The 127,924-nt window shown below is 30.8% G+C and overlaps 16 protein-coding genes and 1 non-coding gene across 32 annotated transcripts; 11 read left to right on the top strand and 6 right to left on the bottom strand.

Annotated features, from left to right (window-relative positions):
* Nucleotides 1-5,831: 5,831 nt before the first annotated feature.
* Nucleotides 5,832-7,377, top strand: LOC109798202 (signal peptidase complex subunit 1). 2 transcript variants are annotated; one of them, XM_020358439.3, is made up of 2 exons: nt 5,832-5,973; nt 6,930-7,377. In XM_020358439.3, exon 2 carries the CDS (start codon nt 6,930-6,932, stop codon nt 7,209-7,211), a length of 282 nt encoding a protein of 93 aa, XP_020214028.1. In that variant the 5' UTR covers nt 5,832-5,973; the 3' UTR covers nt 7,212-7,377. The 2 variants fall into 2 exon arrangements, with proteins under 2 accessions (XP_020214028.1, XP_082927579.1); XM_083071453.1 differs by having other exon boundaries at nt 5,888-5,973; nt 6,890-7,377.
* A 658-nt stretch (nt 7,378-8,035) lies between these two features.
* On the bottom strand, nt 8,036-11,689 carry EMB1688 (Minichromosome maintenance (MCM2/3/5) family protein). Its single transcript, XM_020360392.3, has 5 exons — nt 10,768-11,689; nt 9,497-9,712; nt 9,205-9,399; nt 8,919-9,112; nt 8,036-8,458 (listed from the first exon to the last, which is right to left on the bottom strand). The coding sequence occupies exons 1-5, from the start codon at nt 11,398-11,400 to the stop codon at nt 8,278-8,280; spliced, it is 1,419 nt and encodes a 472-aa protein (XP_020215981.1). The 5' UTR covers nt 11,401-11,689; the 3' UTR covers nt 8,036-8,277.
* A 10,140-nt stretch (nt 11,690-21,829) lies between these two features.
* LOC109795733 (uncharacterized) lies at nt 21,830-23,477 on the top strand. Of its 2 annotated transcripts, XM_020355261.3 has the most exons (4): nt 21,830-22,026; nt 22,184-22,257; nt 23,091-23,159; nt 23,242-23,477. In XM_020355261.3, the coding sequence occupies exons 3-4, from the start codon at nt 23,147-23,149 to the stop codon at nt 23,475-23,477; spliced, it is 249 nt and encodes an 82-aa protein (XP_020210850.2). In that variant the 5' UTR covers nt 21,830-22,026; nt 22,184-22,257; nt 23,091-23,146. The 2 variants fall into 2 exon arrangements, with proteins under 2 accessions (XP_020210850.2, XP_082927577.1); XM_083071451.1 differs by lacking the exon at nt 22,184-22,257 and having other exon boundaries at nt 21,832-22,026.
* Nucleotides 23,478-23,574: 97 nt separating this feature from the next.
* Nucleotides 23,575-25,733, top strand: LOC145949173 (F-box/kelch-repeat protein At1g67480). Its single transcript, XM_083071450.1, has 2 exons — nt 23,575-24,104; nt 24,607-25,733. The coding sequence occupies exons 1-2, from the start codon at nt 23,575-23,577 to the stop codon at nt 25,232-25,234; spliced, it is 1,158 nt and encodes a 385-aa protein (XP_082927576.1). The 3' UTR covers nt 25,235-25,733.
* Nucleotides 25,734-30,563: 4,830 nt separating this feature from the next.
* LOC109796196 (nuclear pore complex protein) lies at nt 30,564-34,596 on the top strand. The gene is made up of 9 exons (XM_020355871.3): nt 30,564-31,058; nt 31,147-31,200; nt 31,903-31,962; nt 32,069-32,179; nt 33,247-33,312; nt 33,417-33,503; nt 33,765-33,866; nt 33,947-34,096; nt 34,251-34,596. Exons 1-9 carry the CDS (start codon nt 30,660-30,662, stop codon nt 34,362-34,364), a joined length of 1,143 nt encoding a protein of 380 aa, XP_020211460.1. The 5' UTR covers nt 30,564-30,659; the 3' UTR covers nt 34,365-34,596.
* Nucleotides 34,597-35,006: 410 nt separating this feature from the next.
* LOC109798311 (kish-A-like protein) lies at nt 35,007-38,555 on the bottom strand. Of its 2 annotated transcripts, none has more exons than XM_020358911.3 (6): nt 38,396-38,554; nt 37,947-37,998; nt 37,733-37,839; nt 37,073-37,107; nt 35,926-36,009; nt 35,007-35,290 (listed from the first exon to the last, which is right to left on the bottom strand). In XM_020358911.3, exons 2-5 carry the CDS (start codon nt 37,947-37,949, stop codon nt 35,942-35,944), a joined length of 213 nt encoding a protein of 70 aa, XP_020214500.1. In that variant the 5' UTR covers nt 37,950-37,998; nt 38,396-38,554; the 3' UTR covers nt 35,007-35,290; nt 35,926-35,941. The 2 variants fall into 2 exon arrangements, with proteins under 2 accessions (XP_020214500.1, XP_020215274.1); XM_020359685.3 differs by lacking the exon at nt 35,007-35,290 and adding an exon at nt 35,424-35,801 and having other exon boundaries at nt 38,396-38,555.
* A 2,875-nt stretch (nt 38,556-41,430) lies between these two features.
* Nucleotides 41,431-41,513, bottom strand: TRNAL-UAA (transfer RNA leucine (anticodon UAA)). The gene has a single exon. It is a non-coding gene; the product is annotated as a tRNA-Leu (tRNA).
* An 8,081-nt stretch (nt 41,514-49,594) lies between these two features.
* LOC109803419 (U-box domain-containing protein 45) lies at nt 49,595-54,798 on the top strand. Its single transcript, XM_083071449.1, has 6 exons — nt 49,595-49,856; nt 50,828-50,921; nt 51,335-51,520; nt 51,693-51,800; nt 52,137-53,287; nt 53,855-54,798. The coding sequence occupies exons 2-6, from the start codon at nt 50,871-50,873 to the stop codon at nt 54,642-54,644; spliced, it is 2,286 nt and encodes a 761-aa protein (XP_082927575.1). The 5' UTR covers nt 49,595-49,856; nt 50,828-50,870; the 3' UTR covers nt 54,645-54,798.
* A 1,862-nt stretch (nt 54,799-56,660) lies between these two features.
* On the top strand, nt 56,661-59,047 carry LOC109803715 (OVARIAN TUMOR DOMAIN-containing deubiquitinating enzyme 4). 3 transcript variants are annotated; one of them, XM_083071448.1, is made up of 5 exons: nt 56,661-56,983; nt 57,278-57,399; nt 57,612-57,652; nt 58,134-58,232; nt 58,748-58,953. In XM_083071448.1, the coding sequence occupies exons 1-5, from the start codon at nt 56,920-56,922 to the stop codon at nt 58,776-58,778; spliced, it is 357 nt and encodes a 118-aa protein (XP_082927574.1). In that variant the 5' UTR covers nt 56,661-56,919; the 3' UTR covers nt 58,779-58,953. The 3 variants fall into 3 exon arrangements, with proteins under 3 accessions (XP_082927574.1, XP_020220991.1, XP_020220997.1); XM_020365402.3 differs by having other exon boundaries at nt 56,683-56,983; nt 58,723-59,047; XM_020365408.3 differs by having other exon boundaries at nt 56,689-56,962; nt 58,723-59,047.
* A 6,522-nt stretch (nt 59,048-65,569) lies between these two features.
* Nucleotides 65,570-70,955, top strand: LOC109817499 (uncharacterized). Its single transcript, XM_020382793.3, has 4 exons — nt 65,570-66,012; nt 68,109-68,384; nt 68,849-68,986; nt 69,299-70,955. The coding sequence occupies exons 1-4, from the start codon at nt 65,704-65,706 to the stop codon at nt 70,853-70,855; spliced, it is 2,280 nt and encodes a 759-aa protein (XP_020238382.2). The 5' UTR covers nt 65,570-65,703; the 3' UTR covers nt 70,856-70,955.
* Nucleotides 70,956-72,711: 1,756 nt separating this feature from the next.
* On the top strand, nt 72,712-80,828 carry LOC109796831 (urease). 3 transcript variants are annotated; one of them, XM_020356651.3, is made up of 19 exons: nt 72,712-72,867; nt 73,050-73,183; nt 73,645-73,718; nt 73,828-73,873; nt 74,184-74,289; nt 75,038-75,183; nt 75,654-75,764; nt 75,953-76,116; nt 76,217-76,595; nt 76,685-76,793; nt 77,050-77,189; nt 77,358-77,495; nt 77,574-77,665; nt 78,217-78,346; nt 78,422-78,580; nt 78,877-79,041; nt 79,838-79,972; nt 80,113-80,184; nt 80,497-80,828. In XM_020356651.3, the coding sequence occupies exons 2-19, from the start codon at nt 73,058-73,060 to the stop codon at nt 80,716-80,718; spliced, it is 2,514 nt and encodes an 837-aa protein (XP_020212240.1). In that variant the 5' UTR covers nt 72,712-72,867; nt 73,050-73,057; the 3' UTR covers nt 80,719-80,828. The 3 variants fall into 3 exon arrangements, with proteins under 3 accessions (XP_020212240.1, XP_020212248.1, XP_020212257.1); XM_020356659.3 differs by having other exon boundaries at nt 72,744-72,918; XM_020356668.3 differs by having other exon boundaries at nt 72,744-72,936.
* Nucleotides 80,829-80,976: 148 nt separating this feature from the next.
* On the top strand, nt 80,977-85,727 carry LOC109796862 (uncharacterized). 3 transcript variants are annotated; one of them, XR_003805573.2, is made up of 5 exons: nt 80,977-82,175; nt 82,703-83,134; nt 83,639-83,942; nt 84,689-85,471; nt 85,568-85,727. XR_003805573.2 is itself a non-coding variant. In XM_083071447.1 (4 exons), exons 1-4 carry the CDS (start codon nt 81,636-81,638, stop codon nt 84,817-84,819), a joined length of 1,356 nt encoding a protein of 451 aa, XP_082927573.1. In that variant the 5' UTR covers nt 80,977-81,635; the 3' UTR covers nt 84,820-85,727. The 3 variants fall into 3 exon arrangements, 2 of the variants coding, with proteins under 2 accessions (XP_082927573.1, XP_020212284.1); XM_083071447.1 differs by having other exon boundaries at nt 82,754-83,134; nt 84,689-85,727; XM_020356695.3 differs by having other exon boundaries at nt 84,689-85,727.
* Nucleotides 83,452-93,675, bottom strand: LOC109796852 (cyclin-dependent kinase G-2). 4 transcript variants are annotated; one of them, XM_083071444.1, is made up of 9 exons: nt 91,445-93,674; nt 90,894-91,029; nt 90,686-90,774; nt 90,392-90,503; nt 90,192-90,298; nt 89,465-90,093; nt 88,658-88,734; nt 85,560-85,650; nt 83,452-83,963 (listed from the first exon to the last, which is right to left on the bottom strand). In XM_083071444.1, exons 1-6 carry the CDS (start codon nt 93,145-93,147, stop codon nt 89,994-89,996), a joined length of 2,247 nt encoding a protein of 748 aa, XP_082927570.1. In that variant the 5' UTR covers nt 93,148-93,674; the 3' UTR covers nt 83,452-83,963; nt 85,560-85,650; nt 88,658-88,734; nt 89,465-89,993. The 4 variants fall into 4 exon arrangements, with proteins under 4 accessions (XP_082927570.1, XP_082927571.1, XP_082927569.1 ...); XM_083071445.1 differs by lacking the exon at nt 85,560-85,650 and having other exon boundaries at nt 89,465-89,535; nt 89,664-90,093; XM_083071443.1 differs by lacking the exon at nt 85,560-85,650.
* Nucleotides 93,676-95,589: 1,914 nt separating this feature from the next.
* Nucleotides 95,590-96,852, top strand: LOC109818139 (uncharacterized). The gene has a single exon (XM_020383573.2). It carries the CDS (start codon nt 95,590-95,592, stop codon nt 96,850-96,852), a length of 1,263 nt encoding a protein of 420 aa, XP_020239162.2.
* A 7,149-nt stretch (nt 96,853-104,001) lies between these two features.
* On the top strand, nt 104,002-111,923 carry EMB2421 (FAD/NAD(P)-binding oxidoreductase family protein). Of its 4 annotated transcripts, none has more exons than XM_029274592.2 (12): nt 104,002-104,146; nt 104,933-105,203; nt 105,833-105,915; nt 105,995-106,130; nt 106,327-106,814; nt 106,907-106,954; nt 107,151-107,325; nt 110,041-110,153; nt 110,253-110,349; nt 110,481-110,700; nt 110,947-111,094; nt 111,326-111,923. In XM_029274592.2, exons 2-12 carry the CDS (start codon nt 105,002-105,004, stop codon nt 111,734-111,736), a joined length of 2,121 nt encoding a protein of 706 aa, XP_029130425.1. In that variant the 5' UTR covers nt 104,002-104,146; nt 104,933-105,001; the 3' UTR covers nt 111,737-111,923. The 4 variants fall into 4 exon arrangements, with proteins under 4 accessions (XP_029130425.1, XP_020210100.1, XP_020210248.1 ...); XM_020354511.3 differs by lacking the exon at nt 104,002-104,146 and adding an exon at nt 104,153-104,394; XM_020354659.3 differs by lacking the exon at nt 104,002-104,146 and adding an exon at nt 104,153-104,413.
* Nucleotides 111,924-112,659: 736 nt separating this feature from the next.
* Nucleotides 112,660-115,521, bottom strand: LOC109798059 (uncharacterized). The gene is made up of 5 exons (XM_020358267.3): nt 115,147-115,521; nt 114,808-114,964; nt 114,205-114,255; nt 113,882-113,974; nt 112,660-112,978 (listed from the first exon to the last, which is right to left on the bottom strand). The coding sequence occupies exons 1-5, from the start codon at nt 115,254-115,256 to the stop codon at nt 112,907-112,909; spliced, it is 483 nt and encodes a 160-aa protein (XP_020213856.2). The 5' UTR covers nt 115,257-115,521; the 3' UTR covers nt 112,660-112,906.
* Nucleotides 115,522-116,513: 992 nt separating this feature from the next.
* LOC109818219 (uncharacterized) lies at nt 116,514-123,196 on the bottom strand. The gene is made up of 7 exons (XM_020383682.3): nt 122,771-123,196; nt 121,991-122,297; nt 121,778-121,883; nt 121,410-121,530; nt 120,503-121,279; nt 117,948-119,829; nt 116,514-117,323 (listed from the first exon to the last, which is right to left on the bottom strand). Exons 2-7 carry the CDS (start codon nt 122,184-122,186, stop codon nt 116,890-116,892), a joined length of 3,516 nt encoding a protein of 1,171 aa, XP_020239271.1. The 5' UTR covers nt 122,187-122,297; nt 122,771-123,196; the 3' UTR covers nt 116,514-116,889.
* Nucleotides 123,197-127,924: the final 4,728 nt, after the last annotated feature.

The following is a 127,924-nucleotide window of genomic DNA, read 5'->3' as shown; positions in this document are numbered from 1 at the left end:
TGCAAAGTGAACAAAATTTTGGATATGAATAAATTAGTTTATTTTATAAGAAAATTGTGAATAACAAAATAGTTTTATTAAAATTGTAGTCAATAAATAGTTAGGGAAGAAGGTTATTGAATAATTTATTCAATTATTAAAATTTAATTAATTAGTGTTTTGGTCAAATTTTTATTATTGTGTAAATTATCTTATTAATTTTTAACATTTCAAGAGACTTGGGGATAAATATAATATTTGGGTACGGCTGAATCCGAACGAATGAATTCAATAGGTATGGTGAGAGTATGGATAAAAATAATATAAATATATATATATATATATATATATATATAATATATATAGGGCCAAATGACTCCTAAATATGATTCTTTAGGGTATTGTGGGAGTAATCTCGCTAAAGTGTGAAAAATATAATATAAATATTGACAATATAAAATTAAGGCTAAAACTCTATTTTGGTCTTTTATAATCTTTTTTTGTTTTAATGTAGTCTCATTTTTATTTTTGGTCTCAATTTGGTCCTAAATTAATTAATTGGTTTCAATTTAGTCCCAAATTAATTAATTGGTTTCAATGTGGGACTTTCGTCCAAATTATTTAAACGTAGTTAACTTTTGGGTACGTGGATGCCACGTAGATGCATACATGGATGCCACGTGGATGACATTTTTTTTTAAAACACCTGGACCCAGAACGACCCGTTCTGAAACCAACAGGTCGTTCTGGTTGCACTCTTCGTGTGTTAATTTTGCAACTGAAACAGGTCGTTCCAGATGCGAAAATTAACACACCACCAGTGCAGCAGAACGAGTCGTTCTGAATTCAGAACGGCCCGTTCCAAAACTGAGAATAGGATATTCTTTGCTTAATTGTGTTTTTGATCGCTCAAGTATTATAATTATGCAATTTTGATCCCAAAGATTTTAATCGAGTAATTTCAGTCCTTAAAAAATTTTAGTTGTGTAATTTTAGTCTCACAATTTTTAATCGAACAATTTTAATCTCTCAAATATCATAATTGTGCAATTTTAGTCTTTCTCATTAAAAATTTAATAATTTTAAAATTTTAATATATATATATATATAATGTTTTAAAACTATATAATTGTTTGTTTATTTAAATTACCGTATATTATAATTTTTTTAATGTATCAAATGATATATATTTATTATTAATTTTTAATGGGAGAAACTAAAATCGTACTATTATGATATTCGAGAGACTAAAATTGTTCAATTAAAAATTGAACGACCAAAATCGCGAATTGCAATTCTTTAAGGACTAAAATTACCCAATTAAAATCTTGTGGATCAAAACTGCACAATTGTAATACTTTAGGGATAAAAAATGCAATTAAACCAATATTTTTTATTAATTTTATTAAAAAGTATAATAATTTTGAAAAATATTTTTTTATAGTAAAAATTTTAAAATTACTTATTTTTATAAAATACAATTGTCTTATAAATAGGTAATAATTTTTTCTTTTTCTCTTTCTGTTTGAAGAAATATTTAAGTATCACTTTATAATTTTTTACAACTTATTTAAAATTAGAGGAATAAAATGATAAAAATTAATAAGATAAACATAATAAAATAAAATATATAAAAAATATTAATATATTTATTTTATTAGATATAACAACATAATTAAAATATAATTAATAATATATATTTTATAAAATTATTAATATTTTATATATAAAAAAATGAAACCGGAACGGCCCGTTCTAAAACCGGAATGGTACGTTCTGGTTGCACTTTTGATGTGTTAATTTTGCACCTGGAACGGGCCGTTCCGGATGCAAAATTAACACACCAAAAGTGCAACCAGAACGGCCCGTTCCGGTTTCAGAACAGGCTGTTCTGGGTCCAGGTGTTTTAAAAAAAATGTCATCCACGTGGCATCCACGTATACATCTACGTGGCATCCACGTGCCCAAAAGTTAACTCCGTTTAAATAATTTGGACAGAAAGTCTCACATTGAAATCAATTAATTAATTTGGGACTAAATTGAAACCAATTAATTAGTTTGGGACCAAATTGAAACCAAAAATAAAAGTGGGACTACATTGAAACAAAAAAAAATTATAAGGGACCAAAATAGGTATTTAACCTAAATAAAAGTAGTTTAATTTATTTATTTTTTAGTTCTTTACCTGTGAAATCTTCATGTTGTTTTTTAATTTTTTATGGACATAATTTAAAATTCTGACGATTAAAAATTAAATTACACTCGTGTAATGTATAAATATATTTTTTTTACATCAGGTATATTTTTTTATTTTGATAAATATTATTCTTTTTTCAATTGAAATTATAATATTTTAAAAATTGATATACATTATTATTTTTTAGATTTGAGGTGGAGGATTGGTGAAAATTCAGAAATTAATATGTGGAAGGAATCTTAATCAAAAGGTATGACATTTAGATATATTGATTTACCTCCACATTCAAGTTTGTCACAACTTGTTAAAGAATTGTTGATTCAAGATTTTAATAAATGAGACTTATGCTTTGTTTACTTGTTAGTACTTTCTTCTGTGGTAGATTTAATTCAACAAATGTCTACAGTTCTCATGCATTTAAATGATAAACTGATTTGAAATTTGTCACTAATTGAGATATATATAATGAAATATGATTATAAGACCTATATGAATCAGATTACTAATCATGAAGAGATGAAGGTTAATAGTGATTGAAATACAATTTGAAAGCTTTAAGTGCCTCCTAAAGTGAAGATATTTATTTTGAAGGATTGTATAGATGTTTTATTGACACGTAACAAATTGTAAAATAGAGGTACATCTTGTCCTATTTGCATATTTTGTTTTGATGATGTAAAACATTGTTGGCATAGTTTGATAATGTTTACAAAACTTTAAAGTCTAATAGAGATGTGGATTATGGTCACAAATTGATTATGTTATGTTGAACTGGGAATCATTTAAAGTTTTTTTTTTTTTAATTAAATGAATTATAACTAAAGGATCAATTTCAACTTTTGGTTGTGACTATGTAGAGTATTTAGCGAAGAAGTAATAAAATGGTGTGGAATATAGAGCATAAACAAGTGGATATAATGCTGAATAAAACAAATTTTGCTCTTGTAGATTGATTAAATGCTAATAAAATTTTGAATGTTGAAGAGCATCAAGTAGCTATTGCACAAGTTATGGACCCTCTTTAAATATGTAGATTCCTCTCCATTAAGCAAATTGAAGTGTAATTGTAATGCAGCTTTATTTTATTTTATTTTTATTGAAGAATGCATCACATGAATTGGAACTTGTTTAAGAAATGAAAGAGGTGATTTTTTGCAAGCAATAACCGTCTTTATCAAAGTCATATATCAGTAGAAGAGGGAGAAACAAATGTTATATTGCATACTCTTAATTGACTCCAAAGTCACAAATTTCATAATGTGATTACTGAATTAGATTGTAAAATAATAGTGGATCAAATTCATAATAATGAAAAAAATATTTATGAGTGTGACATCATTTTTAATCTAATTAGAGAGTATTTATAAGGTTTTCTCATTCTATTATTATTCAATATAGTAGAAAAGAAAGTAATTTAGTAGCTCATTTATAAATTTTATTTTGTTTAATGCAAAGAATATTCATAATAAAATTTCTATTTGTATTAGGTATATTATTTTAATGGAAAGAATATGATTATGTTGATATTAAAAAAAATCACAAAAATCTATTTTTGGGCCTATCCTTTTAGTTTAGGAATTCAATAAAAAATAATTTAGAAACATTAAAATTTTAAAATAACTCATGGATTCACTTAATAATTTAACCTACAATAATTGTTTTTCATTTAAGGTTTTTTAAAGGCTAAAAACTTATTTTGGTCCCTTATAATAATTGTTTGTTTCAATTTAGTCTCACTTTTATTTTTTGTCTCAATTTGGTCCCTAATAAATTAATTGGTCTCAATTTGGTCCCTAGTAAATTAATTGGTTTCAATTTGGGACTTCCGTCCAAATTATTTAAACGGAGTTAACTGTGTGGTCACGTGGATGCCACGTAGATGCATAGGTGGATGCCACGTGGATGCCAATTTTTTGAAAATACCTGGAACCAGAACGGCCCGTTTTGAAACCAGAACGGGTCGTTCTGGTTACACTTTTGGTGTGTTAATTTTGCATCCGGAACGACCCGTTCTAGGTGCAAAATTTACACACTAAAAATGCAACTAGAACGGGACATTCTGGTTCCAGACTGCTAAGCATAAACGATCAATGATTATAGTTCACGATTGTGAATCATGGAAGGAAAAAGACCCAAGGTACAAAACATTTCAAACACTGAATTTGGTAATATTGTCAATGGAAATTGATAACTTCAATTGCTAAACAGTTAGACTATACAGTATATTATTAAGGACAATGCAATGTATCACTAAAGACAATGGTAGCAGATTTTATTTCATTTCAAACTGGAGTGAACCACTTACTACCAAATTGACACTATACAGTAAAAGATGAAATGACATAGTATTTTTTCTTGAAGTCATTAATGATGTACCTCAACAACAACTTGTTTTTGAAGAGGTAGAACCTGAAGTAAAGGAAGAGGATACACAGGACTAACATTTCACCACAACCATATGCAGGGACAGATCTAAGTTAATCATAGTGGGGGCACTTACCCCCACTAAAAATTTTTTCATTCTTTTTTTTATATATAAAATATTAATAATTTTATAAAATATATATTATTAATTATATTTTAATTATGTTGTTATATCTAATATAATAAATATATTAATATTTTTTTATATATTTTATTTTATTGTTTAATTATTTTTTATTTTGTGGTAAAATTATCTTCATTTTTAATGAAGAAAAAATTTACTTACTTCAAGAGTAAGTCTTGATAGATTTATTCTATTTAATAATTAATGTTCTATATCAAATTTTTAAGAATTTAATTGTTAAATTAAAAAGTTTTTCATGTATAGATCAAATTTATTAAAATTTTTAAAAAATTAAAAATCATATGATATTTCGTTAAATTAATTCAAATTAACATATAAAATATTTTTGTTTTAAATGAATGTAAAAATTTAGAGGACACTAAAAGAAAATAAATTAATAATTTTATTATATTTATCCTATTAATTTTTATCATTTTATTCCTCTAATTTTAAATAAGTTGTAAAAAATTATAAAGTGACACTTGAATATTTCTTCAGACAGAAAGAGAAAAAGAAAAAGTTATTACTCTATTTATAAGACAATTGTATTTTATAAAAATAAATAATTTTAAAATTTTTACCATAAAAAAATATTTTTCAAAATTATTATATTTTTTTAATAAAATTAATAAAGAATATTTTATTCCCAGACTTGGAATGGGCCGTTCTGAATCCTGAACGGTCCGTTCTGCAACCAGAACGGCCCGTTCTGGTTTTAGATGGGACCGTTCTGGTGTACTGGTGGTGCGTTCATTTTGCATCTAGAACGACCCATTTCAGATGCAAAATTAACACACCAAGAGTGCATCCAGAAACGGCCCGTTCTGGTTTCAGAACGGGCCGTTCTGGTTCCAGGTGTTTTCACAAAATTTGGCGTCCACGTGGGATCCACGTATGCATCTACGTGGCATCCACGTGGCCAACAGTTAACTCCGTTTAAATAATTTGGACGGAAGTCCCAAATTAAAACCAATTAACTTATGAGGGACCAAATTGAGACCAAAAATAAAAATAGGACTAAAGTAAAACAAACAATTATTATAAGGGATCAAAATAAATTTTTAACCATTATTTTTCTAATCTAAGAACCTGTTTGAAATATTACAAATAGTACATTCTCGATATGAAAAATAACTTTCCCAAATATATATATGTACTAATTCTCTGGCCTTTGACTCAGTAGGTTTTCCCAAGTCTTTCTCTGCATTCTTCCCAGACTGGTCGACGCTTCATCTTCCAAATTCCAAAGGTATGACACTTTTTTTTTTTTTATACTTTTTTCATGTTTGTTTATTCATCATACACTATCGTGCTGCTAAAAGTGATCTGTTTATGTCTAAAAAAAATGTTAAACGCTCGTTTGTTAAGCTGCAATTTCTCCATTTCGTGAATTCCCCCCCTTTTTTATTCGACTACTCGATTTTCGGAAACCCCGTTTCAAAGAAACACTATATAGGATTTTAATCACTGTGATGTTGAACATCGATATACGGAAACGGAGGCCACGATGCTTCACAGAACTGTCTTGTTTTTGCAAAATTCATCTTATATCCATGTCTAATTTTATCAATTTTCACCTTAAAATTTCGCTAGGGTATGCTTTTATGATGAGTGTTTCAGTGTTGGGCGTAGTGATTGCCAATTACAATTTTACCATAAAACTGAGATCTAATCCAAGATTTGTTGCGAGACTTTTGTGGGATATTGTTGTCATTCAATATGTTTTGGTTCTTGGTGGCTCTATAATAAACATAGAACATAGATTGCTTCTTTGCAATATCACACTTTTATGTATCTGACACCGGCATAGGACATAGATTAGTTGTGATTGATTATTAGGCTTGACGTTTGTCCAGGGCTCTGGAGAATGACTTGGAAGTTTGGATAATTCTGTGTGTATTCTTATGGCTAGTTTCTTCATGTTTTGCTTGGTAGTTGATGAATGGAATGTAAAAAAATTTTGTATTAGTACACTTTAATTTCTTGGTTTATTATTGTGAAAGATACCCTTGAATGAATTCAATATTGTTATCTGCGTATTTTATGTAAGATTGTGTTTTATGGTATAATCTCAACTACTAGTATACTGTGCATCTTGTAGCACTGCTAAGTTTTTTGTTTATTTTTTCTTTTTTTCTTCTCGTTATTATTGTTTGGATTAACAGGGTTTCCGAGTATTTTTCCTTATGTTTTTGCTTTCATTAGATGGATTGGCAAGGGCAAAAGATAGCAGAGCAGATAATGCAGATAATGCTGCTTGCATTTTCTGTGATTGCATTTGCAACAGGATATATTATGTCTTCTTTCCAAATGATGATCCTCATATATGCTGCTGGTGTGGTTCTTGCCACGTTGGTGACTGTCCCTAATTGGCCATTTTTCAACCGTCATCCTCTCAAGTGGTTGGATCCAAGTGAGTTGGAAAAGCATCCAAAGCCTCAACCATCTCTGAATGTAAATTCTAAGAAGAAACCTGTTAAGAAGTAGGTTTCTTTGACGCAACTTAGTGCTAGTATTTTCTTGAGTTAAAAAGTTCCATACTTTTGACAGGATTTTGAGTCTTTCTTTACCTCCCTTTCCCCTTCACCGGATATTACAATGTTTTTTGGACTGCAAGGATTATATCCGTTTGTTTGAGGTTTTTATTCGTTTACATCCATTTTCTTTTGAGTCTCTCTCTCACCCTCTCTCCCATATGGATTATAAATTCAACATTACTCTTGTTTTTTGGATACAGTTGATCTTGGTTTATTTACCTTTCTGCTTATCATGTCATTGTTGGTCGGGTTAGTGTGTCAGTTTAATCATTCTCTTGACAGAGTAGCCACTGATTTCGTACATGATTCCGTGTTTGGATTCTTGTTGGATCGCCTAGGATCACGTTAAAATATCTGTTAACCTAATTTAATTTTAAGCAAGTGTTTACATGTTTAGTTTTGAGTTAAACAATTTTAGGTAGCTTTCGCGATTGAAAAATAAATTACTACTAATTTTCCTTTAGAATAAAAAATCTATATATAAGTTACATCACTTTAATATCAATCTGTGTCTGGACTCGCTAACAATTTCTCTCCTTGAGAAATTGATGAATCCACAAACCTGTGGCTATTTTATAGGCATCTTGAGCGTATCGACACATTATTTCCAGTGTCGCATTATCATAGCGACGAATGTCCAGTGTTTATGCTACGTTTAATCACCTGTGTCTTCAATCGTTAACTTGGGTTGTAAATTCCCCCTTCCAAGCTCCCGAAGCCCGTTATTCTCTTCCAAAACCATCGGTTCTAATCGAAAATGATAATCATACAAAATAGGGGTCAATGTTGCTTGTAATTCAGTTATGAGCAATAAGCATGGATCAACCTTTCAGTCACCAGATGTCAAAAATGTCCATCGGTGACATTTGTACAGACTATACATGATTGAACCTCTACATGACCGTGCAACAAAACAGAAATGAACTCCAGTTATAGGAATAAAGCTGTCTCCTAGATACAAGTGAAAGCTCAGAAAGGAACTATATACAATGAGTACTCCGGTGATTAACATATTTCTAAGAGTTTTCATTCCTAAGCGCCCTTAAAATGGGGTCATTTTCCTCATCTAGCAAATTGTCGTCATCATCCAATTCATCTAAAATCGACTGGTTAATCCTCTTCCGAGATTGTCTCCTGTGCTTTTTAGGTTCCAACCGTGGTTCTGCTTGCTGAACACCCATGTCTCCCATTTTAATCCTGCAAAAAAATGATGTGGAAGTTGATTCAATAATTTCCCCGGTTAAATAAATGACAATAGAGTTATGGCTTATGCTCCATCATTCATCATATAATCGTTAAGAACTAAATGCAAAGACTGAGGGGCAAGAAAGCCAATAGATAATGAGATTACATGTTGAGAAAGTTTTAAGCAATTTAGTAGCTTCTTTCAAGGGCTAGAATGTCATCATCTAAGGTAATTGTCATAAATAAATTAAAAAGTGTGCTAGGAGATTCATATTTATATACATTACATTAACATGTAAAAGGATAAGAATCAGCTTTTAAAAATGTATAAAACCCTCATAATCACAAACTTTTCAGAATGCTCATTTTATGAACGAATTAAAAATCCCAGAAATGAACTCTTTTTAATAAAAGCACGATACTTTTCAATTAACTGAGAAGCGTTGTTTTCAATCAACAAAACTCATCTTACCTTACATCGCCTTCTCTTTTAGTTCCAAATGTCCTCAGCTGGAACTCCTCCCTGATTCTGATTTCATCAAGAAGTTGAAAATAGTATGAATATCTTTCCCAATCTCCCTTCACAACACACCCAGGTTCACCCAGATGCAAGCAATTGTTAAATGAACATTTCTCAGTCTCATTGGCACTAAGCATTTTCCTTATCTGAATAGGGGGAAAAGAATATAACATCAATCAAAAAAGGAAAAACTGTGTTAACCCTGAATTCATTCGAATGCAAAAGAATTATTACTAACTTCAGGAAAAGTCTGTGCAAGAGACTGCTTTGTCACTTTCAATAAACTAGGCTGGTTAAATCCAGGAGTATCAGCAAGAAATCCCCCTCCAGATAATGGAAGCAGAGATACATGGCGAGTAGTATGTTTCCCTCTACCACTTCTTGTGGAAACCTCCCCAACTCGCTGATCATCTAACCACTTGCTTCCCAAAATCTGGAAAAACACGTCCACAAGTAATACAAATATCAAACTCACCGGAGAAGACATAAAAAACTACCAAAAAAACAAGAACAGAACTAACAAAACCCACAGGCTCAAACCAATTCTCCCCTTCGGCAGCATCAGAAGGATTGCTTCTAAGGGAATTTATCAAACTCGATTTCCCAACTCCACTAGGACCCACAATCACTGTCGTTTGATCTCTCAACTTGAACGCAAGAAGATCAAGCCCATGTCCAGATTCAACGCTGCAAAAAACTGGCTCATATCCCCAGCCGCGCAACCTAGCCTTCCACGAACTAATGATCTACACAAGAAACAACAGCCAAAAGCAACCAATTACTTGACACCAGAAAACAATCACAGCTAAATCACAAATTCACAAAATAATAAATAAAAAAAACATGGCTAGGCCTTCCATTCACAAAAGACAACCTATTATGCTCTTTAGATAAAGTTCTCAACTAGTATTCACAAGAGCAGAAAATCAGAATATAAAATGAATTAAGCTTCTTTAGAAAGCTAAAATCAGCTTACACATTTAACTTTTATAGAAGTTGTGTCATCTAATTTCTCCAAAAAGTTAAAGTGCATAAATCGCTTTTAGCTTGTCAAAGAAACTCTCAACTCATTTCATTTAATATTCTTACTTTCTTACATTCTTCTACACGGTCATTTTGATCCCTAAATTTGAGAAAAATTGTTATATTAGTCTCTGTAATTAAGAAATGTCAAATAAGTTGTCCTTAAAGTATAAATTGACAATAACACAAGTCCAGATTTTTTAAAATATACATGTAAATAAAGTGATAATTTGACATATTCATAGACCAAAATGTCAATAATGATAATAAATATGTTGGAATGCAAACAAAGTTTCACAATGCCGAACCAAGAGAAGAAATAAGAAATTACAAATATACATAAAGTCTCTATTGAAAAGAAGTCTTTTGGATAATAACAAAAAAATAAAATAGAAAATATTTAAACTCAAAAAAAACAAAATCATATTAATATGAAAACGTATAAACCTGCACTGCACAAGAAGTAGTTAGTTGATATAAGTTAATGACAATGCAAGGATCTAGAAATATTAAATGTGACTAAACTCTAATAATTCAAAAGTAAAATAATGAGAATGAAAATCATGCCCAATATCATATCAATGTGATATGCATGTGAATGGTAGGTGGACAACAAAATCCTTAAAGATGCGACTAATGTGACATTTTAAGATTTAGTTGACATTTTTTTTTAATTTGATAGACTAATGCGACTTCGCTCGCTTCGCTACTAATGACCATTTCCTGGTATAACAACTAAGAACCCATATCAAACAAAGAGAATGCAGATAACGTGAACCTCTTTATCCACAAGCTCCATCTTATTGAGCGCGAGCGTGAGAGGAATCCCGGTGGATTCCGCTTCGACGAGAAACCTGGTGAGTGTAAACGGCTCAGGCCTGGGCTGCTCGAGCGAGAACAGCACGAGCAAGTGGTCAACATTAGCAACGGGAGGGTCAAGAATCTCCGAACTCCGATTAAACACATTCTCAATCATGCCCCTGCGATCCACCCAATCGATGGAACCAACCAGCACCTTGTCACCCACCATAACCCTGCGCTTAATCTTCTTCAGCAGCGCCCTCACCACGCACAGAAGCTCCACGCCGCGGAACGTTCCGGAAGAGGAAGGTTCGTCTTCCGGTACGATGACGCGCATGAAGTTCGCCTGCGACGCCGCCACGACGCCGATGGCCTGGGACTCCGTGAGAGAGGGAACGTCTTCCAGGGAGAGGACCGGAGCGAGAGAGGAGAACTCCTTCAGCGTTTGTTTCGCCTTCAGGAGGTTTCTGCTCGGTGCGGCGGGGTGGTTGTTAGGGTTTTGGTGTCTCGCAGCGGTTGGGAGGAAGCGGAAGCGGCGCAAGAGAGGGACGCCGGATGAAGACGCCGCCGCGCGGTGGCGGAGCAGCGAGAATGAGGAAGCGAACGACATGGAGCGAATCGGAATCGGTTACTGTGAGTGAGGGTAATTTGGGAACTATAATTTTGCAGTTTTGAGGTCAGTGTATTTTGGTGTTAACTGGAAGGTTGGAGTGTCATCTCATCTGCGTGAACAGTTTTGGCCTTCTTTCTCTAAACGACGACTTAAAACCAAGCGGATAGAACAAAACGACGATTCTATGCCCTCTTCTTGCTTCTCAACGATGCTTTCCTATAAAAACGACGTCGAGTTTCCTGTTGCCACTGTGGCGCACATTATCCTCTTGTATATTTGTTTAAGATACCATCGGTTTAGTATAAACTATTATAAAGTATTACTCTTTCTTATCCAAGTTATTTAGTTCATAAAATAAATAAATTATATAAAATGTCCTTTAATTTATTAATATTTATCAATTTAATTCTGAGTCGGTATATTTGACTGGTTACTCTGATTCTTAATACTCGGGAAGATTAATTATGTAATTTTCTTACTTTAAAGACCATCAAAAAGAAAATTATACTTTAATGATGAAATTGGCGAGTTTACTTTATTGTTGGGAGGTTATTAATTTATTATCTATGCAAAAAAAAAAAAAAGGTTTTAAAATTATAACAGTTTAAAATTCTCTTTGGTTTTTTTTATAGTAAAAATTTAGGTGGAAAAATAATGATGTATTTAGATAAGAGAAAAATAAAATAAAATAAGAGTCCATTTAGATTAAAAAAAAAAAACTAATTAACATCTTATTTAATATATTTTTATGTGACTCAAAATATGGGTAGCATAAATAAATCATCTCATCTTAATTTCATATTCAACATACAACATCATAATACAATAAATGCAACATTAACAACTCGATATACTATAGCATAATATCGACTTGAAACTCATTACATCAACATCATAGATTTTTCATCCCAATAACATAACATATACTACACAATATTACATGCGTTGTTATATATTTTAACTTAGATATCTCTTACAACACAAGGTGAAGTTTAAGCAGCTAGACCCCTATCGAACTAACAACATAAGTGATATTATTGGCTTACTAGATCAACATTAAATTGGATATCAATCCACAACACAACGATTTCTTGGATGTCGTCACTTAAACAAATAAAAATAGTACTAATGTCAATATAAAATAATTGTGTATAAACCTACCATAGTATTAGCTAGCTGAATTAAGTCTCCTATGAGTTTAGTCCACTAACTACCTTTTAAATACTACGCCCGTCTAATACTAGATCGGGAACTAGGTTTTCAAATTCGTATTTTACTCAGTTGGTTACTTTATACACATGTCTCTTGATCTTGCCCACACACGGTACTAGCTAAAGTCTTATAGGAGACTCAACTGTTCCCTTCAATGGTCATTTTCTCAAAAAGGATTTTCAACAAAGTTGAGCTCTCAGACCATCACAACATAATATTCACATAATGGGATATGCAACTTTAGAAGACATCTTCTCCTTCAGTCCTAGGTTGGTCAACATAGTTCAATGATATCATGCCTAAATGACTAAAGTATTATCAACATTCATCATCTCAGCAACTCAACAACATCATGTAAATTCATCACATCTACACCACCAATACAACTCATAACATACGTCATAAATCTTCAACATAGGTACACACTTATACATCATACATACATTTCAACCCCACTTTCATCTAACATTATATACACATAACCATCATCTTCATAAATCAACACATATAACACGAGCAACAAATCTTATATTGACACATGCAATAGATTTATCTACTCAATTCATGTTCATCAATTAACATACAGTAAGCTAGCTTAATTTCTCATTACATCACATATAGCTAGGGGTGTTCATGGATCCGTTTTTTGAAAAAACCGATCCAAACCGAACCGAACCGTTTTATAAAAGTTGATCGGTTAACCGATCCATTTTTTATAAAGTGGATCTGTTTGGTTTTTTTAAAATATGGATCGGTTTTTTTGAAATTGGATCGGTTCGGTGCGGTGCAGTTATCCACTTTTTTACTCATATATGGATCGGTTTTTTTAGAAAACCAAACCGAACCGAACCGATCCACTTTGTAAAAATGGATCGGATAACTAAACCGATTTTATAAAGTGGTTCGGTTCGGATTTTTTTTCAAAATGGATCAGATTTTTCAATATGGATCGGATCGGTTCGGATCAATTTGGATTTTTTGCACATCCCTACATATAGCCAATCAACTTCAAAGGTTGAATTGAATTAGCACTTAAAGTGCCTTTAGACTCGCTTTGAGTGACGGAAACTCACGTTGAGCATCTATAATTCACTCATAGCAAGTTCAAACAGAGAAAACCCCTAGAAGTCTCAATTTGGCTGCCTCAAGTGGGTCAACTCTTGCTCTAAACAAGTGTAATTTGCTTAGAGCATTTAAGAATTTGCTCTAAGTGATGATATAAAGACTACTCTTATAACATCATCTCTATCACTCTAAGCGAGTAAGTTCTTGCTCTAAGCTATGCATCTTGCTCTAAGTGTCCAAAATTCGTCCAAAGCGAGTAAAGTCAAAGAACATACCTAACTTGATTGCACCTACTCATTCTAAGCAACTACACTAACGCTTTGAGCAAATATGAAAAATATGCATAAACATCAAAAACAACTTATTAGTTCAAGAAAGTTTCTTCCGTTCATATGTTAAAATCCTCACAATTAAACTCAATTTAATATATAAAAAAATTATTTAAATACATTTAACCTTTTGGATTTCATATAAAAATATGTATTATATTTATTAAAATATTTGTATTTTTTTTTTGAAGGGAAAATTTTGTATTCTTATTTATTGTAAAAAACTTTTTATTTAGTATATTAGATATATTTTTAAATTAATAGCATTAAATAAAATTGATATTCACTTATATTATAGTTTAAATAATAAAAAAATATTGTTTACTCGTATTGTTATCTTTGACTCACGTTACAATGTATTTTACAAATTAAATTAGTTTAAGGTAAAGTTTAAAAATATTAATGTGGAAAAAAAACTTTTCGAGAGTTTGCTTCATAATTCATATGCACTTTTATATAATAAATGGAAAAATGATTATACTCTTAATAGAAAACAATTATTTTGTTGTTAAAAAAAATAGAAAACAAATTTTCCGATTGTAAATATTACATAATTTTCAGTGAAAAAAATAAAATTGCATTCCGTATACGATGATTCTGCACCAAATCCATTTTTTAATGTGTAAAATTGTTTGAGTTAAAGTATGTTTAGATGATTTTTACGTTGGATTAAATATTTTATACTTATTCATTAATCATTTTTTAGAACGAAAAATTTACAAACAGAAATAACTTCATAATTAATTTTACACACTAATACTCATATTATTTTAATGGTGTCTCTATTAAAATAAAATAAAAAACAATAATAAGTAATAAAAATATATTTATTTAATTGATATTATAGTCTGTTTTAAAATTTTAAAATTTCGAGCTTAATAAAATATTAAGTTTTAATATTTTTAATAAAAATATAATAATCTTTCACATATAAAGATTAAAATGATTATTAAAATGAATATATATATATATATATATTAATTAGTATAGATTAATAGTAATTTTTGTCTCCAACACTTTTACCAAAACACCTTAGCGCCGGCCACGTACCACATGGCATCAGATTAGTAAGCGAGAAAATTAAAATACGCAGAACTATGGGTTAGTATATCATGTTTGCGAGTGCATTCTAAGGACTTTGACACAAACACTTGTAATGCCAATTCTTAATTTAATTAAGCACTATATATTATTTCAACAAAATAGTTTCGTACGTTTCAGGCATAACTTAATTTGTTTTTTAAAATTAAAAAAAAAACTTAATTGGTGTATTATTTTAATCCTATCACTTTTTTTTGTAAAAAAAAAAATCCTATCACTTATAAAAAAGACTTTCAATAAATTTTCCTTATAAGTAACAACAACAAAAAATACAAACCAATTAAAATGCAAATAGTTGCCATTAGACCAGGCTATTGACAGACTTTTTTACACTGTTAGTGCACAAAATATTTTCTCTTAAAAGCTAAAAGGTTAACATTATAAAAATATTTTTAGCATAATTTTTATTAAAAACATTTTCTATATTATTTCTTTAATTATTCTCCTTAACATAACATAATGGATAGTGAAATCTAATTTTTATAGTTTTTATAAAATATTAAATATTTTTATTTAATATTGAAAATTATTAAGACGATACTCGAGAAAATTTAAAATTATTATCATTATTCATTTCCCAACTTATTACACTGGTATTTCAATTTCCACCAGCACTATCTTAAAGGAAAGTGTTAAAAAACATTAATATAAATATAGTTTTATGATTAAAACATTAATAATTTACTTTACCCTTATTTTTAATGTAATCTTAACATATTCTTTAATAGAACTTTTTAATTAACTTTTAACTAATATATTTAAGACACTAATTAGTAATACCAATATTAGAGTTACAGTAGATTGTTAGAGTTAATTTAGTGGTGAGAAGTTAAAGTAGTATGCATAAGAATGAAAAAAAATTGTATTTGCAAGTAATGTTGAAATCATCCCAAACTTTGTCAAATAACATCTTGTTTAACTAAACATGGGCACAAATATAAATAATATTTAATTTATTAAACTAAAGATGGGAAGAAGAGTGTGGATAGGCAGATACTTACTTGTCATATATTCATCCCCGCTTTAAATTTGTAAAAATTTAATTTAATTTTTTTAAGGATATACTTTGTATTTAAGTAATTTTTATTTTATTTTAAATTTATATTAAATGAAACATAATTAATGTAATTTTTTAATTGTTACTTTGTGTTAATTTTTCTTAAATATTTTGGCAAATAAAAAATTAATTAATTTCTAAACAAATACAAAACAGATATAAGTATATCCGATATCTGACAAATACAGAAATGAAACATAAATTCAATATTCATTATGTATGGGGATGAAAATGTATGTATAAAATACGAATTCAGGGATGAGATATTGAAATCTACATTTATCTCGTTCCATTATCATCTTTATGCACGTGATTTTAAATTCGAATTTTGATTTTATCATTATAATTTTAATAAATAAATAAAAATATCAACGTCACAATATCCTAATTGGTCACTTTGTATTATTGAATTTCTTATTCAGTTGTAAATTTAATGATTCTTAAGTTGTAAGTCATAAAAATTTATTTAAAAATTCGTTGACATTAATAAAAAAGAATTCATATATTCTAATACACTTAACTAATAAACATTTTTTTAATCTTTTTGCTCAACTTGATTTTGTAGATTTTCAATAATAAACCAAACATCCACATATGAGTCAACAACCCCACGTTTTTAGCATTCACCACACGATCATTATCCTCTCCAATCTACAAGCTACATAATTACACATCCATATATTTATGAAAAAATAAATATCATTTTTTTATGTAACATTATATTTTTTTCCCTACAATTATTTCTTAGGTGTTTCTCTGATGAAAAAAGCACAACACACACATATATGAGATACCACCCCATTTTGGTTTCTTCCTGAACATGAAAACTCTTTAAATACAGATCAACTTACATTTTGCTTTAAAATTTAAATTCTGTTTAATTTGACTCGTATCACCGACTTTTTAAGGAAACATTCTCATTTACAAGAAAAAAATAGTTACTTTATATTATTTTAAATAATTTTGAGAATTGATAAGTAGTTAGTTTGAATAGTACAAGCAATATCTAAAAAATAGGTTTAGAACAAACCAACCTTATATGATTAATTTAGTCGAGAATTGTTCTCACTTTATACTTTTAACATGAGATTTGAATTTTTTCTATTAAACTTTATATTATCATTATAAATTATTTAAGATAGTTTAGACTTTAATATTTCATGATACAGTGTTTGGATTAATCCAACTCAACTTTCATGAAATTGCAATATGGTGAAATCAGTGATAGACCTAGGTTGCCCAGATTACTCGAACCCTAACTTGGGAAACATGAGAACATTATTCAGATTTTTGGAGTGTCTGGTTTTTATTTAGTTGCACGTCTTAGTATCACACCAAATATCTAAAATTATTCATTTCTGTTAGTGGTATAATTTACAATAAGACAGAATATGTTGTTTGTTTGAATTGAAGCTGAAAATAGATTGTATTAATCATATCATACAGCTTTTGTAGAAATTTTACAACATGTAAGCGTACAAAATCAATGATAAAAGAAACTGTTGTGATTTGTTGTGCTACTTTCGTTAAAAAAACACACACACATAAGAATTATTTGTGGGAAACAAATTTTATAATATTATGCGAATTGTTTTTCTATGAACATTAAATAAACAAGATTCGTACAGATTAAAAATATTTTGAAGAAACAGAATCACAGGATTAAAAAAGAGAACAAAATAAATAAAAGTGTTAAATGTAATAAATATATTCAATGTTATAGAAGAAGAGAGATAGCGATAGATTCAAATACGTTTAAAATTTTAAGTTTAAATTTTATTAATATATAGAACCGGTGGTAAAAGAATTGAGATAATATATATAGAATTTTAAGGTTAAATCTTATTAATGTCATTGAAATTTTTATGAATAAGAAAATGTGAGTACTCAAACATCATTATTTATATATATTATACGTAGTATAATATAATCTTAATTTGTGTTTTACAAGATTTAATTTGGAGATAAGAAAATAATTGTAATTTTTGTTATTCACATTTGGTAGTTTTTTTTTTGTTCGTCCCTAGAGTATTCACCACTGATAGGCGTGACTAATCTCCTTGTTACGAGAGAAGCTGAAAATAAATTGTCTTAATCATATCATACGGCTTTTGTGGAAATTTTGCAACGTATAAGCATACAAAATCAATGATGAAAGAAGCCGTTGTGATTTGTTGTGCTACTTTCATTAAAAAAAGCACACACACATAAGAAATAATTGTTGGAAACAAATTTTATAATATTATGTGAATTATTTTTCTATGAACATTAAATAAACAAGATTCATACAAATTAAAAATATTTTAAAAAAACAGAATCACAGGATTAAAAAAGAGAACAAAATAAATACAAGTGTTAAATGTAATAAATATATTTAATGTTATAGAAGATGAGAGATAGTGATAGATTCAAATACGTGTAAAATTTTAAGTTTAAATTTTATTAATATATAGAACCGGTGGTAAAAGAATTGAGATAATATATATAGAATTCTAAGGTTAAATCTTATAAATGTCATTGAAATTTTTATGAATAAGAAAATGTGAGTACTCAAACATCATTATTTATATATATTATAATTGTATTTTTTATTATTCATATTTGGTAGTTTTTTTTTTGTTCGTCCCTAGAGTATTCACCGCCGATAGGCGTGACTAATCTCCTTGCTACGAAGGAAGCTGAAAATAAATTGTCTTAATCATATCATACGGTTTTTGTGAAAATTTTGCAACGTATAAACGTATAAAATCAATGATGAAAGAAGTCGTTGTAATTTGTTGTGCTACTTTCGTTAAAAAACACACACACACATAAGAAATAATTGTGGGAAACAAATTTTATAATATTATGTGAATTGTTTTTCTATGAACATTAAATAAACAAGATTCATACAAATTAAAAATATTTTAAAAAAACAGATACAAGTGTTAAATATAATAACTGGCCCCAAAATTTAACGTGACTGCATACACAAGGCAGGATTCGAACCCCTGACCTTGCTTAAAGGTGGATCAACCCTTACTGCTGAGAATATTTTATTTTTTTTACATGTAACACATTTTCTAAATGTGTTTGTTTTACGTTTTTTTATAAAGATGAGAAAAATTACAAAAATAGTCGTAATGAAAATTAAACTTAGGTTCCTATGCTTTTAATTACTTATAATTCTTGAATTTTGTTTGTTTCACGAATTAAAAAAAAAAATAAAAAATATATATATATATATATATACACACAGAGGAGGGTTCAAACGACACCGGTGTAACTTTAACTAAGTGTTACACCGCTTAATAACTTTATATTAAATGTAAATTTTGAAAATTCAACCGTTAGATTGAAAGTTCATATCTCTTAGATCATATATGTCAAATTTTGTTAAAATTGAACAACAACTTGAAGGTAATCAAAATGTTCATATTTTAGTATATTTTGAAATGTATATATTACGTCAATTTTGTTTTATGAGAATGAAGTATCAAATCATCTTAGATTAATATAAAATTTGACATATATGATCTAAGATATATGAACTTTCAATCTAACGGTTGAATTTTTAAAATTTACATTTAATATAAAGTTATTAAACAGTGTAACACTTAGTTAAAGTTACACCAGTATCGTTTGAACCCTCCTCATATATATATATATATATATATGACTTTAAAACTATTTTTAAAAATACGAATATGAAAATGTAGGTATTTGCATGTTTGTTTGGAATTTTTTAAAAAAATATTACTTGTTATTTTTCACCGATTTATAAATTAATGATATACTACTTCATTTTCATTTCCATTAAGAGAGAAACGAGAAAAATATATTTCCATTGAAACGTGAGAATTCTTTTCCAAACCCATTTATAACTACTTTCATTTCAAGTTTTAAAAATATTTTTAAGAAATATTTTAAACTATTTTTCTAAATAACATTCTTAACAGCGATATTTTAAAAAAGTGATTCCATAAATATAATATCATATTCTTTTGGGTGAATCAAAGTATTATTATTCAAGAGTTGAAAATTAATTATTTAAAGTATTGAGAAATTGATTTTTTTAATGAATGTTTTTTTATTCAAACAAATCATAGATCATATCTTAACCATATTTAAGAGAGAAAAGTTATCTATGTAATACCATATATCATACCTTAAAAAATATTCCTCTTATCGTATCGACTGTGAAATACGCATCTTCATTTTTTCCACACCAAAAACACTGAAAGGACCGACATCATTTTGGACGTGAATGCTCTATAGTTGAGAAAATAATTGCACATCTTACAGTTACACTTTGCCTCCCACCATTTTTAAAGTTTCATTAGCAATATACGAACCCTTTTTATAGATGTAAATAATATTTTTTTTCAGCGTGTAATTTTGTATAGCAAAGTAGAGCATTCAAATCCATCTCGAATGCAGATCGAAGTTTAAAAAATAACTGAACGTTAATTTCTTATACTCGTATACTCCTTTTTTTTTTATATTGAAATATATTTATTTTTACATTTTTTATGTTAAGAAAATAGTAAAAATACATTGCATTGCTCTATTATATGTCTTGACTTTAGCGTGTGTTTGCTTATAAGTTGAAAACGTGGAAAACCACGTTCAACGTAGAAGCTATTAGTAATAGCTTCTACGTTGAACGTGATTTTTCACGTTTTCAACGTATAAGCAAACACACGCTTAATATTTTAGCAATGAGGAGAATCTTTTACATTTAATTTTTTTCTTATTATTATTTATTAAATATAATAAACTTTTCAAATATTGATTTTTTAAGAATGTTAAATATTCCGTGGTACCACCTAATATACATTCAACCACGTGATTGATTAGGTAAATCAAAATACAAAAAATGAATGGGTAATTTCAATTTCAAAATCTCCAACATGACCATAATAAATGGGTGACAGCTAGACAAAAGATAAGAGTTAATTATTTTAGTATATTTTTACCAATATAGTATGGTTTTTTTTTTTGAGAAAAAAAATACAGTATGGCTATTAATGATTATATTTCTTAATTTAGCGGTTGAGTATCAAAGTCTTCAAGTATAAAAAAATATTTAGAGAGAAGTTATCGTTAAACCCTAAATCCTAATCCCTTAAATAAATTACCATACTTTCGAATATTAGCCTCTCATTTTCAACCGGAAAATATCCTAAAGAAAAAAATTATAATAATTTTTTTATCTCCCTTTTCTTATGCTCATTTTTTTTTACTTGCTTAGCTTTCTCGTGTATTTAAGGATGTAAATGTGTCGGATAAACTCGATCAATCAGATTACTCTAACCCAACCTAAATTAGTATGAATTAGTTTCATCAAACTTATGAGTCAAATCAAATCATCCACTTGATTCATAAACTCAAGCTACTTCGTTTCTTGTTAGAATTCCAACCCAACCTAAATTGACCCATGTTGACTCGTAATCGTATTATAAAAAAATAAATATTTATTCTAAAAAGATAAAGACAACGAATAGTGCGTATCAGCAACACGTGAGCTAAACGCTTCAACCCAACCACTTTGCAATATATTACACAATTTTGTTAGCAAAAACATTATCAATTAATGGACTATACAATAACATTATGGCACGAGGATATTATTAATTTTCACAATATAAAATATAATATTTTTCTCTATCTCCGGAACCTCTTCCTAACACGATCGAACTTGGTTTGGTTTGTGGTTGACTTGGTCGCATTATGTAATGTGAATGTCTTTCTCTCCTACAGTCTTGGTCCTAATCTTATAAATATTCGTTGCCTCTTTCCAAACACCTTCTATCCATTCTCCACTCACTCTATGTATTCACCTTCACAACTTCTCTTCTGAATCTGCATCTTCTTTCTGTAAGTTCTTCCTCTTTCTTCTCTTATGTATTCTTCTTGTTTATTTTTAAAAGATCCCACATCGAATACACTTTTAATAAGGGGAAAATACTGTATATAAGTTGCGAAAATCCTAGCTCACAGGTTGATTTTGATTTTCCATTTTTTTTTATTACAGATCTACCAACATTTTCTCCAGAGCATAAGACTCTTCTGAAACTTTTCGATTCCCAAGTGATGCTATGCTTTTTTGTATGTTATATCTGTTGTTGTGTTTCTCTAAAATGAAAAAACTCACGTTCTTTAGATTTGTTGTTCTATTTCCATTTCTCTATTACAGATCTGCCAGCATTTTCTCCATGAATTGGGACGCTATTTTGAATCTGATTCTTTTGCTCCTTAATAGTTGTATTGATTAGACTCTGACTTTTCTTGAAACCTTTCAGCTCCCAAGTGATGCAATTTGTTTTGTTATGTTTCTCTAAAATGAAAAAAAAAAAAAAAGAGAGAGAGAGAGAGAGAGAGAGAGAGAGAGTCTTTGTTTGTCGTGATGCAACGCTTAGATTTGTGTGCTCTTGTGAATTAATTAGGCTCTGGAGCGTGGAGTTCATTTTATAAATCAAATCAAATTTCCGTGTAACATATGTTAACCCTTCCAAACAGATTGTAAGGTTTTCGAACATTGAGTTTTATATCATTGGTTAATTCCAGATCTGTTAGTTATACTTATTTGTGCTCCTGGTTCTGGAGTTTTCTTGTTTTGGATAAGGATATTTGACTCTTGATATTCATCTTATAACAATTAACAGGTGTAATAGACAGATAAATTTTATCATTATCATCATTTTCCTTTTTTGTGGATTAAGATTTGAATGGATATTAATTTTGACTTAAATATTTGGTTCTATAGAGGCAATTTTTTTTCCTTCTCAGTCCTTGTTTTATGTTGAGATTCATGGAAAACATTCGAAGCTTGTCTTTGTCAGCGATTTACATTTTTAACCCTGCTGATTAAACTTTTTTTCTCCTATTTGTATATATCAAGTATGTCTAATTCATATGTTAATCCTATTTGATCTATTTAGCAAATATGAACTTGAAGAAAATGGAAGTTACAGGAGGCTAAGTCTTGGCAACTTCTATGGCCTACTCTGGTATGCCTTTATGATTTTGTTTAACATCGATTGCTTTTTTATTTAACTTCAAATTATGACAACTCTTTGCCATAATGTACAGGTATCTGGGCAATGTGTGAGGGAGGATACAGCTTAGGCAGTTTAAGAAATAATTTGCAGAAAACAATTAAGAAGAATCACTGTGAGAGCAGAGCAATTGTTATGGAATTTGAATCAGACTGGACAAAGCATAGAAAATCATCTGCTCATACTGCTCAAGTGATTCGTTCTGCAACATCTTTTATGCCTTGGTCTTGTAGAATCCCAATTGGTGAAGGATTTTATGAATTTCTTTAGTTACGTGCTTTTGAGTTACACATTTGCGCATTATTTGGTTCATTGATCTCGACAAAAATTCTCTACATCCTCGTCATATTTTTTGTGTAATCAAAAGATGCCTGGTTTTGCTGTTGGAAAGAAGAGATTTATCCAGCCAAACATGTGTTTCACCAATTTGATCAATCAAGATAAATCAACTCTTTCACAAAGCAATCATTGTTTGATCCCCAAGGCACTGAATAAAGATTATAGCCCCATTCTACCTGGTCTGCCAGATGATGTGGCAGAGTATTGCCTAGCACTTGTGCCTCGTTCCAATTTCCCTGCTATGGGTGGAGTCAGTAAGAGATGGAGGTCGTTTATTCAAAGCAAAGAATTTGCTACTGTGCGAAAATTGGCTGGTATGCTTGAGGAATGGCTCTATTTCTTAACAGTGGACTGTGAAGGAACGGAGAGTCATTGGGAGGTTATGGATTGTGTCGGTCAGAAATGCCGATCTCTTCCAGCAATGCCTGGTCCAGAAAAGGCTGGGTTCGGAGTGGTGGTTCTTGATGGAAAGCTTCTTGTCATGGCTGGTTATGCTACTATTGAAGGAACTGCCTTTGCCTCAGCTGAGGTTTACCAATATAATTCTTGCCTCAATAGGTATGATTTTCTTCAGCATTCTACATATAAATCTTGGGATGTTGTTACATTTGATAAATTCATCTTTGTAGTTTAGTTAATGGGAGACCTATTGTCCCATTCTTAATTTGTGAAACATAATGTTGTGTTCCCATATCCACTAATAATATGATCAAAATGGAGTATATATAAATGGAGACAACTTTCACCTCACAAGCCAGGTTGAGTTTGGTCATCAATTTTTTCTACCATTGTAGATGAGTACATTAGACACACTTAGTTGTACTTCATGAAAACCAAATCTGAGGTACCGGGTAAAACCAAATGTATTGGATCCAATAATGAAAAAGAAATCATTCTAACTCAATTTAATTAAATTGCTTGTAAGTCTCCTCTTATATACTCTATCTTGACCATATCATGACTCCAACAATTACTCTTATGAATTTTCTCATCATATACATGTGTGTGTGCTGTGTTTTGATTTTCTTTTGATTTGCTCCATTCTCCATTTCAATTGCAGCTGGAGCAAATTGTCAAACATGAATGTGGCTCGTTATGACTTCGCTTGTGCTGAAGTCAATGGCTTGGTTTATGCTGTTGGAGGCTATGGTGTGGATGGTGACAGTCTCTCCAGTGCTGAGGTGTATGATCCAGACACTGACAAGTGGACACTGATAGAGAGCATTCGTCGCCCGAGATGGGGTTGCTTTGCTTGTGGATTTGAGGGTAAGCTCTATGTCATGGGTGGAAGGTCAAGCTTTACAATTGGAAATTCCAAGTTTGTTGATATATACGACCCTGAGAAGCACAACTGGTGTGAGATTAAGAATGGATGCGTTATGGTCACAGCTCATGCAGTATTGGGAAAGAAGTTGTTCTGCATAGAGTGGAAGAACCAGCGGAAGCTGGCTATATTCAGTCCAGAGGACAATTCATGGAAAATGGTACAAGTTCCATTGACAGGTAGCTCAAGTATTGACTTTAGATTTGGGATACTGGATGAAAAGTTGCTGCTATTCCCTCTGGAGGCTGAACCTGCTTGTCAAACATTGTTATATGATCCAAACGCAGCTCTGGGGTCAGAGTGGCAAACTTCTGACATCAGGCCATCTGGTTTGTGCTTGTATTCTGTAACAATCAAGGCATAAAATTGAGTCTATTTGGATAAATTTCTTCATAAGTACATTTAGAGAACAAAAAATCAAACAAGTTTCTTTACAAGTTAAAAAATATTATTTGGAGAAGTTAACATGAAAGAACTATTAAAGCTAATTTTAACTTTTTGATAAGCTTATTTGGTTTTTCCTTCTTATGGATAAGTTTATCTAATAGACTCATTGAGAAAGTTTGGGATCCAGCTATGTAATTTTCTATGATTGAGGACAGTGGTGAGTGTGATTGTCCCTCACTAGTCAGTACATTAATTATCCGATTTTAATTTTGTGCTTTTGCTTGTTTGTGGCTTTTATTTACTTGGCTCTTAGTGTTTATCAAGAATGCTGTTTGTGTCTCTGCACAATTAGGGATCCTTGGTCTTGTAATTGTCGACTTTTTGCAGCACCATTTCAAACTGATGGTGGGTGAGTTATTGTTGTTGTTCCCTTTTGGACTTTTGGTATAATAAAGCGACAACTTTAGAATTTTAAACTCATGTCTAGAGGTAGGTGCACGGGATAGGCTGTCAAGCTTTATGACTGAAAGACACAAACAAGTTGAGTGTATTAGGTGAGACATAAGGCGTGTTTTGCATGATTGTGATTTATTTCTCTTCTCTCACTGTATAGAGAGAGATATTGTCCATTAAGATCAAAGACACAATTAGTATAATATTTTTAGAAAGGTGCATTATTCTTTAAGTAATTATATATTAACAGGGACATATCTATATTTAGAGGATTTGGGAAGCTTGCCAGCTTCCTTAACAAGATTTTTGCACATATATAAATTGTTTCCATAAACTAAAATATAGCCTAAAAAGTTTATTATATGAGTACTGCCTCCACTGATTGTACATATGAATATTGTTGTCACAATTTTGGATTTATGATCCGTTTCTCTCTCTCTCTCTATATAAATAAGTTAAGCAATTATATAGTTTATATTTTATATTAACTCTCTCCAAGAAATCCTTCACGTCGTTGATATGGCATTCCTTCCTATCCTTTATATGCATGTATACTGAGAATGTTATTTTTATTTTTTTTTCTTCCTTTTTTTATGAGAACGAAAATGTTTAATTTGAGAGATATAACAATGGATTTGACTCTTTTAAAGTAAGAATTTATATTTTAAAAATTTACTCACAATTGTTGATTAGAAAACTAAAAAATGAGAAGTATGATTAAATTAAATTCTTGTAGAATAAAAAATAAAATTAATTATAATATTAATCACTAATTTTTAGTTAATGATTATTATTATACTTTATTTTTTAAAGTATAATTTTTTAAGTTTAGAGGAAACAAATCTTATAATTATACATAAATGATTAATATTTAAAGTCACTATCATTTAAAAGAGACATGTAATTATAAAAAAAGGTGTGTGGTGTCAATTTTTTTTATTCATTAAAAAATTTAATAGTTAGCATTTAGCCTTCTCATTAATACAGGAGAGATATGAGAGAGAGACATCAAGTTAAAGGATTTGTTAGGAGGGGGAAAGGAATAAGTCATACACAAAATAGTTGTAAAGAGTTAAAATTAAATCATAAAAAAATGTATTTTTTTAAAATGATCATGTGATCATTAAATAATTTTTTTAAAAATATAATTAATAATTAGTCATTTCATGAGAAAAAAAAATTAGTGAATTAGTTATTTCATGAGAAAAATTTAATACATAAATTCGAAGTATTTAATATAATTATATATTCATGAATTAATATCACTAATTAAACTAAAATAATTTTGTATCAATTAATATATTTTTAATTATTAGATGTTTTTAATTTTAATCACTCACATATAAAATTACTAATCTCATCATTTCATGTTATTATACAAAAAGTTCTCTCACTTCATATACGCAACACAAATACATGATTAATTATTATCGGATAAGAAAATTTTGTACTTATACAAATTAATAATATTGTGGGCCGCAAAATAACATTAAAATTTGATGTTATTATGTATATCGAATTCTTTATTAGGTTATAATTTGTTGATTTTTTATCTAGCAAAAGACATTTATTCACATTTTAAATAATCATTATATGTCAAAATAAAGTACTAGTATATTAGTTGTTTTTTTATTTGCATAAAAAATATATAAAACTATATTTTATGAAATTTCAATTAAATTATTAGATTAATTAATTAAAAACATGTATCACAAAAAAAAATTACACCAAAAAATACATGACAAAAAATATATGTGATATAATCAAGAGCATTTATCACTAAATTAAAAACTTATTTTATTAATTAAGCAAGTCATTTATTGAACATGTACTAGAACCAATCCAACAAACACCCTTACCAACCATTGGACATACCAAAATGTCATGAGGTATTGGGAGATAATTTTAAGAGTAAATGAAGGAAGAACACAATTTTAAGGGTAAATGAAGTTTCTCTTCGAACTATTTTTATCTGATAACTTTTTTATGTATATTACTTATTTAATAAAGCTTGGTAATGAATGTAAATAAATATAAGTATTAAATTGCTTTATTATGTTTGTCTAATAAAAACAATTCATATAAAAATAAATAATATATATAGGGGTTATAATTACACTAGTGTAATTTTTACTAAATATTACATCGCTCAATAATTTTATATTAAATGTGAATTTTGTAAATTCAACTGTTAAATTAAAAGTTCATATCTCATATATACAAAATTTTATATTAATTCAAGATAATTTGATACTTCATTTTTATAAAATAAAATTAACGTAATATATTCATTTTAAAATACACTAAAATATGAATATATACGTATAAAGTGATATGAACTTTCAATTTAACGGTTGAATTTACAAAATTCACAATTAATATAAAGTTATTAAACGGTAAAAGTTACACCGATGTAATTATAACCCCCTCATATATATATATATATAGGAGGGTTCAAACGACACCGGTGTAACTTTTACTAAGTGTTACACCGCTCAATAACTTTATATTAAATGTGAATTTTATAAATCCAACCGTTAGATTGGAAGTTCTTTACTCTTAGATCATATATACAAAATTTTATAGTAATCTAACATGATTTGATACTTCATTTTTATAAAACAAAATTGACGTAATATATTCATTTTAAAATATACTAAAATATGAACACTTTGATTACCATCAAGTTGTTATTCAATTTTAATAAAATTTGACATACACATATAAATTGATATGAACTTTCAATCTAACGGTTGGATTTACAAAATTTACATTTAATATAAAATTATTGAGTGGTGTAACACTTAGTAAAAGTTATACCGGTGTCATTTGAACCCTCCTCATATATATATATATATATATGTGGAACTATTAAAAAAGGCAGTTTCATCTACCTCTTGCTTTTGGGCCCTTGACCATCGCACAATCCACAAATTCTTTTTGTAACTTTCTTTTTTCAAAAAACATTCTTCATAAAAATTAAATTGTCAAAATGATGACATACAAAAAAAAAAAAATATTGAAATATTGTCCGAGAAGAAAGCAATGAAGGTGCCAAAAGGAGATAAAGAAGAAAAGCACTGTCATGTAAAAAATAACATAGATTTCTAATTTAAACATGACAGTTTGCAATTTTAATAGTTTTAAATTTTTAATTAGATCATTTGTAATAGACAAAATATATAACTAGACGGCCTTAGACCATTTAATTATAAAAATAACAATTTGTAATTGAAATTTTAGAAAAAATAGTTTGAAAAAATTAAATTACATTTTTAGTTTTCTTATTTTTATCAATTCATAATTTTAGTCCTTTTATTTTAAAATAAAGACATTTAACTCCTTTAATTTAAAAAAATAAAATTTTGATATTTTCATCAAATTAACATTTATTAATGATTAAGTTTTAATATTTATTCACATTTAAATGATGTAATATTTAATAATATATCATTTAAAGATAAAAGAAAACAAATAAATATAAATAAAATTTATTAGTAAAATAAAAATTAATAATTATTAAAATATATACAAATAAATATTTTTATGTTATTTTTTAATTTTTAACTCTACATATCATGTCAGTTAAGTGATAATAGATTACTGAATAACATCAAAATTTATTAATAAAAAAAATCAAATTGATGATAGGACTAAAATTTTATATCTTAAAAAAATAAAAAATTAAATATTTTTATTTTAAAATAATGGGACTAAAATTATAGATTGACAAAAATGAAAAGATCAAAACACAATTTAACTTAAAAAAAATACATAATAAATAATCTAATTAAAAAAATTAAAATTCTATTTAAAAATTTGCAAATAATTCAAAGACCTACTTAATAATTTAATTTATATAAATTGAACGTTAATTTTGTTCATTACAAATCTAAAATACTTTTTTAATTAAATAAAAGTAAAAAAAACAAAACAAAACACAAAATATAATAATAATTTTAAAATAGTATCGACATACCCTTTTAACACATTCTCCACGCCCTCCTAATAATTATGTCATGTATGTTTTACATTCTAATAAGTAGTTTAAATATATATATTTTTAGAATAAATATAGTTTTAGTCTTTTAAATTTAAAGTAAATTTATTTTTTTATTTTAGTTCTTACAATTAAAAAAAAAAAAGACTTGTTTCAATATTGCAAAACAATAACATCAATTAGAGGAATGAAATTAGTTAGTTATGCAACATAATTAAATTTAATGTAATATTTTTCATTAACAAATACACAACTCTATGAATAAATTATATGTAATTGATAGGATAATAAATAAGTTTTTTTTTTTATAAATTGATTAGTTATGTAGAAAAATAATATCATGTTTTACCAATTATTTCTAAAAGATAATAAATAATAAAATTATATAATGATAAATTGTCATTAAAAATGCATATAGTTATAAAGTGAAATTTATAGAAAAGAGTAAAAATAATTATAAAAATAAAGTTAACAAAAAATTGTGTACATCAAAAAATTCAATCCCCTTTATTATAAAAGAAGACATTTTATTAATAATAATATTTAAGAAATTTGAGTAATATGCAACTAATTTTTTATTTGAATTTTGTTATCGCTATATATAATGACAAAATTTGGATAAAAAAATTTAGAAATGTAAAATTAAATTTTTTTATATAAAGGAGCCCCTGTCATAATGAAGATCCACTGACTATATAATTTTTATTGAAAAAAAAAATTGAGCAAAAGAATTGAAAGTTTGAAATAAATATTTTTTCAAATTATTAAAAGTTAATTTTAAATTTAAGAGATGATTTATTTATTTATTTTCCACTTGTATTTAAGGTTAAAAAACGTACTTAAATCTTGATCAGTCATTTCAAAATTTTCACTACAAGAGTGACAACACATACTCTTGTGTAAAGAAAGAAAAAACCTTTGGTCGAACACCTTCTCTGCACAGTGCACCATGTTTGGCTCTGCGCAACCTTCTTCTCCTTTCGGCACTCCCTCTTCAACCCCCGCATTCGGCACACCTTCTTCCACACCTGCGTTCGGTACACCTTCCTTCGCTACACCTTCTTCCACACCAGCGTTCGGTACACCGTCTTCTACACCTGCGTTCGGTGCTTCTTCTACACCAGCGTTCGGTTCCTCCCTCTTCTCCACACCCTTCTCTTCTCAACCGCAACAACAGCAACAAACGCCACTCTTTCAACAACAACAACAGCCACAACCTTCTAACGCTTTCGGTTTTCAAAACTCCCTCGCGCCGCCGCAACCCTCTCCGTTCTCAAATGCTCAATTAACCACTCAGATGGCCAACGTGGCACCTGTTCCGTTCTCTCTCGCGGATCGCGATGTTCAGGTTTTTTTTTTTTTTTTTCTTAATCATTTTTGTTTTCTTTTAATTCTTTATTGAATGATTTTGTGGGTTGTGTATGCTATCCAACTAGGCTATCCTTGATGCTTACAAGGAAGATCCTGGAAACCCCAAGTACGCTTTTAAGGTACCCTCCTCACTGTCTTCATTGAAAAAAGATTACAAAAATGTCACCTTTGTGAAGTTCTTGTGTATGATGTTAGCCTCGTTTGAGTTATGAGCAGAGTTAATATATACTCGGGTATGGATTTCATAATATGCACTTTTTTTTTTCTTTCATAATTTTGAAATTAGGGTTCAAGTTCAAGTCCACATTAACATTTTTTTTTCTGATGCTATGTGGCAAATGTTGGAATTGCAGTTTTTTGTTGGTCTTCACTTTTTCTCAGATTGATGTTGGTGTGTTGTTCAGTGTAACAGAACCGCAGTTTTTGTTCATTTGTGAATTAAATGATGTCTCCTTTGTGAAGTTCTTGTGTTTTGTGTTAACCCGATTTGTGTAACGAGCAGAGTTAGTATAGATTGATGTTGGTGTGTTGTTCAGTGTAACAGAACCGCAGTTTTTGTTCATTTGTGAATTAAATGATGTCTCCTTTGTGAAGTTCTTGTGTTTTGTGTTAACCCGATTTGTGTAACGAGCAGAGTTAGTATATACTTGGGTTTGGATTTCGAATATGCACCTTTTTTTTTCTTCATAATTTTGAAATTAGGGTTCAAGCCCAAGTCTACATTAACATATTATAACTTTGATGTTATGTGGCAAATGTTAGAATTGCACTTGTTTGTTGGTCTTCGCGTTTTCTCAGATTGGTGTTGGTGTTTTGTCCAGCATTTGTTGTTCAGTGTAACAGAACCGCAGTTTAGAGTGAAGCCTGCTGGTGTGTCAGACGTAAGTTTGTGTTTTTTTGTTTTCCAGTAAACACTCTAGTTGGCTGCTTCTTTTACTTTTTTTTTTTCCAGCACTGGCTAATTATGGGAATAGTTTATGTTGCTAGATCATGTGGGCAGAGGCGATGGGTAAGCTTGAGGGTATGGAAAGTGCTGACAGAGAACGTCTGTGGCCACAACTTGCTCAGGGTTTTAAGGATCTTTCACAACGTCTTAAGGTAAACATTGAAATGACAACTTTCTTCCCTTCCATTACAAAACATCCGAACAGTATGATAATTTTATTTTATTTTACTGCATTTTGTTCCATTTCACTTATAGTGATTTTACATAATAGAGATGTGTAAATTTCGCTTTGTTAACAACTAGAAGAGTACTAGTAACTTAATATATGATCTTTCGAAGAAAATTTATGTTCATCTGTGGCTTTTTTGGCATGTTTCTGTAGTTCATTTTCTAGATATCTTGCATAAATGGTCATCAATTTCAAATTTTGGTGTACTTAATAAACATTGATGCCTGACAAGTGAACTTCATTTTACATGCAAAAGTTATTTAGGATCCATTGAGATAAACTTTTCTAAAAGCACTTCTAAGAGATAAAAAATAGAAAGAGAAATTGAAATAAACTTCTATATAAGCTAAAACTATCTTATGCATAAGTTAAAAATGAGATCTTGGAAAAGCTAATATGAGAGAGCTTCTACAAATATCTTATGCATAAACTAGTTTTAGCTTATAGAGGATCTTTTTCCATTTTTCCTTCTTAATTTTCTCTCTTAAAAGTGTTTCTGAAGAAGTTTACTCAAATAGACCCTTACAAGATTAACAGAGGATGTCAATATTTTCAAACCAAGATTAAAATGTATAATCAGATAGGCCAAGCTATGCTAAAAATATTATGGACAATGATAAAAAGGATAAGTAGACACCCCGACAATGTTTTTTTGAAATTAAGGTGAGTTGGGTGCTTTTAGGAACATAACATGATTAACATCTCCAATGGTAGTAAATTTAGATAAATTGTCACCGAACCCTGTATTTACTGATTTTGGCTTTTCTGAATGGACTTCTCACTCATTACTAGGTAGACATTTAAATGATAAAATGACTATATAGTGATGCTTTGAGTATTGTATTTTTTGAGTTGTATCCATCAGTCAATATTTGATGCAAGAAATGGAGAATGCACCAAATTATGATATAGAAATTGATGAAATCAGAGCATGGATATAATCTAAGCCTAAGCCTTGAGGATAAATTTTTTGCTTACATTGTCACGCAGATACAAGATGAAGTCATTGTTTCTGATGCAGAGAGATTACGTGTAACCCAAAGCAATGTTAAAATGGTAATGCTCTCGCCGTTGCTTGCCTAGAGAAATGCTAATTTGGTACTGGTTTTTCTATTGTGCATTGCTGAATTGTCTTTCCAATTGTTTGATGCCTTTTGCAGCTCCAGAGACATTTTCAAGCTGATACTCTTCCGTGGATTCAAAGGCTGAAACAAAAAGAACAAATTCTACAGCAACGTCTTTTAAGAGTAGGGACAACTATTATGTTTTTGAGAAGTAGACTGTTTTCTTGATTGTAGAATGAATCAATTCTCCAGCACAATATTAGCTATTGTAATAAGCATTTGATACAAAGTTTTTACATTTCTCATTTCATCTGGTGTTCTCTTCCTCTCTCCGATTATCTGCCCCTAGTAGCTTTTTGATTCTTAAAGTCACAATGATGAATTATAACAAGCATTTTTTTATTCGTTGCCCCTTCATTATATCTTCTCATGTTTTGATTCAAGGTAATGAGAATAGTAGAGGCTTTGGAGGGAAAAGGCTGCCGTATACCCTTAACAAAAGGGGAAGCTGAACTTGCTGAGAAATTAGCGACAATAACCAGACAGGTAGAAATGTTATCCAACACCATCTTCTGCCTATTACTTTTTGTTGCGGAGATGGAACTTAAATGGAAATATCTTTTCAGCTGAAAGGATCTGGATCGGAATTGTCTAGAAGGGTACAAAATCTACTAACTGTATCTCGTGGTAAAGCGAACAGCAATGGATTTGGTGGCTCCGTTTATCTTCCGGGGTCAACCAAAATTCATGAACAGAGTCTTACTGACCTACAGGAGGTAAAGATGCAACCAACTTGAGAGATTTATTGCTCAACATCTTGATTTTTTATTTGTGTTTTTGCTTTTTTGTTTTTTTTTTAAAAAAGCTTATTTGTAAAAAAGATAATGCATCTGACACACAATGTAACGATGGCCCATTTTGTGTGAGCAGGTTTTACAGCAGCAGATGGAGGCCATTGGAAGACTTGGCGGTGTTCTGAAGCGAGATATACGGGATATGGAGATTATGATGCATGAGGACACAGGAATGGAAATGGGAATTTAATCTCAACTTAATCGAGAAATCTTGAGCCTTCTTGCGTTGTATCCGCATTTTGTTTATATATTTTTAATCTATTATGATTTGGAAACTAATGTAACGAGCACATCAACATATTATGTGCCCTTTGTGCTGTTGATCGGAAGTTCCCATCCCTTAACTTTGAGAAAGCGTTATGCAAATTTCTGCGTTGCTACTTTGTAAACTTTAAATGAAATCAAAATTTGCTATTAAACTATTTTATGACATTAAACAACAAAATTATGCATCTTTATTTTAGGTATCTTTGGGCTGGAAATTTTTTATATTAGTAAGAAAAATTATAAAGTAACAGCGAAAACTAAATTTATTTCTTCGTGTATTCACTTCAACGCTCCCACCACTTGGTAGTTAGACTGGACTCGAAGTGTTTAACTCTACATCATTAACAGTTGCATTTTATTTTACTTTTTTTTGGGTAATACAGTCGCACTTTCTTTAATTTATTTGATTTTTTAAAAAATCAATTAAAGTGGAATTAGTTAATATTAATCTATGTAATTTGTTACCTCAATACGAATTATTCGTTGTTTAAAAATATCCTCCATGCTGTCTATTTTTTGTAGCATCGACAATACCAGTCTGTATAATTATTAGTTAGTAGCGTAATTCAGATTCGAAGGCATCATATTGATAAATTTTCGGCGGTCATCAAGATTTGAGAGATCCCCAACCGTAAGCTAGCAATTTGAATTCCATGTAGTGAAGTTTACTGTGGGGATTAATGTGGCAAAAAACCCACCCCTTAACAACCAAAAAAACAGATAAATTAACTATATGGTGAAACAATGAGTGTCAATGGCTTCGATGAAATCATGTAAGTAGAAACTTTCAGTGTAGATCTGCAAATCATTTTGCACATGAAACTGCGGTAGAGCATAGATCGGACGCCCCTGCAAAGCATCAAAATTCTAAATTGTTAGTGATGATGATTACCATTTCTAAATTGTTAGTGTTGACGATTACCAGAATGAACTTGAAATAAAAGAAGGCACAATCATATGAATAAAAAAAGTCAAGGGAAAATGTAGCCATAACTTTCCTATGCCATAAAAAATCAACAGTTTTATGTAAGGGAAGAGTTGATCATAAAGGAAATCAGATGTAACAGAAAGATATCTGAAAGTATCAAATCAAGCATCCTTTCAGAACTTCTTGAGCCAATTAGAATATCTTGCGTGCTTTGACCAAAAATGTTCCACATAGCTGATTGAGTTTCAATTTCTTTAACAAGTTTATGGTACAATATTTCCTTGAGCAAATCATATTTGTCAGTAAGTTCCCAAACATGGTTACAATTACAACTGGTTTGACTTCTAAACATCTGTACAGAAGAATTTGAGATGGTCCATGAAAGGGTAGCACCATCAACCATCAGATCTCCGTTGAAAGAAGGTGCCATGCCTATATATGGTTTAGAAACTTTCTTAATATTTTACGGGGGAAATTACTCATGAAGCATATTATTCCGTAACATAAGTTTCCTGACTAGTATATATTTGCCCACAAAAAGCAAAAGACAACTTACCATTGAGTAAAACATCTCAGAAGAAGATTATCGAAACACCCATCATAAAGCAACCCACAGCTACCCATGGGCTTAAACGTTCACCTGTTTAGGTAAACACACAAACATAGTCAAGATAGTATCACTAATTAGATTTCATATCTCATGAAATATATAATTCTTTTATGGTGAAACAGGGCATACGCCCAAACAAAAAAAAGAGTTACATGTGGATAAACCAAGGAGTAATGACTTATCAAGAATGAGCAACTGAGTTAAATATATATTTTGTTCTCAATTACTTTATAGCATTTTCTTGTATAGCTTTGTAAACAAAGAATCAAACAATGAAAATCTATTCTGCCACATATCCCACCATGCTGGTGCAGCATTAAATGCAAGGCAACAAATTGAAGTACTACAAGGCAAAGCTAGAAATCTAATAACCATTAAATGCAAGGCAACAAACTTGAGTACTACAAGGCAAAGCTAGAAATCTAGTAACCGGTGCCACAACCAACCTTGTGAAGGACCCCATAAGTAGCAACTAGAAGATCACAAGGATAAAGAATTATTGAGAATGGATGTTCCATGATAACTAAAAGATTTATGAAAATGATAGATAAGTAATAATGTAGCATGTTGAAGCTCAAAAGGATATACTATATAGAGTATAGGCAGTATACTTAATTGATAATGGATATTCCACAATAACTATAAGATTTATAAAAATGACACATAAGTATGAAAAACACCAAGAGGAAAGGTTGAGATTGTAAAGGATATAATCATGATTCAGTACACAAGTAAAATGAGGATGGAACCATAACCCAACCTTTTTATATTTGCATCACTAGTAATGTATCCCCAGTTATCCACTGGGAATAGGGAAGTCATAAACAAAACTATGTTCTTTGGTCCAAGTTAATTAATTCAATGTATGTTAAACTTGACAAATCTGAAGTCATCAAGGAATCAATCACATGGGAAAAAAGCAAAAAATCATCACAGAAGAAATCAAATGAAAACTTCCAGGGTAACCCATTTTAGGACTCCTTCCAACCCTCTTTCCAAAGCTTAAATAAAATAAAAAATAATTTTAAAAATGAATATAAAACAGATGTAAAAAAATAACAATGCAGCAGCAAATCAAACAAGAGACAGCTACCTATTCTTGCCGCCTTCCAGAAGAAACCACGAAATCTGTCAGGAAAGCATGTATGTCATCAAGTCAGTTAGTTCAGCAAGTTCTAATAATCTGTCATAAAGAATGAAAACACTAGCAAAATATACATCCAACAGTTAAAAAAGAATACAATTACAATAAAGACCTTATGATAAATTGAATTTTGAACATGTAAAATTCAAATGTACATATTATCAAACACTTAAAAAGAAAAGGGAAGGGTAAGCGAATATAATGCAGTAAATGGTGATTTTCCTTCCCTTTGTTTGAATGTTCAAAATTAATTGTAGAGGAAATTTAAAAAGTTCATAAGAATTAGTAAAGGAAGGTCTTTGAGGGGTGACATGATAATCCCCAATTTTCTTTCACTCATTTCATAAACTCCCAAAGAAGAGAAAGGTTCAAAGTAAACTCTCCCTTCCCTCTCCCTTTATTCTCCTCTATCCAACCATGCACAATAAGAGTATTGAATACTATGGTATTGCTTTCTACAGACAGAGTTGCACCAAAACCAACATTGCTAATAAGATCTGCACAGCTACGTAGCTATGCTACTTGAATGAAAAATTATCAACATACACAGAAACTGTTTAAGTATCACAATCCAAATTTACACATGGCAAGAGAAGTAGATTTATATACCCAGTTTTCTGGTCAAGGATTGCCGGAAACTGCATCTTGAAATAAGTGCAGGCACATATGCCCAGAAGTATCACAGTTAGAAATGAATGGAAATTGAAAAGCGCAGACTGAAACCAAAAAAAAAAAAAAAAAAAAAAAAAAACGGATGTCAATGGCAATTAAACACTATCAATAGATTGTGCAAAAAATGATTCAAAATTTTCAGTTTCCTCACCATCTCAACGTATTCTTAGAATTTACCAATCTTCACCTTTCTCTCTTCAACTCTACAAAAGATACCATTAGCAATCACATTAAACCCTTGACACAAAACAAGTTACAATGATGCAAGTAACCAAACAATGGAACGCACAAACAATCATAAATTAGAAAAGCGCTTACACTATCTCAATTAAGTTCAATTATAAGCCTCCTTTTAGGAAAGTAAAAAAGCAAACCCTAATTTTTTTTATTTTAATAATGATAATAATGAAACAAGTAGATCCTGAATAGCTAGATGGTTACGAGATTGTGAATTTAGGCAAAATAGAGCAAAACGAAATTGAAGATGGATCTACATAAAATGAGTTTATTAATTAAAAATATGAAGTAGCGTAGAAATTGAAAACTGTGATTTGTAATAAAATCAGAGAAATAGCGAAACGAAGAAAACAAATCAATTACTCAAATCGAAGTTGCAAGTGTCGCTGCCGGAACAAATGTGAGCGTCAAAATTTCCGGTGAAACAATCGTTCGCCGGAAGAATACCCTTTTAGTGTTTAGTTCTGTTCTTTACTTCATCTCTTTCCTTCTTACTTTATTTTCATTTCGTGAGTATATAAAGATTTTTACTAACCTTTTAAAATTTATTTTAAATATATTTTTCTAATTGGTAATTATAAAAATAAACAAAGTTATATATTTTCTACCAAAAATCAAAGTTTTATATTTTAATTAAATTAGTTTAAATATATTTTTAATTGTTTTAAATTTATGATAAATTTTTTAATCTTTTAAAATTAGAATTAATATTTTTAGTCATGTAACTTCAAAAGAAAAATTATTTAATCCTTATACTTAAGTTTTTTATTATAGAATCTATCAAATATTATCATATAAATTTAATTACTTATGTTTTTACTAATGAAAATATTATATTAAACCTAGTTAATATTATAAAATTATATTAATTTGTCAATTTTAAATATATAAAAACTAAAATAAAACTTTTGAAAATTCAATAATTAAAAATATAATTTTAAATTTAAAAGATAAAAAATAAATTTATCCTAAATTTAAAAGATTAAAAACATATTTAAGGAAAAATAAAATAAAAGCATTGCAACCTAGGTAATATTAAATTTATAATTTTTTGCATTGTAATGTTTTTTGATGTATTTACCAATTATTTTATTTTTATAAAAATAAGCATTAAAAATATATATTTGAATAAAATATATTTATGGATATTAGTATGTATTTAAATAAATAGTTAGAATTTAAAAAAAAATCCATGTATATATATTAAATTACATACATATTTTAAAATATATATTGTAATTATTAGTATTTTGTATAAAATATATTTTCATCGTAAAAAAAAAGTAAATATACAATAACTAAGAAAATAATTATATAATTATTAGATATGTATTCCTACTGTTGTTAGTCTTTTATATGTTGTGAATTTAAATTTAAACTATTATGTTCCTTGTAAAATAAAAAATAAAAAAAATCAACTACTTTTCCTGTAAGAAACGTATCAAAATATTTGAATCTTGTAGATTTTGGGCCAAACGACTAATAGATCAGTTTATTTTGGGCCTCAGCATATTTGTAAGGTTTGTGATATATGCACCTCCTTTTTTCTATAAGTACACCTCCTTTTTTAAAAAAAATAATTAAATTTTAAAATATTCTTAATTTTTTTATTTTAAATTTTAAATTTTAAATTTTACATCCATAATATTTAATTTAGTACTTTTTTTCACATATCTTTCATCTTTTTTTTTAATTTTTACATGCACCCCTACCTTTCTTTCACTACACCTATTTTGGTAGCATGTGAAAACTAAAAGAGAAAAAAAAAAGTGTGTGAAAAAGGGTACTTACCAGAGTCAAATCCTTCACCGGCAAAGAGCCTTTCTTATGCTAGTTATGGTGGGGCTAGTCCTTTTTTTCTATTCAAAATGACTGTAAAAGTATATTCATATTACTCTTAGTGACATTGAGCGGAAAGAGACTTTGGGAAGAAGAGGGGTGTGGGATGTAGGGGTGCGGGGAAGGGGTGCGGATAAAAGAGGTGTAAATTTAGGAATTAAATTTTTTTTAAAAGGATAATTTAGACATTTTATATATATTTTTTTTTTAAAATAGGGATGTATTTATACGAGAGTTGAGGTATATTTAACATCTGCCTATTTGTAAATCTTAGGACTGCTTGTCATATGGATCAGATACTGCTGTACATGGGTTAGAGGATTAAATGACTCGGTTAGTAATACCTTTCCCGATATTAATAATCTGCAATAAGTCACAGTTTAAAATAAAGATAAAAAAACCAAAATTTTACAAAATAAATGGATTAAAAAATACTTCGATAATAATACATCCTTAAATAATTAAGACCATTGTGCTCAACCTCAAGTGTCTACTAATGAAATTAAATGATAAATAAATTTGCAAAAATACTAACCAAGCTAAAAATATAATTAAAGAAAAATATTAAGTCTTTAAGTCTCTTTAGTTATCAACATTACTCATGTTCTTAAAACAACACTTATAATTATATATAATTTTAGTTAATAAAATAAATAAAAAAGGATGAATTATTGTGAGGAAGTTCAATGTTTAGTTTTTTTTTTCATGAACTCGATTCATTAAATGCTTGCAATATATAGTTTTTGATAGTTAAATATTATTTTAATATAAATGAGAATTAAATTTTATAGTAACAACATATCTTATGACAAATCTTATAATTATTAGATAAATTTTTTTGGTTAATCCAATGTGTAGTCTATGACAGATAACTACATTGAATTGATTTATTTTAAAAAAAACAATTTTTTTAAATCTAACTAATTCATTTTATCAAATATGATTTGATTATAAATGACCTAAAATCTGGCACACAAAAATCCAAAAATATAGTATTTGTATTCAATTTTCCAAAAATGAAATCCTAAAATTTGTTTTATGTAAAGTAAATAGCAGAATTTTTAATAACTAAATACTAATATTTTAATATGTGTATTTTATAGATTAAATGTTTAATATATATATTTTTTTTAGTAAAAATAGGAAAGATTACAAAGATGGTAGTAATGAAGATTGAACTTAAGTCCTCATGTTTCTAACTACCACAATCTCTTCCCACCTAGTTACTAGGCTTGAACCACTAGTAGGTATGTTTATTATATATAATTAAAATTTATAATAAACTATATAAATAAATATTATATTAAATATATAAATTATATTTAAAATTTATATGCATAGATAACATTGATATTATATTTTTTTACTTTAGATGAATAATTTATACTATAATATAAAATTATTTTAATAATTGATAATTTATGAATGTTTTAATTAAAAAATTTATTATAATTATTTTGAGAAATTAACTTTTAATTTATAAAGAAATAAGATAGATAAATAAATAAAAACTGAAATAGAAATTAAGTCTCTAAAAAGGCTATTGGATGAGGAAATAGTGCTGGCTATGGGGTTCGAACCCATGCGCAGTTAACTGCAGAAGATCTTAAGTCTTCCCCCTTAACCTCTCGGGCAAACCAGCTAATTTGCTATTAATTATGTATATAATATTGAGTCTTAACATTCTCTTTCTATTATACATAAAAATTAAAAACACGCTTTTTGGTTCCCGCTTTCCCTTTTCTAGTGGTATAGTAATAGTAGTGGTCATGCACAGAACGTGGTTACCACTTACAACTTACTACTTATGCCAAATGAGGAAATCACATGCAAATCACTGTCTATCATTAATTCCAATCTACTAAAGTAGTTTTTTATTTTATTTTTTATTTTGCAATATTTATACTAAGGATTTAATATTCGTTAAACAAACATTATATCAACAATATAATTAAAATGATTAACATTTTTTTTAACAAAAACACTAAAACCCACAGAGAGAGAAAAGAGTAATATTTACATCGGTTAATAGAGCTAAATGTAAAAAGGACGGAAGGATATCAAACATCCTCACTTAACTAGATTAACATTTTATTTATACACTAACAATTGAATTTTTATATTGTTTGGAGTGTCAATATAATAGATAATGACATTAATGTAAATAATACTTATAGTGTACAAATATTTTTAAATATAAATCTATTTGTTTAATTATATCATGACTAAAAATAATGAAATTAAGTTTATCTAAAATTAGCTTTGTAAAATTTAAATACAAGTGTGATGTCTATATCGTTGTCACAAAGCATGGATTTAGTTGTCCAATGACAATAGTTGAAATTGAAAGGACACTCAAATGATATATTCAAGATTAGTCATAACAATAAGGCAACTCGTTACAAATTAGTATAATGAACATTAAACCTATTTAAATGAGGACCACTTTCCCATCATAATGCATTTAAAAATTTATAATTGCGTTCACAATGGAAACTTTCTACATTTGTTTTCCTTCTTCTACATATTATCACTTAAATAGTTTAATTTAGTTTTAATTTCATTTTTTTAATATATATGATTTATAAAATACTTAAATACATATTTGACCCCTTAACATAAGTATCACAAATGTTAATATATATCTATATATATATATATATAAATAAATAAGTAATTTTATACGATGAGGTGACACATGTAAAAAGCAAATAATATTACAAATTCATCCTTATTTCTAAATATAATGTTTAACTACTAAACTAATAATCAATAATTATCCTAAACCAACCCTTACACTCATTTGATTTTTAGTATAAAAAAAATATACGTAAAAAAACTATTAATAATAAGGTTTGAACCAAAGCTTACTCTTATACTCTAATTTTAGTTGAAATAAATTAATTACAAATTTTAATTAGAAATTATCTTAAAATATACGCATTATTTATTTTACTAACACATTTCAACTACAAATCAATTATATATATATATATATATATATATATATATATATATATCAGATGTTTGTGAGATTTTTTAATGGATGCTTCCTTATTTTTTATACCTATATTTTAATTAGAATGTATTAATAATTTATAACTAAAATTATATATTTTAAAATAAAAAATTATATAACTTACTAAAATATTCTTAAAAAAAACAAAAGCAAAAAATATAAATAATAGACTTAATTTTTTTCAAGTCTCTATAAAGTAAAAAAAAAAAAGATTGATTTTAGTTCCGGTAAAGATTTTTTTTTCATCTTTCTAAATTTTTGAAAGCATTGTTTTTTGTCATCATAAAATGAGTAATTTTTTCATTTTGGTTCTTATAAAGTGTTTTATTTGATTTTTGTTGTTCATCTAAATTTATTAATTTTAGTTACTAACGGTGATTTTAAATTAGATAAATATTATTTATTTTAAACTTATATAAAAAAAATTAAAATGTCACTAACATATTTAGATAACACTTGAAACTGTACTTTAACCTTTTGAATGAATAAAAAAAATAATTAAAAATAATTAGATAATAACATAAACTTAAAAATAAAAATAAAAAAGTTGTTCTAAGTTATAGGGAAGAAAAAAGAATTTGCAGAAAAAAAATGAAAGCTTAATCATTTTACAAGAGGTTAAATATTTTATTAAAAAAATTTGCATTGAAATTCGTGCAACCATTTTAAGTTACTTATTCCTTTCTCTTTCGCCCAGTTTGAACGGATTGACACCGAAAGTGAGACTCAACTCTCTTTTTTTCTTCTCATATTTTCACCCGCCAAAGTGGAGTTTTTATTTTATTTATTTATTTATTTATTATTATTATTATTATTTATAAAAATGGTGTAATCCTTACATTTTTTGTTCCAATATTCTTGTAACAAACAAAATATAAATTAAAAGAAGTAAAAGTAAAACAAAGACTATTCATTTTTTTTTTACAATTGCAAAGTGTTAAAAATATTTAACATGCACTCATTTTCTTTTTCAATTCATCATTTTTCTTTCTTTCTATTTCCTTTTTCTTTTGCACATGCACCCCAAAAATGAACTGATTGCTCTAGCTAACTTTATCATTGGTCTAGTTACGTGACGAATTCATAGTAGGGTTGATAGGACCATATCAAAGTTCTATTCCACCTTAGCCTTTGATGAAGGGAAACACCCAAACGCATCATCCCTAAAATTACGGAACGCTGTGGGACTATGATTCAACGTCGGTTGATATTTGTGGTTCAAGACACAATTTGTGGTCTCTTTTGTGCCCACATTTCTAAATTATAAACACAAATTTCTCTCTTCCACACTCCTATCAGTCCTATGTGGACACTTCCCCTGCCATTCAAAAGATACACTTCACTGTTTATCACAATTCATTCCTCTTACAACTTATAATACATTAAATTTTAGGTATACATATTTAATACTCATATAGTATACTACACTTATTTTCATATACAAAAAACAATTACCTATGCATAGATATTAAAAAAATACATTTAATTTAATTGTTGATGATAAATTTATCTTATCAATATATATATATATATATACTGAAACTATCTTTATACTATTTTTTTTAATTAATACTTATATATCTTCTAATTAATTAAAGTATATGACTTATATTATTTATTTATTGTAATTAATACTCATTTTTTCTTTTGTACATGCTCTTTAAAGAATTAAAACAATACACTTAAACTAAATAATGTTTTTGTTTTAAAAAAATAATTAATTTATGAGATAACATGAATTGAGTCTTTTATAAAGAAACAAATAATAATTTAAATTGAATCTTATAAATAAAAAAATGCAGCAGTAATTTTATGTAATTAAAATAAGATTGTTAGTTTAATGTAAAAAATATATCTTCTTCACAAAAGTTTTAAAAAGTTTATGATATGGAGAAAGAAACTCATTGTAATGTAGAGGTTTTGAGCAAATCAAAGAGTTTAATTCAGTTTATTGAGTAAAGTGTGTGAGTTGTTGCAAACTTTCTTAATATCATTCTCAAAATTAAAAATAAAGGACTTATAGTAAATATTATTTAGTGAAGACTTTTAGTTAAATTTTAAAATATGAATTATAAGATTTTGGAGTCAATCATATGCAGTTGTCTTCAATTTTTTTTAAAAAAAAAAAAAAAAACGACAAACATGCTGAGATTTGTGAGTTGTTACAAATATCCTTATTAACTTGTTCCCATATATAACAAAGGAGGCTTAGAACAAATCTTAGTTTAGCCAAGTATTTTAGTTAAATTTTAAATTATGTATCATAGGTTATATGTGATAAAGAGTCAATCACGTTAGCTGAGTAAATGAGTTACCGTAAATTTCTTAATATCGTTTTCGTTTCTCATGATAAAAAGGGTTTAGAATAAATTTTCAGTTAAATTTTAAAATATGTATAATAAGATTTTGGAGTTAAGTTAATGACGCTAACTCTGTTAAAGTGTAGTTGTCTATGATAAAAATTCAATGACGCTAACATTCATTGGTCTAATATTCAAGAGTTAAGTAAATAAACAATTCATCAATTATTATTTTGAAAGCATTAATTAATGCACGTTTGACAACCCTTGCATTTGAAAAAAAAAAAAATTGTTTATAAAAAAATCTTTCTACAATTTAGTAAAAATAAATGATTTCCATAAAAAGCTAAATTTAACAAGTAATTATTATGTACCCTAAAAGAAATCTGAATGTACCAAAAACAAGTGATTATTATATAACTATCCTTTGAATACATCACAGCTTTTTTCTTTGGGTAACAAATAATACATCACAAATTAATAATGACGTATAGCTAACCAATCAGTTGCATTTTTTCCAAAATAGAAGATGAATATGAAATAATTAAATTATGCACTGGTTGACATTCCTCTTATTTAGAATTAAATTAAATAGTTGCATAATTTATTTCTTGATCCAGTGTACCGTAGAAAAAAAAATTATGTTAAGGCAGTAAGGCTACATCAACATTACATGGCTTGGAGGAATCATTCTTACTCAGATTTTTTTTTCTTTATTTACCGAAAAATTTTGAATTTACAAAATTGATTTCAGGTGAAAGCGTGCTCAAGAAAGATGATTTATGTTGAATAATATTTGTAAGAAAAATAATTTAAATACAGTAAATATTATTCAGATAGCGTAGATAAAAGTTGTTTTTAGATAAGTAATTTTAACTAATTTTGGTAATTCATTATGTAAGCAAAATAGTTTGTTTTAACCAATAACATAGCAACCCTAAGCCTGTAGTTCAGCGGTAAGGGTTGATCCACGCTTAAGCAAGGCCAGGGATTCGAATCCTGCCTTGTGTATGCAGCTTAGAGCTGTCAAAATGGGCTCAGCCCGGTGAGCCAACCCGGCCCACCACGGGTTCGAGCCGGGTTGGGCTAAAAAAAATTTGAAAATTTTAATACGGGCCAATTTTGAACCCGGCTCACTAACAGCCCGGCTCACCCGGGTTGAACCCGTGGTGAGCTAGGCTGACCCACCAACCCGTTAAAAAAAAAAACTTATGCTTTAAATTTCATTTTATTGGGCCCAATTGGCCAAATAAGCATGAGGATTTAAATTATTAGGCCCAAAAGAATATTTGAGATGATTTTGAATTATATTTATTTACATGAGATTATTTACATTTTATTTGATTATATTTAGAATTATCATTTAATTATGATTTTGGGCTTTAGTTGTATATTAAACAAAATTACATTTTTTTTAAATTAGGTGAGCCAACCCGTTTAACCCACCAACCTGTGGTGGGCCGGGCCGGGCTCAATTTTTTTGAGCTCACTAATAAATGAGCCGGATTGGGTTGGCCCACCAAATGCTCAACCCGTGGTGGGCCGAGTCGGGCCGGGCCGGGTTACCCGTTTTGACAGCTCTAATGCAGCTGTGTTAGAAGTTTGGTTTGTCAAAACATATTCATAGACTTCAGTTGATAAATGAGATATGTACGTTGTGTCAGTGTATATGTGGTGCAATATATTCCATTGTCAAAGTAACGTAACAAAGTCAATGTAACGTGACATCATTATTTACAGGTGTTGATTAGTTAGGCTATGAGATTAGACCAAAGGAACACTTAAAATATTAAATTAACACAACATTTTTCTAAAATACCACTACTATATATATATATATATGTGTGTTAATTCATTACTTATCCAGATTTACGTTACATTAATATTTATTGCTACTAATTAAAATGATAGCATCAATGAAGTTAGCCTTTTAAAAGATAATTACTTTAGTTTATCACCGAAAAAATGATTTGAGTGTGTGTTACTTTATTTTAAATCAACTATTGATTTAGTGGTGGTGGAGAATTTATATATTATACAATATTAATTTCTAATATTGTTATTACCATTATATGAAAAAAAATATTTCAAAAATAGATATCATCAATTATTTTATGTCATAATATTCAAATTATCAATATAATATTAATAAAACTTATTTTATTATGTAATATCAAGCATAAATATATTAGTCTGTCAATTCAAATATCAAGCATATAAATAAATAAAAGATATATATTTATAAATATTTATAAATAACCATAAATATATTTATAAATAACCATAAATCAATAACACATAAATATATATCAAGCATGAGAGTGCACCACACAAAAGATACATTTTCACTTATTTTTTTATTTATTAATTTCTATTTTGAGCATCAAAATCCTTACAAATAATATCTTTAACGTTATTATAATATGACAATTTTTAAACATTGTGATCCGGCGGGAGGCATAAACATAGCATGATGGGAGTCCATTTTTAAACAGTGTGATCGGGGCGATGCATAAACATAACATGATGGGAGTCAATTTTCTTTTAATACTTATATGTAAAAATTTTAATATTCTAAATAATTTATTATTATTATATATATATATATATATATATTTTATCTCTTTTTCTATTACATTATATACTAATCTCACTCCCCCCCTTCCCCTTTTTTAATTAAGTATAAATTAACATGATAATTTTTTTATCTATCCATCTATAATTTTTTTTTAATAAATTTTAGAAAGGCAAAAAAAAAAAAAAATTTAAAAATGATTTTGGTACATTTTTAGAAAATGGAGAAAAATGGCCCCTCTCCTACTCCCCTCCCTCCAACCCTCATTGTGATATACTCGACTAGATTTGGTTAGACTTATGAAGATACATTTTCATTTATTAACTTCTATCTTGAGTACGAAAATCCTTACAAATAATAATTCTAACATTATTGTGATGTGGGATAGTTTAATCATCGTGATAGACTTAATTTTCTTAGACTTACGAAGATATGTTTTCATTTATTAACTTCTATATCTTGAGCATTATGAGTAATATCTCTAGCATTATTGTGATGTGACGATTTTTAAACATGAGAGATGCTTTGACTAGAATTTTTTGGACTTGGGTAGAACCTTATTTCTTCACCACGACAGTACTTAATAAACTAATCCTACGCAACAACTCATAAAAAAATGGCTTAATCAAATACCCAAAACACGTACATGAATCTTAATACGAGAAGCACATGAATCTGCTTATTTTTTAATCAAATCCACTAGTTTCCATGTGACGGTGTAGACAAATTTTGCCCACCCTAGCACGTTGGGTTGCAAAACATGGATGATTTAATTAATCACGAATGCATTAACATTACATTACTCTTGGTTAAACAAAATTAGAATAACCACGAGTAGATATATTTTTATCCATTATGAATGTCTTAAAAAAGTAGTTGTCGGATAGATCCTGAAGATTTAGGTTATTTTCTGAAAAGACAAAAGAAATGAAAGGGACAAATTTGTCACGGAGCAACTATTGCGATACATGACAGGTCTGCTACGCGACAAACAAGGAAGTCGGCAATTGTCGGCCGGTGAAGCGGGAAGGAGAGATAAACAACATTTATTACATTCTTAAAAGCCAAAATTTGTCCCCAACTTTTTTTAATCGATTAATAATTATAATTAGTTAATTTTTATTATAAACCACACCTATTTCCTGTCTGAGATATTTTTTTCGGCTGATATAATCATTACTGTAAAATGGTAAAAAAAAATTCATTAAATATTTAACATACTTACGTAGCATCAACGGTTTATGAAGATCAACTCCTATTAATATTTTATTTTAACTTTAATATTAATATCAGTACGAAATAACATTTTCAAGTTAAGTATTTTTTTTGCATGTCCGAGTTAAGTATAATCATTATTAATAATAAGATTTTATTTTTTAATATTTAACGCAATTATATAAGGACTTTGACTTAAAATTATTAATTAAGTAGATAAAAATAATTTAATTGACTATTTTTAGTATAAATATAATTATATTATCAATAAAAATAATTTAATTGACCATTTTTAGTATAAATATAAGGACACAAATCCAAAATTTTATTTGAAGACGTTAATATCACTTAATTTTTATCACATTACAACGAGTTATTAATAGTAGGAAATAATATTTAGTTACAAATACTTCTTAAAAAATACGAAAAAAATAAAATATTTATTTCATAATATTTTACTTATTAGTTTTTCAAAATATTTTTTTTTATTTTGTATATGTATATATATTTTAAATGGTGATTATAATATATATATATATTTTTTATCGAAATAGGTTGGTAACTTATCTAGAGCTAGGTAGTTATAATTAAAGTAAACCCATTTTGAATGAAATTTAGCAGAGTTTGTTACGGTTGAAGCCAAAGGTGGCATCTCTTTCTCTCTCTTTGGCTTTGTCCCCTCTGTCCTCGTGCGCTTTCTCCCAACAATTCGCTCTTCGGTTCCAACCTCAATACATGTCTGTCTGTCTCTGAAAAAAAAAGCCAGACTCAGAGATCTTCGCAACCCTCAAACTTTTGCGAATTTCAGAAGTGGAGTTTTTATTGGCCATCGTCACATGATTCCTATCGTTGCATTTCTTCTCTCCTTTTCTTCTGGTTCGTTTCTCTCTCTCTCCGAACCCTAACTACTTCCTCCTTTTGAATTCGCCTTCTCGACTTCAATGTCTCTTTTTCCCTCTCTGTTTTGCTTTTGAGTCGGATTTGTTGCTTTGAAAAGATGAAAAATAAATGATTAACGTGTTTTTCGACTTTTGATGCCGAAGGTGATACGTCGGTGTTGTCGGTTTGAGTTAAGATCTTATGTTTTGTGGTTTTTGGGAATTATGAAGGTGTTGAATGGAAATGTGTTTGTTTAATTTGCATTTTCTGAATTTGTTTTCAATTAGCGTTTCCAATTTCAATGGAAGCATGTTCAAATTGATTTGTTTATATACGTTTTTCAAATTTGTGCTATTAATCTTTGGTTGTTCAGTCTATTTTGAAATTTTAGTTTTTGGCAGCTTTTTTTTGCTGATGTCATTTGGACAAATTATTATCTCCTGTTTGTGTGTGCTTTTACCATTCTCGTGGTCTATTTGGATGGAGAGATAATGCTGAAAACAGAAAGTGATTGTTATAGATTATTATCATTATTATTATTATTTTTAAATTCAAGGGTTTTTAGCAAATATGATTCCTTACTGATTTTGACTTTTGTTTACATTTTTTATTTGGCTTGTGCTATTGCATAAATAGAATGTTTCTTCGTAACAACCATTTTTTTTAGTTTTTTTTTATTAGGAAGATAGCGTGAAATTTTATGGCTTGCATGTAAAATAAGATTGAAGTTGTTCCCCCTCCCCTCCCCTCCGAATTGCCACAAAGATATTAAACTGACTAAATTTTGGTCAATATGTTCAATTTGATACCTACTTCCGTAGCGGAATGTTTAGTTAGTTGGTTGTTGCAGTTTGGGCCGATGTTGATTTTTTATTCCAATTTCTAAACTGTCTGTATCATTCATTTTCACCCTTGTTTACTAACTTTATTTCTTTCTTCTTTTCGATCCTGCTTAATACTTGATATAGTTGAGGTTAGTTAGCACCGAAGTTTACACAGTGAATGTGAAATATGGATGTTGCTGAGCTCGAAGAAAATCTTTTTGCAGCAGGCGATGCCAAGGTATGATGATATATCTTTAGTTATTGTGAGAGCTTTTTTTGGAATTCTAATGCTTTCATATAGTAAATTAGTATCGTGTAAGAAAAAGTACTTTGAATATTTGACGTGTTTATGCTAAGGTATAAGTAAGGAGGCAAATTGCTTTTATTTTAGTCGTTTCTTTTGGGTGGGTATAAGCACTGTTTGATGCACATTTGTATGATTTTCTTTTATGCGTGTGACTTGTCACTGCTTTTGTTTAAGAAAATGTTTTTAATTACTGGTCAAACTAAACAAAAAAAGAGTATATTTTGCATTTTCCGTTTTGCCATGCTTTTTATGACCATTGATAAACATTCTGTGCATTTTTTTTGGGAGTGAATTCTCTGGTTTAATCTATCATCTAACCAATATATATCTTTTTTCTATTGCAGTTACATGGAGAAATGTGCAAGTGTCTTTCTGCAATATACTGCAAGATATTGTCATTGTTTCCTTCTTTAGAAGCCGCTAGGCCTAGGAGCAAATCTGGAATTCAGGCATTATGTTCATTGCATGTTGCCTTAGAAAAGGCAAAGAATGTTCTTCAGCACTGCTCAGAGTGTAGTAAACTTTACCTGGTATGATTGTTATTGTACAACTTTAGTTTTATTCTCTGATTTTGTCTCCTGTGTGAGGTGGATTCAATTTACTTTAGCTCTTTGTACATGTTATTTTATGTTGGTTGATAAGGTTATTTGATTTATGATACATTTGTGGAGGATCTTACATATAACTCCACTTATGATGCAGGCTATAACTGGGGATTCTGTTCTTCTAAAATTTGAGAAGGCTAAATGTGCTCTTGAGGATAGTCTTAAACGAGTGGAAGATATTGTTCCTCAGTCAATTGGTTGTCAGGTGAGAAATTTCAACAATATGGCTGTATACTGCTCTTTTTTAATGTTTTATTTCCCCCCCTTTGATTCTAGGTTCATTATAGTTCACTTTTACTCAGCCTTGCTAATTGCTTTTTGAATATCTGAGCAAAGGGGAGCCTATTTTACAAGTTACATTTATTCTTTACATAATAATTCAAAGCCATCATGTTATTTGCAATATTCTGAATTTGGCTTTTGTATCACTCTGACACTTTTATGTAAATGCACATGCACAATGGTACTCTTTTCATGTCATCATTGACAATATTTATTTTGTTCATATTTTGATATATTTTTTAAATTGGTATCTATTCAGATTGACGAAATTGTAAATGAACTTGCAAGTACCGTATTTGCACTTGATCCTATAGAAAAGCAAGTTGGCGATGATTTAATTGCATTGCTTCAGCAGGGAAGAAAGTTTAGTGACTCTAATGACTGTAATGAACTCGAATGTTTTCATCTAACTGCTACTAGAATTGGAATCACCTCTTCAAGAGCAGCTCTTACAGAAAGAAGATGTCTAAAGAAACTCATTGATAGGGCTCGGGCTGAGGAAGACAAGCGAAAAGAATCAATTATTGCTTTTCTTTTACACCTTATGAGGAAATATTCCAAGTTATTTAGAAGTGAGTTCTCTGATGATAATGATTCTCAGGGTTCTACACCTTGTTCTCCCACTGTTCACAAATATCTTGAGGATGGCATTCCTGGTGGTCATTTTGACAGACAGCTTTCAAAACTTAGTTCCTTTAATTTTAAGCCAAATAATAGGAAATCAGGGCAGATGCTCCTTCCACCCGAAGAGTTAAGGTGCCCAATATCTCTGCAACTTATGAATGATCCTGTTATAATTGCTTCTGGGCAAACATACGAAAGGGTTTGTATAGAGAAATGGTTCAGAGATGGGCACAATACCTGCCCAAAGACTCAACAGAAACTTTCACATCTTTCCTTAACACCTAATTACTGTGTTAAAGGTCTTGTGGCTAGTTGGTGTGAACAGAATGGTGTTCCTATTCCCGAAGGCCCTCCTGAATCTCTTGATTATCACTACTGGAGATTGGCATTATCAGATTCTGAATCCACAAATTCAAGATCTGTAAACAGTGTTGGCTCTTGCAAATTGAAGAGTGTCAAAGTTGTTCCCGTAGAAGAGAGTGGTATCTCAGAGCAAACAGAGGAAACCATAACTGAAAGTTTTTCTACAAAAGAGGAAGGTAATGAACAGTATCTTGGTTTTCTTAATTTCTTGACAGAAGGGAACAATTGGAAGAGGAAGTGTAAAGTGGTGGAACAGTTGAGGCGTGTGCTGCGGGATGACGAGGAAGCCAGGATTTTTATGGGGGCTAATGGATTTGTGGAAGCATTTATGCAGTTTCTGCAATCAGCTATGCATGAAGGGGATGTGATGGCTCTTGACAATGGAGCTATGGCTCTGTTCAACCTGGCTGTGAATAACAACAGGTATGCGTTAAATTGTAATGTAAAACTGCTTTTCACATGATTCCAAAATTATACAAGTTATTGTTATTTGAAAATTGACACCTTTCATTTATCCAATGCCATAATTACTTTGTTATCTTCTGGTTAAAAATATCTTCATTGTCACAATGATCAACTTCTCATCCTTACCTCTTAAAGAGTCTTAACATGTATCAGCTTCTGTCATTTTTGGTTGACGGCCTGTATGTCGGAAAAGTACAGTGGTATTGGTCCAGCAAATCCTTTTAAGTTTTATTTGGAAAATAATTTTCAAAAATAATTTTTCTGGTTTGTTTGAAGCATCTTTATGATTATTTTCCTAAAGAAAAGTTCTTATAGTAGAAAAGACAGAAGACTTGCATAGTGCACTAGTGGTTGTTGACAATTGATACCGTCCATGTTGAATTACACCCTTTATTTTATATGTTGCAACTGATACTGTTCATTAACTGTTTCTGAATCGTCTCAGTGATTACTTTTTTCTTTTGTTTTCCATTTTATTTGGTAAATCATCATTAACACAAGCCTGATCCTTTTCTTCTTCAACAGAAATAAGGAAATTATGATATCAGCAGGAATCTTATCGTTGTTGGAGGAAATGAATTCAAAATCTAGTTCCTATGGTTGTGCAGCTGCCCTGTATCTGAATCTTTCTTGCCTTGAAGAAGCCAAGCGTGTGATTGGCACGAGTCAGGCTGTCCAGTTCCTAATCCAGATTCTTCATGCCGAGACAGAAGTCCTGTGCAAGCTAGATTCCCTCCATGCACTCTATAATCTTTCTACTGTGCCAGACAATATTCCAAACCTCCTTTCATCTGGCATCGTTAATGGCCTACAAACCCTTTTTGTAAGCCAGGGTGATAGCACGTGGACAGAAAAATGCATAGCTGTTTTGATAAATTTGGCTGTTTCTCAAGAAGGGAGAGAGGAAATAATGTTGGCTCCTGGACTCATAAGCGCCTTGGCTTCCACACTGGATACTGGTGAGCCCTTAGAGCAAGAGCAAGCTGCCTCTTGTCTCCTAATTTTATGTAACAGGAGTGAGAAATGCTGTGAGTTGGTTCTGCAAGAAGGGGTTATACCTGCATTGGTGTCGATATCGGTGAATGGAACCTCGAGAGGGAGAGAGAAATCTCAGAAGCTTTTGATGCTCTTCCGGGAGCAGCGACAAAGAGAGCATTCAGCTGCTAAGACAGATGAAGGTGAATCTGAAAGTAGTGATTTGTCTATGCTTCCTGAAACGAAACCGCTATGTAAATCAATATCTAGAAGAAAGGCAGTGGGGAAAGCTTTTAGCTTTCTCTGGAAAAGCAAGAGCTATTCTGTTTCCCAGTGTTAAGTTTCATGTAAATTAATGTTTGATTCTTAACTTTCCTGGCCTTGCTTTTCACCCTCCTATCACCTGTTTCCACGGGTGCTACATACTTTTTGCCTTCCAAAGAAGAGATGTACAGTCATGTGTAATTTATGGAAATGGAATTCTTTTTCCTGTCTCTTCCCTCTTTGTATATCAATCTCTCAACGAGTTGCATGTGTTAGATTTTCTTTTTGAAGGTTCAGGTAAATTTGAATTATGTCATACGGTCGAGGAAGTTTCCTCCTTGAAAAGAAGCTAACTAGTATATTTCGGCCATGTTGCTCGGCTGGTAACAAGGTATCTTTTGATTTTTCTAACTGCTAAAATAATGATTTTCCCCCCTTGTTTGGAGACATAAATATAAGCAGAAAATCTAGTAAAGTGATTTTTTTAAAAAAAATTTATTTTAAGAAATTGTATTTATGTATATTTTGGAAAAATGCATATCACTACCTTATATCACAGCGCAAAATTAGTGAAACGAATAATGAAAATTAATGGCTTGCTGTATGACAATTGTCAAGGATTTTAACTAATAGGCTAGGCGATGGTACTGTTTATCATTTACTGGCTGAGAAATATGGTGAAATATAACTGTTATTTAGTATCTTAAACATCAATTAATTCCCAACCAATAATAATTCTATGTGGTTAGGTTATATCCACAAGTTGGTGTACATGAAATAACATTAATTAAGAAAGTTGGTGTATATGGAATAAAATCTTTTGGGAAAAGTTAGCTCCTTAAATGGATGGTGAAAAAATTTACTTGGAAAATTAAAATACTAGGTAATACTCCCTTTTATCTCCCAATAGTTACGGTTTAAAGTTTCTACACATATAATAATGTATCAATTTTTTTATACAATTTTACTAAAATAGTTAATTCTCTCAATAAATATATTATTTTAGATTGTGGTAGTTGAATAATTTATAAAGAGTAAATTAAAAAGAAAAAAAAAAGTAATTAACATTAGATTGAAAAAAGAAATCATTTATTTTAAGACATTCTTCAAATGTTAAAATTGAAATCATTGTGAGATGGAGAAAGTATATTTGAGATGTTAATGAGTCTTTATTTTTTTTGTGCTGATAAAAAAATTAGTGTTGCTAATTAATGCAAGATTTTGCGGTTAACCTGTTCCTCCAAGAAGTGACAAATTGCCCGGATATGAAAAGTGAAAGGAAAAAAGGGCGTTAAATTTTCAAAACATTAAAGAACAAAATACAACAACTTTCACACAAGGAACAAAGGTGAAGGCCAATGCCAAAGAACCAATTCCTTATCAGGAGAGAATAATAGCATTCCAATATTCACACTGTTGAAGAGCTTTGTCCACAAAAGTTTGCGGGGTCCAACCAATTTTGGTTGATAATTCTATTTCTATCATACGAGTTCTTCATAGCGCAAAAGCGACAGCTACAATATCCCATGTCGCAAAGTTTGTCTCCGAAAATCTTGAGTGGGAGCCACTCACCAATTTTGAAATCACTGTTTGATTCTTAAGAAACTCTACATTATGGGCATCACAGTGTGGCACTCAAACTGTATTTGTCTGTAATTTTATAAAATTGATGTGATTTAAGTTAGAGTGTTTTTAGCCTAAAAGTAATTTAGCAGTAGAATTCAATATAAAATTTTTGATCCAACACAAAAACTACTTCAAGTTGTTTCAACTCAAAATTAATTTTAAAATATGAATTAATTCATCAATTTAAGCCGATGATGTGAACATTGATTATTTTTTTATCAATAAAAATTACAATAATACCGATAGAATTTGAACTTAGAATTATGTATATTGTTCCAATATTTATTACTAAGTCGACCTTAATAATTTCAACATTGATTTAAAATCAAATTAACTATTTTCTTATATGTTACATGATATTGGACGATGCAAAACACGCCATAACGAATAACACTAACGTCAATACTTTATGGCTTCAAAGAGATCTCAGCCAAGAAAGAAAGAAAAAAGAAAAGGAAAAAAAGACTATATTTTTCTTAAGACATTAATTCTGCCATTGATTCATGAAAAATTCATTAATTGACAGAATGAAAGGGTAGAAAGAAAACAAAAAAGAAAAAAGAAGAGCATCGGATTCGGTTGTCAAGTGCTGAATTTCATGCCACAACTCAACTAAAAGAATAGATGAAAAGGAGTAGAAAAGTTTAAAGGAACTGCCTAACAAGTCCAAGCTCTAAGCTCAAAATACAAGAACAATATATGGATTATCTTTTCCCCCTCAATTTATGAAGGGCCTTCAAGTCATGCCACAACCAGAAAAATCGCTCGGTAACAACCTTCCAATAATTCGTATGTCTTGCTAATTTCAATTTGTTAGTACTATATTATTATGCTTGAATGTCTTCCTAATTTTACTGATATTTGGATTAGTTTTCTTACAAAAGTATCATTTGTTTAACAAAAAGTGGTGTTTAAATTAGACTGGAATCTTGATATTTAAATTGTTGGTTGTTACTTCTAATTGTTTTAGTATATATAAAATAGCTGCATGGTTGTATTGTAATTCGTGGGACTTCAAATTTAAATTGATATTTAAATTTTCTGATTCTAAGTTATTTTGAACTGTTAATTTCTTTTTTGCAGGCATTCCAGGAGATGGTAGATGTTTGTTTAGATCTGTGGTATATGGTGCATGCCTCAGAACAGGGGAACCATCTCCAAGTCATAGCAGACAAAAAGAACTCGCAGATGAACTCAGAGCCAAAGTACTCTTTTCTTCCTTATTTAAATAATAAATTATAGTTTGGCATACTTATTATATAGTCTAATGTTTCTATGGTGGATCATCAACATTTGTGCAAATAGACTATGCTTAATTTCCAGCTCAAACTACGTGACCATAGATCCTTTTTATAAATTGATTATTTCATTTTGATCCATTCTGATCCCAATTATGGGAAAACAACTTATTTTGCAGGTTGTGGATGAATTCATCAAGAGGAGGGCAGACACTGAGTGGTAAGTTATCTAAAAAGGAGGCAGTTTCATTAAATATTTACTTTCACTCATCCTTTTTAGAAGACTCAAATCAGAAGTGTGATTTAATTTTTAGTCTTTATTTTATAAGAACCAACTTAAAGTGTCTTTTGCATTAATTTCTTTTCCTTCAATAAATACCCTTTATTATAATCATTTATCTGAATTCAATGAGTACTTGGTAGAATAAGAGATATGTTAATAGTAATCTCGAAAAAAAAAAAATTTAAGACAAATTTAACCTATCAACTAAATTAATCAATTTTGGATCTTACAAAAAAGACTGGTGTCATATGAATCTGCTCATCTTGAAGTCAAATAGAGAACCCAGATTATTTAAAGTTGAAAGGAAAAGGCCTTCATATTTATGGCATTCTCATTGCATAACTCTAGCATATATGTTTTCACTTGTAGTGCAATTTGAAGTTAATTTGAACATTTGTGTTTATTTCATTACACACAGGTTTCTAGAAGGTGACTTTGACACCTATACAGTACAGATGCGAAAGCCTCACATTTGGGGAGGAGAACCTGAACTTCTCATGTCCTCGCATGTTTTACAGTTAAGTCTGTTTTCATTTGCAAAACTTTCATGCATATGTGATTTGCCTAATGTTAAGAATCCACACACTTAGGTATTGATTTCTTTTAAGTGGCATAAGTATCAGTTTGTTCCAAAGTATAATCTAAGTGTGATTAATTATTTAGTCTCTATAGTTGTGTGTTAACTTTACACTTTAGTCTCTCTAACTAAAAACTCTACCAGAGTAATTTTTGCATGTTTTAGTTCCTAGTTTTCTGACGGTGTAAAACTACCACAAAATATAAGCATCAGTATTAGAAGTTTAGAACATAAAAAATATTGTTTATATAGAATTAAAACAGATATTTTAGGTATAATGACTAAAATATTAAGTTATCATAAGTAAAGGGACCAAATGATTAAATAATTTTTTAATTATTGTCTAATAATGATTCCATGCATATCATAAATAACATAACAAATATAATGAATGATACATTTCTAATCACAATATATGTTGTGGTTCTAGGATGCCTATAACAGTGCTTATGCAGGATAAGAATTCGAGTAAGCTTAAAGTTATAGCAGAATACGGTCAAGAGTATGGAAAGGATAACCCTATTCGAGTCATCTATCATGGTTATGGCCACTATGATGCATTATTGAAGAGTTCCACTAATTATATGAAGTCTTAGCTTTAATATGCTCTTCGCAATAACTGCAAAAGTTTGATTATGTGCATATGATTCTGACCCTGTCATTGAAGTAGTGAAGTGAAATTCTAATGTTTGAGCTAGAACTTAATTCATGGTGGAATGACACTGGTGCTTCAATTACATGAGATTATTTATTTATTTATTTATTTATTTATTTATTTATTAATAATAATAATAATAATAATTTATCCATTGAAATCAAATTTGATACATTGCTTAACTAATCGAGTTAGATCTTTTAGGGTTTATGGTTTAGTATGATGGTTAATTTGGTGCCAATTTTTCTTAAAAAGAAATTATTTTACTTTGTAGTTATAGGTTATGTGTAAACAATTTGGTTTTTTTTATTAATAGAAAAAAAGGTTATATGCAAACTGAAATGGTGCTTCCACTTGTGTCCTCAAAGAAAATTTGCACGTGCTTCGAATTTTTTTTCTTTCAGTCTTATTAATGAAAGTTGGGTTTGGTTAATAGATCAATAAATAAAATATTTTTTTATTAAAATTTATCAATATAATAACGTTTATTTAAAATTATCGTTATAATTAGATTAAAGATTAAGGTGAAACATGCACGTCAGAGGTTTTTATTAAAAAAAAAAAAAATTCTTTTCCATATAGATACAATTAGTACTATCTTTATTCTTCACCTAAAATATAAGTTAGTGAAATTACATTTTGTGATGACCATGACATCTATTTAGGTCCTTAATTTCATGACATCTTTTGATATAAAATGTTTTTCTTAAAGCATTTCTAATCAAAGTTGCTCTTAGCAAATTCAACAGCGATTACAATAATCTATACGTAGATAGGAGATAAACTCATGTGAGATCTATGAGGTCATATTGATTGTTAATAAGGCCTATTCCTTTTTTATTTTTGAATAAAACCCACTATTTTTTTAATAATTTATTTATGCCTTTATGATATTGTAGCATCTTAATCCAAAAGCACGAATTGCAAGCCCAATGTTGGAGAGTCCTTGTCCAACTTGTGGGTAGATCTCCTACTCTTAGATTGAACATTGTCCTAGGCATAAATTATGTTCTAACATGGGAATTAAGAGAATCGATGGTTGTGACTTCCTAGGAGATCAATGGACAAAGTGTTTTAATTTTTTTTTTTAAATAGTTAAAACTTAAGTGAGTTGGTCTATGGAGGTTTAACAAAGGCAAGATTAGTCTCAAAATTCAAAAGTTGTTTGGAGAGATACTTATATATTTTTCACCTATCAACAAGATTTTCACATGTGAGTTTATTTTTTATTAACCGAACTAATCTTGAGTGTTCTAAGTCTTTTGTTGATAGTATTCTATTATGATTTCAGAAAGGACGGATTCATAGAATTAATAAATAAGACTAATTTATTTTTCTACCTTTATAATTATTTAAATATTTAACTTCAAATAATGTACACTAGTCACAGTATTTAAAGTTTACAAGTAATAAAAACTTATTAAAACTTCACAATATTATTTATTATATGTTTAATGAAAGTTTTTCATAACTTTTTTTTAATTATATATATGTTAAGAATTATATTAAAATATATTGTATATTTGATTAAAAAAAAATTAAATTTTTAAGCGAGGAGAGATCAACTCAAGTGATAACACGTTTTTTGAAATAGAATGAAATGTTTATAAATTTTTGGCATCACTCTAACTTGACACCTTAGCTTGAGATGAAATGTTTATAAATTTTGGTAACTCCTAAAATCACGTAAAATGTGACTACCTCACTTCAACAATGCCTTGCTTGGCTGTTACAATAAAATTAAAATTAACTTTCTTTCAACTTAGTTTGAAATGTACACGGTATTCAGACACTCAAAATTATGGTGACTCTCATAAAATCACGTAAAGAATGTGATCTCCTCACACCAACAATGTGTTTTTACAATTGAATCAAAATTAATTTTCTCTCAACTCACTGTTATCCAAACAGGTTAGTATAGAGGTAGTCTTCAAAAATCAAATAACGTGCTTTAATAAAATAAAAGATCTAACCATCAAACATATCACATAATTAATAAATAATATTGTCTTTTAATCGTATAATTAATAGATAATCCTATTTTTTAATCATGTAATTAGTTATTTGATTCTTAATTCATCTACATAAAAACCTTTATAGAAATAGGTTTCCTCCTTAAATACATATCAATTATGTCCAAAAGTAAACACTTATCTAGAATAAATATTTACCGAGAAAAGTTAACAGTAGATCTTATCATATATAAATTTGTTAGACAATCAAACGGCCAAAAGATGACATTTAAGCACTCATGTAGTAACCGTGATAAATTTTTTTGTCATATTAAGGTAGTGTTTGATTTACTTTTTTCTTAAAAAAAAACTATTAAAAATTAAAGAGTTTATTTTTTAAAAGTAAAAAGAATATATATATATATATATATATATATTTTAAATTAACTGAATGCCTTATATAAATTTCACATTTTTTCCTCTTTATGTTTTTGGTCTTGATTTTTTTTTGTGGAATATTTTATTTGTCTTGAATTAATCAATGTAAAACAAAAGAAAAAAATTAATTTCTAAACTAAAACCGTGAAAGAATGTCTCCTAGCAGCTATAATCCAAAACTTCTGATTTTGAAATAATTTTTAAAAACCACCAAACATATACAGATTGACGTGAACTTTTTTTTTTTTTTTTCTTCATGAAATGATATGCAAGTTCATAATATTTTTGCTGCACTTAAACATAGTCAAGGAGAAAAAAAAACTTAGACAAATAGCAGAACTGTTGATATTACTTTAAGAATTTATTTGAATATAATTAGTTTAAAAAGATATTTGAAAATTTTTCTATTAAAAATATTTTTTATTAAAAAAAATTAACTTTTATTTTATATCTAAATAAATTCAAATAATCAAACGGTCAATATTCACTTAAAAACATCTCAAAGATAGCAAATAAAAAAAAAAACTTAAAGATATACAATGATTATGAAGAGTTACCAGCTAAATTTAGTTAGACATGTGGAACAGTTCTCAGAAAAAAAAGAAAAGGAAAAAAGAGGTACATTGTCAAGGCAATATAATTTGTATCAGAGTGCAGGCCAAATCCGGTAAGTTTTGAATGTGACAAAACAAAAGTTTTTGCATTGAAAATATCTAATTATCTATAGTGGTCACATCCACCTTTCTTTATCTCTCTTTGTTCTTTTGCCATCTTGATATCTCCCTCAGTTACTTGCAATATAAAATAAATAAAAGTATTTTTTATAAATAAATATAAAAGAAAATAGTATATGAACTGATTTATATTGTAATGTAGAGTAAATTTGATAAATTCATAGTGGCCTCAGCAGTAATAACACTTCCTTAAAAAAAACTTGGAGGTTTGATTTTCAATTTAATTATTGTGAATGGAGAAAACATAATTAGGGAGATCTGATTTATTTATTTTTATTAGAAAAAAGAAGCACTTCATATTTTTAATTTAAAAATAAAAAATTAATAAGTGATTATTTAAAAAGAAGAATTTAGTAAGTGGATATCATTAAAGTAGAAACAAGAAAAATAAATAAATAAAAGATAATAGAAGAGAAAGTGGTTTGAAAATAATTATAGGGGTAAATTAGTTCAAAATTTGTGTATATACAAAAATAAGTATCACTTTATTAATAATATATATTTAATATAATAATTTATTAATTAATATAATAAAATAAATTTTTAACTAAAGATTCTCATTAGTAGAATTACTCTCCCGATTTTCTTTTAATTGATGTTTTTGTAGGGGTAACTTTTTTTTTCTTCTTTTTTTATCTTTTTCATTTTAATTATTATCTTGCAATACCAATAAATTTTTTTTCCAATTCTACCCTTGAAAATCAATAAATATGTGCTTTTAGATAAATTAATCACTATGAGAAATACGGGGTAAAATAGAAAATTAGTTAATAATTTTGAAGAAAACTAAAATATTAATTATTTTTAATTTATGAATTAAAAATTAAATGAAAAATAAAAAGGAATGAAAAGTGTAAAAAAATTTGTTAATTAACATGCCTAATATACATGATAAAAATCCATTTTATATAAAAAATTAATGATGAAAAATGCTTTTGAATATATAAATTATATTGTAAGTAAATTTTGTAATGATTTTTTTGTAAAGCCATATAAAGTATATTAGTATTTTAGCCTATGTATTTCACATGCTAAATATTTATCACATGTCACTGAAATCTATAATAAATTATGAATTTAAATATATTTTCAATCCTTTTAATTTAAGATAAGTTTATTTTTAATTCTCAATTTAAAATTAATCTTTTTGGTTTTTATAACTTTAAAAAAATATTATTTTAGTTTTTATACTTAAATTTTATTAAGAAATCTATTAAATACAATCATATAAAGTTTATTTACTGATATTTGTGTTAACGAAAATATCACATTAAACTTAGCTAATATATTATCTCAAATTGTTACTTTTAAATATGTTACTGGTTACCTTTAAAACTAAAATATGATTTTTGAAAATTACAGTGCAAAAATCAACAATTTTAAATCTAAGGGATAAAAAATAAATTTATTCTAAATTTGAGAAACTAAAACATATATAGATGAATAATATATTTAAATATATAAATTATATTTAAAATTTATATAAATAAATATTTTTAAACATATAAATTATATTTTATATTTAAGATAAATAATTTATATTATAAAAAAAATATGTTTAATTATTGATAATTTATTTAAAATTTTTGAAAATTAAATTCATAAGTAAATGCAATACATAAAAATTTGAATTAGATAAGAAATGAAAAAAATTTAAAAAAAATTTCAAACACGCTTTAGTTGAGAAAAAAACTTTTAAAATTGTTTTTTTGTTAAAAATATTACATTTGGCTTTATATATAAGACTCGATTATCTAATTCATCAAAATTAAGAAAATTAATTAATTAAGTTAAAGATAATAAATTTGTCTTATTTATATATATATTTTTTATAAAATAACCCTTCTTTTTCCTAATTAATGTTTATACATCTTTTAACCAATTAGAGAACATGTTTTATACAATTTTTATCCCCTTATTAATACATATTTTTCTTCTACTCAACTAGAGTGCATGTTCTTTAATTAATTAATGCATTTTATCAAATTAAGATGACATATTTAAGTGTTATATAAAAATAACTAATATATGAGATAATATGAATTGATTCTTATATAAAAGAACAAACAATTATTCAATGTTGAATTTTATGAATAGGAACAAAGGTGGAAACTTTTAAATGTTTATTCATCATCCTATGAACTCCTATATATAATATATTAAATTCAAATAAGACTATCTTATACGAGAATGTTTTTAGGAGATCATTCTTCCATAAAAATATTTATAATTTTTTTAACTTCTTATCTAATTCAATATTTTTATTTATCATACTTATTTATGAATTAAATTTTAACATTTTAAAAATAATTTATCAATAACTAAAAATTATTTTGTGCCATTATATATATTATTTATCTTAAATCTAAAATATAATTTGTATATTTATACAAGCTTTAAATATAATTTATTTTAAATATAATATTTATTTTTATATATAATTTGTTATAAATTTTAGTTATATATAATTAACATTTTACCTATGAAATATATAAATTAAAATACTAATTTCATGTAAACAGATTATTTGAGAGTGACATACTAAACAAATAAAGATGATTTTTGAAAAAAAAATTAGTATTTTATTTATTAAATTAATAAGAAAATTATCAACATTATGTTAATTTGAATCGAACTGACATAAGTATTTTAAAGTAAAATTTTAAGGTCTTATTCATGTGAATACTTTCTTAAAAATGGTTAAACATGTTTTTTTTTTGTCCATATTTTCTTACGTCTAGATCCACAGTCATGAGAATAATTGACACTTATACTCTTATTACTCACTTTTCTGTTAAGTAACATGATATTTTATGATATGAAAATCTTTATAACACTAACATTGTCTATGAAAAATTAATAATAAAAAAGTATAATATTTAACTTCAAATGAGATACAAAGATTGACTTAATAATATAAAAATGAGGTAAAATGTACATGATGTTAGATTCAAACTTTGGTGCTATTATTATAATTTTAATAAATATTTTTTTATTTTTATTTTTGTAAAAAAACTCTAATTAGAAAATTACATTTTTTTAAATAAATTACTTATTTTATTAGCATAAATATCTTATTACGAAAACAATCATGCTTTTAAGAAGTAGTATTATTAAAGATAACAAAGTTATTTCTCTTAATATTTAATTGATGCGTAAATGTATTGCGGGTAAGATTTAATACAATCAATAATAATTACTTTTTGCTTACTCTTAGTTAAATAAAACTTTTTTTTTAAGGGGAAAGTTAAATTACTTACTATAAACAATTTAATTGACACTCATTTAGTCCAGCTCTGATTACCAAAATGAATAACTTGTGATTATCATAGCAAAAATTTGTAGGTCCAACAACCAAATAATCTTACCTAAGCAAGATCAAAAAAGTTCAACCACATCTAGCCAAACAAAACAAAACCCAAACTACAATTTATTTAATTTAATCAAAATCTAATTATTTATTCGATCACACAAAACAAAGCTTCTTAAAACGAAACGATTCCACATATATATAAAGTGCATGCACAGCCTCCTCTGTACCTTTTTTTCTGTTTCATTCGCAAACACGAAAGTTCTTAGGTTGAAGAGAGGTTCCTGCGTAAAAAAAAAAAAAAAAAAAAAAAACCAAACAAATGATGGTGTTGGCGAATTCTGTTACGAAACAGGTTTTTCCCGTAGACTACGAAACGGAGGTGTCGCAGCGTCTCGTAGAGGCTTCTCATTACGGCGACACCGAAACGGCGTTCGAGTGTATCGCGAGTCCGTTGGTGGACGTTAACTTCGTTGGAACGGTGTCGTTTAAGTCCAAAACGACGGAAATCGTGCTGCAGGACGAGTCGCCTCACCGAGTTAACTCGGCGTACGAGGAGTTCAAGACCGAGCTCACTGCTCTGTTCCTGGCCGCGCACACAGGGAATTTGACACTCCTGCGGAAGCTTCTGGTAACGCTTCTCAACGTTGTTTATTGTCTCGTGTTAGGAGTGAACAAACCATTTCTTAAAACGACGATGAAACATTCGCAGCGAAGAAGTTGCGTCACTCGTTTTGGTTTTTCGAAACGCGATTCTAATCGTGGCGTGGTGTGGCGTCGTTTTTGTGTCTTCGTTTTTTTTTGTTTGGTTTTGTCATTTGCATATTCTTTTGTTTTTTTTTGCTTGGTGCTGTTGTGGTGCATGCTTTTGCGTTGTAACTTGTGTGTGTGTGTGATCGGTGTTACGCTGCTAGTGTTTTTGCTTCCGTTTTTGAATGATTAATCGGTTTTTCAATTTTCGAAAACCAATTCGAACCACGACAATTTGTGAAAATCGTGAAGTAAACCAAGTTAGATTTATGTGCTTGAAGACAAGGAAGAGAACAATTCATTTCATGCTTTGCTGAATAAAAGAAAGATCCTCTGTTAAAGAGAACGGTTAAAAATTGGATAACGTTGTCAGGTCACTCCCGCAAAATATATAATTTACATCTAATTATGTTGTATTTTTTTAGCATTTCTTTTTTAATTTATTTAAGTTTTGAATCTAGAACTCTGGAAAATATCAAAACTCCCCAACTTAGTTGGTTAATTTTTTTTAATAGGTATGTTATTTTATTTTTTTAATTTCCCCTTATTTTTTAACTATTTTTTGTAATCACATGGAAGTCATGTGACAATTCCATAGGAAGTGAATAATAGAAGATTCATTTTACAAATTTTAAATCAAGCGAATCTAGTTCAATTGGTCGAGTGCCTGAATGTTGCAACCTTTCTTGTTCTTTGTATTTGATTTTATGGATAAAAAAAAATATTAGCAAGGTATAATTTGGTATTTGTGTTCCATTCTATGGATAAAAATATTAACAGAGGATAATTTAGACATCGGGTAATAAAATTTAACATTTGCACAATTTTTTAAATTAAATGTTAAATATGTTTAACAGTTGAAGACATAAAAAAAAAAAAAAAAAACCTAAGCTGATTTGTGATGTGTATAATTTGATTTAGCTTACCCCAAATTTCGGGTTCGGTTGGATTTCATTTCTTTCATATACGTTTGGAGTATTTTTTTTGTTTTTGGTAATGATGTTTGGAGTAACTTTCATCTTTATTCTTTCGGATAATTAGTCAGCTCTCAAATTTGATCTTGTTATCTAACGATAAACTCAATTTTATTTTTTTAGCCCAAAATGCGTTTAATGTTGTTATGAGATATTCATCAATACATATCATACATCTCATCTGACATTACTCTAACGGACGATGTAGGAACAATAATTTGTTTTTTCTTTTCCCATAAATCTGCTTTTAAACTGAAACATTAGTTGTGGTGTCACGTGTTTAAGAATTTGCGTTCATAGTGTTTAAGTTAGTCCATGACATCTTGGTTAATCATGATGTAATTTGAAGTCTTTTCTTGTCCCCTAAATAAGATCTCATCAGCAATTTACGGGATAGAATAGTGTACTGAGAGATGGATAAGAGGAACGAGAATGGGAAAGAGATGTTTAATCTCGAGTGCTGATTCTCGTTCTTAAAAACTTGGAAGCAAATACCTCATTCAAGTTATGAGATAAACACTTTAAAAAATTAACTTATTTATTGGTTAACTTTAGTTTTTAGAAAAAATTATTTTATTTTTCTTATTTTTTCTCTTATAAATAAGTATTTACAGAAAAAGTTTATCTCAAACAGAAATGTTAGCAATTTTTTTTAATATTCTTTATATTATTAGTTAAAATTTATTAAAAATTACAAATTTTAAAGATTATCGCCTTTCATTTAAAAAGAAGCTTTTCTCATGATTTAGTAATTAGGCTTACCAAAAATTGTGATTTTTAAATGAATTTGAACTAATAGTATAAAAAAATTAAAAAGAGAATTTAGAGGAAGTATTACTAACACACATAACCTTAATAAATACTACAACTAATAAATTAGTAATGTATAGCTAACGTAATAGCTCTTTTTATGTGGATGAAGCAAGGAGAGACACACCCTTTCTGTTTTGTCACGTCAACAATTCATTATTATTAACTAAGTTTTGACGTTTTCATGTAATAGAATGTCGGAGCAAATGTAAATATAAGATTGTTCAGGGGATATGCCACAACAGCATCAGTGAGAGAAGGGCATCTAAAAGTATTGGAGGTTCTCATCAATGGTGGAGCGTCACAACTTGCATGTGAGGAGGCTTTATTGGAAGCATGTTACATGGGGAGGGCCAGATTTGCTGAACTACTCATGCAGTCCAGCATGATCCGTCCTCGGGTTGCAGTTCATGCCCTTGTCTCTGCTTGTTGCAGAGGCTTCGTTGAGGTTGTTGATGTACTCATCAAGGTAACCCCATTATGTTTGATAAAGGCTGTGTAACTGTGTTCTCTTCTAAAATTGTGGATGTGGTAAATGTAGCTCCTCAAATTTGCCAAAAAAAAACTTAGAGTAATATAGTAGTTTCGGTATTCTTCCATCAGAACTGATATTTTACCTTTATAATACTTGCTGACGTTTTATTAAATCCTTTATTATGAATATTATTAGGTAAAATTTCAATTTTAAACGAAGAAAAATACTAACAACACCAATAATTCAGTATTTATAGGTGTTGTTAGTATTGTTCTTCGACCATAATTATAATTGTCTTGATATGTTCAATATAATTTTTTATTAAATATTAATGTATATTATCGAGATAAAATTTCAATTTTAATCGGATAATAGAACATCACCAACGGTAACTTTAGTTCAGCATCCATAGCTTTGTCCAGTTGATTATTAAATAACACTGTTCCGTATGTTGGCAGCATGGAGTGGATGCCAATGCAATTGATAGGACCTTGCTTCAATCTTCAAAGCCATTTCTTCACGCTAATGTTGATTGCAATGCATTATTCGCCGCTGTTGTCAGCAGGCAGATTAATGTTGTTAGATTACTGTTGCAGGTGGGTTTCTCTGACTTACATAAGTAAGCTTCCCATGGGATAAACATGTCTTACAGCAAGTCCTTTTTTATTTTTATTTTTTTATTTTTTTGACTTTTGGGGGTGTTATTACAGTGTGAGAACTAGAAGACTTCATTGATTTTTCATGTCTGTTAACCATAATCTTTTATTGGTACCATATGGTAAAATATGATGCTTCTGTAATTGATCCAATTAAATTTACATAATCTATTTGTGGGTGGTCAAGTTTCTGCATCGAGTACAATTATTTTGTATTGTATAATCACAATCATTTTCTGATTTTGGAAACAGGTTGGCGTGAGGCTTGATATCAAGGTGAAACTGGGGGCATGGTCGTGGGACACAGATACAGGAGAAGAATTTCGTGTTGGTGTTGGACTAGCTGAGGCTTATCCAATCACATGGTGTGCTGTGGAGTATTTTGAATCCACTGGTGCCATATTGCACATGTTGCTCAGCCATCTCTCTCCAAATAGTTTACACTTTGGGAGGAGTCTCTTGCACCATGCAATTATTTGTAACAATGAAAAGGCACTAACTACACTTCTAAACCGTGGTGCTGATGCAGAAGTGGTAGTGCAAACCACTGAAGAAACCAATGAACACCCTATTCACATAGCTGCACGGCTAGGGTCATGTAACATTCTTCAGTCGCTGATTAGTGGTGGTTGTAACTTGGACTCCAAAACAAAATCTGGAGACACGGCATTGATGATTTGCACAAGGCACAAACATGAGAAGTGCCTTGGAGTGCTAGCATCAGCTGGTGCTGATTTTGGGATGGTAAATTCATCTGGTCTCAGTGCAACTTCAATTGCAAACTCTGTTCAGTGGACTAAAGTCTTCCAAAAAGCACTTCTGGATGTAATCAGAGCCGGTAAGATTGTTAAATCAAGCAACCCCTATAGATTTTCCGCTTTGTTATTTGTGACTCGTGCAAATGATGTAGAGGGTTTGAAGAAACTCATTGAAAATGAGAACACCAATCTAGATGAGCAAAATGGAAATGGATTTTCAGCTGCTATGATAGCTGTTATTGGGGGTAACGTGGAATCTTTCAGGTTGCTTCTTTATGCTGGTGCTGATGTGACCAAGCTTGAAAACAAGTATGGTTTGACAGCACTTGAACTCATAGACATGAGCCCAAATGGTGAAATGTTCCACAACGTGATGCTTGAATATGCACTTCATAAGAGAGGCAATGGTTGTTCAATAGAGGTGAATCCTCTCCACCGTGCAGCATGTTATGGGGACATGAACATTGTTAAAAAACTAATAAAAGAAGGGTATGATGTAAATGCCTTTGATGATCAAGGATACACCCCTTTGATGCTAGCAGCAAGAGCATGCCGGCGTGAAATGTGTGAGCTTTTGATCTCGTGTGGAGCCAAATGTGATGTTGAAAATGAGAGACACGAGACAGCACTTTCCCTTGCAAGGCAAAATGGTGCAGAAAATGATGCTGAAAGCGTGATAATGGAAGAGCTAGCTCGAACACTAGTCTTGTGTGGTGCTCGTGTGAAGAAGCACACAAAGTGTGGTAAAGGTTCACCTCATGGTAAGTCACTGGTGATGGTTGGAGCTGCTGGAATCTTGCGTTGGGGAAAATCTAGTAAGAGAAACGTGATTTGTAGAGAGGCTGAGGTTGGACCTAGTGAGAAGTTTCGATGGAATCGTAGGAAGAAGTTTGATGTCGATGAGGGGGGAATGTTTCATGTGATTACTACGAAAAACAAGGAGGTGCATTTTGTGTGTGAAGGTGGGGTTGAAATGGCTGACTTGTGGGTGAGGGGGATTAGATTAGTGACTAGAGAAGCTATTTTTGGTCGAAGAGCTTATAACGTTTGAAGGGGCCATGGTTGGGGAAACATAGAGGTTGTAATTGTAAAAGTACCTAATTCTTGGTAATTGGTATACAAATCAATTTCAGTTTATACCTTTTTATTTATTTATTAAGATGTATGTTATCTCACTATTCTAGGGTGGGTAACACTTTCTCTAATATTTTCTTAACATTAATAGTAATTTATTAAAAATTACAAATTTTAGTAGTCTTATTTATTATTTTGAGTTTCTCTCTCAATTATGAAGGCTTGTCAAAATTTGTAATTTTTAATAAATTTTAACATAAGAGTATTAGAAAGAGAGTAACAAAGAAAATATTGTTAACTCTTTCACTAAAATGAATAGTGATAAACAACTTTTAAATTTTTTAAAAATTTATAAAAATTTTGTTTGTATAATATTTATAACAATGAAATTTTGTTTAAATTATTTAAAATTTCGCTACTTAACCATTTTAATGAATAAAATTTATAAAGATCTATGTCTGAGTTATTATTTATTAATGAATAATAATAAAGAACTTATTTAAAAAAATTAAAATTTATATAGATTAAATCTAATAAAAAAAATATTGAATAAAATTAGTTATAAAAAATGTTATAATGTCAAAGGTTAATCTAGGTGTAAAAGAACATATGTTTATCTCACAACAATGTGAATTCGATTCCTCCTATGAATATGAAGACTTTATTGATGTAAAGACAGAAATAAATCAAGACTTTGTTAAACTTAAACTTGACTTAGTAAATAAGTTTTACCTATTATTATTACATTTTTTTTAGATTGACATAATATGAAATTCTATTTATGTGACCTATCCTATACATGGTTTATAAGTAGACAAACATACCGAAATATTAAAAATATTATTTTTAATAATTATATTATTAAATATAAATATGTAAAGACAAGGACCCTAAAAACAACATATCTTTATCTTCATTGAAAGATAATTTATAAGTACATTTGTAAATATTCTTTGAGCTTTAAGCCTTATTTTAACTTGACAAATTCTAGAAATTATTTTTTCTTAAAATTTCCTTTATAAAAAATATGTTGTCATCATGTGAAAAAAAAAGTGAATTATTGTTATGAAATTTAAATTTTGTTGAATTTTTGAAATGTCTATAAACTTTTACGTGTAATTTTAAATTTTTAATTGCAAATTCATTAAAACATCACATTAACTATTTTTATTGATATTTATACATATTATTTAAAATAAGAGTTTCACTTAATTTCTAAACTCAAGTTGGATTATAAATAACTAGTGTAAAAAGGATATTCTATGCCTTTGTGTATTTTATATAAAAATAAAAATAATTGATGTTAAAAGTTTTGATTAGTTATTTAAAAAATGTGAAATGTTTAAAAAATAAATTTATTAAAAAGTAGAGAATAAAAATAAATAAATAATATATGGGAGAAAAATAGTGTATTAAAAGTTAAGAGTGTGCACTAAAAAAAAAGATATTATTTTTATTAATAATATAGATGAATGTGAAATTCTAATTTTGATGAGATAAGAAACATTTTAATTTTATACTAGCTTGTGTTCCAAAACTTTTCCTGGTTCATCAATGGAAACTAAATTTTTTATCGATTTAGCATTGGTAAATATTATTATAACAATTTACAATAAACATTATTCTTACAAAAGAAATTCCAAAATTAATATTTAATACTGTTAATACACTCTTATCATGACTAATCCTTAATTAATTAATATTATTAAAAAATTAGTTCATCAGATCCATTTATATAACCATCGATTAAATATTGCTTGTTTTCTGCTACGGGAGTGACCGAGCGAGTCAGTAATTGACTCTGCTCCAATATTTAATTGCTTAACAACGTATAAACAGTTGGCACCTTGTACCAAAATTTGTCTTTTGTGTTGTTACATGTGATGAAAATCATGAGATCATGTTGCACTTATATTATCCTCCTTGGTCGACAAAGAGAAAAATTAGTTGATCATACTATATTGTGATAAGCAATTGTTTAAACTTCAAGTGCGGTGCACTCCTAAGCTTAGGATTTTTTTCACTTTGACTTTCTCTGCTGTTAGAACCATAAATTTTGTGCTGCTCTTTTCCTCAAATATGTTTCTTCAAATTTATGATGATATTTATGAGTACACAAGCCAGTAATTTTTGCTGAGTTTTTTTTTTCTTTTCTTGTGTTCTATACTTAGGCTGAAAAATGAAACTGAGTCCGAGGGAGATCGAGAAACTAAGCCTGCACAATGCTGGCTACCTTGCACAGAAACGCCTTGCTCGTGGTTTAAGACTCAATTATGCTGAAACTGTGGCTCTCATAGCAACACAGGTTTGCTTCTGTTCCTCTTTGATGTAAATTTCCAAATTTTTTATCTTTTTTTATTTTTTTTTCTCGATTTTTTTTTTGTTACAAAAATGTGGTAGAATGGGAGGCAATCCAATACTATCGAGCAAAGCTCCAATAACATGTTAGTTTTGCCAATGGAGTCCCACTTAGAATGATACTGCACAGTCCTAAACTTCAAGTAGTTTATCAAGTTACAACTGTTCAATTAGCTCCTAGAAGAAGGGGGTTTTCCTAAAGAGGGTTGCGGACCTTGATAGATTAATCTTTGATTTTCAACCAATGAATGACCTCGGAGATCAGTCTTTGATTTTCGACCAAGGAATACCCTATTTCACCCAAAAAAGAAATCAAGTTTCAATCCCTTGGAAATGAATCTAATTTGTGTTTAATCCTTTGGAAATGAATTTAATTTGTAGTGTGTTATTATTTTTTCTGTTGCATAGATTGTGGAATTTGTTCGTGATGGTGACAAGACTGTTGCACAGCTGATGTCCATTGGGAGAGAACTTCTTGGAAGGTATTATGTTAATTTTCATAATTTGATTTTATGCTCCTATGCTCTTGCCGTAGAAAAAGAGGAATGGGCAGTTTAGAATATATGTAAATTTATCTTCATATTTCAACAGGAGACAAGTTCTTCCAGCTGTTCCACATCTCGTAGAAAGTGTTCAGGTACATGTATCATTATGGCAATGTGGTTATATTATACAAAGCACTCTCACAAATGGCTTTATGCATATTGCATACTAACGGAGGTCTTCAATGTTTTGTGACTATGATTGAAATTATATATTTGCAAAAACTATTTTTTATTGCCTCCTTTAACCTCTTTATTACGGCTCTTCAAACTTAAAAAGGATGTAGCTCAATTTTTGTTGTAAAATATAATAGTATTCTCCGGTCTTCCCCATCCTCAGAAAAAAAAAAAAAAAATTTGCCACATGTTAGTTCCATAATTTTCTTAAAATAAAATTGAATGTAGGTTGAAGCCACTTTTCGTGATGGGACTGAGTTAGTCACCATTCATGACCCAATCGCTTGCGAGAATGGAAACCTTGAGCTAGCATTATTTGGTTCTTTTCTTCCAGGTATGTCTCTACTTTGATGTCAAAAGTAGATGATTTATTATGTATCTCCAGTACTGAGTGCTTCTATCTCCCAGAATACTATTCTGTAATTAAAATGCTGCTTATTGCCTCTTTGTGCATTAGATTGACTTCAAGACATGACTTAGAAGACAAAAACTATATCTGTTATTTATCCTTTACCTATAGATAAATTTTTTTATGAAATTTTAGTTGCTTTTCATAGTCAGCATTTCTTTTGTTTATATGAAGAGGAATCTATTGTCTTCTTAATTCTGTGTAGAAGTTGAGGGAGATTAAAATTTCAATGATCTAATTTGAAGCTGCCCTTTTCTTTACTGAACTAGCTTAATTAGTTGACTGTGTTTACTTGAATCCCCTAACAAGTCACATTGGCTGTAAAAGGGGTAACGGAATCCTCGAGCCCTACTGACAGTAGTCATTTTCAATTCAATAATGAATTTATACGTATGTTACTTTTTTTATGTATCCCTCCTTGAAAATAAAACATTATTATTACATATTTTCTATTTTTCAAGTAGGACTTAGCAAAACATATAGATAAATTAATTTATATTCCTTTCTTGCTCATGTATTTCCACAATATCTAGCTGCAGTTAAATAATGTTCAGTACAATTTTGCAGTCTCGTGCAATGTAGTTTGAAATTTTTTGGTAAAGCTGACTTACAGAATATTGAAGACTCTACTAACATTAGTATTTCTCTTGATGGATGGAAAATGTGTTTACAGTACCTTCACTTGACAAGTTTACTGCAAACGATGAAGATAATAGAATTCCAGGTGAAATAATAGTTGTAGGTGGAAATCTGGTTCTTAACCATGGAAGAAAAGCAGTAATTCTCAAAGTTGTCAACAATGGAGACAGACCAGTTCAGGTGTTTGCATAAAATATGTATATCCATCTTTTCTTTTACATTAAAATGACATTCTTTTTTATTTTTCATATACCTAAATTCAGTATGATAAGCTGTGCACAAATGAAATAACAAAGTCATGTCAATGAGTGTACTCAATAGGTTCTGGTTTCTGTGAATTTGTTTTCTGATCAATTATGGAGGATTTATATGGTTTACAAGGTTGTTCTGAAGATTTGTATTTAACTATGTATATCTTGATGATCTCTCTGACTGAGCGATTGGTCATACTTATTCCCAGAAATAGAAGCTTTTGAGTTTTTCTTTGGTCAAATTTAATATTTTCATAAGTATTTGAAGCTTCTTCAATATTAACATATTAAAAATTTAGTGTTTCAAATATTCCTGCCAATCGACTAGCTGTTTCCTTTCTCTATATAAAAAATAAGCTAACTATAGCAATCATTTTATAATACTCTGAAAATTTTCAGGTTGGCAGCCACTATCATTTTATTGAACTAAATCCTTACTTAACCTTTGATCGAAGGAAAGCATATGGCATGCGCCTCAATATAGCTGCTGGGAATGCCACACGCTTTGAGGTGGAATTCTACCTTGTAGTTTTCAAATTTTACCTTGGTAATTGTAATGTTGTTCATTGAATGTATGCATTATAATTATTTTTTATTCATTGTCTATATCATGTGTGAAGGCTAAACATGTTCAGTAAGTGAACTAATTCATTTATTAGATTACAAATGATTAATTGAAAAATATTTAATCTTGATAGCCAGGCGAAAGTAAAAGTGTTCTACTTGTAAGCATTGGAGGTAACAAAGTCATCAGAGGAGGTAATAACATTGCTGATGGTCCAGTTAATGATTCCAATTGCATAGCAGCCATGCAGGCTGTGATCACAAGGGGATTTGGACATGTGGAAGAGGAAAATGCTAGGTTTAAGATTTGTTATTGAAGTGTTTGTTATATAGCTTTGTTTAGATGTGTACAGTTTCATGTCTGAGAAGATTTCTCACCTCAAGTATGAATTTCTCAGGGAAGGTGTTACTGGAGAAGACTATTCATTAACTACAGTAATTTCTCGAGAGGAATATGCTAACAAGTATGGCCCTACAACTGGTGACAAAATCCGTCTTGGTGACACTAACTTGTTTGCTGAAATTGAAAAAGATTTTGCTATCTATGGTGATGAATGTATTTTTGGAGGTGGGAAAGTCATAAGAGATGGAATGGGTCAATCATGTGGCCATCCACCTGAGGGTTCCTTGGATACTGTTATAACAAATGCTGTGATCATTGATTATAGTGGAATTATCAAAGCAGATATTGGTATTAAAGATGGCCTCATTATCTCGATTGGAAAATCAGGAAATCCAGACGTTATGGATGGTGTATTTCATGATATGATAATAGGGGTAAGTTCCCTTCCAGATATCAGAGGCAATGAGTTGAATTCCTACCTCATTATCCTGATTTAACTTAGAAATACATCTTCCATATCTAGGCTAATACTGAAGTTATTGCTGGAGAGGGCTTGATTGTGACAGCTGGGGCTATAGATTGTCATGTTCATTTTATATGCCCTCAATTAGTAGATGATGCTGTAACAAGTGGTAAGTTTCATAACTTGAAGCAATTTCTACTAAGAGTGTGCATTACATGTATTTTTAAACATTTAATGCATTCTCTAGTTTGCTGGATTCATGACATGAAATTTTGGGAGTTGTTTGAGATCATTTGGTTGTGCTTAGCTATATTTTTATGCATTGAAAACTCCAGCTTTATTAAATTACTTATTCACCAAGCATCCTTCTGGATCCAAACTACTCATTGGATTTTATTTTGTCCTTTTCTGCATTTTTTATATAGGTATCACAACATTAGTGGGAGGAGGAACAGGGCCAGCTGAAGGAACACGTGCAACAACTTGTACACCAGCACCAATTCAGATGAAATTTATGCTGCAATCAACAGATGACATGCCATTAAACTTCGGTTTCACTGGAAAAGTCTGTTTCCTTTCTTTTGTTTAGTTCATATATATATATGATGTTTGTTCTGGTCTTGTTGCTTGTTTAGTTAGTTTTTTCACTTTTTTGCCTAATGATATGTGCTGGACCTCTAGAAAACCTCTATGTATGTCTAAAGTCAAATAAATCTTCCTTTCCTTGCTTCAGGGGAATTGTGCCAAACCTGATGAACTGCATGAAATAATCAAGGCTGGAGCTATGGGACTGAAGTTGCATGAGGACTGGGGAACTACACCAGCTGCAATAGACAGTTGTTTGACCATTGCAGAACAATATGATATCCAGGCACAACTTTGTTGAATAGTCTACTTATTTACTTTTATTATTTTTGTTGATTTTTACTGTGAACTTGTATAATAACAGGTTAACATACATACCGACACCTTAAACGAATCTGGATTTGTTGAACATACAATTGCTGCATTTAAAGGAAGAACTATTCATACTTACCACAGGTATATGTTAGCTTCAAAATATTTTATAAAGCACTGGTATACTATAGCATGATCATTATTTGTTAATAACTGTTGTAGCACTTGCTGAGGAAAAACATCCATTTTAATTTTATTTGTAAAGTTCATTATGTAGAAGTATTATCACAGCGAAATGGAGCTAATATATAATCACTTGGTAAAATATTGGTTTCCATCCTTTAGTTACTCTGGTCTTTTCAGTAATGTGAAATAGGCAATAGGTTAAACCTTTGTTTTTCCAATAATGGAATACTCACATTCACATCTATACGTGTCCTATGCTTTTGAATATTGCTCTCTATCTTTGTTTTAATTCTCAGCTCTTCTTTCTGGCCTCATGGGGTGTTCGAGTTGGATATGGTTTATTATATTCATGCTAACATCTGAAAGATTTTAAATTATTGATGCAAATAGACTATTATGATCTGTCTCTTCCCCTGAGAGCTCCACCATTCTTTCTTTTAACTATCTTTCTTTGGATCTGTTTCCAGTCTAAGATGGCTTATTCTTGACTTTATTATTTTCTTGGGCAGTGAAGGTGCAGGTGGTGGCCATGCACCAGATATCATAAAAGTATGTGGTGAGAAGAATGTCCTTCCCTCATCAACAAATCCCACACGCCCTTATACGTCTAATACCATAGATGAGCATGTTGACATGCTGGTATGAAATAAATCATAGAAGTACTAATGTACAGCTTGTGATATTTGGCTCTTAATTTACACTCATGATGTACAGATGGTCTGCCATCATCTTAAAAGGAATATTCCAGAAGATGTGGCTTTTTCAGAATCAAGAATAAGAGCTGAAACAATTGCTGCTGAAGATATTTTGCATGATATGGGGGCAATTAGCATTATATCTTCTGATTCACAGGCTATGGGTCGAATTGGAGAGGTCCTTCCTTAACTAAAGCCTATCTATATATACTTGATTGTGCTCGTATTTATTATGAAAAAAAAATGAAAGGGTGCTTGATAGCTCCAAACTAAATCCTGAAAATGAATTATGTGTGGCTGTAAATTTTTTTATCAATTTTTTTTTTCAGGCCCCTGTGTTATGTCCTGTTGTTAATGTGGCACCACAGAATTTCATAGTTGTCGTTTCACTTCATTTTTTGGTAGTAGACTCATGAAAATCACGATAATTTTTGTGATCCTCTTGATTATATTGTTGAATCATTTCTTCCTTAGGTGATAAGCAGAACTTGGCAAACTGCTGATAAGATGAAGTCACAACGAGGACCACTACAGCCTGGTGAAGAAAATGACAACTTACGGATCAAACGTTATGTTGCAAAGTACACCATAAACCCAGCTATAGCAAATGGTTTCTCGCAATATATTGGTTCAGTTGAGGTATGGTGTTTGAATGTCTAGTGCCATCAGTATTCAGTTTCCTATGATTAAAGATACAAAGAAAAAAGCGGTAGAAGCATACACTAAGTGAAAGGGATTTACATTTACTACCTCTTAGCAAAAGTAAAGCCCCAGTTTTCAGAAATCGACATATTGACTTTTTATATGTACATGTCTCTATATTTGGACAAAGTTAAATTAGTAGTATAATTTATATAAGTTGTGCTAATTGCACAACACATCTATGATCAGTTGTACACGTGGAAGCATAAGAATTCTTGGACTTGTGAAAACTTTAACCCTTGCATGATGCACAAATATGATAAGTTTTTTTATTTAATTTTCATTGCAGTATTAGTAATACTCTTCAGTTCTACAATACACTTGAGAAATTAACATGCTGAAATTGCATATTTCTTTCAATGAGTAAGGAGATAATAAAATAAGAGTGCAAAAATCGTTTCACATACAAAAATCTACGAAGGATTGAAAATTTTTCAGAACATCCTATATGAAGTGAAAAAAATCCCATTCTCATATATATATAATAAACGCATTGATGCTTCACTGGTCACAATTTAAAGCTCCAACCAAAAGTCAACTTACAAACAAAGAAACCTGCACTCAAGTACAAACCCTCTTGAATGACACTAACTTTATAGTTCTGTACTATTTTGCATCTAATACTACACTTAATAACCTCAATTTACATATCAAATTGGCAGCTATAAAGCTGATGCTGATCCTTCTAATATTAGTATCATCTCGACTGCCTCATTTAGACCTAGTTTTGCAGGTGGGGAAGTTAGCTGATCTTGTATTATGGAAGCCATCATTTTTTGGAGCTAAACCAGAAATGGTGATCAAAGGTGGTGAGGTTGCTTATGCTAACATGGGTGACCCAAATGCAAGCATCCCAACACCTGAACCGGTAATGTTTTCATATGTATTGAGATATGATCAATTGCCGACCGGTGCTTGTTAAATTACACTTTCAATAACTTATATAAAGTAAATTTTATCAATCTAAATAAAAGTGCTTCAACTAAACTAGGTAACACACTCTTGTAGGTGATTATGAGGCCTATGTTCGGAGCATTTGGCAAGGCTGGTAGTGCACACTCCATTGCTTTTGTGAGCAAGGCATGAATCAAACCCCTCTATCTTTCTCTTCACGTACATAACAATCCATGTTCATATTTGTGAGAAATGTTGACATTCTCTCTGGCGCTCTCAATCTAACATATTGGCTGAAATTTATTAAAAATTATTAATTTTGGTGGATCTCATTTTCTATTTAATGAGTTTCTCTTGATTTAGTGGTGAAATCCATCAAGATTTATAATTTCTAATAAATTTCAATCAATAATAAAGAGTGTCACTAACATTTTTCTCATATTTGTTTCTCTTCAAATTTTTCATATATATTCACATTACATGCTTTATCACAAGCAGGCAGCTTTGGATAATGGAGTAAAAGCTTCATACGGACTTAACAAGAGGGTTGAAGCTGTGGAGAATGTGAGAAAGCTCACCAAATTAGATATGAAATTGAATGATGCTCTTCCAGAAATCACTGTGGAGCCAGAATCATACACAGTGACAGCAGATGGAGTGGTTCTAACCTGCGCTGCAGCCACTACTGTTCCTCTTTCTCGAAATTACTTCATCTTCTAATAAACTCAAACTATGTGTTCAATACACAATTTTTATTGACAAAAACAATAAGCAAGCATGCACTTTGTCATCATGGATAGCCAAAACTAAAAATTTCTTTACTGCTCTCATCACGTTACATAATTGCATCCTACCAACGACTCTATTTTATTTTACACGTAATTTATGGTCAAGGTTTGTGGGTCCTTATCATGAGAAATTATCAAGTGGGGAGTATCATGCTCTCCACTTGACACAAGTAGCTGAGTTTTATTAATTCTCTCTCATAAATTAAAAAATAAAAATGTATATGATATAGAGATTGAGATTGGTTAAGACTATGACACTAAATATATCTAATAATTTCTCCCCTATCAACTTTAGCACCAGAGAAGTTCACTTGTCAGGTTATATCAGATAATATCAAATTACATTTTTTGGTTTGATTTTGTGTGAGTCGAAAAGGATTTTAATGTTTTTTTATTATTTGTATCTAACTTCACGACAGAATATTGTGTCCCTGCAAACTCATAAAACTTTCTATTATAAGACATGTTGGCCGGCCAACGGCATGATTTTAGTAAATGATTTTACATCCGAAATGACTCAAACCAAACCAAAAACATGTTATGTTTAGTTTCCCATTTACAAAGAAAACTATTCCTCATTTCTTAATCTTTAGAATTTCAATGTAAAAAAACTAAAAGTCTAGATGGAAAAAGTAGATAGGTACTTACGATTGTTAATCGAAGAACTCTCTAATCTGAAGTTACAACTAAAGTATTATTATAAAATAATTGTGGTGTTAATTCCAACTTTGGTACTTATCCTGATCGGTCGTAGTGCTAAATTCTGATTGTAGTGTTGATCCTTGTATATATATATTGCTTTGCTTCACTATTCCACTTTCGTCCCTGTCAAAAGTGAAAAACAGTTTAATGGTGTTCTCTTTTCACCTGAAATTCAGAAATCGCCACACGATGCCGTTTTTCGGGTCCTTAGATTTCATAAAAAAGAAAGTCATGGCCATACAAACAGAGCAACCTCTTCCAACTCACACTAACACACCCTTCCTCACTTCTAACTCAAACCAAAACCAACACCACCAACCGCATGAAAACAACAACAATGAAGAAAGTGAAACAGCCCTTGATGATGTCCTTGCACGTTTAGAAGCGCTTCTCACGCTACTTTGCTTCAAGCAGAGTTCATTGTGGAGCTTCACGGCGTCTTGGACAGCTTTCGCGGCGGTGGGTGTGGCGGCGCCGATGGTGGCTCTTCAGGTGTACGACACTGACAAGAATCAGATAAAGGGTTTCGAAATTGGCATTGTTGCGTTTCAGACTTGTCTCGCAGCGGTTTCCTTGATATGCCTCTCTCACAATCTTCGCAAGTATGGACTCACCAGGTTCCTCTTCGTTGACCGCCACGCTGCTCAAATGCCATGCTTTCACCATGATTACGTTAAACAAATTTCGGTGAGGGTTGTCACCAAGTTGAGTCAAATTTTGAAACTTTTGCCTTCATGTTTGCCTTCATGTTTGAGTTTGGTGAAGTTTGATTATCTGGGTTTGTGTGCTTTGGTGTGAATGTGATCTTTGTTGGTGCCAGCTTGTGTGCTTATTTTGGTAATGTAACCTTGTTTAAGGTTGTGGGGTTCTTCCTATTTTGATACTCAATCACATGATACGATACCATATGGTTCTGGCTGATAAAAGATGTGGCTACATGTCCGGTCAGAATCATATGATCTCAAATTATGTAATGGTTTGTCTTCTAACACATGAATTTTTATTTTTACTTTTGAAAATCATGCATCCCTGATCTTATACAATATGTAATAGTGCACACTTATAATTTTTTTAGTTTTTATTAAGTTTTAACTAATAAAAAAAATTATTCGAAAGAGTTTTGTTATAAGCACTTCTCTTTATAGTTTTTTGGAGGAGAGGAATTTAGCATCATTGCAACTTGCCAGACTGCTAAAATGCTGTTTTGGTCTTAGGGGTCTTTTCGCTTGATCATTCTGTGGGTGTTGTCATGTTTCCTTTTGAAGACAGCCCGAGAAATCACTCGCCTTTCCTTGGTAGAAGAAGGATCTTTGTGGCTCTCTGTTGCTGTTTTGATGGCTTTGATTGTATCTTGGACTTATGTCAGCGCAATCTCTTTATCGGCCTGTGTTCTATTTCACTTGGTATGCAGTTTGCAACTCATTCACTTTGATGATTACGGGAAACTCTTGCAAAGGGAAAATGATGAGTTGATTTTCATGGAAGAGCACATTCGGTTGCGATACCATCTGTCCAAGATAAGCCACAGGTTCAGAATTTACCTGCTTCTTCAGTTCTTGGTCGTCACAGCTAGCCAGTTTGTGACTCTATTACAGGTCACTGGGTATGGTGGAGTTCTGACTTTCATAAATGGTGGAGATTTTGCTGTAAGTTCAGTTCACTGTTCAAAATAGTTTATGTAATTAAATTGAAGGACTTGGTTCCTTTTCTTTTGGTCAAGCTATCCTGCTTGCTTTGTTTCAGTACTTGATAAGCCATTGTTCTTTTTAAGGTTTAATTACTGTTTTAAATTTATAGTATCATGAAGTTCACCTTTTAGTTCCTATATTAAAATATTTTATTTTTATCTCTCTCTCTCTCTCTATCTCTCTCTCTATATATATATATATATTATTTTTTTTTCTTTTAATCACTAATTTCATAAATTTTACCTTTTAATTTATAGATGATAGGGACTAAAAAATAAAAGCAAAAATGGTATATATAAAAAATAAAAAAGAACGTTTTTAACTATATAAACTAAAAAGTTAAGTTTATGAAACTATAGAGATCAAATTGAGTAACTAAACATTAATTTTAACTTTTTTCGAGCTTCAAAATATGGATCTTAGTTTTGGATTCCATTTCTTTTTTCGTGTCCATTGTTTCAGGTTTCCACACTTGTTCAGGTGGCTGGAATAATTATTTGTCTGCATGCAGCAACAAAGATTTCACACAGAGCTCAAGGCATTGTCTCACTTGCAAGCAGGTGGCATGCGCTGGTAACATGCACTTCTGAAGCATCTAAACTGAGATATTGTTCTAGTACAGGAAGCTTGGAGGCTTCAAACCATTTGAACTCAATATCTTTGAATTACTCGGAAAGTGATCTAGAGTCATTGGATCACCTCGGGACGCCTTCAAACGCGCTCTTGGCTTCGTGTATGACCTCACATCACAAGAGGCAAGCCTATGGTACGTAATACAACCTTCAATCTGTATGCGACCAGATTCAGTTCAATTAAATCATTCAAGCATTTAATAATATAACCAACTTCAAAATTCTTTCTGTTTATTATTAGCTGTCCACTTAGGAAGATAACATACAAATTACGAAATATAATTAATATTTTCAATTATATTAAATCATTTTTAATTTTCTAATGTGACCCTCGCTATTATTTCTCTCATGATAAATTTGTAAAGTACATAAGAATATTTTAAATTATATTAAAAACATTTTAACTCCCTAATATGACCTTCATTATTATTTCTATCATGATAAATGTGTAAAGTATATAAAAATTAGTTATACAAGAGTATAATTGATTAGATAATAATAATAATAATTGTTTTGAACTTCCAAATGGACAAATAAATAAAAACAAAATTTTCTATTAACAATAAACTAATAGAGTAATAATTATTATTTGAACTTTCTCTTGATGAGTAGCATAAATCAATCTTCTGCGTAATTTTAGTTAGTGCATTTCCAAGATAAGTCAGCGAACACACTTTTCTTGCTCCTATGCTTCAGTTCTTCATATCTTCGGCATCCCAATCTTAATTTTATGTTTCTTGCAAAATTATCAGTTTGCCAATTCTATTTTGATATTGACCAATAAATATTTATTTTTTCTGATTGAAGCTATTGAATGTATACTATAAACATGTTTTAGATAACAGGAATCATATACTTATACACGCCGCTGAATGTGCAGTGATGTATCTGCAGACGAATGCAGGGGGAATTACTATATTTGGTTGGACAGTTGACCGGTCTCTTGTGAACACGATATTTTTCTTTGAATTGACTCTGGTAACCTTCGTTCTTAGCAAGACAATACTCTAACCAAATGATAAAATTCACTCTACGGCCTTGGAATTGGCCTTGGGTCTTCTAGGTTACCATGATAAACTGATTGAAAGGCCCCACGAATTCTACAACTTTTCCATGCGACCAAATTGGGTACAAGACAATGAATGACGACATGGCAGTTTCTTAATACATAAGACCTGAACAACATACGAAGGATGCATCATACAAGAGAATTGCCTCAACAATATTCATACTATAACATCATTCCAGGGTGGCTTATAGTGAAACCTCCCTTAATCATTTATGTTACTTAATTATTGCTGCTTACAATATTTGATATTTGATATTGTTCAACTCTGAATTTCTTTCGTGATGAACTATATTTAACAATCTTTTAAATCTGAATCCCAATTTATCAGGATACGCTCCTCCATAGAGGATGGAAACCAAGATTCATTGTCCACAAACCAACCTAGCTACCCATTTGGAAGGTGTACACTAAACTAAGTGGGTAAATAACCAATGCTAAGATGTTCACACAGCAGTACACTATTATTATTAAATAATGGCAGCATACCATCGTGTCATTGCTGGCCATTTAAATATTTGAAAATAACGAATTCACTAGCCATCATCCTCCCAAGAAGTCATCGCATATAACAATCACATCACTAGAACCTCTCAGGTAAAACTATTTGTAAGCTCACTTTGTGTAAAACTGTCAAACAAAACTAATGAAAAAAATTAATGACTTTAATGATTTTTTTCACCACCTGTGCAGTGCGAAAATGGAGGAAGAACAGCCCACTTTGTATATCCTGGCGAGTCCATATTTCAGTTGTACCAAATTCCATGATGATCCCACTTTTAGGTTGACAATAACCACCATATTATATAAAGACATGAAATAAAAAAATAAAGGAAAAAAAAAAAAAAAAAAAGACAGTTCTAGAAAGTGGTAAAATGACAAACATAACTAGACGTGTTCTGAAGCGGCGTGACATGTCTAAAGCCATGATGAAGTGACCAGAAAATAGTACATTTTAATTCTATCAGCAAATTACACCGCAGCTGCTGCAATTTGACTCCTTCAAAGGATAAAATATTATCGGAAGTAACATGTTACATGTCCCAGGTACACACGAGACACGACATTTTCATTTTATTCTAGATAGATTTAAGTAAAATCTATGCGGATTACAAAGTCTTCACTCAATATGATCTATTCAATCAAGCCCACTCAAATTGATAACCATTAATTAAATTTTATGATTTAATAAAATGAGATCCGGTAAATAACAACAAAATCTACTATGGACCTAGTTTGACTTTGACACCAACCAATCAGAAAGAGTCGATAATATCTACAAATTGAAAATTAATCAATTTTCAACTTGATTTACCATCAAACATAAACATGAAAATTTTAGAATCTTGCTCAATTATATATCACTAACTTAATCATTCGGGAAATTACACAACTTTATTTTTTAACGTACAAATCTCACTTACAAGAAGTCCTTGTGTAATGTTTTTAAAACAATTAAAGATATCAGTGTAGGAGTAAAAAAAAGTGAGGAGTGTGTGTATAATTACATGAAACCTATGTAATTTATTCTTAATTATTTGGTGATGATGATGATGCACATTTGACTGAACTTAACTAAAAAATATGGTCTCAATTGTTAAATCCAGAACAAATTAAAATTTAGAAATCTATAAATATTTTTCACCTTCAAATTTCACTATTTATTGAAAAAAAAATTAGGCCCTCCTTTTTTATTGTTCCGCTTAACTAATATAAATCTACCTGCAATCTAAATTAAATATTAACTCTCCTTCTCTTGATATAATAATTTATTTCAATAAGTAATTTAATTTAACTTATTCACTTTTAACTTTTACTTTTTATCTTAGTTTAAAAACTATATATATATATATATATATATATAGTGCCATTGGTAATGATTCTACTACGGTGCCATATATATATATATATATATATATATATATATATATATATATATATATATATATATATATATATATATTAAAGATATTTAAAAACTATAAGGATCATTATTCATTTGAACTAAAAAATTTCGAGTTGTTCCATTACTTTCGGCAAATTATTCGGGTTTCTCATTATATATGATTTATATTTTATGTTACACAAATTATAAAATAATTGATTATCGAAAAAAAAAATATTTACATTTAAATGTAGAAGGGAAATTTATTTTGATATAATATATAACAATAAAAAAATATAATTAATTCTATAAATTAAATTAAAAATCTGTATTATGTAAACAATTGTTTAAATTAGATTTTCATACCTATATTAGAGATAAATGTTATCAAATTAAATAAAATTAATATTTTAATACTATATATTTAAAGAGTTAATAGTGCTAGTGTAAAGTTTTTTTACACCAATAACCAATCAAATCTTTTTAATTATTTTATTTTATTTTCATTTTATTAAATAAACAATTGACATAATACTATTAAAAGATCTGATTGGTTACCGGTATAAAAAAACTTTACACCGACAGTGTATAAGTGATTAACTCATTTAAATCACTATTTTAACTAATTGATTTGTTTTAAATTATATACCTATGCAACAAAATTTTAAAAAAATGCATTAAAAAAAACGAATTGATTAAATCTTACAAATTAATTGAGAGAATATTTATAGATGAATCTCATGATTAATTTATTTTTTTTTTTACCAAATACCCCTACAAGAAAAACTAAGACTACCTTTCAGGTCATGGATGGTGGCTAAGCAAAACCCTCCGTAATGCAGTGATTTCAAGATTTATGTTTAAAACAAAAAAAAAATTACATTTCATTTTTATATAAATCACTTAGCTAAGTATATTAGTTTTTAAATAATAAAATAAATATTATCAGATGTAAAAATGTGTATACATAATCCACCGGGGAGGGGCCTAATTGTACCGTTATAAGTTATGACAACTATTACGTCGTTCAAAAAGTGATTTTTATCAATTCAACTGTTAAATTAAACAATTATAAGTGTATAACTAAAAATCTGTTTATATATTTTTAAAAACCATATACATTAATTTTGATGTATATCAAAGAATTTTAATTTCATGTCAATTTTGTATAGCTTACAGTGAGTGTGATCAATTCGATCACACGTGGTGAAAATAAAAACTTTATATTAAAATATTAACATAAAAAACAAATAGGGGATATTAACATAAATGATAAAATATTTAAAATTGTTCTCTTGTATTAATTACTCAATTTATTTACTCAATTTAATAATCAATCAATCTGTACACACCCAAGATACAAAACTAACATTCAAAATTCAGACAAATCGATTCGTTACCAATAAGCTCAAGCAAAATGACCACAACCAACATCCAAGATAATCTGTAACAATATATAAAGGTAATAGCCAATTATAGTTACACAAATTTTGGACTATTTTATCTTTATATGTTATAACTACTTTCAAAATACTTCCCCTCCTACTATTTTTCTATTTAATTGCTATTTTTTTTTTCTACTTCTCATAAATTTTCTACTAATCACCCATTTCATTATTTATTTTTTTAAATAATAGAGGCACGTACCGCCTGTCTTCCGCTATTCCTTTTAATGAAGATGCTTTTTCTAATATTTACTAATAAATTGTGCAATTGACCATCAATTTAGTAGCACATTTAAGCATTAAACTGCAAATCCATCAAATACCCCTTCACTATTATTCTAGAACATATGAATAAACTACAAAAGGTATTACTAGAACATGCACAAGAATAAATAAATGCTTATGATCTATAATTATAATGATAAGTTATAACAAACCAAGGTTTGCATGTACCTCTAGAGAGCCTGATGGAACAAAGTTCTATATATTCCAGGAATACAGGTAACATCCTCAACATGCTAGCTTTGATACTGCAGTGACATTTGCACGTAAATGTCATAAAAGAATTCTTGGACTTGAGAAAACTTTAACCCTTACATGATGCACAAATATGATAAGTTTTTATATTTAATTTTCATTGCAGTATTAGTAATACTCTTCAGTTCTACAATACACTTGAGAAATTAACATGCTGAAATTGCACATTTCTTTCAATGAGTAAGGAGATAATAAAATAAGAGTGCAAAAATTGTTTCAAATACAAAAATCTACGAAAGAATGAAAATTTTCCAGAACATCCTATATAAAGGGGAAAAAAATCCCATTCTCATATATAAACGCATTGATGCTTCACTGGTCACAATTTAAAGCTCCAACCAAAAGTCAACTTACAAACAAAGAACCCTGCACTCAAGTACAAACCCTCTTGAATGACACTAACTTTTAACCATAAGAATCCATGAAAAATCTTCCAAAATCATTCGTTCCATTTAGATTTAAATGCAAGAAACTTCAACAAACACTAATTACTGCAAATAAATAAACTACAGTTAAACAATTAATTTTGCATCCAAAAAAATAGAGTTTCCTTGAAGCAATAGTCATTTGTACTTTACACCAAGAACTTGCACAAGTGGCAAGCACATACGCATTAAACATCAGAAAATGTTAACAGAGTAATACTGGCTTATAGACATCATCTCTCTGACTGAAACATATTCATCATTCCTTAATATCAAAGATATCAAAGGAATGCATTACCTTGGGAGTAGAAAGTTACTGTCATTTTCTTCAACAAAATGGACAGAATGCACTCTTCCACATCTTGTGAACTGTCTCTTGCAAACACAATAGGAACATTAAAAAAAGCAAAAGAACTTCTAGTCACAGGAAAATCCAAGTTGCTTTAATACTCGACCAGTTTACAGTATGGCAGTCAATGAAAATATGTTACAATTACAATTTCCAGCAGATGCGGACTATTCCAATTTTCAGAAGGCAAGTATGCCACACTTTATGTAAAAGCTGTGCCCCATGTGCATCAGTATTTCACTATAATGATCAAGCGTGAAGAAGGTTAACCTGAAATAAATCTGGTTCCAAGGAAGTAAAGAATATATATCTCGACAAAAACCAACAAGAAGTGCCTTATAAAAAACTGCACGAGTGATTGTCTAACAATCAAAATTAGCAACTTCCATTCAGCACTTACACTAACCTCATGCGTGCAAATATTCAGCAGGGCATGTTAGAATGATTATTGTGAACAAAAAATAAAATTGCACCATTCTTAACCAAAAATACCACCAGTCCCTGATTCACCCTGCAGCATCTCCTTCCGGTGCTGCTCAGCTAATGGATCTGGGCTCTTTAATATTCTCCTCATTCGCCTATTTACGCAATTATGAGTCAAATAAACAAGTAAAATTAAAATAAATAAATAAATAAAAATAAAAAAAATACCATAGGCAACATCTTATTTAGTCACCTGTCTTGAGCATTTTGAGCAGGGAATGTAGGCATAAATTCTTTAGACTTCGGAAGGGGAACTTCACGAAACCACTCATGGTTTAGAGCTTCTTCAGCCGTGATCCGCTGCGCATATTAATGATAACAGCTCATATTCTTAATAAACATTGACATAAATTACTATTTACTAAATTAAGTCGAGCAGTATGTATAATTTACCTTTTCAGGGTCATAAGTAAGAAGCTTGTTCAACAAATCAAATCCAGAATCAGAAAGAACTGGTGATCCAGTGAATGATGTTGCAGGGAACTTTTTACGCAGGAGATTATACCTGAAAGGAACATTCTGGTAGTTAAAACAAACTAGAAAAAGCTGGGTAGAAGTAACCAAGAGAGGCCAGATAGCCAAACCAGAACCACCCAGAGTTGGAAGCCTGGGAAACAGTGACAAAAAAATAAGAACAGTGGAAGTGAACAGGCAAATTCTTAAATAAAGGAAATAAAAAATACTCACTGATTCTTGACAAATTTGACCTTGACTCGAGGTAATTCTGAGAACCCAGGCCAAATTGTTTCATTTGGTGTGCCAAGAATTCTGAAAATCTGCGAGTAGATAAATAAATGTTAATAGACCTGAGCCACTTGAAGAGGCACCAAATGTTGAAAGACCAAGTTCGAGCAAGAACTAATCCACTACAAGACAAAATGGCATTGAAGTGTACCTTATCAATTTGTTCAAATTCAGTCTTCCCATTAAACAGTGGTTCCTTGGACAATAGCTCAGCCATTATACAACCCAGAGACCACATGTCAATAGCTGTTGAATACTGTTTTGTCCCCAAAAGAAGTTCAGGCGCCCTGAGAAACAAATAGATGACCATCAATTAAATAGGCTCTTCTACTGCAAGGGAATGGAGTCTGAGACATGCTTAAATACAAAGTCCAATGACATTATAAAAGCAGCATCAGAATGAAATGACAGACTTCTGGGTGAATGTTTACAATTAAGAATGGAAACATATATAAACAGAAATTTAACTTTCAAAAGACAAGATAATTAACTGCAAGCTTGCAATAATACATTAATACCACAAAAAAAATATTGCTGAATATAATCAAATTAAGATTAAGTTCTACAGCAATGGATGACCTAATGACAACATAGTTGTTAAATTCACAACTACTGAACTAAACTATACTGAGGAATGTCATAGAAATTAACCAGTGACATAAATAAACAAAAAAAAATGCCATGTCTAACCAAATGACTCACCTGTACCAAAGAGTAACCACCAGGTGTGTATATGGTTTCAATGGGCTCCCATACTGACGAGCCAATCCAAAATCACAAATTTTTAGTTCACCTCTATTATTCAGAAGCAGGTTTGAAGTCTTCAAATCCCTATGAAGCACCCAGTTGTCATGAAGGTACTTCACACCTTCTAAAAGCTGGAGCATTAAGCATTTTACTTCACTCTGGCTAAATGGCTGCTTCATTGCCTCCATTAGTCCTTTAAGATCATGTTCCATGTATTCCATAACCATGAAAATACTATCAAGGTTACTTCCTACCACTACTTCTTTAACATCAACTATGGATGGATGGTGAAAGGAAAGAAGAATGTTTATTTCCCTAAGAGAAGTAAGTGGAAAACCTTCTTTTTCCTTCTCCATCTTCACCTTTTTCAATGCCACAACTTTGCCACTTTTCTTATCTTTGGCCCTAAAAACAACACCATATGTCCCTTCATCTATCCTGTTCAGTCTCTCAAACTCATCAACACTTCTACACCCCTGAAGCATGTTGACAGCTCTTTGAAGCGGAAACAGGCGGTCAGGAGTTCCTCTGCTATCATCTTCAGAATCTGTATCTGAATGATAACCACTAGTTTCACTTCTGCTACCTTGACCATCAATCTCCATATAATCATCTTTACCCGACTCAATACTAGGATGATCATCACCACTGGACGATCTCCCACGGCTACCTCTTTCTTCAGATTCGGATGATTTGGCTCTAGCTCCTACAAACTCTTCTATTTTACATTCCTCCAGTCTCGACACCTTGTTTCTTATTCTCATACCCAGATCAGGAGATAGCTTCCTCCTCTTAAGAATTTCCTTGTCATCAGTGATTTCACCTTCATCACTAGAAGAGTTGTCTCCAGCTGCCCATCTAGAAGATGATATATTACGAGTTGGAATATAATCTTCACTTTCAGGTTGCTTGCCTTCCTGCTCGTTACCCCGTCTCTGATCAAGCACAAATGAATGCAAACCTACAGGAGATTCAGACTCATCATCCTCGTCTGACTCAGACAGCAAAGGAGGATTAGTTACAGTTGGTAACTCGAGAATCTCAGCTTCTGTATTTTTGACAGGATGAGTTCCAACAACATTAGGTGACTGTTGGACTCTTGCAAGTGGAGGTGAGAGAGGCAGAGTAGTTACAGCTGTTACAACCCTATGTTTGAATAAATTGACTTCCCTCTCGTCCTGATCCCATACTATTGGTGAAAATTTTCTTTTCCTCTCTAGCAGAGATTGTCCCCCATTTCCTCCACCTGTTCCAAACCCCTCGCAGTATTTTTCCTGTGATCCTGAGTCAATACCATCATCAGACCCACTTTCACTAGAAAGCTCACCTGGCTCTTTATCCATAGCCTTAACAGAAAACCCACATCGTTTGGGACCAAGCCCGCTACTACAACCGCCACTACCGCCCGAGTCACTCTTACTCGAAGATGAACGATAACTGCCATTTGCAGCTTCCCTCACCCTAATATCTTTCTCTCTCAGTCTAATTCCATCTCTTGCATCCCTGCTCACACCCCTTGCAACACCGTGGCTACCATTCCTCACCCTATCATACTCCTGTTTAGAACTATCATTAATAACCCGCCTTGAAACATCAAAATTCGACTCACGGTCCCTAAACTCGTTCTCACGATAACCTCCATGTCTACCAGCCGCCATAGATATACCTATAACCCTAAATTCCGAAAAAAAAAAAACTAATCCCCTAAAGCAACAAACGACAATTTCGTTTCTGAAACCCTAAACGCATGAAGAACCGAATCCTACCAAATTGCTTAATCGAAGAATAAAAAAGCGCGTTAACCAAGTACAAACCCTACGAAACGAAGTTAGATCGAAAAGCAATTCCAGCTCGAGCGAGAAAACGAAGCCGATAAATGATGAGCAGAGGTTGTATTATAGCGCTAGTGTGCAACAAGAGTTGGAATGTAAATGCAGGAAACAGGATCGAAACCCTAGAAATTTAAGAAGAGAAATGAACCGTTGGAATTGTGATGGTTGAACTTGAGCGAAGTCTCGATGGTGAAGCAAAACAAGGACGATATATATATATAGGAGAAATATGACCCACCGTCACCGTCACCGTCACCGGCGATAGGAAAAAGGAGAGAGAATATCCCGGTTCCGGTCCAAAAAGGAGTAAACAGAGATAGTAAATAGGAAGAGGAGTAATCCAAACAACGAGAATATTCTGGTCAATAAAAGTGTGTTTTGTGATTTTTAATATAAAATTTAATAAAGAATACAAATATGTTTAAATAAGAATTAAAAAATGTAATATTATTTTTATTTTAATTTTAGTATATGCACCGTGAGGAATACTGGTTTGTTTTATATAATTAAAGTTTATAATAAATATATATTTTTAAATATAAAAAGTACGTTATGATTAAATCCATAGTAAATAAATTATATTTTAATTTTTTAATATAGTTTATATTGTGATACAATTTTATTATTGATGAATTTTAAAATATATTACAATTTAATTTATAAATAAAAATACAAAGTAATAAATAAAAAGTTTAAAAAAATAAAAACACTATCATTAAAGGGAAAAATAACTCTTAGAAACATTTTTGTAAAGAATAATATATAAAAACGCTTTTATTCTAATTTTAATTTTGTTTTTATTTGATTAAAAAGTGGAACACTAGTTTCATCGCGGTGAACACGGTTTTTTTTGTTTTGTATTGTATATGCAAAAGCGCCAAGCTTTCTACCTCACCGCTCCCCGTAGGTACCCCGCCCGAACCCGCCCCAATTTGGATGGGAAAAACCCGTGTTTATCGGGTTCGGGTTCGGATTTGAGTTTTCCTCGATTGATAAAATCGGGGGCGGGAGCGGGGGCGGGGATGTTAATACCTACCCACCCCGCCCCCGTCCCCATACCCGCCCCCGCCCCGCTTAATAATATAATTAAAAAATTATTTTTATAAATATAAACCAAAATTATAAATATTTATATGTAAAAATTTATATTATTTTATTTTTCTTTATTTTTTTTTAATTGTTCATATTTATTTAAAAAAAAAAAAAAGAAGAAAAAAAAAATAAAAGCGGGGGCGGGGGCGGGGCGGGGAAACCCGAACCCCGCCGGGGGTGGGGATGGGGACCTAGATTTTATCCCCGGCGGGTATCGGGGTGGGGGCGTGGGCAGGGACAGTTTAAATTTGCGGGAGCGGGGGCGGGGAACGTAAAACTCGCCCCGCCTCGCCCTGTTGCCATGCCTAAGCACCACGTGGAGGTCACACCTATAAAAAAATATATATTCTTATATTTTATGCTTTTTTGTATGAATGAAAATTTAAAATTACCTATATAGTGTACTATTTTTTTGTGAATGGGATTACTAAATTATGAGATGGCCGTCTTCCACATATTTTTGAGATCCATGATTATCGATATTCCCTATGTCGTGATTTATTTTAGTTATTATTTCAAAATTGAACCATGTATTGGAATGTTTGACTTTATTCGGAGTAGTCATCTTCATTACTTTATTAGAATGATCGAGATGTAACTTGTCCTAAATCCAATTAGTAGGTATACCAATATTTTATTTTTCTTTTTGTGAGATGTTTAATTTGTTGTTTTAATTGTTTATCTCCTTATATCATGTAGTACACTATTACACGATTGCGAATAAATATTATATATAAAGTTAACGTGCTCCAATAATAAAAACTAGTTAATTATCGGTGCATATGCAGATACTATTAGAAATAGAATGATAATATCTTCATTCTATACTTATCTAGTTATAGCTGTTTTTTGTTTTTAGCTATATTCAGTTACTGTTAGATATAGGATTAGTTGTTATTTTCTATTTTTATCCCTTAGATAAAGTTTGTCATTTGTACCGTATATATAACACAACTCTAAAGTGTTTCGGTGCACACATGAAATCATATTCTTGAAGTTTTCTATCGATCTTTCTCTTCTTCTCTCTTTTTACAAATTATTTCTTTATCATTTTTCTCGAGTAGGATTACAAGCACTCACATGGTATCATCAGTAAACTTCTGCTTCCGCCATTGTGTCCTCTGAAGCTTGCTTCTCTTTCGGAACCCATTTTTTTTCCTCCCTCACAGTTTTCTCATGGAAAAATCTGACAACCCTTCTGATCACCTCGTAAATCCAGCAAATCCCCTTTTTCTACATCCAGGAGAAAACCCTGCACTCGTTCTCGTCACTCCTTTGCTCGCTGATAACAACTATCAACAATGGAAACATGACATGATTGTGGCTCTCGAGACAAAGAACAAAGAGAAATTCGTTCTTGGCACTCTTGCTTATCCTCCTTCCACCGATCCTCTACATGACGCTTGGAAACGATGCAACAAGATGGTGATGTCGTGGCTCACACGATCCATGACACCTTCCATCAAACAATCGGTTATGTGGATGGACACGGCTGCTGACATTTGGTGCGATCTTCTTGAGTGTTTCTCTCATGGTGACAAATTCCGCATTGTTGATCTACAAGAGGAGCTTCAAATCTGCAAGCAAGGTGATTCCACTGTATCACAGTATTATACTCATCTGAAAATTCTTTGGAAAGAGCTTACGATGTATCGTACGCTTCTTGTTTGTACCTGTTCCTCTCCATGTAATTGTGGTTTAATTCTCAAAATCAAAAAAGAACGAGATGATGATTGTGTTATCAAGTTTCTTCGTGGCCTTAATGATGAATTCTCTCAAGTCCGTTCTCAAATCATGCTCATGGAACCTATGCCGAATCTTGTGAAATCTTTCTCCCTAGTTCTTCAACAAGAACGTGAGTTAAATGGTTCTTTCTCTCATAATTCACAAGAGTCAGTTGCTAACATCAATTTTCAAGATAATTCCAACAAAAACTCTTTCACAAACCGTGGAGGTTTCTCAAATTCTCGAGGCAGAGGTCGTTCAAATAGATCCGCTGGACGCAACAATAAGTATTGTGATCATTGCCAACGAACAAATCACACTTCTGAAACTTGTTGGATCAAACATGGACTTCCAGTAGGTTACAAGAACAGTTTCAAGAATAATTCGAGTTCTTCTAAGCCTTCTGCTAGTATTGCTGAAAGTGAATCTTCTATTGTCACTGAACCTTCTGTTGTGGAATCTGACAAGCCAAGTGCTCAATTTGGTTTATCTAAGGATCAATATCAAACCATACTTGCCTTGTTATCACAATCACAAAAAGCCTCTCCTCCAGTAACAAGTGTCCATCAATGCACTGTTAATTCCTCAGGTTCTGTACCTTCCTCTTTCTCTTGGATACTGGATAGTGGTGCTACTGACCACATTTGCCCTTTCAAATCTGCTTTTAAAACTCTTAAACCAATTTCTCCTATTTCCATTCGGCTACCTAATTAACAATTTGTCACTGCTAAATTTTCTGGTACCATTATTTTAGGAAAACTCATTCTTCATGACACACTTTTTCTCCCTGAATTTTCTGTCCAGTTAGTTTCTATTCCTAAATTGATTAATTTCATTGACTGCCTTGTGATATTCTGTAAAAACCATTGTATTCTTGTGCAGACAACTACCTTCAAGATGATTGGAGTAGCTAGAAAGCATCAAGGCCTGTTCCACCTCTTAAGAAATAATAATTTGAATGCATCTGAGTCAAATACTTCTTCTTGTAATTCTTCATTACAACATTCGATACTTGCTAATAATACTCATTCTTGTACCTTGTGGCACATGAAATTGGGTCATCCCTCTAATAAAATTTTGCACGTTTTGGCTTCTCAATATTCTGATATTTCCTTTAATCCTGTTAATGCTTGTGATGTCTGTGCCTTTGCTAAACAAAAGAGATTGTCATACTTAACTAGTAATAGCAAATCAACCTGTTTTTTTGAACTCATTCATACTGACATCTGGGGTCCCATTGCTACACCTTCCATTGAAGGATACAAATACTTCTTGACTGTAGTTGATGACTATAGCAGATTTACTTGGATACTTCTTCTCAAAAACAAAAATGAGGTCAGACCCCTCCTTCAAAATTTCATCACTTGAACAGAAAATCAATTTTCATGCAAATTAAAGAAATTAAGATCTGACAATGGAAAAGAATTTTTCATCAATGATTTTTATAATGCAAAAGGAATTTCTCATGAGACTTCCTGTGTTGAGACCCCTCAACAAAATGGCATTGTTGAGAGGAAACATCAACACCTTCTCAATGTTTGTAGAGCTCTTCTTTTTCAAGCTAAAGTTCCTAACATTTTTTGGTCTCATTCCCTCAAATTAGCTGTTCATATTATCAATAGACTGCCTACCCCTTTTCTAAATCACCAATCTCCTTATGAAATTGTTCACTCAACCAAGCCTGATCTCACTAACCTCAAAGTCTTTGGCTGTCTATCTTATGCTAGTTCACTCACTGCTGGTAGAACAAAACTTGCCCCTAGAAGCTTGAAATGTATTTTTCTTGGCTACAAACCTGGGACTAAAGGTTATGTACTATATAATCTTCAATCCAAATCTGTCATTATCTCTAGAAATGTGGTGTTTCATGAGACTATATTTCCTTATCATACTTCATTGTTGGACATTTCTCATAATGAAGTTTACACTGTTAATTCTACTTCTGACCTCACTCTCTTTGATTTTCCCTCTACTTTACCATTTCACTTGATACAACACACACAATAATAACAATTATAATGTTGTTAACGATCCCACTATTTCTGAAAATACTCAGGACAATCAAATTACCATTCCTCCTCCTAGAGCTTCTCTTATAGTAAAGAACAGGCGTGGATACTTGGATGAATATTATTGTGGTGCAACCTTTGCATCACAATCTCATCACTCTACTCCATACCCTATGCACTTGTTTCTTTCTTATGATAATTGCTCACCTGATCATATTTCTTTTTGTCATAACATCTCTGCACAAGTTGAGCCCAGGTCTTTCAAAGAAGCAAATCAAATTGATTGTTGGAAACAGGCTATGGCCTCAGAACTTCAAGCTCTGGACAGAAATCACACTTGGACATTGGTTCATCTTCCTCCTGGCAAGAAATTAGTTGGTTGTCGATGGGTCTACAAGATAAAACATAAAACAGATGGTTCTATTGAGAGGTTCAAAGCTCGCTTAGTAGCCAAGGGATTCACCCAAACAGAGGGGGTTGATTACTTTGAGACATTCTCACCTGTAGTAAAACTAACTACAGTCAGACTTCTCTTAGCCTTGGCAAGTGCCAACAACTGGTTCTTACACCAACTAGATGTTGATAATGCATTCCTACATGGAGACTTGCATGAGGAAGTTTACATGAAACCTCCTCTTGGTCTCTCTCTTTCTCATCCAAAGCTTGTTTGTAAGCTTCAAAATCCATATATGGATTAAAACAAGCCAGTCGAAATTGGAATCAAAAATTGACTTCCGAGCTTTTCTTCTTGGGCTACAAACAAAGCTTCGCAGACCACTCTCTATTTATGAAATGTAAGGGTTCAATGGTCACCGTTCTGTTAGTTTATGTCGATGACATAGTTCTCAGTGGTAATAACCTCTCAGAGATTCAGTTTGTGAAAAATCATCTTCATTCCAGATTCCATATTAAAGATCTTGGTCCTCTCAAGTATTTTTTAGGTCTTGAGGTTGCTAGATCCAAAACTGGTTTGGTTTTAAATCAAAGAAAGTATTGTTTAGAATTGCTTTCTGAATTAGGCATGCTTGGCTGAAAGCCTTCGTCTACTCCTGCCGACCCCTGTGTCAAACTTCATGCAGATCAAGGCATTATACTCTCATATCCTTCTCCATTCCGAAGACTCATTGGTAGATTACTTTATTTGACTAATACCAGGCCCGATATTGGCTTTGTTGTACAACAACTTAGTCAATTTGTTTCCTGCCCAAGGGAACCACACATGCAACAAGCAATGAGGATACTTAAGTACTTGAAGAATGCCCCTGGTTTTGGCCTTTTCTATCCATCTAATACTACTCTTAAAATTCAAGCTTTTTCAGATTCTGACTGGGAAACTTGTGCTACAACCAGAAGATCTGTTACAGGTTATTGTGTTTTCTTAGGCAAGTCCTTGATTACATGGAAATCGAAGAAACAAACTACTGTGTCAAGATCCTCTTCTGAAGCTGAATATAGGGCCTTAGCTTGTGAGCTACAATGGCTCCAATACTTGTTCCAAGATCTGCACATCTCTGTTCCAACTCCTTATACTACATTCTGTGATAGTCAATCATCAATTCAAATTGCTAAAAATCCCACATTTCATGAGAGAACCAAACATATAGAGGTTGATTGTCATATTACTAGACAGAAAATTCAAGATGGTCTCATCAAATTACTACATGTTCCCTCTACAAGTCAATTGGCTGATGTATTTACCAAGTCTCTTTATCCTAATCCTTTTAACATAGCTATTTCCAAGTTGGGACTTCACAATATACATGCCCACCTTGAGAGGGGTATTAGAAATAGAATGATAATATCTTCATTCTATACTTATCTAGTTATAGCTGTTTCTTGTTTTTAGCTATATTCAGTTACTGTTAGATATAGGATTAGTTGTTATTTTCTGTTTTTATCCCTTAGATAAAGTTTGTCATTTGTACTGTATATATAACCCAACTCTAAAGTGTTTCGGTGCACACATGAAATCATATTCTTGAAGTTTTCTATTGATCTTTCTCTTCTTCTCTCTTTTTACAAATTCTTTCTTTATCATTTTTCTCGAGTAGGATTACAAGCACTCACAGATATCGAGTCAGTTCTTATTATTATATATTGTATAGATAATTAAAAAAATATATTTAAAAAGTTGGTAAGAAGAGAATAGTTTACGCATGAAAATAGTATGAATCAAAAGTCTACCATTAAAGTTATGGCTAGGAGATTACTTCAAGATTTGACTGCTTCAGAGTTTGGTGAATTCATGGTACTTTACATATGGGCTTTACATTGACCACCATGTTATTTTCTTAAATGAGTAGTATAGGATTTACATTTATTAGTCTTGTATTTTGGACCACTTAAATTATGATTTTTGGGTCTTATGCTTCATGGGCCTATTTTTTGGCTTAATGGATCTTGAGTATTTTAGTACCCAATATTTGACTCATTTTATTTCTTTTATTATTTTTCATTGATTGTATTTAGTTGACTATTGTATTTAGGTCATTAGAGTATAAATATTGAAGGAATATTAGAATAGGTCAAGGAGACTAAATCTAGGTTTCATTTATAAGTCATTTAACATGAATTTAGAGTCACATGTTTTAAGCCTAGTGGGGCTAAACATGTGCGCACCAAATCCACTCTAAATGCCTCCTAAATGACATTTAGATGCAAGTTTAGCCTAAGATCACGACCATGCATATGAGTGACCGAAATTTTGAATTTCAAATCTCATTTGAAATTCAAATCTTTTGGCGCTAATGGGGTAAGCTTGAGCTTGGCGCCACTTGCTTGCCTCTGGATCTATATATAGTCTAAACCTCTCATTTGTAATCACTTTAACATTTATGAGATTTCTGGACTTCATCTTTAGCCAATTCTCTCCCAAAGTCACCGAAAGTTCATAATCTTAGCCTTAGGAATCCTAGTGTTCTAAACTTGGCTGAGTTTCCCTTTGTGTACCTTGCTAGAATACTTCCTTCTTAGCATAGGTTCTCGCAAATCCCTTCTCAATTTTGGATCATTAATCCGGAATCAAAATTCAAGGAAGAAGATCGTGATTCTTAAAGGAGGAAAAGGAAGAATCTCATCCGCTTCACTTACCTACTCCATCATAGTAGCTAATTAAAAAAATATATATATTTAAAAAGTTGGTAAGAAGATAATAGTTTAAGCATGAAAATAGTAGCATAAATAGAAGAGGTTTAATTAACCATCTAGTTCACATAAGAATAAAAAGACATAAATTGTAAATTTTATATTATATGGTTAGATAAAATTTAAAGAAAATACTTTAAATATTCTCAATTATTGATGACTTAGAGGAAGATATTGAGCCCAAAAAACAGGCTTTTAAAAGTTAGGTTATGTAAAATAATTCAAAATTTTGTTGTGTAATTTTGTAAAAATATGTAACATCTTATCAAGGAGTTTGTTTAGGAGTTAAGACAACAATATGACATTACCTCAAAGCGGATAGTATTTATGTAAGTTAAATCGTGAATTTAAAATAAAAAATATATTATATTAGGTATTTTTATTTTTGACATAAATACACACATTATTAAAACAAAATACTTATTCTTCAACAAATTGTATTTGGTCAAGTTAGGGTCTAGCTTCAAAATAGTCACTAGAGGGACAATTTGAATACTTTCTCACCTAGAAAAATCGATTAATCATAGTAATAGGAAAAAAGTGATAAGATGAAGGTAAAGTATTTATATCTATGTAATCCAAACACCAAGGCACCAATAGAAATAATGAATATGGATGATCATCAATGAAATAATCTATTACAGTTTTGATACAATCATCATAGAGAAACATTCAATTGTTTCCCTAGAAACATAAATTTGTATATTTAGTAGAAGAAAAATGTGAACCATGTAAATATAATATTTTATATTAAATAATTAAGTTATAACTCTTGTCTATTATTTTCACTAAAAGATGTCTCAACCTTTTACCATTAAAGTAATGGTGAGTAAAGTTTGACCTTGCATTAAATAGGCCAACAACATCTAACAACATGATAGAAATATTATAAGATTAGTAATGTATTTAAGATAAAATATTTGTATGTTTACATATTATTTACGACGTAAAGAATAAATAGAAGATAATGATTAAGTAAATAATTTTTTACTAAATTGTTTGATTGGTTTCAATATTAAACTCCCATTATGACCCATTGCTTGTAGCATAGGAAGACATTTTGTTGAGATTAAGTATAAAAAAAAATTGTATTTATATAATGAAAAGAGTATACAAAATAGTAAATGATTTTGCTTCATATAGTTTTAATGTTTATGGACACATAAAAAGGCTTTTATCTCCAAAACCACGTGATACTATTATGAAAAGAATGACAAATATTCTTTAATGTGATTAGAGTTATTTTTTTTTATTAATATAACATGTTAATATATGATAGAATTTGAACGGTTGTCCTTGATTGTTTCGGTTTTTCTTCTTCTTTTGTTTTGTTTGCAAGTAGCCTTAAAGAGACAAAAAAGAATTAAAATAGAGAAAAATAAAATAAAAAGTTAGAAAGTAAAATGTTAAGAAGGCAGCACAAAAAATTTGAGTATGATAGATAATAAGACTAAAAAATTCGATTAGTTTAAGCAAAAACTCAATAATTATTACTTGGCCCAAACATTTGTTAAATTCTAAAATTTTGTGGTCGGAGTTAAAAAAACTAAGCATTTGATTAAAAAATCACAATAAATAGAACATGGTAACAAATAGAACAATTAAAGATAGATTTTCACTCTATTATATTTTGAAAAAGAGACAATAGTTATTGGAGGGAAAGGAAGCTAAAGACATTTTTTTTATTCAACTAATTTTGCAACACGGGATAAGGAGCTAGGGAGGGAGAATGAATAAATTAGATTTATAATCATTTTTTTATAAAGAAACTGACCATGTGATCGCTTCTGTTATTTTTTTTTGTTTGTTTTTGTTTATAATTTTTTTTAAAACTAAATAATAATCAATATAAAGTCTATGAATATATAATGATTTATCTTGTATAATATGTGTCATATATTGTGATTGTGTTTTTATTAATGTAACATGTAAATGCTAATGAGTTTAATTTGGTATAAATTCTTGAATTTTGTCAAAACTAATATAACTTGTATATTGATATTATATTAATGATTGGTCTAAACCTAAAAATACTTATAATACAAGACTATCTTATGAAAACATAATTTTAGTCTTATGTCACTTAATATTTCTTATAAGACTTAATAGTTAAAGACATAAAACAAGAAAAATATATTAAGGACGATGACACATTAAGCTAAAACAAATTTTTTGTTTTTTTTTTTTGCTTAATTTTGTACTAAGTTTTAAGGAAAACTTTTGAAGGATGGAAACTAACTTTGTAAAAGGCTAATTTAGTCTAATTAAGTTTTAAGTTTTAAAGAGATTAATGGGTGGTTTGAGGTGCAACTGAGGTATTGAAGAATAAATTAGTCTAACAAAATGTGTATATTAAATAGCTATATTTCATATTTTTTTTATCGTTAATGATTTTAAGTATTTCATAAACAATGATTTTTGTTTTTAACCATGATATTAATAGAATTAGAATATTTTTTCGTCATAAATAGTAACTAATCTATGGTGTGAAACTGTGAATTATGAACACACAAAATATTTTTTTTATATTCAAAACTAAATTTAAATTTTTAACTACTCGATTAAAAGATATAAAGTTATTGGCGGTTGTATCTAACTGAACACTCGTAGTTTGGGTGGTTGACAGGGACTACCACAAAGAGACCTAAATGTTGAGCAGGTGAGTCCACGTAAATTATTTATTTTAAAGAGAATCTAATTCAATGTTTACCTCTCCGTCCGGTATACCACTTAAGATCACAGCCATTTAATTTTATAATATTTCATCTGATGGTTCAACTCTGTTTCCTACCGTGGGAACCTTCCAGGCTAGAACCCGTCTCTAAGCTCAAAACTAACAAGAGATTTTGGGTCAGGCAAGTGTGTTTGTCGTTGTCACGTTGTTCCCTTTTTTCTGGGTTGAATTTGAGATGAGATTTCGGAAGTGATCCTCGTACAGTACACTTAGGAATTCAATTGCACCAAATTTAGCTCTTATTCAATGCTTAAAACATCACCCATTGTGAGAGACTAAAATGAGAAGAATCTTACATCATTCATGCCTAAACAGTGAATAGAATATTTGCAGCAGTGAAACACATCCTCCTCTGGTTAATAGTAGTAGGCAAGCTACAAACTAATTCGTATTGTCCTTCTTTTCAGTAGTTTGCCAACTTCATTTTGCTCTTATATCCAATGAGCAATGGGATAGATGCATAGTTTAGTGTTACTCTATCATTTGTTCCATTTTAATTAATGTCTTGCATGGTGTGATCTGCTCTGTACATCTTGTGGATTTGGTTGTGAATTTAGTCATATTGCTTGGTTGATTCTATAGCTGCCCATAACATGTTTGATATAAGGTCTGAATCATAGAAACCTTAGTATGGTGTTGAGAATGTTTCTTCAGAAACTGTGGCCCCTGCGGCCATATTTCGCGGGCTGAACTGTTTATTTATTAATTATTTATTTATTTTCAAATTCAGTGGCCTTGCTTGTTGCTAGCATCCTTTGGGAGGTTGTAGTTACTGCATGATTTAAATAATGACATGAACTGTTTCCTTTATTGTCGATGAATGTCCAGGTCGTAACAATAATAGTCTGTGATGGTGCTGGAGTTTTTGAGTTTTGCTCTTTTTTTTTTTTCTTTTTTTTTTTTCCAGATTACTATTCAGCCTAGAATCTTCTTGTTCTCGGAGAACAGCTGAGCCTAGCTTTTAAATTTTAGTGTCATGGGGTTTCTAAGGTTTATGAGAAGGAATAATTACCCCTTCAAGGACAAAACTCGAAATAGAGCATACGCAATTCAGCATATGCAACACAGAGGCTTCTCAAAGGATGGAGTTCTTAATGGCAATGATGTGGTACATCCAATTCTGATCATTGGCGCAGGACCTGTGGGTCTTGTTCTCTCTATTCTTCTCACAAAATTAGGTAAACCTTAAAAGTTAAGGCATTCCTATTTATTAATGCCGACTGCTTGTTGTAGATGTCATAGTCATAGACGTGACATATTGTTTTTGGCATCCCAATGTAAGGTTCTAAGTAACATTGGGCACTCCTTGTTATACATGTCTGGAAATGCTACAACAAATATGACAAGATATATCATGTTTTAAGTTGGTAAATTTTGAATGACAGTAATTTCTATTTCTTCATTGTTGTGTATATTTGTTGAAAGAATTATCTGTAATAGATAATGCAAGGTTTTAAAATGAGCTATGGAGTTTCCTTTGTTAATTTGTTGTTGCTTATCGGAGAATGCAACAATAGTGGTAAATAACAATATGAAATTATGAATAATGTTTTCAGTTTATAACTTGGTTATGGAAAGTAATTTTCTTCTTCTCTATTGTTTATACATATGGCATAAAAGAATATCTGAACAAATAATGTTTTATTTGAGTTTCTTTTAATCTTTTTGATGTGCTGGTCATGCTACTTTTATAGTTTTATTAAAAATGTGGTTAATGATGTACTCCACATTGTAATTTTTTCTTCTTATATCATCAAATTACTCCATGCTTTCATTTGTGTTGATATATATATACTGTTTATTATAGGTATTAATTGCACAGTTTTGGAGAGAAACAAGGCATTTTCAAAACATCCACAAGCACATTTCATCAACAATCGGTCCATGGAGGTTAAAAACATTTTTTTGATAAATTATTTTATTTCCAAAAAAGCATTATGATTTATTTTGATAAGTGGTGCCATTTTAGATATTCCGCAAAATTGATGGCCTTGTTGAAGAAATTCAAAGGTCTCAACCACCAGTAGATTTATGGAGGAAATTTATATATTGTACTTCCCTCTCTGGTTCAATTCTTGGATCTGTAGATCACATACAACCTCAAGGTGCTATTTCATAGTCCATGAGAGCCGATTTCCGATCTGATAGCAGTAGAAAGATTACTATTTTCAATGTGGTTTTGACATTATTTATGCATGGCCTTCAAAATATGCAGTATATCAACAAATAGACTACATGATATTGTTCATTTTGGTCAACATTGATCTTTGGAATATTCATATATATTGTATTTATTATCAGATCTTGAGCAAGTTGTCAGCCCAGTCTCTGTTGCACACTTCTCACAGTACAAGCTGACTATGTTACTACTCAAGCAACTTGAAAATCTAGGCTTTCAAACATGTGCACCTGAAAGCTTGGGAGGAAAGGAACAGTCTTGTGATAAAAAGATAATGATGGGCCATGAGTGTGTAGCCATTGATTCCAGCAATGACTTTGTAACAGTGACTGCATCTTCTATCATTAAAGGGAAGCGTGTAGAACAGAACATTCACTGTAACATCCTTATTGGTACAGATGGTGCAGCAAGTACTGTAAGAAAGCTTGTAGGAATAGAAATGAGAGGTGAGAAGGACTTGCAAAAACTTGTCAGTATCCATTTCTTTAGTAGAGACCTTGGACAGTTTTTGCTTAAGGAGAATCCTGGTATGCTTTTTTTTATCTTCAATACTGAAGCTATTGGGGTCCTTGTTGCTCATGATCTCAGGCAAGGGGAATTTGTATTTCAGGTGTGATATGATTTACATAAAATGCAAAAATGTCATCATATTGTTTTACAAGTTACAACTGATTTATTGTGATTCAAATTATATTATTGCAGATACCCTTTTATCCACCTCAGCAAACAATTGAGGATTTCAGTCCAAAGGTATAATTCATCCGTAACAGATTGTTTATAGCCTTTTTAAATATAATCTGTCATAATATAATGGATAAAATATATGTGCTGAAGTTAAAATTTAGAGTTTGTAAGTGGGCAACAATATATTGTAGTATGCATATAAACTAACATTATGATATTATTCATTCCTGTTGACATGCATAATACATTTGATTTGTTTTAGGCATGTAAGAAATTAATCAGCAAACTTGTTGGTCGAGAGTTTGGAGATGTAAATGTAATTGATATAAAGCCATGGATTATGCATGCTGAAGTAGCCGAGAGGTTTATATGTAGTGGCAACCGAATATTACTTGCTGGTGATGCTGCTCATCGTTTTCCTCCTGCTGGTGGATTTGGTTAGTTGCTCTATATTTATTGAAGATTGTAGATGTCAACTAGTGTACGTAAAAATAATCTGTAATATATGACTTTTTATGTATGCAAAATAGGGCAGAATCTGGATTTTTCCTCTTTTTGCTTGGGAACATGACAGTCTCACAGGAAGTGACAGATTTAAGTTTCCATGTGCAGAACTTGGTTGTATCTTTCTTTTTCTATGCATGGCATTGCCATTTCCCATATTCTGAACTTTGTTGTTAGGATATAGAATAAAGGGAATTAGAATAGTTATTAGTTATAAAGATATCATGGGCTAGGCCCATCACATCTATAAATAGGAGGTTACTTGGTAGAGGGGAGGATTCAGATTTGTTCACATTTGTAAATTGAGCATTAGCTCTTTGTGAAAGGAGAAATCCTTTGTGAAGGGGAAACCCTTGGAGAAGATATTTCTCTCCTATTTTTTGTTCTTTTCAACATATTCAATAAAATCTTTCTTTTCTTTCTCTTTCCTAATTCTTAGTTCCTAACAATTGGTCCGACCTGCCGAATCTTCGAGGGAGAGCCAGTGTTCCTAGAGATGGAGGAAGCATATATTTGGGCCAAGGGGAAGCTGCCAGTCTTTGTGGGTACAAACCCATTGGGGTGGATTGCTAAGGCTGAGAAATTCTTTGAAGTGCAAGAAATTCATTCTTTCCATAAGTTGCAATATGCCAGTCTTTGTGGGTACAAACCCATTGGGGTGGATTGCTAAGGCTGAGAAATTCTTTAAGTGCAAGAAATTCATTCTTTCCATAAGTTGCAATATGCTTTCATGAGCATGGAAGGAGTAGCAATGTGGTGGTTCTACTTTTGGAGCCAAAAGAACCCAGATTCTGATTGGGAGTCACTCTCCACATCATTGATCAAAAGATTCTTGAAGCAAGAAAAGAAAAGGGACAAAGAAAGTTTGAAGATCAAGATTATGGTGGCGAAAAATCTGAGATTAAGAAGAGACTCAATGAGGTTTCAAAGATCAAGAAACTCATTAATGAGATCACAACAAAACTTGGGGAAAAAGATAAGCTTCAGGAGGATCTTGATCACCTATTGCAAAAACAGGACTTGACAGAAGACATTGGCACCAGCAACCCAGTTCTGGACAGATTCAAGAAAAATGCATAAAATACCAAAGGCAGTGAGTCAGATTGCAGAGGTGACCTGGTGCATTCTTGGGAAAAACAAGTTGAGTTACCCACCTTTGATGGAAGCATAGAACAGAGAATTAACATGAAGGGTAGCAGTCTAAGGTGTAACAGTAATCTGTTGCAATTCTTGAAGTTAGAAAACAGAAATAAAGAAGTTTCAATCATCAAGAACAACGCTATATGTGGTGGGGAAGACCACTTTCTAGGCGAGCCTTCATCATTAAACATAACATTGTTGCATCTATGGATGTCAACATGACAATGGAGCCTAGGCAAAAGGAAAGTACGAAGGCAACAATTGTGATTCAAGTTATACGAAGTCCACCATCTCCACTACCACCGAAGCCGCCAGACATGGGTTTGTATGCAGTGGCCAAAGGGTTCGTTGCTGATCCATCATAGGTAGACAACAAAGAGACACATTCTGTTAGAGCAAGTGATTTGGCTCTAGAGGATGAGAAAGAGGAAGGGGTAGATTTGGAATTCTACAAAGTGGGTCCAATTGCCCAAACCTATGAAAAAGTAGTTTTTAGGGGTGTTGTTTCACTTTAGCCCCAACTATAGTGTGTTTTGATGTCATTTTTTTTTTTGGTTTTCAGATTCCAACCTTGAGGACAAGGTTGGTTTTCAAGGGGGTGGTATTGTTAGGATATAGAATAAAGGGAATTAGAATAGTTATTAGTTATAAAGATATCATGGGCTAGGCCCATCACATCTATAAATAAGAGGTTACTTGGTAGAGGGGAGGATTCAGATTTGTTCACATTTGTAAATTGAGCATTAGCTCTTTGTGAAAGGAGAAATCCTTTGTGAAGGGGAAACCCTTGGAGGAGATATTTCTCTCCTATTTTTTGTTCTTTTCAACATATTCAATAAAATCTTTCTTTTCTTTCTCTTTCCTAATTCATGGTTCCTAACAATTCGTATCCATTTTTATAAATATTTTATAATTTTCTAAATTTAGAAATGAAAAATCAACCTTTCTCCTTCCTGTACAAACTCCTCCGTTCTCATAGGCCCTAAGGAAAATGAGAGCATTCAAATCCAATATGGGAAAGGAAATCAATTAAGACATTGAACAATGAACATGCTGGAAATATCTAGCATCACAAGTGCATGCTAGTGTTAGATGGAGGAGGTTGTTTAGTGTGGTATTGGTGCTTCAAGTAGGGGCTTAGACATATCCATGTATTTAGGATGAATTAACTAAATGATAGGTACTTGATTAAATTTCTGCGTGTGGATATTTTATTATAATATTTGTTTCAAAAATCTTTGGCACAATAATTCTGTAAATTATTTTCAAAGTGACTGAATAAAAGTACACTTGCATGAATGTGGTTAACCACATCAAGTGATTTTAGAAGATCTTAGAGTCAAGATTGATGTACTGTTCTACTTTTGGGAATGCACAAGTCTGCACTGAAGGTGATGGTTAGGTACAATCCTGCTCAAAGTGACAGCTATAGGATTCAAACGCACCATATTATGTTGATGTAAATTAAATTAAGCAATTTGACATGAAATATTGATGTGGTATTGCAGGAATGAATACTGGCATTCAGGATGCCCATAATCTTGCCTGGAAAATTGCTTCTGTGATTAAGGGTATTGCCCCATCTTCGATGCTAAATACCTATGAAATCGAACGTAAACCGGTAGTGCTTTATGTCCTGTTACATTTTTTGAATGTATATTTATATTTATATTAATGTTAGATTAACTGATCGACATTAATTGCTGTCTATTATTGTCAGATTGCTTTATTCAATACAAGATTAAGTCTAGAAAACTATAAAGCTGCCATGTCTGTTCCTGCTGCACTTGGTCTTGATCCAACTATTGCAAACACAGGTACACAAAATTATAATATGTAATGATTGTTTGCTTCATCATCAATCTGGTACTCTTACAAACAATTAAATACAACACTTTCATTGGTAACTTAACTGACATTTAAATGTTTCTTCCTCATTTAATTGCAGTACATCAATTTATTATTAATGGGATTGGTTCCATCTTACCATCCGGATTGCAGAAGGTAGCTTTGGACGGAATTTTTGGTATAGGACGTGCACAGGTCTCAGAATTTGTCCTAAATGAAAGCAACCCTCTTGGATCCTCAAGGTTGGCTAAGCTAAGACGTATATTGGAAGAAGGAAAAAGCCTTCAACTTCAGTTCCCTGCAGAAGATCTTGGTTTTAGGTATCACTGAATAATTTTCCACATTTGTATTGTTGAGCTATATATCACCATTCTCGTATTTCTCTAGCTCTAGCTGTTTCTTTAGTTATAAATTTTTATTTATATATTAGTCAGTCAACCAAATTTATGGTTAGCATCATTTATAAATTATAATCATGTGTCATTTCATTTATGTTTTTGATGGATAGATCATATGATGCATGAGCCTTTGTGGGTGCCTATCTAACTCAGAATTGTTGAACTTAGGTACCTACAAGGAGCACTTGTGCCAGAGAGTTATAATGTTGAGAGTCCTCCAGAAGTATTAACAGGGCGTAGGAGGGACTACACCCCTTCGGCACAGTCAGGATCAAGATTGCCTCATATGTTTGTGAGAGTAAACCCATTAAGTGAGGTTTGTGGCACAGTTTAAATATATAATGCATAATATTCATGTTAAGCTAATGATTAAAGAGTTTACTTTTATTTTAAATAATACCAATTTGCAACTTAAATATATAACAAAAACTATTTTTCCTTCATTGGAATTTGGGATCGCTGGTTTCAGGTTTAACTAGTGGATTTTTACTGATTTGAAACATCAAGTTTCTTCTTTTGTTGTTAAAGTATGAGGAATGTTTTGTAGGAGACTGTTTCTACACTTGATCTTGTGTCAGGAGATACAGTTGAGTTCATTCTCATCATAGCACCTGTGGAGGAATCTTATCGTCTAGCCTGTGAAGCATTCAAGGTGGCTGAGGAACTAGAAATTTCTCTCAAAGTGTGTATTTTTTGGTCTACTGATTCTGCTGAAGGACTTGAGGAAGGAAGTAAAGCAGCACTATCTCCTTGGAAGAATTATACAGATGTTGTTGAAGTTCGGTCATCAACTTCAAATTGGTGGGGTATGTGTAACATCACAAACAGAGGGGCTATTTTAGTTAGACCTGATGAACATATTGCCTGGAGTACAAGTTCAGGAGTTGCTGGGGATCCTAGAGTGGAAATGCAAAGGGTTTTTTCTGCTATATTGGGAGTACACCGTTATAATAAATAAATATACAGATCATTTTGTATTGATTCTTACAAGAATATTCCTGGCGTACAAGTTCAGGATTTGCTGGGGATCCTAGAGTGGAATGCTTTTGCTATACTGGGTGTACACTCAAAATAAACAAAATACACACATGATTTGTATTGATTCTTTGAAGAAAATTTATATTTGTCTTTTTAAAGTAGTTCAATTTTTATGGTCACAGTCACATATTCTAACAATGAAAACAACCTCTGCAAAGACATCTTACTATTTAGACTGAATTTCAAGTGCCATTCTATAAAATGTGTATTTTTGGAACCAAATTCCGTGTATTTTACGGAGTTTTCTTTGGATGTAGAACCATTTATCGTGGATTTTCCTTGCTACAAAAGATCGTAGTTTGTTGCTAGGAGAGACTACAAATTACCGCGTCATTCCGAATTTTGGTCGAAAACACTTCCATATTTTATTTTGTAATGTAGATGGTTCCGATTCCATCTAGTGTATGTCAGATGAGGTTTAAGTATCAGAGCTAAACCCTCTTCCCAAAAGCAAGATTTGATCATTTAACTCACTCTACTAATTCACCTACCAATTTGTACTACCTTTTATTATTAAAACATAGGAGATTTATGTTAGCTCATAACTAAAAGCAGTACTATGCAATTTTGAAAATTAGAATATAGTACACGACTGAATGCAATGTGTAAACAAAGTATGTTAGACATCAATGGTTAAATCATAAACAATCTTGCGCTCTATATTATGGAGACCGTCGTGAAAATTATTTCTATCAGAAATGCTCCAATACACCAAATTCGATATTACTATCTATTTGTAAATAGGTTGAAGAACGTCAAATTAATAACTAAAAAAATTACTTTTGACTGAGGGAAAAAAAGGAGAAGCACCTGTAATATCACAGGAGTCGCAAATAACCAGGATAACGGAAAGAAAAATGACTTCAAGTTGAGCCTATAAAAAATCCATTCCAAAATTATAAGACAAACACTTCCATTCTATCAGTGTAATCAATACAATTCAATTTTTCATCCCCATAGTTGACATGAGAAGGTTAAGTGAAGAATGCAGGCTAGAATCTGAAGGAACAGGGAACAAGGCTCGAGCAGAGAGTGTTTTTGATTACTATACAAGGTTCCTCTAGGGATGCCAACAACGGTATCCTCAATTTCAACTACTAGTCATGGTTATTAGATAGCCAATAGCTGCTGTTACAAGTCCAAGTATCCCCCCGGCAATGACCTGCAGTAAGTAATGAGAATATTAAAAAAGAAAACCACCATTTGTAAAAGAAGTGGCCAATACAACGAAGATCAAAATTCACACACTCATATCATGAAACCATTTTATCTATAATACTGGAATACCTATTTGACCTTCCTTTTTTCCCAAGGAATATACAAAATATATAACCCAAGGAGAATGCTATGACCATAAATGAGATACAAATAGACTTGAAGAACTGGAAATAATTCAAACCATAAGTGAAGCAGAGCCTTTCCAAAATATGTGTCAATGAAAATGCTATAACCTTGTTAATGATTTGAAACCATCGTTTTGGCACATTATTATCTATGTATGCTGTATGGACAGGCGCATCGTTCACTTAGTACTACCATGTAAGATATTATGAGTATGATAGAATCCTGATATGTATATATATCCCAAGGAAAATCTCAGCCCATAACATCTCAAAGAAAGCATAATATAACATGATAAAACATAGACTTTAATGTTCATTAAAGACAAATAAGGGTTTGGATCCCCTCATGCAACATTTTTTTTCTTAAAAACAACAAAGATAGAATTTAAATAATAAAAAAAGGTATGGAATTTTGATAGTGGGGACTTTCAATGTAGAAAATCTAAGTGAAAATCTCAATTGAGAATCCATTCCTGACAAATAACAATACAATCATTACCTAGTTTTCTCAATCAGTAGCAGTCACACATTGAGTAAACAACATAGTGCTCTTTAATTATATTTTAAGCATAAACAGTTATCATACATCAAAATCCCTATGTTTACAGGTTTCAAGAAAATAATGTCATTCTATGAAGTTTACAAGCTAATGACATGCTAAATTCCTTTGACATAGACCCATCAAATAATCATAAGAGGCAATCAAATACAAAATGGTGAACCTGAGGAGGGGTATGCCCAAGAAGTTCCCGGAGTGGTCTGCTTTCAGCCAGAGGATGTTCAGCAGGAAGTTCGAACACAATTTGGTTCAAAAGCTGCAAAAATCCAGTCATTTAATTTCAGTTAAAAGAAATTGAAATCAACCAAAACGAAAAAATAAAAGACATCTTTCTCTGTAACCGTAGGCAAACAGAAAAAGCTTCTGTGGCCTTTCAAATCTCATGTTTGGCATGAAAGAATTGCATAGGACAGAATATGGTGCACAAGTAAAGCAAAGACAAAGTGTCCTAGGTGAAAAATAAACTAACAACACAAGGCAACAAACCTCTGCTTGGCGTCCCGCTTGCAACCTTACACCAGTAGCATCATACATCACCTGCAGGCAATATCCCATATCAGAAACTTGTCCAACCATATAACCTATGAAAAATTTTCTCATTGTCTAACCTAGTTTTTAGGACATCAAATCCTTTCATAACAGCGACCATATTTGGATATCAAGGCATAAGTAGAATGAAATGAAATAAAGCTACCATTCTTTTGTTTGGATATTTTAAGGTAAAACAAAAATAAAAGATCTAGCTAGTACCCTCCAAACTGGAAGGGAAGAAAAGGAGGAGTATTGAATTACGTGGCTTGGAATGTATCCCCCATTAGTTCCATTCCATTTCATCCTATTTTTTGAACTATTGAACCAAGTAACATTTCAATTCATTCCAGTCATTCCTTTTCTATCAATCCAAACATAAGCCATGCAATTGCAAACTACACAATACACACACATGTCCATTCCCACAAGTGTAGACATGAAAAATAGAATAGGTTGAATTGAATCTCCAACATAATACCACACTTTGTAACAAAGAAAAAACACCAAGCCCTTCATGAAATCTCCACAAAATGATTGATTTGAAGAACAAAGACATACAATAAGAGCCAGAACCAAAGCTGTAGCAAAAAGAGGCCCTCCAAAGCCTTCATGGAACCCAATTGCAGCGGCAAGAGCAGTGACAGTAGCTGAATGGGACGAAGGCATTCCACCAGATCCAATAAGTTGCTTCGGATCCCATCTTTTTTCCTTATACCTTCACAATAACAACATTAATTAACCAACCCTCAATTAACCATAGTTAAAATTGACATATAATTAGCCAAACCAAAAACCTCAAAAATAGAAGAAAAAAAAAAACTTTTTTTTTTCTAAACTATTGCATTCAATTGTGATCCAAACCCAGCACTAGACAATAGAAAGGAAAAAGGAACAAACCAGGCGGTGAAAAACTTGATGAATTGTGCGATGGCGAAAGCAACAATGGCGGAAATGAGAGGGTAATTGCGCATCATTGAAGACGACGTCGTAGCTGCCACCTCACTCATCCCCTTTCTCTCTTTATTTATCTAATGCTAATAATTTGTTTAATTACTGTTATTAATATTAATTTTAAACAAGTCACCGATGTCTTTCCTTTTTCTTTTTCTCTTTCTTTTTTCTTTTTTTCTTTTTCTTTTTCTTCCTTGGAACAAGAATGGTGGGAAAGGTTACAATAGAACAAGAACAGGGTTTGTTCTGAGTTCTGAACTAGATGTTATTATTATTATTATTATTACACTAACCAGAAAATAACGGTCTTGTCTTAGCTTTCTCAACTGAAATTGCTTCAGTTACGTTTAGAATATGCTTATATTATGCCATTCTCTTATGCCCTTGTTGAGTTGAGCCTTTTCTTTATTATTTTTTCTTGTATGTACTTTCCCGCAACGCAACTGTTTCAGCAAATAAAAATGTTCTGCATTGACCCAAAATTTGGAATTTGGAAATTCGTTTAAGTTGAAAGTTCTTGGCCAATAAAACTTAGAACCACGAAATCTCATCTAAAAGAATTGGGGAAATAGTTTCGACGAAAAGAAAATTTCATTTTCATTCCCTATGCCAAATGCTACCTTCAAGTGAAATGAAATGAAAAATGTTATACAAATGTTTTGACTAACGAAACAAAACTATGAACTCCTTAGGACACTTTTAATATTGATTTACTATATAAAAAATGTTGACAAGTATCCTTAGAAAACGAGTTAAGAAATTAAAATTAGAAAGTGTTTCGGGGATAATATTATTAATGTATTTCTACTGTGATTTTCGATAAATTCACTATATTTTTAATAAAAATAATAATTATCGGTGATTTCAAAAGTAACCTATGAACGAACATTCAGGCAGAACCGTTGTTACTTGATGAGAACTCCCCCCATATTGCTATCAATGTCTACATGGGACCCTTATATATTTCGAAAACATTTAGTATAATACATCATATACATATATATACATATATATATATATATATATATATATATATATATATATATATCCAATGTTTATTTTCTAAAATAATTTTAGTCATGTGATATAATATATTTAACACTTCCACGCTCCTCCCTTTGTTAATGTTTAATACACTCATTCTCAAAATAAGTCATTTGATAAATTGTCTAAGGTCAATGCTACAATGCTGTCGGAGTGAGGTGCGAGAAAAAACAAATAAAGTAGTGGACAAACTGTTCATTGACGTGCTGCACGTGTATATTTGTTCACTCACTCGAGTCAAAAGGAAAAGGAATTGACTAGCAACAATGTAATGAATATGAATGATTTTCTACATCACACTTCCTTTAATGGATCACTTAATTGAGATAAAAATAACAAGCAAGAATGCAGCAAGTGGAGGGGGCACATCACAGTCCTCCAAAATGCCTTAACTTATGGCTTACCAACAAAAATAAGGAGGAGAAAAAATAACTTTACAATTATGTCAAACACAACGTGGCATGTGTTACAAAATATAGTGGAACCAACACAAACCAATTGGTAATGGTTATTAACTTATTATTCCAAACAGCCTTCAACCTAAAACCATAAATGTGCAAGCACTTGGCTTAGATCCCATGTATGTGCCAAAGGGATTGCAGAAATGCTGCCAGGAATTGTAAGCACAACCTGAACATTGATCTCTCACATTATGATGCAATTGCACTTTGATTCAAGCTTTTGGGGCCTCATACTATCTACCTTGTTAGGAAGCCCAACATTTTGTGTGAAAGACTCATCAATATTTTCATCATTCTCAGTCTTGCCAGAAGGGGTTTTGACATCAGTTTCCACCCTCCTCTGTTTGGTCTTGGCCTTCTGGGATTTCAAAGTGCGCCTGCTGAGAGGTCGGCCACGACTATCCTTTCTGTCAGAATTGGCTTTCCCCAATAAGGTCACTGTTGGTTCAGAACGTTCAAATGGGTCAGAACATTCCTTTTCCATCGCTATTGTTGCAGCCTTATAAGCAAGATCATGGACGATGGAACTGCAAAAAAGGATTGTATCTGTTGCCTCTTCAAATGTCAGGCTTCTAGTGCTGCGTGCACCTTGACACTCCACTGTAACTGTTGATTCCTCTGGCATCAAGAATTAAAGAACTATTAGAAATTGGTTATGTACTAACATTTTTTTCAACGAAAGTTTCCGCAGATAAAATATCAACCACAGAAGGCACAATGTACATAGAGAAGAAGAATCTTTTGCAATAGAAAATTGAAAAGGCATGCTTTGCTCCATGAACTTCATACAAGGTTGCCCCCAACAATAAAAATACAAGTTCAGCTATCATTGCTTGTGGAATTCTCACTAAAATAACCATAAATTACAATTGCATACTTTTTTATATATAACTAAAAAGTAGCATGAAAGACCAAAGAAAATGACCATAACGTGTTGAGGGCACACATAAATGAGCACCCGAATACAAAAAGTAAATATATCACTGATTTTACATTGCAGAAAATGAATCAAGATTTCAAAATATCCTATCTCTTCAAGACATTGCAGATTTACTGATATTAGATTGTTATTCTATTCATTGTTATATCCCATAAAATTGCTCAAGATTTTATGCAACCAATGTTGTATGCATAAAAAAGTGCATCTCTAATAGAAGAGTGAGAAACTATTATTCTCGTCTCAATAGTTATCAGTAAATATAATATCTTTTATTTGAAATTTCAATACAGTAAATATCATACCAATGCCATGGGACTCAGAGACATTGAACTCTGAAACAGAAGCAGCGTGACAATCGTTGGAAGGATTTTGGGCAGAAGGTTCCCGAAAGTCATCAAGGATGCTTTTATTCTCACAATAGTTTTCCCCTTCTATTTCTGATTCTGTAATTGTGGAACAGTTGGTTGTAACCAAAGCATCCAGTTCGTTATTAACATTTAAACACTGCACATCATGTTTCTCATGACTAGATAACTCTGGATCCTTAGCTGATGTTTCTGTGTCTGAGACATCCCCAGCATTATTTGGATGATCATCAACAATTTCATGTGAAATACAATCCCCATGATTTGGAAATGATGTGACTAAATTGTCATCAGACTGAACAGCAGCAGCCTGACTCAAAAATTCTGAGCTGCAAGCATTATTTACTCTACTACTATCATCATATTCAAATTTATCTTCCTCAACAACTAAATTGATGGAAGAAGCATCGATTATGTCTGTCACTGTATTTCCCAAAGCTTGGATTTCTTGCAAAACTCGGGGCACCTCTTCTACAAAGCCACCTTCTGTACTGCCAACAGTCTCTCGAGTTATAAGACCTAAATCATGGCGAGAATGGTTTGAAGCTCCAGAGAAAGATGAAGCAGTGCTTGGAGGCTTGATCCTCAAGTCATATCCAGAGTCCACATCCAACTTCCTGCCACTCAGCTGCCTTTGCACACGAAACTCTGTTTGCCTAGTTGAGCTGAGATCAATTGATGATGAAGCGGAATAACTACCAGGTCTCATTAAGCTTCTAAAACTGTTAATACTGTCTCTTGCAAGAGAAAGATCATCGTAAGATATGGTTGTGGCAGTAAAAGTCCTGCCCTGAAATACAGGTCCTTTATTGCTGCTAGACCTTTTCAGCAATACAGAAATGCCAGTGCCATCCAGGGGGTCCATGTTCAAATTAGGGCGATCACTGCAGTGATGCTGATCCCCATATTCACTATCAGGATTCATGTAATCAACTCCAGATTGGTTCATCTCTAGCCGGTTGTCAGATGTCTGCCTACCTACCTCCGCCAATGAATTTGGAAGAGAACTGTTTTGTGAGTGATCCTGGTTTAGTTCACTACATGAAGTTTGACTTTCCTCAGCATCCTGTTCACCAGGAAACCTCAAGTCACCCACATTTGTCTCTTCAGGCAGTTCAGATGCAATGGCAACCATTAGTTGGTTTGTTTTAGATAGTGATTTTTCTTCTTTAGGGATGTCTGTTGTAATCAATGAAGGGTCTTCAGATGCTGCCAAAGTTGTCTCAGGGATGGTGACCCTCAACAATGTGGTTTTCCTGCTGCATTCTGGACAAAGCCCAATATTCTTCTCAGCTTGACTAGTGACCTCAAAAGAACAACCACAATGAGAACAGAGTGCTGTATTTTCAAAATTGCCAGTTTCAGAAATGTCACCTCTGACATGTGTAATTTCTGAACTTTCATTGACTCTAGTGTCAATATGAATGTGGGAAATAGAACCCTCAGATTCAATTAGACTAAATACAGGCTTGGGGTCTCTGGTTTGATTATGCAGGATATCCACTGATTCCCTATTAATCTCTTGCTCAATTTTTGCATTTAATGCATCAATCTTATCAAATGCAAACACTTCTTCATGTATATCAGGATATAATATCCTATCAGCTTCACTTGCCATATCATCTTGATTATGCTCACTCCCTTCAGTATCCAGTGCAAAGGTTGTTCCTTGATCAGAGCTTGCATTGCTGCTTGTTGTAACAGATGAATTCCTAGATACAAGGGAACGATGTGCAGAATTTGCTTTTCCAGCATAAAAAGTTGTACTCGGAACACTGGATAAAAGTGGCCTGAACATGTTCTGAGGAGTTTTTCTATCCTGCATAGCATTTTGATGATCGCAAACAAAAGTGAGTATTTTTATTAAATCTGACCATTGTTAAGATATGTTCAAGAAGTAATCATGCAATAGGGAATCGGGAGATTGCACAGATCTAGGTCCAATAGAAAACCAAATTTTCCTTATTAATATGTTCACCAAACATTAACCTCTTTGCTACAAAGATCAGCAGAAGTTTCAAAGTGTCAACCAACATAAAAACCCAGTTAAAGAGATTATGCAAGCACAAGTATGTTATATGCAGGTCTCCATTCCCCAAACAAATTTGAAGATAACTTAATAAGAAGCCATTAGCTGGGAGTAGTTGTCTAATCAAATGTAATTTAAAAATAAATGTACATAATAGGACGTGCATCATAAATCAAGCAAAAAAATGTAGATATTTTGAAGATTTGCGGCAGGCCAAAAAGGATAGTTGAATCAGTCAACTTTCCATTTTGTAACCTGGTACACATCAGAAGGGACGTGTAAACAGGAGACAGTGTGTTTGTGTGCATAGGAGGATGGAGAGAGTGTTGGCAGAGGCACAGGGAAACTACCTTAAAGGAACTAATTCTCAAATTGCATGAAAATTAAACACTTCATGATTGCCTGCCAACAAATTGGCAGCAAACCAAATAAACTGTTTTACGTGATTAGATGAAAATAATACCATTTGCCGGATAGCTGAATCAAATGATCTTTTAGGAGCAGAACTTGGGGACACAATCCTGGCTGATTTCTTGGAAATAGCAGGAGTTTTGTTGGTTGAAAATGAACCACCCCTTCTTGAGCTCAATCTGTCTAAGCTACCCGCTGTCATGGATTGCAGAGAGTCTAGATCATCATCACCGGATGATGCAATAGAACCTTTGCTGCGTGAGCTCAATTGGTCTCGATCATGACTATGAAAAGAGCTACTACTCCTAGAAGCAGTTGGAGACATTGATTGCCTACTGACTTTGGATGTAGAGTCCCTACCATTTCTGGATGCAGGAGATGAACCCCTCACATATGATGCTGGTCGATCAGCCAATGAAGTACGAAGATTGGGAGGAGCTTCAGAAGAAAAGCCAGGAATATTAGTTTGCCATGCCCTTATCTTTGGTGACGTAGAATTTCCACGATTTGTCTTCACTGGGGAAGTTCCCCTAACTCCTTTAACTGGGGAAGTTCCCCTAACTCCTGATGAGACAACAGAACCACTGGAGCCAGTGCTCATCCTTCGGGGAGTATAAGTGGAATACTTGGAAGCAGGTGTCATGGGCTTACTTGGAGGTGGAGATGGTCTTCTAGATGGAGTGGCATACCGTACACTTGGGGTTGGACTGGAATTTGGCACCGACGAAGGCCTTCCCCTTGATTGCAATGTATTAGTTCCTGATCGAGGGGATGGACTTAAACGATTTGGACTTGCACTACCCCTACTGCTTCGGTAACTTTTATCCATCTGAAAAAAAAGGGCATCAAACATAGGATTAATGATAAGTATAAGCACAATTAAAGAAATTCAGAGGAAATTTTTTCCTAAAATTATAACTACGCACAACATAACTATATAAATGTATTCAAAAGCTCACCGTAGAGGATCTTGATATGGAAATGGGTTTACTCTGAGGCCTTCCTCTGCTTGCAAAACTAGTCATTGATGGCTCATCATCTAACGAAGGAAACAGTGGTGTGTCTGGGGGTGTCAATAACCTTCAAAATGAATCATACGAGACATGGCATCAGTGAGGTAATCAGTAAAGACCAGAAATAAATTGATGCACATCAAAGTCTCAAGCTTTGTGATCAAGAAACGTGAATTATCATCCAACCACATTTATGCATTATTAACATGAAATAAAGATAACTGCAAATAGTTAGAATCAGAGTTAAATAATTTGAACACGACGCACAATCCAATTTAATAGCGGAAAGCTAAAACATATGGAATATGACCCACCAGTCGTAATCATTCTTTTCACCATCATTAAGCAAGTCACTGGTTTCTCCTCGACCAGGAATGGAGATTCCAAGCTTGACATCAGAAATATGTCTCAACTTTGTAGCTGTACAACAATACCCCAGACAAAAGGAAGAAATGCATGAATATCACCCAAATGCAGCAACCAAATATGTAAAATTATCTTCGTAGGATGCAAGTAAAGAAAATTACAGAACGATTCTTCCAAGTCATCAGACGCCTGAAGCAAAAAACTATCCTTCTCTCTGGTTTGCATTTCATTGAACAAAGCAAGATCATCATCCTTCTCCCGGAAAAGCAATCCACTTTCAAGACTGCGCCCCCGCTTGTGACCATCAGCTCTCGGCTCTCTCCCGGGAGAGTATCTCAATGCCGGGGAAGGCGGCATCTCCACAACCAAATGCAGTGTCACACGAGTGTCACCACCCCAACCTCTCCACACAAGCCAAAACAAAAAAACTTCTACACCCCAACAAGCAACCCATAATTAAGCTCAAACCTACAACAAATTCAAGCCTCAAACATCAATTTCAGCTAAAAAAAATACCAAAAACAAGCTTCTATCACCCATTTGCTATCTTTTCTATGTTCATTAGATTAGTTCAATACCCCCCCCCCCCTAAACACCCAACACACATTGCCATCACACTGAGTCAACACAAATGAAAGCAAATTCAGCATATTAAAAAAGTGACCCTTGGCAACAACTGTACCATTAAAAAATGCAATGCCTCAGCATTCATTCATTCATGTACAACAATTATCCAAAACCAAATTGAACCCAAAACCCTAGAACATTTGCCACTTACAGATCCCAATTGTGGGGTTGAGGGCTAAAAGGGAACCTAATTGAAACCCGAAATTGAAGACTGGGACCCACCAAGCCGCCATTGAAGTAGAAAGCATGATAGTAAAATTGAGTAGTAGTAGAAGTAGTATAGTAGTAACTAGTAGCAGTTGTGCTTGACTTACCAAATTCCCAAGTCAAAAAATTGCTTGAAAGAGAGTGTGGAATGTGGAAGAGTGCGCTTAAGATCCCAAGTTGGAAGATAAAACAGAGCTTAAATGCCAATTACAATGCGACGAATGTTGTATCAGACACTCGGATCTATAGCATTCATGGCTATGTCCGAGCGACCAAAGTACAGATCGAAAACTAGAGTGATCCAACGGTTGCAACAAACGCAATCAAATTAAAATAAAATGAAAATTTTGTTCCGTTATTCTCTCTCCTCACAAATTCTTTTCCTCTGCCTATTAAAAAACACTAACAATTATAGAGTGGAAAGAATAATACCCAAAACCTTTGTTGTCCTTGGATTTTGCTGCTTCCCTCAACAGCAAGCATCCAATTTCTTTCTCTCCCCCTTTTTTCTTAGTTTTTTTAATCTTTTGGAGTTAAACAAAGATACTTCCCAAATTATGTCAGATACGGAATGATATAAAGAGTGTAATTTTAAGTATTTAATTAAAATGTGTTTGAATACCATATGTTTCACAAATTTTATCTGTTAAAAATATTACAATTTAATTAATATAAATATTTAATTTATTTTGATTTCTCCTCCTTATTTGTTAGAGGAATTAAGGGACAAGCGTTCAATCTTCAATACACAGGAAAATTTTGTTTTCTCAATAATATAAGAATCTAAAGTTGAGAGTAACATTCTTAATAACTATTATTTTTCTTAAATTATTTTTTTATTATAACTTCCTATGTTTATATTTGTCTTTATGGGAGGAGAGAATCTACTATTCTCAATCTAAGAAAAAAAATTTATTGCGATATTTTTTTGATGCAACAAAATTAATTGATTTCCCATTAACATATAAAATATTTTCCAAGATTATTTATTATCTTTTAAACAAAATTTCAATCGTTCATAGTAATTAATGATTCACAATATGTACAATTTGTAATAATCATGGATATACATACACAAATTTCCTCTCACCTAAATCCCTCCCAAAATATATAATTTGCGAAATTATAAGAAACAAATATGGTATCTTTTAAACTATAAGAATTAAAAGGTAAAAATTATAAAAATATACAAATTAAATGAGTATTCAAATTATTAAAATATATTGTTTTTATAATTACTACCTTAAAGTTAAAGATTATACTTAAAATGATTTTCTTATTGATGAATAGTACAAAATTTATATATAAACGGTACATAAAAAATAATAATCTTTGATTTTAAGCAATTGTCAATATTAAAACATCATTTGACATTATCTAAATTCCTGGCTATAAACCTTAGCTGGGACAAAATTATTCGTACATGAAAGTTTACTTCGTGGTTGTTAATTATATTTAACAGATTCCAAACATTATTTGACAACTATTATACATTATTTTAAACAACAACTAAAACATTAAGAAATAAGAATCGAATATCAACTCAATCCAGTTTTATTGAGCTAACCGTCATTAACCTAGTTATAACAACAATTAAACAATACACATATAAAAGAGAGGACATAGAGAATAGAGACTATAATAATATGAAGACATAATGTAGCAATATAATATTACTGAAGTTATCAAACTGTTTTGACTCAGAATGGAATAATGACCAAGGAAAATATAATATTTGTAAAAGAAATTATATTTTATTTTGAAGTGTATTATATGAAATGGAAGCTTAAACAAAATAAACTCAGCAATCAATATTATACTTTATGTTATACCTATTATGCACTTTTTTTTCTTTCTATTATTTGCATCAAGCTTTCCATCGATAACGATAATTAAAAAAATAATTTATTTTTTTTACACCGAAAATTAATTTCTTTAAAAACGCAAGTATTATTGAAGTAAATTTTGTCTAGTTCAATAATTTTTTTATGTATGATCAAAAACTCAAACTTATATTATTATTATATTTAAGTAACCTAATAACTATCTATTAATTGTATTTGTAATGAATTTTTTTTGTACCCATACATTTTTTTTTTGCCAATAAAGAGTAATCAACAAGAGCAATTGGGAACCCATACATTTTTTTTGTACCCATACATTATGCACTTGTACACTATATGTGTATATAATTACTATAATAATTCATATTATGCTTCGCCAATAAGATTCGTTTGTAATGGGGCAATACTTCATTGAGGGCATATAAATAATTTTGTATGCTAACTATGTATCTATATTAAATTATAATTAAAAAAGTACAAAAAACTTGAACCAACCAAAATTATTTACTGAAATGTATAAAAGAAAGTGAGAAACGTATTAATTATTTATTTCATAAACATCTTGATCATCTTATGGTTTGTTGCTTTGTGCTCTGCCGTCAATAGTGACGTGAAGAAATAATCATTTCCTCTTGAAGATAAATTAGTAGGCATTAAGCACAGTAGCTGAAATGTATTCTTCATACACTTAATATTGGTGCCCTACGTGATCCATCTTTCATTATTTGTTACCTGACAATGGGTAACAATTTTAGTTACAAGTAAGGTTAAGAGTAGTGTCTGAAAGTGAAGAATTGGATAAAGTGCATGTAAAGTAGGCACGATAGGATTTTCAAGCAATTTTCAAAACCATCATTGAGTTGAGTATAGTATCTCTCTTCCTTTTTTTATATGATAAGTTTTTATAAATTATATTCCATCTGTCCGATAATGAGAGTCATATTTAAAGAAAAAATGAGTGTTATATTTTCTATGTAGTATTAAATATTAATTATCCACTTTTTTATTTAAGAAATGTACTATACGAAATATTTTTACTTTTTTTAAGAATTGTAAATTTAAAATAAGTGTTATACTTTCTATGTAGTATTAAATATTAATTACCCACTTTTTATTTAAGAAATGTACTATACGAAATATTTTTACTTTTTTAAGAATTTTAAATTTAAAATGTTAGATTTCCACATTTGATTTATCATCTAAAAATAACATTTCTAAAAAAAATATGTTTCCTATAAATATTTTACATAAATTTTTCATCAAATTGTTTCATAAATATGTGAAAATCTAATATATTTAAAAAAAAAATGTTTCATTATAGTTTAGGGTTTACCTTAATTTATTTAGTTAATGCAGTGAGAATCTACTATTTTCAAGTAATATTTATAAATATTCTTAAAAAATATTTATAATCAATCAATTATTTTTTTGAATTTATGATTTTCAAAAATCATGATTTTGGGTATGAAAAAAATTTCCTTAACGCTTCTCTGTATGTGTTTCATAACATTATTTATAAAAATGTTATTATGTTGCATTGTTTTTAATAAAAAAAATATATAAAATCAATTTTATAAAATTATCATTTTTTTTATCCATTTATTAATTTTTTTTATTTGTACAAAATAGTTTAGTACAACAGTTGTTGCAAGGTTATTTGTTTTTCTTAAATTTTAAATAAATGCCACTGATTTATCCTGGTAGATAGATGTCTTTTCGTTTTCCTCGTTTTTGATTGGCAGAATAAATTGGAATTTTACACGTTGCATCAATGCCTGTGAATTGTGATGCGTTCCAACTTGAAAACATGTTTGGACCATCCTATTGTATAGTATTATATTATGATTTATGAGTGGCAGCACACGAGCTAGCGATGAGATTGGAATTGATTACGATGAAATTCTGGGACAAATTATTGAATTTAACACCAAATTCAATAAATGTTACATTGAATTATTTTTGCACGTTTAAAAAAATCCCAAAATATAACTAGTGAGGGGAAAATTCGTACTGTATTTTGTTATCGTGTAAGTATTGATTAATGAATTAATGAGTAAATTATGATACCACAGACATTTTATGAGATTGCAAATAATTTCTACTAGTATATTTTCAACGTTTATAACATAGAATAGTATTTTTTAAATGATTAAGGTTAAGGATAATGTCTAAGGACTGTCAGTGTGTGAATAATTGAAGATAATTAATAAAGTGATAGAAAAAGCTGGAGGTTTATTCTTGTAAAACTTCAAGAAAGAAATTTTAGTATAATCTACTTAAATTAATAAATAAAATATTAAGAATTATAGTAAAGATATATTCATGTAAACGTGGATTTAATCAATAATATTGTTACACATACATACTATCTTTAGCTGTGAAAATAAATTTTCAACAAACGAAATTAAGTACGAATGTACATCAAATGTAATTATAAATCATTAAAGTTGATTTAGTAGTAAAAGTTGAGATAAATGTAGAAAGATTTAGATTCAATTTTTATTATTATCATCATAATATTTTTATTAATTAAAAAAATTACATGTACAGTAATCAATAAATGAGCCAAATTACCCATCCATCCTAACTAGAAATTCCACCAAACAAACATTGAACTATGACGATAAGTGGCATCATTTAGGTGAGTTTGTCAAATAAAGAAGTGGTATGTTCTAATTAGTTGTTTTGGAGTTAAATATTCTTCCTACTACCAAAATATAATATTTTTATGTAGTGCCTAAATGGGTGCCAAAGGAAAATTGGAGAGGAAAATGAATGAGGATGAGCCAATGAGGAGTGAATGGATTGTTGTGGGACAGTGTGGAATAAAGTTGAAATAACTAGAGTTATTATTAACCAATATATAGCTATTAGCTATGCACCCGATCTCCCTAACACGAAGATTATCGAATTATGTCACCACTTTAATTGGTAGGTGATGTAGGAAACTTAAAAGGATACATGCTAATGATTCAAGTGTTATCTCATCAATCATGTTTGGTTCTATACATGGTATCCTAAACTTTAAATTTTTCATTTTTTTAATGTAAGAAGACACATGAATAATTTTGTAGTCAACACATTAATCATAAAGTTATTACAAAGTTGATTTCATGATCTCTCTTTCCAATGTAAATGTCTTTAATTAAATAGTTTCATCCATGACTTGAATATGAAGTTGTAGCTAGAAATATTATTTACTATAATAGTTGTTTGAGTAAAAAAGAGTTACACATTCTTAATAGAAAAATATAAATATTCTTTCTTATATGTAATATTCAAAGACTTGAGAATAGTTTTTAAAATATAAAGATTAATTCAAAGTTAGTAAAAGAATTAAAGACTGAAGTGATGATTTACATTATTTTTATATGTTAATTTAGAAGAATATACAATTTGAAGAGCTCATAAATTTTG

Source organism: Cajanus cajan, chromosome 3 (assembly GCF_000230855.2).
Source record: "Cajanus cajan strain Asha chromosome 3, NIPB_CcT2T_4, whole genome shotgun sequence".
NCBI classification, from domain to species: domain Eukaryota; kingdom Viridiplantae; phylum Streptophyta; class Magnoliopsida; order Fabales; family Fabaceae; genus Cajanus; species Cajanus cajan.
Note: the sequence above shows the minus strand (reverse complement) of the source record. Positions and strands in the feature narration are given on the sequence as shown.

What these genes read in the sequence shown, in the direction of transcription:
- LOC109798202 (XM_020358439.3), top strand. Translation starts at nt 6,930, where the DNA reads ATGGATTGGCAAGGGCAAAAGATAGCAGAGCAGATAATGCAGATAATG.
- EMB1688 (XM_020360392.3), bottom strand. Translation starts at nt 11,400, where the DNA reads ATGTCGTTCGCTTCCTCATTCTCGCTGCTCCGCCACCGCGCGGCGGCG. An exon ending in TTGCACAGACTTTTCCTGAA is followed by an intron (nt 9,113 to 9,204) that starts GTTAGTAATAAT and finishes CCCCCTATTCAG; the next exon opens with ATAAGGAAAATGCTTAGTGC. An exon ending in AAAAGAGAAGGCGATGTAAG is followed by an intron (nt 8,459 to 8,918) that starts GTAAGATGAGTT and finishes ATTTTTTTGCAG; the next exon opens with GATTAAAATGGGAGACATGG.
- LOC145949173 (XM_083071450.1), top strand. Translation starts at nt 23,575, where the DNA reads ATGCCTGGTTTTGCTGTTGGAAAGAAGAGATTTATCCAGCCAAACATG. An exon ending in TATAATTCTTGCCTCAATAG is followed by an intron (nt 24,105 to 24,606) that starts GTATGATTTTCT and finishes TTTCAATTGCAG; the next exon opens with CTGGAGCAAATTGTCAAACA.
- LOC109796196 (XM_020355871.3), top strand. Translation starts at nt 30,660, where the DNA reads ATGTTTGGCTCTGCGCAACCTTCTTCTCCTTTCGGCACTCCCTCTTCA. An exon ending in ATCTTTCACAACGTCTTAAG is followed by an intron (nt 32,180 to 33,246) that starts GTAAACATTGAA and finishes ATTGTCACGCAG; the next exon opens with ATACAAGATGAAGTCATTGT. An exon ending in TAGCGACAATAACCAGACAG is followed by an intron (nt 33,867 to 33,946) that starts GTAGAAATGTTA and finishes ATATCTTTTCAG; the next exon opens with CTGAAAGGATCTGGATCGGA.
- LOC109798311 (XM_020359685.3), bottom strand. An exon ending in ATCCTTGACCAGAAAACTGG is followed by an intron (nt 37,108 to 37,732) that starts GTATATAAATCT and finishes CTTTCCTGACAG; the next exon opens with ATTTCGTGGTTTCTTCTGGA. An exon ending in CTGGAAGGCGGCAAGAATAG is followed by an intron (nt 36,010 to 37,072) that starts GTAGCTGTCTCT and finishes TTACCTAAACAG; the next exon opens with GTGAACGTTTAAGCCCATGG.
- LOC109803419 (XM_083071449.1), top strand. Translation starts at nt 50,871, where the DNA reads ATGGATGTTGCTGAGCTCGAAGAAAATCTTTTTGCAGCAGGCGATGCC. An exon ending in TTGCAGCAGGCGATGCCAAG is followed by an intron (nt 50,922 to 51,334) that starts GTATGATGATAT and finishes TTTCTATTGCAG; the next exon opens with TTACATGGAGAAATGTGCAA. An exon ending in CTCAGTCAATTGGTTGTCAG is followed by an intron (nt 51,801 to 52,136) that starts GTGAGAAATTTC and finishes GTATCTATTCAG; the next exon opens with ATTGACGAAATTGTAAATGA.
- LOC109803715 (XM_020365402.3), top strand. Translation starts at nt 56,920, where the DNA reads ATGAAGGGCCTTCAAGTCATGCCACAACCAGAAAAATCGCTCGGTAAC. An exon ending in TAACAACCTTCCAATAATTC is followed by an intron (nt 56,984 to 57,277) that starts GTATGTCTTGCT and finishes TCTTTTTTGCAG; the next exon opens with GCATTCCAGGAGATGGTAGA. An exon ending in ATGTCCTCGCATGTTTTACA is followed by an intron (nt 58,233 to 58,722) that starts GTTAAGTCTGTT and finishes TTGTGGTTCTAG; the next exon opens with GATGCCTATAACAGTGCTTA.
- LOC109817499 (XM_020382793.3), top strand. Translation starts at nt 65,704, where the DNA reads ATGATGGTGTTGGCGAATTCTGTTACGAAACAGGTTTTTCCCGTAGAC. An exon ending in TTGTTGATGTACTCATCAAG is followed by an intron (nt 68,385 to 68,848) that starts GTAACCCCATTA and finishes GTATGTTGGCAG; the next exon opens with CATGGAGTGGATGCCAATGC. An exon ending in TTGTTAGATTACTGTTGCAG is followed by an intron (nt 68,987 to 69,298) that starts GTGGGTTTCTCT and finishes TTTTGGAAACAG; the next exon opens with GTTGGCGTGAGGCTTGATAT.
- LOC109796831 (XM_020356651.3), top strand. Translation starts at nt 73,058, where the DNA reads ATGAAACTGAGTCCGAGGGAGATCGAGAAACTAAGCCTGCACAATGCT. An exon ending in CTATGGGTCGAATTGGAGAG is followed by an intron (nt 78,581 to 78,876) that starts GTCCTTCCTTAA and finishes TTTCTTCCTTAG; the next exon opens with GTGATAAGCAGAACTTGGCA. An exon ending in GCATCCCAACACCTGAACCG is followed by an intron (nt 79,973 to 80,112) that starts GTAATGTTTTCA and finishes ACACTCTTGTAG; the next exon opens with GTGATTATGAGGCCTATGTT.
- LOC109796862 (XM_020356695.3), top strand. Translation starts at nt 81,636, where the DNA reads ATGGTGTTCTCTTTTCACCTGAAATTCAGAAATCGCCACACGATGCCG. An exon ending in ATTACGTTAAACAAATTTCG is followed by an intron (nt 82,176 to 82,702) that starts GTGAGGGTTGTC and finishes TTTTGGTCTTAG; the next exon opens with GGGTCTTTTCGCTTGATCAT. An exon ending in TCACAAGAGGCAAGCCTATG is followed by an intron (nt 83,943 to 84,688) that starts GTACGTAATACA and finishes CTGAATGTGCAG; the next exon opens with TGATGTATCTGCAGACGAAT.
- LOC109796852 (XM_083071444.1), bottom strand. Translation starts at nt 93,147, where the DNA reads ATGGCGGCTGGTAGACATGGAGGTTATCGTGAGAACGAGTTTAGGGAC. An exon ending in TTACTTATGACCCTGAAAAG is followed by an intron (nt 90,299 to 90,391) that starts GTAAATTATACA and finishes TAATATGCGCAG; the next exon opens with CGGATCACGGCTGAAGAAGC. An exon ending in GCTCAAAATGCTCAAGACAG is followed by an intron (nt 90,094 to 90,191) that starts GTGACTAAATAA and finishes TTGCGTAAATAG; the next exon opens with GCGAATGAGGAGAATATTAA.
- LOC109818139 (XM_020383573.2), top strand. Translation starts at nt 95,590, where the DNA reads ATGGAAAAATCTGACAACCCTTCTGATCACCTCGTAAATCCAGCAAAT.
- EMB2421 (XM_029274592.2), top strand. Translation starts at nt 105,002, where the DNA reads ATGGGGTTTCTAAGGTTTATGAGAAGGAATAATTACCCCTTCAAGGAC. An exon ending in TCAACAATCGGTCCATGGAG is followed by an intron (nt 105,916 to 105,994) that starts GTTAAAAACATT and finishes GTGCCATTTTAG; the next exon opens with ATATTCCGCAAAATTGATGG. An exon ending in ATGAAATCGAACGTAAACCG is followed by an intron (nt 110,154 to 110,252) that starts GTAGTGCTTTAT and finishes TATTATTGTCAG; the next exon opens with ATTGCTTTATTCAATACAAG.
- LOC109798059 (XM_020358267.3), bottom strand. Translation starts at nt 115,256, where the DNA reads ATGAGTGAGGTGGCAGCTACGACGTCGTCTTCAATGATGCGCAATTAC. An exon ending in ATCAAGTTTTTCACCGCCTG is followed by an intron (nt 114,965 to 115,146) that starts GTTTGTTCCTTT and finishes GTTATTGTGAAG; the next exon opens with GTATAAGGAAAAAAGATGGG. An exon ending in CTTTGGTTCTGGCTCTTATT is followed by an intron (nt 114,256 to 114,807) that starts GTATGTCTTTGT and finishes TATTGCCTGCAG; the next exon opens with GTGATGTATGATGCTACTGG.
- LOC109818219 (XM_020383682.3), bottom strand. Translation starts at nt 122,186, where the DNA reads ATGCCGCCTTCCCCGGCATTGAGATACTCTCCCGGGAGAGAGCCGAGA. An exon ending in ATTCAGCTATCCGGCAAATG is followed by an intron (nt 119,830 to 120,502) that starts GTATTATTTTCA and finishes AATGCTATGCAG; the next exon opens with GATAGAAAAACTCCTCAGAA. An exon ending in CTCTGAGTCCCATGGCATTG is followed by an intron (nt 117,324 to 117,947) that starts GTATGATATTTA and finishes TCTTGATGCCAG; the next exon opens with AGGAATCAACAGTTACAGTG.